Source organism: Haliotis cracherodii, unplaced genomic scaffold, assembly GCF_022045235.1.
Source record: "Haliotis cracherodii isolate W230 unplaced genomic scaffold, xgHalCrac1.p SCAF_4, whole genome shotgun sequence".
NCBI lineage: Eukaryota > Metazoa > Mollusca > Gastropoda > Lepetellida > Haliotidae > Haliotis > Haliotis cracherodii.
This window is the reverse complement of record NW_027266297.1, coordinates 64,684,019-64,828,197: the sequence shown is the minus strand read 5'-3', so window position 1 is coordinate 64,828,197 and position 144,179 is coordinate 64,684,019. Positions and strand designations below refer to the sequence as shown.

The window sequence follows — 144,179 nt, the reverse complement described above, 5'->3', positions numbered from 1 at the left end:
ACCTAGATCCCCTCTTGATGACAACATTTATTTCAAAACTTTCAGGTTATATTTAAATATTATAAGTCATATGAACCACTTTTGAATGCGTTAGTTTCACTAATATGAATTCCCCGTAGTCTGGAGAGCTGTGGGGCTGCCATTAGTAACTAGAATAAACACTCATAGTCAACATACATGTGTAAAATGTGGTCAATATCGAACCAATGCTTCCCCAGTTTACCCAGAATCCGCGTTTCACACTAGAACAGATCGCGGAAACACACCCTTGATCAATGGCAATACCACGAAAATAGGTGACGAGACGGAAGGATACGCATAATATACATACATTGAGTGAGTGAGTGAGATTGATTTTACGCCGCTTTTAGCAATATTCCAGCAATATCACGACGGGGGACACCAGAAATGGGCTTCATACATTGCACCCATGTCGGGAATCGAACCCGGGTCTACGGCGAGACGAACGCTTTAACCACTCGACTTTAACCATTTTAACCGACCGCCCAGTGTAAGTCAGAGAGTTTGACTGAGTCATCGTTGTATAAATTTACCTTAGTATTTATTTGGCACATTTCAATCACCGGCCAATTGATCAATGATGAATCACACTTGCTATCGCCACAGTTTCATGACCAACTTGAGAAATCTCTTCCGTCACGTTTATTGTGTCGTCCTGTATTGATGTAGATGTATTACGACGCACTGTTACGGTGACTTACTGACAGATGTAGTTCTCAAAAGACCCTTTTCATCTAATTATATTATTTGGATCTGTATGTCATAACCAAACAGCAAAAGATATCCCTGTAGAGCGAGCTGAGAATAGACGTAACCTCTCCTTTTGATGAACTATTTAATTCTGCGTTACAATTGGTTGCTGTATGGCTGTCAGTGCAAACATGACGTCACACGTAATAAATGGAATTAATGTAGATCTGATACATCCCTCGAGTCTTGATATATTGGAGCATGAATCTTCATAGTTTGAAGGCAAAACATTGCATAAAGTCAATTCGTAATAAATTGGGTCTAACGCTGCTTTGAACAGTATATCTGCTATATAATCCTTTCAAATCATTAAAGATGATATACACGGAACAACACCGTAATAATGTACATGGGGCAGCACCGTAATAATGTACATGGGGCAGCACCGTAATAATGTACATAGAGCAGCACCGTAATAATGTACATGGGGCAGCACCGTAATAATGTACATGGGGCAGCACCGTAATAATGTACATAGAGCAGCACCGTAATAATGTATATGGAGCAGTACCGTAATAATGTATATGGTGCAGCACCGTAATAATGTACATAGTGCAGCACCGTAATAATGTACATGGTGCAGCACCGTAATAATGTACATGGAGCAGCACCGTAATAATGTACATAGTGAAGCACCGTAATAATGTACATGGTGCAGCACCGTAATAATGTACATGGGGCAGCACCGTAATAATGTACATGGAGCAGCACCGAAATAATGTACATGGAGCAGCACCGTAATAATGTACATGGGGCAGCACCTTAATAATGTACATGGTGCAGCACCGTAATAATGTACATGGAGCAGCACCGTAATAATGTACATAGAGCAGCACCGTAATAATGTACATAGAGCAGCACCGTAATAATGTACATGGAGCAGCACCGTAATAATGTACATGGAGCAGCACCGTAATAATGTACATGGAGCAGCACCGTAATAATGTACATGGAGCAGCACCGTAATAATGTACATAGAGCAGCACCGTAATAATGTATATGGAGCAGTACCGTAATAATGTACATAGAGCAGCACCGTAATAATGTACATGGAGCAGCACCGTATTAATGTACAAGGTGCAGCACCGTAATAATGTATATGGAGCAGCACCGAAATAATGTACATAGAGCAGCACCGTAATAATGTATATGGAGCAGCACCGAAATAATGTACATAGAGCAGCACCGTAATAATGTATATGGAGCAGCACCGTAATAATGTACATAGAGCAGCACCGTAATAATGTACATGGAGCAGCACCGTATTAATGTACAAGGTGCAGCACCGTAATAATGTATATGGAGCAGCACCGAAATAATGTACATAGAGCAGCACCGTAATAATGTATATGGAGCAGCACCGAAATAATGTACATAGAGCAGCACCGTAATAATGTATATGGAGCAGTACCGTAATAATGTACATGGGGCAGCACCGTAATAATGTACATGGAGCAGCACCGTATTAATGTACAAGGTGCAGCACCGTAATAATGTATATGGAGCAGCACGGAAATAATGTACATAGAGCAGCACCGTAATAATGTATATGGAGCAGTACCGAAATAATGTACATAGAGCAGCACCGTAATAATGTACATGGAGCAGCACCGTAATAATGTACATGGAGCAGCACCAAAATAATGTACATAGAGCAGCACCGTAATAATGTATATGGAGCAGTACCGTAATAATGTACATAGAGCAGCACCGTAATAATGTACATGGAGCAGCACCGAAATAATGTACATAGAGCAGCACCGTAATAATGTATATGGAGCAGTACCGTAATAATGTACATAGAGCAGCACCGTAATAATGTACATGGAGCAGCACCGAAATAATGTACATAGAGCAGCACCGTAATAATGTATATGGTGCAGCACCGTAATAATGTACATGGTGCAGCACCGTATTAATGTACAAGGTGCAGCACCGTTATAATGTACATGGAACAACACCGTAATAATGTACATGGTGCAGCGCCGTAATAATGTATATGGTGCAGCACCGTAATAATGTACATGGTGCAGCGCCGTAATAATGTACATGGTGCAGCACCGTAATAATGTACATGGTGTAGCTTCGTATTAATGTACATGGTGCAGCACCTTAATTATGTACATGGATACATGGAGCAGCGCTGTAATAATGTACATGGACCAAACCAAATAATGTACATGGTGCAGTGCCGTAATAATATACATGGAACAGCACCGTAATAATATACATGGAGCAGCACCGTAATAATGTACATGGATACATGGAGCAGCGCTGTAATAATGTACATGGACCAAACCAAATAATGTACATGGTGCAGTGCCGTAATAATATACATGGAGCAGCACCGTAATAATATACATGGAGCAGCACCGTAATAATGTACATGGTGCAGCACCGTAATAATGTACATGGTGCAGAACCGTAATAATGTACATGGGGCAGCACCGTAATAATATACATGGAGCAGCAGTGTAATAATGTAAATGGTGTAGCTTCGTATTAATGTACATGGTGCAGCACCTTAATTATGTACATGGAACAACATCATAATAATATACATGGAGCAGCACCGTAATAATGTACATGGTGCAGCACCGTAATAATGTACATGGTGCAGCACCGTAATAATGTACATGGAACAACACCGTAATAATGTACATGGTGAAGCAGTGTAATAATGTAAATGGTGTAGCTTCGTATTAATGTACATGGTGCAGCACCTTAATTATGTACATGGAGCAGCACCATAATAATATACATGGAGTAGCAGCGTAATAATGTACATGGTGCAGCACCGTAATAATGTACATGGTGCAGCACCGTAATAATATACATGGAACAGCACCGTAATAATATAAATGGAGTAGCACTGTAATAATGTACATGGACCAAACCAAATAATGTACATGGTGCAGTGCCGTAATAATATACATGGAGCAGCACCGTAATAATATACATGGAGCAGCACCGTAATAATGTAGATGGACCGAAACCATAATTATGTACATGATGCAGCACCATATTAATGTACATGGTGCAGCGCCGTAATAATGTTCATGGTGCAGCACCGTAATAATGTACATGGAACAACACCGTAATAATGTACATGGAACAACATCGTAATAATGTACATGGTGCAGCACCGTAATAATGTACATTGTGCATCACCGTAAACATGTACATGGAACAACATCATAATAATGTACATAGTGCAGCACCGTAATAATGTTCATGGTGCAGCACCGTAATAATGTACATGGTGCAGCACCGTAATAATATACATGGAGCAACACCGTAATAATGTATATGGAACAACAACGTTATAATGTACATGGAGCAACACCGTAATAATGTTCATGGTGCAGAACCGTAATAATGTATATGGAACAACACCGTTATAATGTACATGGAGCAACACCGTAATAATGTACATGGAACAACACCGTAATTATGTACATGGTGCAGCACCATAATAATGTACATGGTGCAGCACCGTAATAATGTACATGGTGCAGCACCGTAATAATGTACATGGTGCAGCACCGTAATAATGTACATGGTGCAGCACCGTAATAATGTACATGGTGCAGCACCGTAATAATGTACATGGTGCAGCACCGTAATAATGTACATGGTGCAGCACCTTAATAATGTTTATGGAACAACACCGTAATAATGTACATGGAACAACACCGTAATAATGTACATGGAACAACATCGTAATAATGTACATAGAGCAGCACCGTAATAATGTACATGGTGCAGCACCGTAAACATGTACATGGAACAACATCATAATAATGTACATAGTGCAGCACCGTAATTATGTACATGGTGCAGCGCCGTAATAATATACATGGACCAGCACCAAATAATGAACATGGTGCAGCACCGTAATAATGTAGATGGACCAGAACCGTAATTATGTACATGATGCAGCACCATAATAATGTACATGGTGCAGCACCGTAATAATGTACATGGTGCAGCACCGTAATTATGTACATGATGCAGCACCATATTAATGTACATGGTGCAGCACCGTAATAATGTACATGGAGTAGCACCAAATAATGGACATGGTGCAGCACCGTAATTATGTACATGGACCAGCACCGTAATACACCACTAGTTTGGGATCTTTTTTTACGTTTTGACAGGATATTGCGTGTTTTCTAGGTAGAGTTGTTCAAAATGTATATTGTTGACAACAATAGACCTTTATTGATTTTAGTATCACATTTCATTTGAACTTTGACTTACCGATGGGCGGTTGGGTAGCCTTGTGTTTAAAGCCTAAGTTCTGGGGTCGAATCCCCACATGGGAACAATGTGTAATGCCCATTTCTGGTGTCCGCCGTCGTGATATTTCTGGAATAATGCTAAAAGCTACTTAAAAACATACTCACTAAATGCATTACGCATTGAGCAGAATATCAATGTTATGCCACTCCGTGGGGATTCCGTCTCGGCAATCTATGCTTGTACCAGGCTGTTTCAGGCTGTATCAAAATATGTTTCTCACTCGGCACACATTGAAATCGTTATAATAATCCCAGTGTCGTTTGTGTTTATTGCATGGATAACAGAATCTGCTTCATCAACAAGGGGACCATTTTTTAATATGCCCAAGAAACATATCCTTTTTAAAGCTTATTGGATCGGGTGGTCAGGATCGGTGACTTGCTTCATTGCGTGTCACTATCCTCCGAGAGTTTGGAACGCTGCTCATAATATCAATCACTGGTTTGTATTGTCCAGCCTCGATTATTTACAGGTCAAATTGTTGTAATATTGTTGAGTTCGGCTTATACCAAAAACAAAATAAACACGTCAATATAGCCGATAGGACAGGTCACCGTCAATGTACCGAGTGCGTATACAGTAAGTAAAAGCACCGTCTCGATATATGGAGTTCTTTTGACGAGGTTTCAAGCCACGTCATTATAAACAGCTATAGGCTCACGTCAGGTGAAAAGGCGCTAAGGGAAGTCCCCAAAAGAAAAGCAGCAGGGCGTCCCAATGAATCAATTACACTCATGGGCGCGGCAGAGATCGTTAATGTTAATCTACTCCTGAGACCTGTCCCTTAGTATAACGTCTCTGATTCAACTGATCCTGTGGTGTGGGACATAAAGCGGGTGTGAATGTCAAGGTAAGTCTTCTCAATGTTAGTGGACAGCCACAATAATGCTAGACGGTTGATGACCTACATACCGATGGAGGCGATAGAGTTGTGAAAGTTAAAAATTGACTTTACCTATGAAAAATCCGTATTCAGAGGCATAGGTATATCATGGCAGTATAGAAGGCATATCTGACTTTCGACAAATCGTTTCGTTCTTCATACATCAGGGTCAAAGTTCTGACAAAACTTACAGAAATTAATATTTGATAGGTTATGCATAATGCCCTACCACCACCACCACACACACCAAAACCACACCCACCCCCCACCCGTCCTACCCTGCAGTGACATAAACTACAAAATTCCTTGGGGATATCAACGCCCATTGCTTGAATGACTCATGTGGCATATCTGATGGCTCTTGTAATAAATAATAAAACGTTATATCGTGTATTGAGATCAGCATGTAATACAGTAACGGGTGGAATGTGCAACAGGTCAATGCACATACAAAAAGGATAATAGCAGTTACGTCTGTTCATGTTTCGGGGCCGAGAACAATGTCACTTTGACATGTTCCTATGCAACCTAGGGACATACAATGGCGACGGATAACACACAGATAGGCTTTAGAGAAGTTCAGTGCAGAGTATTTATAACACCCTTTGTGTTGTTGAAATCATGCAGTATGTTTCCAGTCGGTCACGTACCCATCGCCCTCGACTTTATATGAGATTAGGTACATGTATATTTCCTAAAAAAAAGCTATACATATGTTTTAGTCATTCAACATGGCTACATGACGTGTAATCAAAAAAAGAAATGAACTAGAATTTATAACACCCTTTGTGTTGAAATCATGCAGTATGTTTCCAGTCGGTCACGTATCCATCGCCCCGACTATATATGAGATTATATATATTTCCTAAACTTCTGAAAACAGCAATATATTTGGTTTTAGTCATTCACCATGGCCACATGATGTGCAATCAAAATTAGAAACGAACTAGAGATATTTTGAATTCACACACATGCATCAAACAGTGTTGCGTAAGGCTTACATGAATCAATATCGACCGTTGCTTTTACGATCTCATATCAAATCGCCACACAAACCAGACAATCTATAAATAGAACAACTTATATACTTCGAAGCTTTTGATAGGCATTTACATGTTGGAAGAATATGAATACATACTTTTTACGAGAAGCAACTTATTTTATTCTTTGTACGATGTTTCAGAGCTTCTTCTTGCTCCTTCATCAGGTGAATGTTGAACAAGGAGCAAGAAGTAGCTCTGAAACTTCGTAGAAAGAATAAAAGCTGTTATCCATACAAAAGTGTGGAGATATGCTACTATATTTATTGCGTCATGTATGGAATGCGTGGTATAATTGGCCCCCAGTAAGTTATGCGTGTCAACAAAAATGGATAGGGGATAAGTTTTGGTGGCTTTGCTGATTTCGTGACATCCTATCTGATGGTGAGACTCACTGGTCCTGCTTTCAGTCACTGGGTTGTCTGGCCCAATCTCGATTGTTTACAGGCCGCCGTCATATAGCTGGAATATTGCTCAGAATATTGCTCACTGTGTTAAGCAACACTCATTAACTCGACGTATGATACAAATATATGCCTTGTTCTCTGCTCATAACGATATATGGGGAAAGCATATTTCTGACGTTCCCCGTAAGTTTCTGATTAATCCACAGTAATTGTTGTCAATGTACACGATCGTTATGATGCATTATGTGTGCAAATTATAACACTTTAACATTTCCATTTTCAAATTGTCGTTTTATGTTGACATTATGTATTCATGAACTATAAGGCACATACCACTTGCTGTTTAGAATCGAAAGTGTTACATATACACTGATATTTTGAGTTTAGAATTGTTCTTGTAAACCAACGATATTGTCTGGAGTTCTATCGTATTAACTGCTATGTTTATGGCCACATTTATCGTCAGAATAATGTTTATTACATTTACATTTTGCTATTTACTATGCTTTGCTTTTTGCCATCAATATCAGTTCAAATGATATTCCAGATGTAGTTCGACCCTAAATGACTAGTGTGGTCTGAATCGTTCTACTGTCGGAATAGAGAGGACTGCTAGTAGCCAAGACGACCGGACAGCATGACGACAAGGACAGAGAACAGAGTGGCGTCAAGGAGAGAGGATGGAATGACTTCGAGACGGCCGGACAATATGACGTCAAGGGGAGAGGACAGAATGACCTCGAGAAGGCCGGACAATATGACCTCAAAGGGAGAGGATGGAATGACTTCGATACGGCCGGACAATATAACGTCAAGGGGAGAGGACAGAATGACTTCGAGAAGGCCGGACAATGTGACGTCAAGGGGAGAGGATGGAATGACTTCGATACGGCCGGACAATTTGATGTCAAGGGGAGAGGACAGAATGACTTCGATACGGCCGGACAATATGACGTCAAGGGGAGAGGACAGAATGACTTCGATACCGCCGGACAAAGTGACGTCAAGGGGAGAGGACAGAATGACTTCGATACGGCCGGACAATATGATGTCAAGGGGAGAGGACAGAATGACTTCGAGAAGGCCGGACAATATGACATCAAGGGGAGAGGACAGAATTATGTCAAGCAGTGGGAACAAGACAGTGAGTTTCAAGGACAGGAGCACATCAAGTGGCCAGGACAGGATGGTGTCGAGCAGAGGGGTATTTCATACAAGTGGGAATGACAGACGAGGCATGTCGAGTGGTCTACAAACTACAACACATGTACAAGTTGATACTGCCGAGACTCATGCTGAGGTACAAAAGATACAACTCTTCTTGATAACAATGCTGCATTAAAATGAGCAAATTTTGGACTACCCTAGAATTCAGTACCACAAATCTTTCAGGTACATGTACGTCACTATGCCATTTGATTTTATTAACGTAATTAAGTTACCAGATAGTCTTAGCATTAGCTGACATCAGCCTAGCATCAGGGTTGCTTGGAAAATTTTGGCTGCAAGAAATTTTCATCCAAGTCACTTTCACTTGCTACATTTGTTCAGTAATGATTCAAAAGCCGACTTGCCTTCGTGGGGTAAATAGTCTGTCTGAACGATACTCGTTCCTTACAATGATCTACATTATCCAAGGAATGTTCCCTCACAAACTTGTGAGTCACAAAATCACTCAAAACGTTTTTAAAAATTCATTCATGTGCATTCGGTAATTCAACGCCTGTAGCCGTTTTCATTTACCGATATTTCGGCTCATCCCTAAGTACCATTCGACCCGTTCCGTTATTTTCCGTAACTTCTTTGGCATGACTAGGTACGTTTTCTATTAGTTTAACAGTGTTGGCGTAGCTCAGCCGTTGGCCTGACACTCAGATGGTCGTGATGTCGCGTCGAAGGACCCGCACAAAAAAACTGGATGCTTGTCTAAGTGACATGTGGCGTACGGCAGAGGTCGACCTCACGCAGAGTTGTACTGTATTCTGAATGTGCTTCTTACATGGTGCAAAACTGACCTTGGAAACTTTCTCGTATTTTTGCAGGAAGAGCCTTTTCAGAAGATGAAGACGACATTCAATCTCCTGAAGAGTGTTTTAGCCGAAAGTTTGGCTGAAACTGATAAAAGGCCTAGCAAGCGATATTCCCCAAAATCAGTGCAAGTACGGATTATACCAAACAAATGCCACATCTAGGTTAATGTCACCGTGAGGGCGACGAGGTAGGCTCGCCACGCCGGGTTCGATTACACTCATTGGCACAATGTCTGAAGCCCATTCCTGGTGTACACCGTCGTGATACAGTTGGAATATTGCTAAAAGCGGCGGCGTAAAATCATATTCATGCACTCACTAATGTTGTCGTGTTGGCTCAGGTGGTCCTGCCGTCTAAGTCGTTAAGCACAGATCGTGGCTTTGAGCCCAGTTTCGTCCAGATTATCATCACTGGTCACCTCTAGTTCCTCAAACATACTGACCGCCTCCGTGGTCTAGTGGTAGAGCGTCCGCCCGGAGAGCGGAAGGTCCGGGCTTCGATCCCGGGCCGCGTCATACAAAAAGACGTTAAAAGATTGTACTTTTTGTTACCCTGTCTGGCGCTCGGCATTAAGGGGCTAAAACAAGGAGTGGTCGGCTCGGAGTCAGTATACTGAGTCTGAGTGGGGTATTCATGTTAAACTGCGGCATGGTATCTCACTGAGCTAGCACTATAAATCGGCATCAGTCCGGACTAGTACAAGCAGCCACACATACACATATATAAGTGCAATAATCTTGGACGCGACGTTAAATCCAATTTCACCTCACCTCACCTCACCTCAAACACACAGTTCAACGTGGCCTTAAACTCAATCACTTGCTTATTCATCCATGTCCTCGCCCGCAGCATAAGAATCAGTTTCTTTCTTTCAAGAAAGTCAGTAGTAAGGTCGAGCAAGGTAACACGTTATGATCAGACCCGTTGGACTTGACGAAGTTCGACGTACGAGACGACTGAATTGTCGGCACGGTCACTTGGTAAATTGCGTTTGACGTGGAACGTTGTCTGTGATACATATCACTGTATCGTCTGGTCCAGATTCCATATATGTATAAGCTGTTGTCATATGGCTGGAATATTGCTGAATTTTGGCGTTATTAAACCCTTCTTCCCCTACACACAATGTTTTTTGTATTTCATTTACAATATGCTGAGGATTTGGACATGGTACCGTGATTACAGGAAAACAAAGAAATACAGAGGCTAGTCGCCAAGGTCGATCAACTGATGCAGATGATGAGGAAAATGTCAGAGCTATCAGACCGAAAACGTGTAGAACTGGAGAGAGAAAATGCCATTCTACAGAGCAAGTTGGTTGAAGCCCATGTTTCTGAAACAGACGCTAAAGGGAACTGTGATTTTCTGGAGCAACGTGTAACATATTTGACAGGGAAATTGGAAGCCTACGAAACGAAGGAATTTGAGCACAAGCTAACTCAGACAACAGATGACAATGACGAAATACACACAGTTCTTCGAAGGAGTGTGTCCCATGATTACCTTGATGAGGTAGATGATTTGAGAAAGAGTAGAAAAGTAGTCACCTTTGGAATAGATCTGTGAGCTCATTTCCGATTAAAGTGTCATGGTCATAAGACTTAACTCTCAGGGGTTTAACTGCAGTTTGTAACACATCATCGTGTAGGTTTGTGGAGTAATTTTCAATACCAGTTTACCTGCAGGCGATGAAAATATTTCCTCATGGGATAACACTTTTTGTTCACAGAACGGTGTTCATGATCAGTCCTTCGGCAGACATGCCATCAAGAGGTGGAGATCAACAACCACAGTTGATACCCGAGACACAGGTTTCAGTGAGACTATTATTGTAAGATTTTCAATAATGTTTATGATGCTCATTAACATGTCATTATTAGTTCTGTGGAATTCTGTCCCTGGTACTATGTCATTCCCTCCCTATTCTGTCGCATTCACAATAATCTTCGCCTAAAATCCGAATCTGACGAGGTTTGTATATTTCTACTATTCCATGCCACGTCATTGTTCCCATGGAATTCCGCAGCAAGTTATGCTTGTTGTATGAGGCGAATAACTAAATGGAGTGGTATTTACAGGTTGTTCTCATACTGAAATACTGAGAGCTGAACAAAAAACGAACAAACTAAAAACATTCTCATTTTTAAATAACAAAAGAAACATACGAGGGAAGCTATATCAAACATCACGACATTTTATGATCAGAATGTTGCAGCACTTTGTTACTTACCTTCCTAGTTTCTGTTCCTTTTAATTTTTTAACTTCTTACATTTTGTGGGTTTATTAAAAACACAGAACAGTTTATTACAGAACTGACCCTTCTGGAAGTTTAGATTCAAGTTTAATTAGTTTTAAAAACCTTTTAGGAAACCATTCACAAGGATGTCGAGGAAATACGGAAAAATATTGAACAATTATTTGAAGCTGCTTCCACCTGCCCTACGCCAACAACCACGTTTCCACCACTTCCGCCTCTAATTAGAGGTTTTTGTGTCAACATCCAGGACTCAATCAGTGAGTATATCTAGCCAATGTTATCTTAACAATGGTTGGCTGTGCCATACACCTGTCGAACAGCTGGAGTCATCACTCATGGGCAGTGATCCCCTTCATATAGTTTTAATCCCAATTTTGCTTTTACGCCCTTGGGAATCTGTTTCGGCGTATAATCGAGACAAAATGCCTTAGTGAAGCTAGGAAGTGTGCTTGTTTTCAATATTTGAAACGGTAATTGATATTTCGATAACATGTTGAAGTTTAAGTAAGCATAATTTGGCCAGTATCGGTATGAGGGATAACTTTTACTGCGGATGAGACAATAATGTATGTGTACAGTACACACTGACTGTGCAAATGATTGGTATTATAACTGTGAAGTATATGTAATCTTTATTACTTTTGAGTTCCAATAACAATAGTCCCCAGCATACCATGAGAGTTGTACAAGGTGACAAAATGGATCCGGTGGTCAGACTCAGTAACGTCATTGTGTATCATCATATACCGACGGCGTCGAACGGAGTTTGAAACAAAATGTGGAATCCCTTTCAGATATGTTCATGTGGGAAGAGATAGAAAATGAGATACTAGTAGTTCATTGTTCCTTCAGGTTCAGAGAAAAGTCGGATGAATACCTTCTCAAGATGTATTGGAGTGAACCAGTCCAGACTTTGTCAATTAAAGGACGAACATGACTACAAACAGGACCTGCCAAGTGTGTACTGGGCCGTCATCTACGAGTGGAACAGCATCAATAATACAGAGGCAAATCGTGCCACCATGTTGAACCAGCTCATACAGGCATGCGATGAGTGTGGGATAACTAATCCATTAGCAGGTAAGTAGCAATAACGTTTCTAAAAGGACAAAATGTTTGGGAACAGAGGGGTAATTCTGGATTCGGTTCGAAATTCTGATTGATAAAGTTATTGATTTTGTACGTTTTAACTGGTGTCCTGAATCCAGAGAGGTTCCTCCAGAGCACTACAGCCTCTCTATAACCATTTGTAGTGCGCCCGATGCCAACCAAAGATCGTCTGATCATTGAGAAGAATTACTCGTACCTGGTGGAGCACCTCATGGTCAGACAAGCTCTCATCTACCTACGGGACTCTCAGAAGATCACTCCAAACATAGTCCAGTATGTGCAGGATCCCCAGCCAAACCCAGATCAAGTCCAGAGGTTTGTGGAAGTCCTACCTGTGTGTGGCGACCAGGCTCTAGACATCTTCGTGGACGCTCTGCAGAAATCTGGACAACAACACATCGCAGATGTCATTGTAGCGTCCAACCTCAAAAGGTTCAGTATGTCATTTTCTGCCTTAGATTTAAAATCATACGACTACTCATCACCTATGATGCAAGAAGACAAGAAAGCTTTATATCGATCTCAGAATATTGCTGGGCAAACGAAAAAGAAAAGCAGATTTAAATTAAACTTTAAACCATTCAGGATCTTCAAATCAAAGAAGTACAGTCTTGAAACTTCCAGTCCGCAATGACTGTAGACCGGATATGCGTAGAGAAGAACATGACAGAATATCGAGAGAATACGGAACGCACTTCATGGAATTAAGGAGTGCAATATATAGTGAACTAAGATTGTCAGGGCTCTGTTAGTCCAGAAACTCTGTGGACTAATGATTAACATCCCATCAAGAGTTATGACTGTGGTTCTGGAGTGTTGGTGTACAACATGGCAGTCATTTACAGTTTGTTCCAGATTATTAAGAGTTAAGGACCAGAGGAATTAGTCTGCCAAAAGCTCTTTTTTCAAACTGAATACTGGCGTCAGAATTCACATAAACTGGCACTCATTTGAGCATTTATCCTTTTTGTTGCAAAGATGTTATTTGGTTATTATGGTATCTAGACCTGAATTATATGTGTTTCCCTATTTATGTAAAGAATCTCTGTTGGAATTAGTGTCTTAACTTGTCGATTGCATTTTGTCATTGCGAAGAAAGGGGAACAGAGAATGTTTGCACTTGTTTCATTGTTTCCATGTTTGAAATGAATGAAGGGGTTTTTTTCCAATATATTCCATGGTGTGTCAACCAGTAGGGCAGGACATGATGTCATAACGGATTTCAGTAATCCATTCCTTATAAATATCATTACTATTTTGCCTTTTACGCCCAATGTAATCTGTTTCGAAGACTGGTCATTATATGGCTTTGACATTATATATATATAGATGTACATGTTTTATAGATATAGATGTACATGTTTTATATATATAGATGTACATGTTTTATATATATATATGTACATGTTTTATATACATAGATGTAATTAATAAAAACATACTTTCAGTATGTGGCAATCATTGCGGACACTTCCTTGTACGAAAATCATGAGCAAAAGTCTAAAGCACAGAGTTGAAAAAGCGAACGAAAAACATAATACTTTTTGGCTCAAGTAGCCCGGAGTTTCAAAACAGAAGACCTATGTTTTGGTGTGTGAAGTGTCCTATCACTATGAACCACATGCTATTGAGATGGCACAGACCTTGCAAAGTACAATATAGTACTTTGTCCATGAAGTATATAGACACATCAGTTCATGCCTAGCATCCTGCTGCTTTTAGCAGAGATTTTTTTATGATTATGAAAAGGCTTTGAGATTGGGAGGAAATGAGATTAACCTTCATTCGAGGTGGCTGTTATGAACAGTTTTGTAGTCGGGTTTTACTCTATTTATTATTACCTGGATCTGGGCATGCTGTTGATGTATTTATATGGACAAACGTAATGACTTATGCATGTGTACTTAGGGCTGTATACACTTAGATTTACATATTTCCTTCATCTGGATACTTGCAAACTTGTTTATGCAGTATACTGTATTCTGTTGTATCAACAACATTCTCTCACTGCCGACAAGGGTAGGATGTTTTTTGCATTGGCAGCTGGAACCTGACATTTTTCGTATAAACACATATCTTTGTGAAATTGTTTATGTAAACTCTGGTTCTGGTTATTCATACTGATTATTTATGATACTGGTGTTCCCAAATATAGATGATTGAAAGGGCAAAATGTTACTCCTATAGGAAAATGTATTTAAAAAACACATCAATCTAGTTCTGTGTTGTTTTTTCATGCATTCTCTTTTTGATTTTACAAATAAAATGTTATGTTGTGTTTAATTGTTTGTCACGATAAATGAGCAGTATATCACAGATTAAACATGTTCTTGGAATGTAACCCTGAATATCAGTTGTAAGATGTTCACTCTAGACTGTAGAAACCTTACTGTATAAGGTACACATTACAACACACTCCATGCGACACACTCTTTCGGAAAACACCCTCTTAACACCCTCTGTAGTTATGTGTGTGTTTCTCATGTTCCATCGCTCCTAAATTACCGTCATTGCTCTTTATGTATGTTCATCCATTCTCCCGCCTAAATATATTCAATCATCCACCTCTCAATAAAAAAAGAAATTAACATTTCATGCAAATCCTCGGTTTATATTACTTTGGAAGTGGTTCGCTCGTCACGCCGAAGACCGGGTTCGATTCCCGACATGGGTACAATATGTGAAGCCCATTTCTGGTGTCCCCCGCCGTGATATTGCTGGAATATTGCTAAAAGCGGCGTAAAACCGTACTCACTCACTCACTTTGGAAGTTTATAAGCTCTAATTTCCTCCGACATTTCCGCCGTTTAAGATATCAGCAGTGGCATAGCAACCGACATACAACATAAGGACAATTTATTCACAGTTTATTCACATATCTTAAAATGTCGTACTGCTGGAATATTGACCAGTGCGGGTTAAACAAAAAAAAAAGACGTGAACACACAATGCCATCTTCGTGTTTAACAAATAATGTATCAGTTGTATCTTAATCAAGGCACCTGAAGTCTTTGAATAATGGCATTTAGAAGTGATACACATAAGGAAGAGAATTTATGAACTTTATTATGAGGGAATATTCACCTAATGAAGGAGTAAGTATATACCCCGAAACCTTGTGTTCCTCAAAATTAAGAAGTTGCCGTCCATAAATTATCTGCCTCAGAACGCGAGATTTTTGAAAGAAGCATGACCAAAGGACTACTAACGTGCGCATGCGCCTTGACCTTATGATATTACGCATGCGCACGGACAGCGTCTAAAACGCGAGAACTCGAGATCGCGAGAAAATGAAATGTCGCATTCTCGCGTTCTCGCGATTTCGTGTTTTTGTGGCCAATTTGACAACTCGAGATTGCGAGATTGCGAGATTGCGAGATTTTGCATCATGTCCAAATGTCGCATTCTCGCGATGTCGACTTTTGACAAAAAGTGCTATGTACCAAAAACACAAGAATGCAAGATCGTGAGAACGCGAGATTTTTGCCAAATCTCGCGTTCTCGCGATCTCGCATTCTCGTGTTTTGGGCATATTTACCTCGTTTCCAAAGGTCGAGAACACGAGAACGCGAGATCGCGAGAAAATAAAATGTCGCATTCTCGCGCTCTCGCGATTTCGTGTTTTTGTGGCCAATTTGACAAGTCGAGATTGCGAGATAACGAGATTTTGCATCATGTCCAAATGTCGCATTCTCGCGATGTCGACTTTTGACAAAAAGTGCTTTGTACCAAAAACACGAGAATCCAAGATCGTGAGAACGCGAGATTTTGGCTCATGTTTTGGGTATATTTACCTCGTTTCCAAAGGTCGCGATAGCGAGAATGCGAGATCGCGAGAATGTCCCTTACAATATTCCATATGTTTTGGTTTGTGGATTCTCACATTCTGATACGAAATATTACATTCGTTTATTCTTCCATGGAGTACCCGTTGGAAAGCTACATCATCTCCTAATGTCTACGTAGACATTACATTTGTATAAATTCATCATTACATTAATCATTCAGATCTACATAATAAAATACGTTTACGCTCTATATTAAATAATAACGGGTGGCCCAGTTGTCTAAGGCGCCGCAATTCGCTTCTCCGAATTGCGTCCTTTGGGCACACATGAAAAGTATAATTGTGAGTTCAAATCCCGGTTCGACCCGATTATGTTTCTAGGTTTGTCAGCACCATACCCGTGCTCGCAATAAACTTGCATCACTTCGAGCTTTATTCTCACATGAAGCTGAAACGCCTAGCTTTAGCTGGAATACTGTCCAAAACGGCGTTAAACCCAACTCACTCACTCACTGATACCGATCCCAGGCCAAGACGTTTAGAAGACGATTGAGGCCCGCGCGAACAGCTAATGGCACCCAGTCGTGACATATGGAAGATCTTATAACAAACGTTATATGAATGTTGGGATGCCGTAACAGCAGGAAGAACATGCTCTTCCGTTCTGCGAAAACCATGAGTCGCCATTGTACTTGTATGCTATCTAGAGTGAGTGTGCTTGGTGTCACGCCGTTCGTTTCCAGCAACACATCGGCCTGTGAAACAAACAATATACATAGCACAGTGTGCGAAGGTTGGGTTGGAACCCAGGCCTTTACCAACTGGTCTACCCCACCGCTCCACCAGTAGAACATACTTACAAAGAACAAAATCAGGAAGTTTGGTGCAAGTTTGTGGATTTATTTATAGACTTATGTCACAGTTTATGTACTTTATAATGCGTTTTAAGATATCCATGACAAACAGTATCTATATTTGATTGGAAGGGCGGCGAGGTAGCTTTGTGGTTAAAACGTTCGCTCGTCACGCCGAAGGCCCGGGTTCGATTCCCAACATGGGTACAATGTATGAAACCCATTTCCCCCGCCGTGATTTTGCTGCAATATTGCCAATAGCGGCGTTAAACCATACTCACTCACTCACTCACACACTCACTCACTCACTCACTCACTCACTTTTTGAATGGAATGGTGTTTTACACGTTCTCTATTTCAAAGAAAGCACTTATCTCTTCAGTCAGGTGATCAGGACACTATTCAAATCCCTTTATTACAATATGTAAAAGCGGCGTTTATTGAGGTCGACCCGTGAAGATCCGGGATAGAATTGGTCGTCAGCAACCCATTCTTGCAGTAAAAGGCGACTTGCTTGACGTAAGAGGCGACTTTCGGGATCGGGTGGTCAGGCTCGCTGACTTGTTTGAAGGATGTCATCGATCCCAATTGCGTGGATCGATGCTCATGATATCAACCACTGGATTGTCTGGTCCAGACTCGATGATTTACAGACCCCTGTCATATAGCTGGAATATTGCTGAGTGCGGCGTAAAACAACCAACCAACCAACCAACATTACTGAGGTCAATACATGTGGTTTATTAAGGTCCATGTACGTTGTAAATTGACTAATGAAGATACATGACGACCGATGTTAGGATCTTAAGGCAATAGTCGACGTATAGCTACCTTTTCCATGATCACGCAAGACTAAGGGGTATTTTCCTGTATAATTGTGGGCTTAAATAATTCATGGTTTGTATAACGTCTTATATAACGTGGATATTGCAATGAAATCGGAAAAGATCGTTCCGTCATTGCCAGCTCACGGCTATGTTTAGCTTTCCGGTATAAGATGTCGGATGGTGTGTTGCGTTATCTGTCGTGCGGGTTTCACTATCTACATCTGTGTTTTACGTGTTGTTGATGCGTCCGTCCTTGAAGAAAGCTGATAACATGAGAAAACAAACAGTTGGTATCATAGCTTCATGGAACGCCTCCGTGGTCTAGTTGTAGAACGTCAGCCCGGAGAGCGGAAGGTCCGGGGTTCGATCCCGGTCTCGTCATACCCAAATACGTTAAAATTGGGTATTTGTTGTTACCCTGCATGGCGCTCGACGTTAAGGGGCTAAAACAAGGACTGGTCGGCTTGGGGTCACTATACTGTGTCTTAGTGGGGTATTCATGTTTAACAGCGGCATGGTATCTCAAGGGACAAGCACCATATGTAGGCATCAGTCTGGACTTGTACAAGCATACACACATACTTGCATGCACGTCGCTATATAAGTGCAATAGTTTTGTACCCATTTCACCCCACCTCGTGGCTCCATGTCGAATGTATTCAGTTTTACTGGTTTTTGTCTAGTCGCCATTAAAGTGTGGGGGAGCAGTTCTTTGACTAAAAACTTAAGAAATGAATTGCTGTCGTTGCAAATAAAAAATAAATATTTCTAGAACAAAAAAATATGTCCATGCATAGGTTAAGATTGTTACTTTGCAACACCTTTTCATTACATCTTTCTCATACTTCCATTAATTGAGCAGGAAAAGGTTTGTGAAAAAAAATGACTGCTCCCCACAATTCCTCAGTGAAGAATTTCAAAACAGCGACTTCCGGCGCCGGTCAATAAAACTAAATCTGTTCAAAGTGATCGGGAAAATATGTTCATATCTACGTAACAACATAACACATGGGCGTTTATTGTTATTGACGACTGACGACATCAAACGATCGATACATGTACCTGGAGTCCATATCTACTTTTTTTCATGATAACGCAAACAGGGGGCATTTGCCTGATTAATTAAATTTGGTTGTCCGATGCACATATGGAGGTTGCTTTTGTACTTTGATCAAACAGTTGTGCACACGGCACGAATGTGTGACGTCATGTTTATATTTTTTGCCAGCTCACAGCTACATGAGGCTTTTCCGTTGGTATATGTGCCATGGTGCGGAGAGGAATATTATTCCATGAATGTTTCTGAGTGGTAAGTGTTGTTGATGTATTCGTCCTTGCAGTAAGCTGATGACAGGAGAAAACAGACAGAGAAGTGGGAAATCATGACTTCATATCGCACGATGTATATTATTAGCATTCAATTTGTCAAGGATGCGTTTCGTCGATGTTCTGCTACAGTGTGAAATAGCTGTCCCAATAATAACAACGCGTTTGATATAGAAGTTTGTAAGAACCTTAATATGTGTTTGTGTTCGTCTAGCCACGTCACAGATATACATTACTTCCATAGAACGTAACGTGTGACATGTAAACAGCATGTGCAGTACGTTCAATGCAGGATTAAACACATTGTTAAACAACGCGCTCGAACACGTTACAGAAAAGGGGAATTTTCCGAAGTATTTACCAATTTCTCAGTGTATTTACAGTGGGTCAAGGCGAACCTTTGTATCAATGCAGAATTCAAGGTTAGTCTTCGTGTGTACAACATCGTGTCCATTAATGCGAGACAATTTAGCCTACCTTATCATGATTCAAAATTTGTTGCTATTTACGCTCTTGTTGAATGGGGATTCTAAGGTCTGATCCAAGAGGTATATATATATATAAACACATATATATATATATATGTGTGTGTGTGTGTGTGTGTGTGTGTGTATACTTCTTTTTTTGTTGAGAGTATATATATATATATATATATATATTCTCTTAAAAAAAAAAAACTTTCAAAATGTAATATAATGCCATGTTTTCAAAATAGGACACAGAAACCATGATTGAAACACTGTTTGGAGATCAATGTACACAATGTTCAAAACAAGAATCGTGTCACCTAGACAGTGTATTTACAGTGGGTCAAGGCGAACCTTTGTATCAATGCAGAATTCAAGGTTAGTCTTCGTGTGTACAACATCGCGTCCAATAATGCGAGACAATGTAGCCTACCATATCATGATTCAAAATTTGTTGCTATTTACGCTCTTGTTGAATGGGGATTCTAAGGTCTGATCCAAGAGGTATATATATATATGTGTGTGTGTGTGTGTGTGTGTGTGTGTGTGTGTGTGTGTGTGTGTGTGTGTATTTATATACTTCTTTTTTTAAGAGTATATATATATATATATATACTCTTAAAATAAAAGAAACTTTCAAAATGTAATATAATGCGATGTTTTCAAAATAGGACACAGAAACCATAACTAAAACACTGTTTGAAGATCAATGTACACAATGTTCAAAACATTAATCGTGTCACCTAGACAGCCACACGTAATCTTGTAATCTCCCAATGGCGTTGTTCTGTTGAGCTGCATTCAGTCTTGGCATTCTGTCACCGCCTCTACTGCCGTTATAAGGACTGTATGAACAGCCGTTGATGTGGATTTTTATACCCATTCAGCAGGGAGGTCCCTATATGCAGGATCCTGTGCTGCACGTTTTTTACAGGCGGTTGCTGTGCTGCACGTTTTTTTACAGTTGGCTCACCGTTCTCATAAATGTTGCAGATCAAAGATATCATTGTCTACATTGTGGACAGACCTGTTACTTTAGCCACACTCACCAGACTGATCCATCACTGAGGGATATTCTCGAAAAGTGACTCGAACCATCACAGATGCGCATCGTACCTACATGAAGGCTGTTCATGATCAAAAATGGAAGGCATTCGAAGGTTATTTGTGTGAGCAACCCATGCAAGAGTTCTCATCTTTGGCGACCCTAGACGAAGTGATAATCCTTCCTCGTGGAAATCTCACGGTTGCAGACTTTTACAGGCTTGGGTATCTGTCCCCCACCGTCCAACCGTGGGATAAATGCAAAGTATGAGATAGGATAAGTTTGTAAAATTTGGAAAATTTACAATAAATTGTATCTCACACGCAAAACAATCATCCTCGCATCACAGTTACACCAGCCTGCATGCTCTAAGAAAGGGAATGGGTAAGCTGGCGACATCATGATTCATGCACAAGATTCATGCATTGCACAGACCAATGTGTGAGGTGTTTTTTAAAGCTGGACACTTGTTTTGAGATCGTTTCCATACCAGGATCAAAGAAGGATGACATGCATAGTGTGATATAGGTGAAGATTTATTAATATACAATTCATTGTAAAAGTTCCATTTTTTTCTTGAATTATTTAATGTTAAATAACTAATCTAAGGTTTTGGTGTCTACAATTATATACAAAACAAGCCCTAGTGGTTATTTGATTACCACCTTAAACCCAAGAGAAGTTAATATTTAAGCTACATAAGGAATACAAATACAATTGGGCAGTCTCTCAATCTGGACATTGTCACATGGTGTGATACAAACCAAAAAGCACATCCTTTCATATCCACTTTAGATGGAGCCCTTGCAAGAGCTGAAGACGCTGTTTGCGCGACTGAAGTCTTTGGTTATCCTGAACAACTACGAGACTGAAAATGTGTTGACAACAAAACGTCGCGGACACACAGTGCAGGTATTACTTCAACTGTTCGGATTAATAGAGTAATTAAAACCTATGATACAGTGTTCAGAAATGCATTTTGTTGGTCCTTTACTATCCAATACTAGTCCAAGTATTTTCATGTGTGGATAACTCTCAATGTGTGTGGATTCTTAATTTAATTTTCAGAAAAACAATGACAAGCATTTTGAACTTCAACATTTAGTATCCAAGGTCGAGGAACATATATCGCGGATGGAAAGTCTGTATTTTTCAGTACAGAACAGCAGCAAACATGTCGTCAGTGGCCAAAAAAGAGTTGAACAGATGTTCATGGAGCAGGTGAAGGAAGACACTGAAAAGCGGATTGAACTAGAGAGAAGAAACGCAATCCTGGAAAGCCAAAGGGACACTTTGCAGGGAGACTTCCTGGCTGCCAAAGACGAATTAAAAGCAGTCAAGGACGAACTGAAAGCAGCTGAAATTACCATAGCGACAATCAAGGACAGCCACGAGGTAAAGAATATATCTGTAGATAATGTGTTCCAGTAGATGTTGCATTACGAAGTGAGAGTCGATGACTTGCACACCAGGATAGTGTCACATAAGGCAGTACATAGAGTATGACTTATTGGAGGTTTGTTTCTATATCGCTAATGCAGCATATTCTCATGCCCCATTTGAGAAAACCCAATCTCATTAAAATCAGATCTTAGTTTTCGGTACCGCTAAACAAAGATCTCAGGACATCCCATAACGGGTCACGTGAGAACGACCTTTCGCGAACTTTAAACGACAAATGAAATGACTGACAAGCAATCGACATTAGCCAATCAGAAGGTAGCTTTCTCGAGCTTTGTGACACAAGTTTCAAACTGGCGACTACGCTTCGAAACATATTTTGACGTATTCTCGTTTAAAAAAATTAAACCTGTTAAAAAACCATTCTGGAATGGCTTATAGATGGCCTAGATTGTATGGATATAATGAAAAAAACGTAACTGTCGTTCGGAATACCCTCTGTTAATTTTTTCGAAGTTGCATGATGCACATTCCGTCCGTCACTTTCATGATCTGGTAAGCGACGCTCTGACTGGTTGGATGAAAAATCGTTCTGACGTGACCCGTAATGGGATGTCCTCAGATCTTTGTTTAGTGATAGCGAGAACTAAGATCTTATTAAAATGAGATTGCAGAAAACCTGGTGTCAACACAGTTATCTGGTCGTCTGTCCTGAGTCTTTGTCTTGAATTCATTGCTTCCATTTTATTGTTCTAGCAGGGGTGCTCATATTGGATAGACCGTTTTCTTCAACATGCCTCCTGAAGTATGTTTCACTATTATACAGCGTTGCTAACATGACTAACATTGATAAAGTATTCCATAAATGTTTCAACGCTAACATTTGTGATTGTATTTACATGTCCGCACTAAACATGATTTACCCACATATTCACTTAAATGTAACACCTTATTTCACAGGAGAAGCCATTTCGTCGTTCGTTCAGTTATGCCTGTCTCAATAAATCCACCACGACCATTAATACTCAAGACACGGGTTTCAGTGAGCCAATCGGTGTAAGTTGCTATAAAAAGAATTCAAGTTATCGAGTTGGTATATCCACCTATACAAGGTGAACGTGTTGGGATGCGCTATGTCACAATAGGGTATACCGTCTGATAACGCGACCCTGCTAAAGATAATCCTCAGTACAACATGTTTCCATACTGTTCAAATAACAAAAAGAGATAGTTTTTTTGCCTTTAAAGATGTGTGTCATTTTTTATACGCGTTTAGGTAGTTAGCATATTGCAAAATATATATCAACTAAAATATATTGGAGATAAACTACCGGGCATTAGATCGCCATCGAATAACAATTTCTTGTTTAGTTTCATGTATAGCCACATCAAATATTGGTGTTTAGTTTCTTTTGCCAAGTAATTTATTATGATGTAATATGTCCACTGTAAGGCTCTAGAGGGGCATATATACTGAACCAAATAAAAATCTTCACAATCCTAAAATTTTAACATTTTGACCAGTTAAACAGTAATGGCCACGTATTGTCTTCAGATAACACCCGTTTTTGTGCAGGTGAATTGATCAAAATCATGTGCACAGCACTATAGTGGCAAAAGTGGTTTTTCACGTGCAACTGGTCACGTGGCCATAATACCGCACGTGTTTTCAGCCATACTTGTTAGCAGTCATTAACAAAAAAAGAATAACACAAGAAAAAAAGAGTCTTTACGGCCATTTGTCATGCCACGCCTTTCAAATGTGCAACGTGAACGTGGCATCGGCATGTTGCAGACGGTTGCAGGTCGACCACGTGTGACGTCACATGCAGAGGATCGTCAGATTGTCTTACGTCACCTCCGTTACCGATTTTTGACGGCTACATCAACCAGAAATGAACTGTTTAGGGGTAGACTGAGTGCGCAAACTGTTCGAAACCGTCTGAGAACTGCTCACCTTCAAGCACGAAGTCCATACTGCAGGCCGATTCTGACTCAATTACACAGACGTCAACGTCAATTGTGGGCACAGCGACACCTACGATGGACTCAGAGGAATTGGAATCAAGTCGTCTTCAGTGATGAATCCAGATTTAATCTTCGATTTGCTGATGGTAGGGCGAGGGTGTGGAGGCGCCGTCATGAACGTTACGCCAAGTGTTGTGTACAGGAAGATGACAGATTTCGAGGCGGAAGTGTCATGGTGTGGGATGCTTTCTGTGGCAATGCACGTTCCAGGCTTCTTGACATCCTTGGCAACCTCAACACTGCTGCTTACCGCAACCAGGTACTGGCACAGAACTACTGCCTTTTATGGCAGCACATGGACCCGGTTTGATCTTCCAACACGACAATGCCAGACCCAACAAAGCAATTTTGACAAGGAATTTCCTTCAGAATGCGGGAGTCAACGTCATGGACGAGCCGTCAAGGTCTCCCTACTTCAATCCCATCGAACACGTCTGTGATTCTCTTGGCAGAAGTCTGCGCACTCTGCGGAACCATCCACAGAATTTGCAAGATCTTGGCACCATTTTGCAGCAACAATGGCGTCGTCTTCCCAATCATGTGTTCACAAGCATCACAAGGTCCATGCGGAGGCGATGAGTGGCAGTTGTCAACGCACATGGTGGCCATACACGCTACTGAACTTGTGTGCCATCAGATTCTCGTGCTTGGGACTTATGATTTAAACTGTGGATTTTATTACTTAATACCGTAGGTGCTTGGAACCAATTATGGTTACCACCGTTAATTAAAATCCTCCTTTGGGCATTATAGATTAAAAATTACCTTCTATGATACATTTGTCCGTTGTATATCATATACGGGATTACTTTTAAAAATGTGAAGTTTTTAATTTGACTAAAATTGGCGATTTTAGGTAGGCAGACAATTCAATTATTGTTCGTCTTGACATTTGTCAATCTCATTAAAATCAGATTTACAAGCTTTGTTTAGCGGTAGCGAGAACTAAGATCTGATTTTTAATGAGATTGGACATTTGTCATCTCACATATGCAAAGCATATTTGTTCTGGTGGTATTTTAATGCACGAGCATTATTTGAAATGCTGAGTGTCAACCAACGTTTCAGGGACACCTTCCTATTCTTGAAGAAATACGGATGAAGGTGGATCAGCTATTGGAATCTGCGTCAACCAGTCTCTGCCCTACAACCACGTGTCGTCAACTGCCGCCTCTTGTGAGGGGGTTTTGTGTCAACATCCAGGACTTCGTTAGTAAGTATGATAACAAAGCAGGAATTAGTAAATGTGATAATAATGTGTGAATGTGTTATTGAGTATGAGACAATGTAGGGATTCAGCCGTGAGTATTGTAACAAAGTAGATTTGGAAGAGAATTATGACAATGTTGATAATAGTGAAAATGATAACAACGTAGGAATTTGTTGTGAGGAAAACAATGCCTTAATTTGTCTGCGAGTGTGATACAATGCATGAATGCATGAATGTGTTGGAGAGTATGATAACGATGCATGAATTTGTAAGCGAGTGTGATAACAATGTTGTAATTTCTTGTGAGTATAACAATGCCTGAATTTGTTTGCGAGTGTGATAACAATGCATGAATTTGTTAGTGAGTATGATAACAATGCATGAATATATTGATGAGTGTGATAACAATGCAATAATTTATTGGTGAGTATGATAACAATGTTGAAATTTGTTGTGAGTATAACAATGCATGGATTTGTAAGCGTGTGTGATATCAATGCATGAATTTGTTAGCGAGTGTGATAACAATGCATTGATTTGTTAGCGAGTTAATAATAATGCATGAATTTGTTAGCGAGTGTGATAACAATGCATGAATTTGTTAGCGAGTGTGATAACAGATTGTTGTGAGTGTGATAATGATGTTAGAATTTGTTGAGTAAAGAGTTGAGAAAGCTAACCTTCATAAAGGTATTTCACTGTTGCAGTTACATAATCGAGTTTAGATAAACATTCGCGGATGAAACATCGCTTGCAAAATAATAAAGGATGGAAGTACATAAGTTTACCTTACTGTTACCATTGGCTATATTTTGATCCATGTACCTGTCTAATAGTTTCGCCAGACAGCAGCAGAATAAATCAGTTCTCCAGATGCCTTGGAGTTAATCGAACCAGACTGCTTGAACTAAAGAAGGAACAGGATTGCACCGGCGATCGTGCTACTCTGTTCTGGGCCGTCATCTGTGAGTGGAACAGAATCAGTGTTACCCAGGCAACCCGTGCCACCAGGCTGAGTCAGCTGATACAGGCCTGTGATGAGTGTGGAATACATAATCCCTTAGATGGTAAATAAAAATGCACTCTATGGTGTGAATCCCATTTTCACCGAACGTAAACATGTTAGAGTGTGTGCGTTTGAGTCCCCGAGTTTCACCATAAGCTCAGAAGCTCAGAAGTTTAGACATTTACCATTTTGTAGCACGGACATGGTGCTGACAAACCTAGAAACATAATCGGGATAAATTGGGTGGTGGGGTGCTTTCAGCGAGGTGAGAGGGGGCAGGGGGTTACTTGAGTAAACAGACAAGTAGACTTTTGTTTGATTGACCTTACGAATAATTGCCCCGACCCTTGTCTTTGTTACTCTCTCACCTCCTGGTGATCATTTCAGGCTAGTTCTAATTCTTGTTATTGGATCGAGTGCACAGACTTAGAACAAATTGGATCTGTGTTGTCATAAACTTCAAGTAAGCAGATAATCAAAAGGTTCTCAAATACTTGTATAAAACTGGGACTGCCAATTTGCCCGAAACTGCTCTTCCATTAGTCTTCTTATTGTGTCAGCGGAATCATCTATTTACGATCATGTGTCTACTTTCAGTGCGCCCGATGCCAACCAAAGACCGTCTAATCATTGAGAAGATCTACTCGTACCTGGTGGAGCACCTCATGGTCCGACCAGCTCTTGTCTACCTACGGGACTCTCAGAAGCTCACTCCAAACATAGTCCAGTATGTGCAGGATCCCCAGCCAAACCCAGATCAAGTCCAGAGGTTTGTGGAAGTCCTACCTGTGTGTGGCGACCAGGCTCTAGACATCTTCGTGGACGCTCTACAGAAATCTGAACAACAACATATTGTAGATGTCATGGCTGCTTCAGAACCATGGAGGTTTCAAGGTATGTGTGATATTCAGCGCCCTGTAAAAATCGTTTAATGCATTAATATGTAGATTTTAAATTCCCATTGGGTTGAGTCCCGATGACCTTGAAGGCCACGGCAGTACGTTAATGTTCTGATCTCTCATGAAATCAGTACAGACTCCTGTTGAGTTCGGCCGAGCATTGTTATGCTGAAAAAGGGATGTCTGATGCTCGCAGAGCCAGGACGTAAAATATCGTCACATTAAAGCATACCTGTTAAGTTGCCCTGGATATGAACAAGATCTGTTTTCCACCCTTAAAGGTGGCTCACCACATCATAAATCTTGCTCCATCGGATCTGTCGACTTCTTGTAAACAACATCCGGTATAACGCTCATTTCATCACAGATAACAGCAATATACCAGGGAGTAAGATAATAGCAAAATACCAGGGAGTAAGATAACAGCAATATACCAGAGAGTAAGATAATAGCAATATACCAAGGAGTAGGATAACAGCAACATACCGTGGACTAGGATAACAGCAATATACTGGAGAGTAAGATAATATCAATATACCAGGGAGTAAGATAATAGCAATATACCAGGGAGTAAGATAACAGCAATATACCAGGGAGTAAGATAACAGCAATATACCAGAGAGTAAGATGATAGCAATATACCAAGGATTAGGATAACAGCAATATACCATAGACTAGGATAACAGCAATATACCAGAGAGTAAGATAATATCAATATACCAGGGAGTAAGATAACAGCAATATACCAAGGAGTAAGATAACAGCAATATACCAGAGAGTAAGATAACAGCAATATACCAAGGAGTAGGATAACAGCAATATACCATGGACTAGGATAACAGCAATATACCAGAGAGTAAGATAATAGCAATATACCAGGGAGTAAGATAATAGCAATATACCAGGGAGTAAGATAACAGCAATATACCAGTAAGTAAGATAATAGCAATATACCAGGGAGTAAGATAACAGCAATATACCAGGGAGTAAGATAACAGCAATATACCAGAGAGTAAGATAATAGCAATATACCAAGGAGTAGGATAACAGCAATATACCATGGACTAGGATAACAGCAATATACCAGAGAGTAAGATAATATCAATATACCAGGGAGTAAGATAATAGCAATATACCAGGGAGTAAGATAATAGCAATATACCAGGGAGTAAGATAACAGCAATATACCAGGGAGTAAGATAACAGCAATATACCAGTGAGTAAGATAATATCAATATACCAGGGAGTAAGATAACAGCAATATACCATGGACTAGGATAACAGCAATATACCAGAGAGTAAGATAATATCAATATACCAGGGAGTAAGATAACAGCAATATACCAGGGAGTAAGATAATAGCAATATACCAGGGAGTAAGATAATAGCAATATACCAGGGAGTAAGATAATAGCAATATACCAGGGAGTAAGATAACAGCAATATACCAGGGAGTAAGATAACAGGAATATACCAGGGAGTAAGATAATAGCAATATACCAATGAGTAAGATAATATCAATATACCAGGGAGTAAGATAATAGCAATATACCAGGAAGTAAGATAACAGCAATATACCAAGGAGTAGGATAACAGCAATATACCATGGACTAGGATAACAGCAATACACCAGAGGGTAAGATAATATCAATATACCAGGGAGTAAGATAATAGCAATATACCAGGTAGTAAGATAACTGCAATATACAAGGGAGTAAGATAATAGCAATATACCAGAGAGTAAGATAATAGCAATATACCAAGGAGTAGGATACCAGGGAGTAAGATAATAGCAATGTACCAGGGAGTAAGATAACAGCAATATACCAGGGAGTAAGATAATAGCAATATACCAGGGAGTAAGATAATAGCAATATACCAAGGAGTAGGATAACAGCAATATACCATGGACTAGGATAACAGCAATATACCAGAGAGTAAGATAATAGCAATATACCAGGGAGTAAGATAACAGCAATATACCAGGGAGTAAGATAACAGCAATATACCAGTTAGTAAGATAATATCAATATGCCAGGGAGTAAGATAACAGCAATATACCAGGGAGTAAGATAATAGATATATACCCGGGAGTAAGATAATAGCAATATACCAGGGAGTAAGATAACAGCAATATACCAGGGAGTAAGATAATATCAATATACCAGGGAGTAAGATAACAGCAATATACCAGAGAGTAAGATAATAGCAATATACCAAGGAGTAGGATAACAGCAGTATACCATGGACTAGGATAACAGCAATATACCAGGGAGTAAGATAATATCAATATACCAGGGAGTAAGATAACAGCAATATACCAGGGAGTAAGATAATAGCAATATACCAGTGAGTAAGATAATATCAATATACCAGGGAGTAAGATAACAGCAATATACCAGGGAGTAAGATAATAGCAATGTACCAATGAGTAAGATAATAGCAATATAGCAGGGAGTAAGATAATAGCAATATACCAGGGAGTAAGATAACAGCAATATACCAGAGAGTAAGATAATAGCAATATACCAAGGAGTAGCATAACAGCAACATACCATGGACTAGGATAACAGCAATATACCAGAGAGTAAGATAATATCAATATACCAGGGAGTAAGATAATAGCAATATACCAGGGAGTAAGATAACAGCAATATACCAGGGAGTAAGATAACAGCAATATACCAGAGAGGAAGATAATAGCAATATACCAAGGAGTAGGATAACAGCAATATACCATAGACTAGGATAACAGCAATATACCAGAGAGTAAGATAATATCAATATACCAGGGAGTAAGATAACAGCAATATACCAGGGAGTAAGATAACAGCAATATACCAGAGAGTAAGATAATATCAATATACCAGGGAGTAAGATAACAGCAATATACCAGGGAGTAAGATAATAGATATATACCCGGGAGTAAGATAATAGCAATATACCAGGGAGTAAGATAACAGCAATATACCAGGGAGTAAGATAACAGCAATATACCAGAGAGTAAGATAATAGCAATATACCAAGGAGTAGGATAACAGCAATATACCATGGACTAGGATAACAGCAATATACCAGAGAGTAAGATAATATCAATATACCAGGGAGTAAGATAACAGCAATATACCAGGGAGTAAGATAATAGCAATATACCAGTGAGTAAGATAATATCAATATACCAGGGAGTAAGATAACAGCAATATACCAGGGAGTAAGATAATAGCAATGTACCAATGAGTAAGATAATAGCAATATAGCAGGGAGTAAGATAATAGCAATATACCAGGGAGTAAGATAACAGCAATATACCAGAGAGTAAGATAATAGCAATATACCAAGGAGTAGCATAACAGCAACATACCATGGACTAGGATAACAGCAATATACCAGAGAGTAAGATAATATCAATATACCAGGGAGTAAGATAATAGCAATATACCAGGGAGTAAGATAACAGCAATATACCAGGGAGTAAGATAACAGCAATATACCAGAGAGGAAGATAATAGCAATATACCAAGGAGTAGGATAACAGCAATATACCATAGACTAGGATAACAGCAATATACCAGAGAGTAAGATAATATCAATATACCAGGGAGTAAGATAACAGCAATATACCAGGGAGTAAGATAACAGCAATATACCAGAGAGTAAGATAATATCAATATACCAGGGAGTAAGATAACAGCAATATACCAGGGAGTAAGATAATAGATATATACCCGGGAATAAGATAATAGCAATATACCAGGGAGTAAGATAACAGCAATAAACCAGGGAGTAAGATAATATCAATATACCAGGGAGTAAGATAACAGCAATATACCAGAGAGTAAGATAATAGCAATATACCAAGGAGTAGGATAACAGCAATATACCATGGACTAGGATAACAGCAATATACCAGAGAGTAAGATAATATCAATATACCAGGGAGTAAGATAACAGCAATATACCAGGGAGTAAGATAATAGCAATATACCAGTGAGTAAGATAATATCAATATACCAGGGAGTAAGATAACAGCAATATACCAGGGAGTAAGATAATAGCAATGTACCAATGAGTAAGATAATAGCAATATAGCAGGGAGTAAGATAATAGCAATATACCAGGGAGTAAGATAACAGCAATATACCAGGGAGTAAGATAATAGAAATATACCCGGGAGTAAGATAATAGCAATATACCAGGGAGTAAGATAACAGCAATATACCAGGGAGTAAGATAAAAGCAATATAGCAGGGAGTAAGATAACAGCAATATACCAGGGAGTAAGATAACAGCAATATACCAGAGAGTAAGATAATATTAATATACCAGGGAGTAAGATAACAGCAATATACCAGGGAGTAAGCCAGGATTTTGATTGCAGTCTACGTTATTATTGAGTGTTGGCCTGATTATTTTCACTTTGTTATCTGAATGATTTGTGAAAACGTGTCATAAACTAGACCAAGATATCTATGACAAAATCCAAAGACTTGTACATGAAAACTGCTTTTTCTGTTGCCAATGTAACGAATCATGCAAATTTCAAAGGTCATCCATGACAATAAAACCGTCTTGTGACACTTCGCCAGTTAATACGAACATGTAGAGACCCGTGAAGATCCGGGTAGAATTGGTCTTCAGGAACCCATGCTTGCCGTAAAAGGTGACTACGCTTCTAGTAAGAGACGACTAACGGGATCGGGTCGTCAGGCTCGCTGACTTGGTTGACGCATGTCATCGTATCCCAATTGCGTGGATCGATGTCCATGATGTCAGTCACTGGATTGTCTGGTCCAGACGCGATTTTATACAGACCGCCGTCATATAACTGGAATACTGCTGAGAGCGGCGTTAAACAACACATAAACAAGAAAACAAACTTGTATGTCACCTGGCAGTGCAACATTGAATATTTTCCACCCACGAAAGTTTCTTTTGAAAATACTGTTACCACTTATGTGTGGAGAATATATATGATAATTCTCATCATCATTCAGGTGCCAAACTTGATGATGTTTCAGATACATTGCACAAAGACCAGCAAGGAATATACAGAAGAAAGACTGAAAAGACAGCGAAAAAGAAATTCAGCTTTAAGTCTTTCATTTCTTTTTAAATCTTCAACTTGAAAACGAAATACACGCGACAAGAACCATTTCTTTGATTAGACTAATTTCTTTGAAATCTTCGAAGAAAGGGTATGCTCGATTATCATACCTTCATTTTTTTTTAATTGTTTGGTTGTTGTAACTGCAATATTACGTGTTATTTCGACAGCGCCGATTGAAATGGCTTATCTTGAAATTGGCATCATACGGGTGAGACAAGAAAGTGTTGTGGCAACACTGTTTATTGTACCTTAGAATAGCATCTTCCCCAGGCAAGAGAGTTAACTGACTATAAAAGACCAGTTTCCACCCTTGCCCAACTAGGCTGGTATTATGGAGTTACATTTTGGCTGGACTAACGAGTCTCTGCATAGTCCAATCAAAATCGCGCACCGAAATCGAAATCCGGTTCGTAAAGTGTCATGCAGATTTCGGTCGACTGCAGGATTTGCAAAACATGTGCACCGCTAACTCGTTGTCAACAGATATTTTCTAAATCTTTTCATGTTTTTAATCAAGGTGCTCACGTGATTTGATGCACTTCGCGTTGTAAGACTCATTTCATAACAATACAGATCTTTATTATCGATCAGATCGCCTTGACTGCGCCACCGTTTTGTTTGAAGCAAATGCAAGTGATACTAGAGGTTGAATCTGATTGGTCAACAGGAGAAGCATAGAAAGGACATAACTCGTAATAGCCACTGGTGGCGCTACGATCGAGCCCTTCGGCAAGGGTGGAAACTGGACCTTTAAAGTCAGTTAACTCTCTTGCCTCAGGAAGATGTAGAATAGAGAAAAAATCGATATAACTAGAATACATAATGAGAAAGAAACAGCTGAATGCTTTCGGTGCCATCTAACCTATGCCACAAAGTTTTTATTCTTGGAGGTATTCAATTTCCTGTCTTTTTGTTTGCTTTTTTGTTGTTTAGCGCTGCATTCAGCAATATCCCAGCCATATGAAGGCGGTCTATAAATAATCCAGACCAGTCAATCCATTGATGACATGAGCATCGATCCACGCTATAAAGATACGATGACATGCATCAGCCAAGTCAACCAGCCTATCCCGTTAGTCGCCTCTTAAGACAAGCATGGGTTGCTGAAGATCAGTTCGAACCTGGATCTTCACGGGCATTTTCTAAAAGTATGTTGTGACTGGCATATCTTCTTTTTTTCATTTCTAGTCTGAATTCTTGTCGATGTTTTTGTTTTACGCAAACTTGTAATAGCCTATTTATATATGTAGATATTTACATTTTCATAAAATAATCATGATTAAAAAGACCAAAGCAGACGACCGCCAAAAATGACTTGTTCAGTCATAAACTAAAGTAAATTCTTTTTATTTTGAGGAGTAAAATTATTTATTTTTTTAGATTACATCAACAATATGTGCTTTCCATACGGTTCTGGTCATAGTGACCAAGTCAAGGAGGCCAACGTCTGTATTTTCATGAGTTTGTGGTATGTTCGCGGCATTGTGCTTATTTCCGTGCCAGTGTCCCCTGACGGTTCTATCATTCAGAATGTTCATAGCTTTCTTAGATGAACCATTTACATGGAGGTATAGTTACTTGGATAGATATATATCATCCTTTGTCAGTGTATATTGGGGGACTGCTTATTCATCTTGTGGGGTTCATGGCTCGTTCCAAAGGGGAAAAAAGGGGGAAAGATGTTTGGCAGAATTATTGATGATATTGTGTAACTGTTGAAATATTAAAACAATGAAATAAACAATTAAGAAAGTTGTTTCATTTAACGAGGTCCTTGTTGCGGACTAATCTATTCGCCTGTCCTTATCACACCTAAATGCAAGGTTAGCCGGTTGGCTCTTATAGCCAAGCTCGTGCTTCCATCGGGACTGACATGTCGGTTATTTGGTGATTTATGTCATCAGGTCTTTGAAAAGCATTTAGCAAAACACATAAGGAAGGAAGCTTTCGTTCTCTATTGCTAATCACTAATCAGCGCCAATCATCTGTTGGCTTCCCTTGTTAGTTTCCACTCCTTGTTAAGTTTCCAGCTTTTGTTATCTTATTAATTGTACATATATTTGATCTCTACCTCATGGCATTCATTCACCTGATGAAGGATTAAGCATGTTCTCCGAAACGTTGTGTTCCTCATATTAAAGAAGTTGACATCCATAAATTCTCTTCCTTGTGATTTGTCATGTATAACACGCACCGTCTGTTATTCGAAAATCTTTCCTTTAAATGTTCCTCGTCTTTTATGCAGTTTGCTTTCAAATAAATAGTGTTTGTTCCTTACTAGTTATGTTATCATAGTCGTGAGTTTGTCTGATGACACGCTGCATGAGTAAGTGAGTGAGTGAGTGAACACATCGTCCTCCTGTCAGAAACAGTGCAATGAATTGTCAAAACAGTAAGTTCGGGTTGTCTGAATCTATTAAAACAGTTGTAATTTCCGATTTGCCGATACACGGTAAGGCGAAGCAAAGAGAGTGAGTGAGTGAGTGAGTTGGGCTTAACGCCGCTTTTAACAGTATTCCAGTTATATCACGGCGTGTCCTTGTGGGAGGAAAAGCCCCAAGTGATGCAGGTCTCAGACGTTTTCCACTTCGGTGAAACCCACGAGCACGGGTGTGGTGCTGACAAACCTAGAAACATAATCGGGGCGAACCGGGATTCGAACCCACAATCATAGGTTTCTGGTGTGCCCAAGGGACGCAACTCTGCATAACGAATCGGGTCGCCTCGGACGACTGGGCCACCCGTACCCATAAACGCTGCATGACAGTCGAGATGAGAAACCTTGTCCACTCCGCGATAGTGCATGGAAATAAAATGACCAACCGAGGTTGTTTTGGTGGCACGCATACTTGTGCCATAGCGACTGATTTACGACAACCATTGTCTGAAGAACATTTGATTTAAAAGGCTAATTACCCTGTAGCCATGACATGTGCATGTCTCCATAACTTAATTGTCATTATGTATTAGGCGCTAATCCCCGTTGTTAATCCTCACCACCATTTCATTGTATATTGACTGTCAGCCCACCTGGGCTACTATATCATCACGTCTATATGTCCAATGTCCAGGGCATGTCATTGTCTCTTTGTCTGTCCATTGTTGTTCGTTTCTATATATGTGTTATCATTACTGTGTTAGTCAAGCTTGGTATTCCGAGCAGGGACGACCTCGAGCAGGATGTGCCGCTCGTTGTTTAACGCCGCACTGAGCAACATTCTAGCTATATGACAGCGGTATGTAAATAATCGAGTCTGGACCAGACAATCCAGTGATTGACAACATGAGCATCGATCCACGCAATTGGGATCGATCACATGCATCGACCAAGTCATCAAGCCTGACCACCCGATCCCATAAGTCGCCTTTAACGACAAGCATAGTCGCCCTTTACGGCACCCGGATCTTCACAGGTCCAATGTTTGACTTAAGAGGCGACTATGATTGCCGAAAGAGGTGACTAACGGGATCGGGTGGTCAGGCTTGCTGACTGGTTGATTCATGTCATCGTATCCCAATTGAGTGGATCGATGCTCTTATAGCTGAAATATTGCTGAGTGCTGCGTTAAACACCATACAAACACAACGTGTTAGCTTGATGTGGGAGAACTGTCACTATCATAGGTTTCTGGCACACCTAAGGGAAGCAACTCTGCACAACTGACGACCGGGCCACACTTACCTCTACGTGCACACAAACAATATTTGAAACAACTTGAATATCTAAATAGAAGTTTCATACGAATATTTAATAGTTTGGTAGGTATCGTCCTCGCCAAATACACCACAGTATCCCGCAAACCAAGTCCATGTTTGCATCTATTGAGCCAAATTCAACGCATCACTTGAACGTGGAAGCTTTCATTCCAGTCTATGCTTTAAAAAGTATTTTGAATCAGTCATACATTGTGTTAAACTTTGGAGGTTGCATGGTCAGAAAACATATTCCGTTAACAATGTAACATAATATTAATATTGCCCTTTTCTTCTTTTTTTATTACAACGTGTTGGAATCGTTATCTATCGTGTAGTTGTCCGATTTTCGATCACGGACGTTGATACTACCTAATTTCGTTTATCCGACATACTCGCTAATCCGACATAATCATATGCAACCAACAATGTCGGATTAACATTCTTTCCTCATACTCTGATATGTTTCATCGTGTTTTTATTTCCAGCAGATCAAATACTGTAACTGAGAAAAGGTGAGGTGAGGTGAAATTGGGTTTAACGTCGCGTCCAAGATTATTGCACTTATATAGCGACGTGCATGTACGTGTGTGTGTTTGTGTGGCTGCTTGTACTACTCCGGACTGATGCCGATTTATAGTGCTAGCTCACTGAGATACCATGCCGCAGTTTAACATGAATACCCCACTCAGACTCAGTATACTGACTCCGAGCCGACCAGTCCTTGTTTTAGACCCTTAATGCCGAGCGCCAGACAGGGTAACAACAAGTACCATCTTTTAACGTCTTTTGGTATGACGCGGCCGGGGATCGAACCCCGGACCTTCCGTTCTCCGGGCGGACGCTCTACCACAAGACCACGGAGGCGGTCAAACTGAGAAGAGAAATGATATTGATAAAATATGAAGACAAATTGATTATCCACTGACGCGAGAAGCCTGGCGGCCTGTTAAGCAGGCTCTGTGTCTACGGTATGTAACTACAACACACGTTTAAGCAGTGAGCTTTGACGAGCCGCCAAGAACCTCATGAATATTGATTAACTCAGTTTAGCTCTGACACAAACCAAGATGGACGGATAACAGATGCATCACAACCTTGTAAACAAGAGCAGTTATCTCCCCCTGCACGTGTTCCTGTTCAGGAAAAACGAGGTAAGTTGTTGTTTGTGAAGATGCGGCAGAGGGATGAGTGGAGATGGGTATTATATTCAACAATACTTCTCGACATCACACGTAGCTTTGCTGAGAAGGTATTCCTTTCAGTATATCACCATGGATCAAGCATGTTCGCGGTCAGTTTGGTATATTAAATCTAGATGGGTCCTCCCACCATCATCTTCATACCTTCTTGCATTCATCACCATTGGATCAAGATAATCGCCATTTCCAACACAGTTAACCATGCGTGTCAACACATTTGACAAGACGAACGTTCTTGTTTAAGATCAATAACCGCAGTTCCCAAAATCGATATTTGTCACCCGGAATAACAGTCTCGCAGCTACAGCTGTCCCGACACAGGATGGCTCGCATCAGCGGCTCAGTTAAGCGGGTAACGGGACATCTAATGTGGGTGGGACTCCTTAATCTATGCAGACTTTTGCTTGAAGGATAAAACAAACGCATTGAATTCGCGTTTCAATAATTGCTTCAAGTCAAGATATTTATGTACGGCGCTGGTCCGGACTGAAACACTTGAAGCGAAATGGTGCCTTTGGTACGTGATATGAAGCGGAGGGAGAATATTCAACTCCCAGCAGTTAACGGTAGGAATGTACACCTCGTCAATCACCAATTAAGCTCGGAATTAGCATCGAGTATGTGAAATGAGAGCATAGCCAAGAAACATATATGTTGCATATTTTATTGGTATAAGAATAATATATATCGCGTCTTTTGTTTTAGCGTCAATACAAACTGCCGCGCAAAAGAAAGTATACACCCATGTTTGATGGTGGCCATAAATGAGTGAGTGAGTGAGTTGTTTTTAACGCCGCTTTTAACAGTATTCTAGTTATATCGCGGCGTGTCAGATTAATGTGGGAGGAAAGCCCGAAGTGATGCAGGTCTCAGACGTTTCCCACGTCGGTGAAACCCACGAGCACGGGTATGGTGCTGACAAACCTAGAAACATAATTGGGGCGCACAGGTAGATTTTTAGTAAATTTATTGTACCTAATTAAGTCGTTATAATTGATTTAACATTTTAGATACAAATATGAAATTTAGAGCTGGAAAGTCAAATGTTGTGGGAATTCTGCGCCATTTTGATTGTAACGCGTTGGCCAGTTGTGGGAGTGCCTGCGGCGTGCACGTGTTCTGGCGTTGACCTACACGTCGATCGAGTTCATCCCAGAGATGTTCGATTGGGTTGAGATCTGGAGATCTCGACGGCCAGGGCAATACGTTGATGTTGGCATTATGCAGGTAGTCTACCGTGACACGAGCTGTGTGCAGTTGAGCGTTCACCCCCCCCCCCCCCCACACACACACACACACACCATGAAACTACCACCATCAAAATTATCGAATTCACGTACACATTGTTGGGGAAACGCTCGTTACGACGACGATAAATACGTTGTCTTCCATCTCGCCGGTAAAAAAGAAATCGTGATTCATCGCTAAACCACACTCGTCTCTAGTTTCTCAAATTCCAAGACTGTATGGCACCAACGCAAGCGTCGCTGTCGGTGGATCTGTTGCAAAACAGGGACGATAACTGGTCTTCTGAGTCGGATTCCAGCCTCGCGAAGATGGTTCCTGACAGTCTGGGCCGATATCCTCCTCAAACCAGGGATGCGTCTCCGTAGACAGGGCATTCCGATGACGTAGGTGGGACAATCGAATGTAGCGATCCTGTGTAGGGGTGGTAACTCTTGGTCGGTCGGTTCTCAGACAGTCTTCAGTGGAATTGAACTGTGTGTATCGTTCACAAAGACGGCAAATGGTGCTGTGGTGGACGTTGAAGTGGCGTGCAAACGAAGACTGCGATACTCCTCTTTGGATACGTCCTATGGCGACGTTCCGATCTGAAGCGCTGAGTCTCGGCATTTTCATACTTGTAAAATCTTAACAATTGCATGACAAATTATTGGTTTATGCTTGCCTTTATATAGCCACTACCGCGATTTACGAATGCCATAACTTGCACGTGCGTTTTGTTTGCTGTTTTTCTCCATGACATTTTTGAAAAAAGTGTCAAAACAGTGCCGTTTAAGAAATTGCAAATCGACAATGGCTGCGTTTTGACGCACCGTTTGTCCACTATCAGGCCACCAACATTTTCCAATAACATACATCCAATTTATATACCGATGTTTTCTGTAGTCAGGTTCAATCAACTACGTACATCGTACCTGTGCGGTTCTTTTTTTTAAGGGTGTAGGTCCCGAGGAACATATGCTCGTCGTAAGAGGCGACTTGATGGCTCAGATGATCAGGTTCGGTGGCGCGATTGATTGCGTGTCATCGTACCCCGACGGTGTGGATCATGCTCATAATATCAGTCACTGGATTGTCTGGTTCAGATTCGATTATGTACAGGCCACTGTCATATAACTGGAATATGGCTGAGTGTGGCGTTAAACAAAAAAACAACCAAATTTTAGGGTATCACTTGAAATTACATGACAGTGTTTCTTCTACATTTGGCGGCCCGAAAGGGCCTAACTCTGAACTAATTTCGTAAACGTTTTTGTTCTGTTTTTCAGAGCGTGTATAATGCGAATCGTGTTTACAGATGAAGAGACAAACTAAAGGTAGACTGGTCAATGCGTTAATACCTTCATTCTGGTCGAACTGTTGTCTGGGGCAACAGTGTGAAACCCTGGAGTCTCTGTAAGTTGTTTAGCATTAGGTAGCTGAGGATTGTGGAAGATCAAACGAGGTGTTGCCATGTATCAGCCGAAGTACAATCACCGCATCCCTGCGTACGACAGCAACACGGCGACAGGCAACAAAATGTTCAACGCTAGTTTCAGAAACGGAATAGTGGTTCCACCCAGTGAATCAGGCACTGGTGGGGGTCGGATAGAACAGCTGGAGACAAAGATGGCAGAAGAGCAGTGGGCCAGGATGGAGGCGGAAAACAGAGTTGTCTCCCTTGAGAATGAACTCGCTCTTGTGAAATTAAAGGAAAGAGAGTACAAAGATGCCATTTCTCAGCTGGAGTATGAGCTGAATGAATTACGATGTGGGCGGACGTCCAGGTTGAACAGCGTTGCCGAGGCTCCGGTCCTACCTCCGCCCCCCGAGTTCAGGACCAAAGCCAAGAGCTGCAGTCAGCTGCTAGCGGTTGACTATTCGACGACGAGCTTTGCCGCAACGTCATTGTCCGTCGGCGACATCGACTCGGAGACGGAGCAGGTTTGTACAGAATTATAACTGAGAATTCTGATGGGATGTGACATTAGTAGTTATCATTAAGATATAGTGTTACATTATACTATTGACGCAAATGAGCCGGAGGTGGATCGCTCCTTTATTCTTTAAGTTTTTATCATAGGATGTTTGTTTGTTGTTTAACGCCTCACTCAGCAATATTACAGCTAAATGACGGCGGTCTGTAAACAATCGAGATTGGCCCAGACAATCCAGTGATTGACATCATGAGCATCGATCCACGCAACTGGGATACGATGACATGCATCAACCAAGTCAGCGAGTTTTACGTTTTACGTTAAGCGTTCCTGTCAAATGTACGCTATTCATTTGCGTGGGATTCTGTTGTTGAACAATACTGCAACAAACTGATTGGAACAACGTTTGCCGTGGTATGTGCTATAGTATTGAGAGAGCTTTAGTGAATGAGTGAGCTTGGGTTTAACGCTGCTCTAAACAGAAGTTCAGGGATATCCACTGTGCCACCAGTTGGCCCATTATGACTAGATGTGGGACGTCTGTCATCCTTTATTCACATTTGACGGGGCTTCTGATGCAAAAGTTCTAATCTTTACATGTATCTTGCACAATAAATCACTATGATTAACATCTCTTTACTGCTGGGGACACGGGTGGCCCAGTCTTCTAAGGCGCTGCTATTCGCTGTGCAGTGTTGCGCCCCTTGAGCACGCCAGAAACCTATGATTGTGGGTTCGAATCCCGGTTCGCCCCGATTATATTTCTAGGTTTGTCAGCACCATACCCGTGCTCGTGGGTTTCACCAAACTGGTAAACGTCTGAGACCTTCATCACTTCGGTCTTTCCTCCCACATTAAGCTGACACACCGTGATATAACTGGAATACTGTTAAAAGCGGCGTTAAACCCAACTCACTAATTCATTCACTTGAACCGGAGTAATGACTCCTGGCAGGGAATTTCAAAGATTGGCAGAAATATGGGCAAATGTACGAGATGAGAATGTCGTAAGTTTGGAGAAAGGAATACATCTTAAATTGAGAGCTTAATCGGAGAGGACGGGCAGCTGGGGCGATACACGTTGCCGAGGTCACACAGGCTGGGAACGGCTTCTCCGTGTATACACTGGTAGGTCAGTGATAATAATTCGGAAGTTAGTTCTCTGCCTGATTGATAGCTATTAACGTGATTTAAGAGGGGGGTAACATGCCTTTGCGGCAAATCAGCAAATCAGAAATTACAACTGCTTTAATAGATTTCGAACTAACTACTCGAACTAACAGTTTTGACAAGTTGAAGTTCTTCTCCGACAGGAGGACGATGTGTTCGACTCCACCATGCGCGGTCACGTGGGTGTCTCCCCCACCAATGTAGCTGCCGGATTCAGTGAACTCTCGTCAAAAGAAACTCCTATTGCGAGATTGTGCGAGACGAAAGAACAGAGGGATAAACTGGCTAATATGCTGGCAAAAGAGGTAATTTTATTTTTATTTTTATAGTTTATAGTTTTTATAGTTAAATCTTCTCTTTCTAAGTCTGACAAAGAATATCCAACCACCAAGGTTCCTCTACTACCTCCATGATTATAAATATATACGAATTAAAAACTTTAAACATTATATGAGGAGCCCGTTCTTGTTGTGTACATCACTCTCTCGTCCACAGTACTGTTAAAACGGCATCACGTTACTGCAGTAACACTTGAATTTTGGTTTTTGTATATCCCAGAGTACCAAAATGGAATTGCAGAAAAGTAAGGCGACGTGAAGAGAGAGAAAATGAGTGGAATTTAGACACGATAACGATTCTTCTTTTTACTAACACCTAATATTGTTTTTATTTTAATTACGTGATGAACTCTACACCTGTGTAGATCTGCAGTTACCGAGAAGACATCGTCCTGGCTAACAAGACCATCTCGGATGTAAACAAGAAGATTCAGCACTTTAACGAGATCAGCTCGCAGTGCCCTCTGCGCGACACTAAAGACAAATCACTTCCTTCACACATCCGGGGATTTTGCTGTGACCTACAACCTTTCCTAGGTAAGAGAAGACCTGAAAATATAACATAAAAATTGCCACCACTACCGGTACTTCGAACAATTGCCACCACTATCGGTTCCTCGAACAATTGCCACCACTATCAGTACTTCAAACAATTGCCACCACTATCGGTTCTTCGAACAATTGCCACCACTATCAGTACTTCAAACAATTGCCACCACTATCGGTACTTCAAACAATTGCCACCATTATCGGTACTTCGAACAATTGCCACCATTATCGGTACTCCAAACAATTGCCACCACTATCGGTACTCCGAACAATTGCCACCACTATCCATAGTCCGAACAATTGCCACCACTATCGGTACTACGAACAATTGCCACCCCAACCGGTACTTCGAAGTAGACAATTTAGATATATATATACATGTATATGCATCTGTGCATTGTTTGTTCTCTATATTAATGCGGTATGGAATATGTCCCCAACACTTGGTTACTGTTTGTTTGTTTAGCATGTAAATAATGTAAATAATCGAATCTGGACCAACTGACATCATGAGCATCGATCTACGATGGCATGCGTCGACCAAGTCAGCGAGTCTGACAACCCGATCCCGTTAGTCGCCTCTTGCAACAAGCATTTCATAACTTGTCTCAGAGGCGACTAGTTGGGACCAGTTCCAGGCGTGGTGACTTGATTTGATTGCCCGTCATCTAGGTTTATACTGGGCTGTTACCGACTGCTAGTAACACAACAAACAAACAATCAATGTCTATGTACCTATATTTCAGATGACCGGGTGTGGGAGTTCTCGCAGAGTCTCGTGCCCGACCACGAGACACTCATCCGGCTACGAGAAGACCTTGACTTCTATGAAGACTTCAGCGGTTTGTTCTGGTCGGTCATCAGTGAGTGGAACAGCAACACCGTGGACGGCAGACGCTCCACCATGTTGGGACAGCTCGTACAGGCGTGTGCTGATTGCCAGCTGCACAACCCACTGGGAGGTAAGTAGTAGTTGGTGTTGGTTAGTGGTGGTGTCTTCGCCGATACGGACGTTGGTTGAATGGCATCACAGGGTTGACGTTTGCGACCTCCTTCGAACGTGAACCCCCACATTAACCCTGCTCGCTGAGATGTGAACAGCTGTTCCTAAATTCTCAAAACCAACACTTGATTTATAAAATGTCTAAGTGATGTCGCCACGTTAAAGTGAGCGAGTATGGTTTTACACCGTTTATTGTGATATTCCAGCAATATCAGACGGGTAACACCGGAAATGGGCTTCACACAATGTACCCATGTTAGGAATCGAACCCGGGTCTTCGGCGTGACGAGTGAACGATTTAACCACTAGGCTAGCCCACCGCCTCTTACCTGCGTTGAATAGTGTTTCAGGTATATCACAGTGTTTCAACGTTATAGCTTGATATGTGAGGAAAACCCAAAGTGATGCAGATCTTAGAAGATTTTCATTCAGTGAACCCACGACGAGAAAGCTAGAAACAGTCAGGCGAACCGGGATTCGAACCCACGACCACAGGTTTCTCACACGCCTAAGGGACGTAACTCTGCACAGCGAGGTCCGGCGCCTTTGACGACTGGGTCAACATTAACGCCACTACATAATGAATGCCAACAGGTGTTCAACATTACTCGACCTTGTGGACAAGTTCTAAATATGAAAACGTACAACTATTTCTGTTTGATTGCATATGGCGACGTTTCGATGTAGATTCTGACATCGTTATTACTCCAGCTTGCTAACTGTGTAAGAATCTTCATCAAAACGTCGCTATAGGCAATAAACCAGAAGTTGTTATCCATTAAGTTGAACGTTTTCTTACATGCTCACCAACTTCTAGAATGCCAATCAAATAAGGGTCAAATTGAGTAATGCTACCCTCGTCAATAACGATTTTGCTTTTCAACCCCCAATGCCTGCTTAACGAGCTGTTCAATTTCCGACATGGGTACAATGTGTGAAGCCCATTTCATGTGTCCCCCGCCGTGATATTGCTGGAATATTGCTAAATGCGGCATAAAACTATACTCGCTCACTCACTTTACGAGCTGACAGAAGATTGTCCTAATGGCAATGCAAAAAGAACCATCACATAACATCACCCTGTCAGGATTCAGATGTCCCTATCGTTAGGTCAACCAAAACTGAGGCTCGGTGGGTCAAAATGTATGACCTGTCCGACATTGTCATAGTACTCCGGTGACGTGGATCATTGCTCATGCCACAAACAATTGATGAGCCAGGCCCAGACTCTCTTTGTTCCCATTCACTCCCTCACCATCACATACAATCAAGGTGTTGATGATACGGTGAGCGTAAGCCAGGATTTTGGTTGCAGTGTACGTTTTTATTGAGTCTTGGCCTGACTATTTTCAAAAGTCACTTTGTTAAATAAATGATTTGTGAAAACATCATGTGGCATAAACTTGACCAAGATATCTGTGACAAAATCCAAAGACTTGTACATGAAAACTGCTTTTTCTGTTGCCAATGTAACGAATCATGCAAATGTCAAAGGTCATCCATGACAATAAAACCGTCTTGTGACACTTTGTCAATTAATACGAACATGGAGAGACCCGTGAAGAACGGGGTAGAATAGATCTTCAGCAACCCATGCTTGCCGTAAAAGGTGACTAAGAGCCAACTAACGGGATCGGGTGGTCAAGCTCGCTGACTTGGTTGATGAATGTCATCGTATCCCAATTGCGTGGATCGATCCTAATGATGTCAATCACTGGATTGTCTGGTCCAGACTCGAATATCTAAAGACCGCCGTCATGTAGCTGGAATGTTACTGAGTGCGGCGTTAAACAACTAAATAAACAAAATCCGGTGCTTGTAGTTGAGGTGCTGCCTGCTGGAGACCGGGCTATCGTGGAGGCGAGCTACCCGATCCTGGTGGAGCACCTGCTGGTGTCCCTCGTCCTCATCTACCTCCGGGACTCGGGACTCCTCTCCTCAACCGTCGTCCACTATATCCTGGACGCGGCGTCCGTCTCAGACCAGGTGCTCAGGCTGCTTGACCTGCTGCCCATATTTGGGCCAACTGCGGTGGACATCCTCATTCGGGCACTTAGGAGGTCTGACCAAAGTCATATTGCTGAAGTCATAACTAGGGAGCACCCAGGGCGTTTTCAAGGTGAGATCTGTCAACGCAGTTTATTTTTAGTGCAAAGTGTGAGTAGCATTATTCGGCTCAAAGTACATCTTCCCGAGGCAAGAGAGTTAACCGATTATAAAAGTCCAGTTTCTACCCTTGCCGAACTAGGCTGGTATTATGGAGTTACATTTTGGATGGACTAACCGCATAGTCCATTCAAAATTGCGCAACGAAATCGAAATTCAGTTCTTAAAATGTGCAGATTTCGGTTGATTGCAGGATTTGGAAAACCTGTGCACCGCCAACTCGTTATCAATTAATAGTTTCCTGATCTGTTCATATTTTAATCAAGGTGCACGCGTGATTTGATGCACTTCGCGATGTAAGACCCGTTTTGTCACAATATAGATCTTGATTATCGATCAGATCGTCTCGGCTTGGCGCCGCCATTTTGTTCGAAGCAAATACAATTGATACGAGAGGTGGAATCTGATTGGTCCATAGGAGTGGCATAGAAGGGACATAACTCGTAATAGCCACTGGTGGCGCTACGATCGAGCCCAGGAATTCCAGCCTAGTTAGGCAAGGGTGGAAACTGGACTCTGAAAGTCAGTTAACTCTCTTGACTCGGGAAGATGCACCAAGTATGGCCATCGGGTAGGCATCACACTTTGACCCTTGTGGGGAACGTATGTGCTAACGTTTTAAACATTAGTCTACCCCGTAGTCATTTACGAAGAAAGAAGAGACTACGGTAAACTTAATATAAACATTTGGCTTTACAGTTTACTTCAGTAAAGTATACCGCATTTGACGTAATAAGCGCCCAGGGCGCTCTCAAAATTAGAAATAGGGGATCTTATTAGAATATTATTTTGGAGTTGAAAGATAAATTTCGTGGTTTATGCTGACAGACTGAAATATTTATCTACGACAGATATATTTTTCCAGAATTTAATTGCCCATGATTAAAGGTGCATATAACACATGAGTGCGTATAATACGCGAAAAAATAAGTCTTGTGTACATTGATCAATCGGAAGGGGTGCCAACTAGGATTGTTCACTAGCCAATATGTTAGCAAATATCGCCGTGGGCGCTTATTAGAGAGGCGGGCTTATTACGTCGAATACGGTAGTTACTTCCCGAGCTACGTTCCACAAAGCGATCTCTATACTATGACTGTCATAAGAGTGTTAAAGAATGATAGTTATTTTCGTTTTGGCGCTATGATCACTGCGAAATAAATTTCCACACTGTTTTGCACTCTTCACTCGCTCCAACGCGCCTCACGTTACACAACGCATTCTTGCCTTGAGTGAGTGAGTTAAAATTTAACGTCGCATCGGCATTATTTCAGCCATGTAGCGACCTTGCCTTGAAAAGAAAACAACAGTGACGACACATCCCTCAACACAAGTCGTATTTGTCATATGTATATTGAACGAGTCTAGCATAATTAGAAGCCATAAAATCAAGCCAATAATGAATTTGTTGAATATTTCCAGATACTCCGGACAGCCCACCCTCGCAACCACGTCGTGTGACGCTACGGGCGCCGGCGATGAGGTCACCACGAGTTGAGATGTCAATCAAAATGTTCCCGCAACAAACAATCGAGACGAAATCCAAGAAGAATTTTTTTCGGAGACCCAAGTGGCTATTCAGATCCGGCAAATATCAATTCAACAAAAAGTGACAGATCAAATGAAGCTTATTGTGATAACACAGTTGTAGTATTGTGTCATACTCACAAACTGACCCAAGACTTGTTTCTCTGGTGACCTTTGTTTCAACGTCCTCACTGAAACACTCAGTAGTCGGCAATCTTAGAGTTCCCTTCCCCGCAATTTTAAGAGGAACAAAGGCGGATCCTAGGGGGGGTGGGGGTAGGGGTGGGGGGGTGGTGTCCAGAGGGTCGGCAGTAGTCGGCAATCTTAGAGTTCCCTTCCCCGCAATTTTAAGAGGAACAAAGGCGGATCCTAGTGGGGGTGGGGTAGGGGTGGGGGGGTGGGGGGGGGGGGGGGGGGGGGTGGGGGGGGGGGGGGGTGGTGTCCAGAGGGTCCGGCCACACCCTTTCGAAAACCAACTGTATTATGTTTCAGGCAGTAACACTGACTGTAGGGGGAATTTATATTTTGGACCCCTCCCTATTAAAATTGCTGGATTCGCCCTTTGGGGTAATTAAAGTGTGAGAAGAAAACTATCGTTGAATTCAATTCGTTACCCCTGCACACCTGAGCACGCGGAGGCGGTTGGGTAGCCCAGTGGTTAAAGCGTTCGCTTGTTACGCCGAAGGCCCGGGTTCGATTCCCCAATAACGGGTTTGGATGAGACCGCACGCATTGTTTATCCGTAGGAGTTGAATGTTGTTTTATGCCGCAATCTAATTATATGACGGCGATCTGTCGTTATATACAACGACTGAAGTCTGGCCATGCCGGCCATCGGGTTGATAGCATGAGCAACGCACAAGGCCATGGGGGCGCAGTGATACACGCACTACAGCCGGTCACAGGTCAAGTGGGTCACTTGGCTTGTCTCATGAAAGGTTGGTCACTGCTAACTGTCCGGGGGCCACAACATAAGTATACTTCTCAGAGTCAATATTGACACGCTGGTCCAACAATAAAAGGCAGCTAACCATTAAAGCAGAGAGAAAGAATCTAATGACCCATCAAGTCTTTTTGTACTCTGAGAATCCCTCAACCACACAACTTACAGTTCTTACATGTCAGCTTGCATGGAGTACACTTTCCTTCCCCATATATAAAGACGGAAAACACCCTATTGTTATGTTTTAAACCAAATTATAGAAGCTCGCCTTTATTAAGTGATGTTAAGCTTGAGTGGTGAGGATGTCTTACTGTGCTACAGTGAGCTTAATTCAACAGCATAATTTAGGTTATTGGTATTGGGTTATTAGCTTAGTATTGAAGCATAAAACACTTTGGCCTTTTTCAGAAGTTATAGATGGAATGTAAACGTTATTTAAAGATTGACTGTGTATTTTTTTCGGTTTATTGAGGTATGAATCGAAAAATCGATGTGTAAACTGTATGAATCCGCAGTAATAAAAGTAGTGCGCCTCGGTGGGCGTGGCTTAATTTGTTACATCAACCAGGCTGTTTTTACATTCATTGGGAAATGAATGCAATAACACGTGACCAATTCAGCTAATCAGAATGTAGGAATTTCAGTGAACACAACGAAAATTTAAATTAGCCATGAACATGCATGTAGAACGTTTCATGGATATTGGCTGTCGATATATATTTTCTTATTAGCTACAGCATCAAAAACTGATCATAAGAGAGTGCATTGCAACAATGTATTTTTTATGCCAAATTCTTTTTTTTCAAACAATATGAAGCATAAGTGTATATTTTAAGAATGTTCGGGGACAATTTATTTAGTTCGATAAAATCCCAGTCCCCACCACCCATTAATATCAAACGGTCGGTCCCTAAGTTTACTGAAGGTAAGTTAGCAAGTTATGCTAAATAGATATCGGGTCAAAAGTGTCGCGAGTCACTGTCTGTCAAGAGTTGCGCTCCTTGAGCGTGCCAGGATCATATGATCGATGGTTCGAATCCCAAATTCGCTTTAACTGATTCTAGGTTTGTCAGCACCATACCGTTCTCGTGGATCTCGTGTTTAAGGTCACATCTGCTCCCACATTAAGCCGACACGCCGTGATACAACCATCTTCCCGAGACAAGATTTCGATTTCGTTGCGCGATTTTGATTGGACTAAGCAGACTCGTTAGTCCAGCCAAACTGTAACTCCATAATAGCAGCCTATTTCGGCAAGGGTGGAAACGGGACTTTTAGTCAGTTAACTCCCTTGCCTCGGGAAGATGCGATACAACTGAAATACTGTTAATAGCGGCGTTAAACCCGTCTCACTCTTGAAAACATTCGCGTAAATTTCTTAGGTCATACGTGTAATACTTTTACATACGATAATATCTTGTCCGTTACAATTTTACCTTCAGCCAAATGCGCCTTTGATACAGCAGTCCGGCGTTTCTCATACATACCACATTCCTTTTCGAAAGAACAGTTGTTCCCTTGCTTCATTCGGTGTGTTCATGGCCCTGATCTATTTATTTGTATATTTCCTGGCCATAACAAATATTCTGTACTTCGAAACATCTTCCTTTTTTCTATTTTGTTTGAGGGAGGCACGGGTGGCCTAGTCGTCTTAGGTGCCGCGATTCACTGTGCACAGTTGCGTCCCTAGGAGTGTGGGTTCGAATCCCGTTTCGCCCCGATTATGTTTCTAGGTTTGTCAGCACCATACCCGTGCGTTTGGGTTTCGCCGAAGTGGTAAACGTCTGAGACCTGCATCACTTCGGTCTTTCACATTAGGCTGACACGCCGTGATATAACCGGAATACTGTTAAAAGCGGCGTTAAACCCAACTCACTCACTATTTTGTTGGAGGTTGTATGAATGTGGAGGGCTGTACTCAACGAACTTGGCGATAACATTCCACTTCATCCTAACGAGGCTTGAGTTCCCAGCACATTAATCTATCGAAATAAAACTTTTGTACCAGTTCGTACTGCGCAAATAAAATAAATAAATAAATAAATAAATAAATAAATTCCGGCTTAGTTCGGCAAGGGTGGAAACTGGACTTTTACAGTCAGTTAACTCCCTTGCCTCGGGAAGATTTGATATAACTGGAATACTGTTAAAAGCGGCGTTAAACCCAACTCACTCACTCACTATTTTGTTCGGAGGTGGTATGTGTATGGAGGGCTGTACTCAACGAACTTGGCGATAACATTCCCTTCAACCCTACTGATCGGCCTACTCTAGTTCAACTTTAGTTCCCAGTGCATTAATCTATCGAAATAACACTTTTGTATCAGTTTGCATGTACTGCGCATAGTAATATTATTGCAGAGCTACCGATAAAATCCGTAAAATCCCCCCCCCCTTACCCCCCCCCCCCCCCAATATATATATATATATATATATATATATATATATATATATATATATATATATATTAAAAAAATATAAAAATATACAAAAAATATACAAAAAAATAATTATAAATAAATAAATAAATAAAAAATATATAAAATATTCAAAACCAAATTACTTTCAATTAACTTGCGTACAGAAACGCATGCATTAAATACAAGCTCAAATGTATAAAAACAGCAGCGTACATCCCCAATGAAGCTTTTTCAGCGTACAAAGGAGCTAAATTCAGAATCACAGTTACAAGCTTATTTACTTTCCGAGTCAAGCCTATATATTTAGAACAGTAATATAATCTAAAACATTATTTCATTTTTTTAAATCTTAAATGTTCACTAATTTTAGAAAAAAAGAGTGATGAATAGATGAGTGAAAAAATATTGGTTACCCAATGAAAAAGTTAATAACCAAATTAAAAGAGAAACCCTCGAGTAAAAACTCAATTGCTTAAAAAGGCATCTGGAGCTCTGTAATGAGACCCTTCTTATAAGGTGAAGAGCCAGCCGTGTGGTACACGAAGGTAGGGTAATAACACTTTGTCCCCGTCCGGTTAAACTGTAGGATCCACTTCTCTCGCACCAAACATGACTGCTGTAATAAGCTTGGAAAACACCAAGTAATTTCTATGCAACCACACGGAAGGCCGCGTGTAACGGTGTCCCAGTTCCCCTGAAATAATCAAGGTACCGTATTTCCTCTATCAGACGCCCGGGCTTCTATTTATTTCGGACAAACCTTTGACCCGGCGTCAATTAGAGGCCCGGCTTCTATTAATACCCCCATTTCACTATGACCACGAATGTCCCGAAAGGGAGTCCTCATTATATAATTTAGGTCCCAAAAAGGGATCATTATTTGTATCAATTGATCGACCCGGCGTCTATGAGAGGCCCGGCTTCTATTTTTTGCACTGAACAATTGACCCTGCTTCTATTAGAGGCCCGGCTTCTATTAATACCCCCATTTCACTATGACCACGAATGTCCCGAAAGGGAGTCCTCATTATGTAATTTAGTTCCCAAAAAGGGATCATTAACTGTATCAATTGATCGACCCGGCGTCTATTAGAGGCCCGGCTTCTATTTTTTTGCACTGAACAATTGACCCGGCTTCTATTAGAGGCCGGCGTCGATTAGAATTCAGGCGTCTAACAGAGGAAATACGGTAATCATATTCTCAAGCACATCACTGTGTGAGAGAGCCCTGCAGGATCTGGTATCAAAGCTAAAATTCATGCATTACATTCAGTGGAATTGAGATGAACTGTATTTAATGTTGATCCGGTCCACTAAGGCATATTTTACTGTAAATACGGACAGAAAAATCTGATGCTGTGGACAGCAAGATTTATTTACTTCCCCATACTGGTTACATAATGACGCACTCACGCTTTCAGACACAGCATACTTGTGCACTGTGCAGATGCCCCTCTGTCACATCCATCATCAGTTTTAACCCATGGGGATTTCGGATGAGAACATTGATCCAGCAATCTATGCTTGTCGTAATAGACAACTAAATTGATCGGATGATCAATATGACTTTGTTGATTGCATGTTATCGTATGCCAATTGCGGGGATCGATGCGCATAATGTTATTGATTTTGACACTTGATTGTGTGGCCCAGGTCGCCATCATATATATCTCGTATATTGCGGAGTGCGACCTTGACATGACTACCAAACGAACGAACGAACGAACAGCTGTTCTTGCATTCGTCACCACTCGCCCCTTTCCGTAACCTGCTATTCGGCTTGTCCCGGAATAACACGAGTTGGTCACGAATGCTGTTCTTGATGAATAAATATGTTACTGGTGCTATACAGGTTGTCTTTCATGCTTCAAGCACACGCATCCGTCAACTCATCACAATGTAACCTTACAGCTTCTAAGTCAACGGTATTACATCCAGGAACCACACTAGTCCATGCTGTGACGGTCTGACGGTCAAACTCCCATGAACTTAGTGTGTTTTCCCTGGGCCAACAACGTCTCGCAGTCTTTCTTCAAGATGTCCACCGTCAGGAATGCCAGCGTCTTGCCCACCTTCAGGGTGCGAGCGTCAATCAGTATGGGCTCGCCCGTGGGTGCCGCTTTCAGAAATCTACAAATGACACCATACTAAAGTATTCGTGATATCTGACATCTAAGTTCGAGTTTTCAATATTTGGTATTGAATAATAACGATCTGTGTTGGTAATAGATAATAAATCCACTCACGAAACGTTCAGGTCGACAGTGACACCTGGTTTCTTCTCGCCGGTAGTCATCACCGCCCACGTGGACACGGCGTCCACAAGCGTGGCTGCCACGCCCCCGTGCAGTGACCCCCGGGGATTTGACAGCTCGGGAGACACGACCAGTTCACACACACAGCGTCCCTCCTCGCCATCCACCACGCGGATCTGGGACGAACAAGTGTGCGCATTTTACGAAATTTGACAAAAAACGCTTACCAAGTCAAAGAAGAAAGGACCCGTGAAGATCCGGGGTAGAATAGGTCTTCAGCAACCAATGCTTGCCGTGAAAGTCGACTATGCTTGTCGTAAGAAGCGACTAACGGTATTGGGTGGTCAGGCTCGCTGACTTGATTAATGCATGTCATCGTATGCCAAATGTCGATCGATGCTCATGATATCAATCACAATCGATTATTTACAGACCGCCGTCATATAGCTGGAATATTGCTGAGAGCGGCGTTAAAAAACAAACAAACAAAAATGAAAGGGAAAGATATTATTTCCACAGAAAATAACCCGGACACGATTAGTGATTTGTCTGTGCACAGGAGACTTAATCAATATGTACGCCTAGAGTCCATCTGTACAATCATCATAAATGTATCTGATTGCAGTAATTTAACCTTTGAGCATATGATGTCCATAGTAGATCTATAAGGTTTAATATTTAATATGCCGACGTGGTCTAGTGGTAGAGCGTCCGCCTGGAGAGCGGAAGGTCCGGGGTTTGATCCCCGGCCGCGTCATACCAAAAGACGTTAAAAGATGGTACTTATTGTTAGCCTGCCTGGCGCTCGGCATTAAGGGGCTAAAACAAGGAGTGGTCGGCTCTGAGTCAGTATACTGTGTCTGAGTGGGGTATTCATGTTAAACTGCGGCATGGTATCTCAATGAGCTAGCTAGCACTATAAATCGGCATCAGTCCGGACTAGTACAAGCAGCCACACACACACACACACACACACACACACACACGAACATGCACGTCGCTATATATTAAGTGCAATAATCTTGGAAGAGACGTTAAACCCCATTTCACCTAACCTTTAATATGCCGACTATGCTGGTCGTAAAAGGCGACTAACGGAATCGGGTGCATGGTCAGGCTCGCTGACTAAGTTGATGCATGTCATTGTATCCCAGTTGCGTGGATCGATGATCATGTTGTCAATCACTGCATGGATTGTCTGGTCCAGACTCGATTACGTACAGACCGTCGTCATGTACCTGGAATTTTGCTGAGTGTGGCGTTTAACAACAAACCAACAAAAGATTTAATATGCAAGCCCTGGTAAGTCTATCTTTAGAATCGCAGTGTGTCGAGCTCTGATGTTCGCGGTTTAAGCATATACGTCTAATGCCAACAACACCATTACTGTTGTTTCGGTATCTCACCTGCTTCAATACAGACTCGAACCCCGTCGCGGCCACACGATTAGCGACAAGTTGCCGGAGCACTTGCAACACAGGTCGCGCCGAGGAACTCATGGTTGTGATTGTCAAGGGAAGTAACTCTATTTTCCTTATGACCCTACATATTTTCACAAAACCAACGGTAGCGCGCACGTACTTTGATTATCAACAGAGAGAGGTCTCGAAGTTGGGGCATTCACATTACTACACAAATTTCAAAGAACCATTCCGATTCTTCAATGTTATATTTTAGATTTGTCTCATTCTAGGACCACTTTAATCATTAGCTAGGCTACCTCACCACACAACAGCTCTACAAGAGACAAGGCACCAGATCGCAAGCTCGATTCATTAGTCACAGTCCTACAGACAGGTGGCCCTGTCTAACCTGTTGGACCCGTCCTTACCCAGAATCCAAGAAACATTCATAGAAAGATATGAAACACATGGAATCAGATCAAAAACTGATGTCAAAGTTGCATAAGCATGAATTAATGCTCAGAATTCCCTCAAATCCAAGTGAATACATCTCTTATAATGACAATCTCAGATAACCATCCTGTTCTGGTGTCTGTGACTGGCGACCTGCTGGCAGTATACTCCAATAACAGCAACCTCGAGTGGCATCTGGACTGCCTGATACTCTGATGATTGGAGCCGTGTCGGATTGTGGGTTACGGTCTATTAGAATTGGTCCCCAGCAAACTACGCTTGTCTAGCTAGGTGACTAAGTTCATGCATGGCATCGTTACCCAATTGTTGCTCACAACATCAAAAACTGGAATGTTGTCCTGACACAATTATTTTCAGGCCGCCATCATTCGTATATATATATATATATATATATATATATATATATATATATATATATATATATGCCATCATTCATTATTTATTCACGCCTCTTTAACAGTATTCCAATTATACTGAACCAAATTAAAAACTTCACAATCCTAAAATTTTAACACTTTGACCAATTATCATTGTGGGCCCTTGTTGTGTATTTAAACAGTAATGGCCACGTAATGTCTTCAGATAACACCCGTTTTTGTGCAGGTGAATCGATTAAAATCATGTGCACAGCATTATAGTGGCAAAAGTGTTTTTTCACGTGCAACTGGTCACGTGGCCATAATACCGCACATGTTTTCAGCCATACTTGTTAGAAGTCATTAACAAAAATAGAAAAACACAAGAAAACAAAAGTCTTTACGGCCATTTGTCATGCCACGCCTTTCAAATGTGCAACGTGAACGTGCCATCGGCATGTTGAGGACGGGAACGTCCGTAGCTGAAGTCGCAAGGACGATAGGTTGTAGTGGATGGACTGTTTATGATTTAAAGACGCGTCTACAGCAAACGGATACCACCTCTGATCGCCATCGGGCAGGTCGACCACGTGTGACGTCACATGTAGAGGATCGTCAGATTGTCTTACGTCACCTCCGTAACCGATTTTTGACGGCTACATCAACCAAAAATGAACTGTTTAGGGGTAGACTGAGTGCGCAAACTGTTCGAAACCGTCTGAGAACTGCTCACCTTCAAGCACGACGTCCATAGTGCGGGCCGATTCTGACTCAATTACACAGACGTCAACGTCAATTGTGGGCACAGCGACACCTACGATGGACTCAGAGGAATTAGAATCAAGTCGTCTTCAGTGATGAATCCCGATTTTATCTTCCATTTGCTGATGGTAGGGCGAGGGTGTGGAGGCGCCGTCATGAACGTTACGCCCAGTGTTGTGTACAGGAGGTTGACAGATTTTGAGGCGGAAGTGTCATAGTGTGGGGTGCTTTCTGTGGCAATGCATGTTCCAGGCTTCTTGTCATCCGTGGCAACCTCAACACTGCTGCTTAACGCAACTATAGGTACTGGCACCAGAACTTCTGCCTTTTATGGCAGCACATGGACCCGGTTTGATCTTCCAACACGACAATGCCAGACCCCACACAGCAATTTTGGCAAGGAATTTCCTTCAGAATGCGGGAGTCAACGTCATGGACTGGCCGTCAAGATCTCCCGACCTCAATCCCATCGAACACTTCTGGGATGCTCTTGGCAGAAGTCTGCGCGCTCTCCAGCACCAACCACAGAATTTGCAAGATCTTGGCACCATTTTGCAGCAACAATGGCGTCGTCTTCCCAATCATGTGTTCACAAGCATCACAAGGTCCATGCGGAGGTTTTGTGTGACAGTTGTCAACACACATGGTGGCCGTACACGCTACTGAACTTGTGTGCCATCAGGTTCTCATGCTTGGGACATATGATTTAAACTGTTGATGTTATTACCGAATACCGTTGGTACTTGGAACAAATCATGGTTACCACTGTTTATTAAAATCCTTCTTTGGACATTAATGATTAAAAATTACCTTCTCTGATACAATTGTCCGTTGTATATCATATATGGGATTACTTTTAAAAATGTGAAGTTTTTAATTTGACCATTTGTATATATCGCAGCGTGTCAGCTTAATGTGGGAGGAAAGCCCAAAGTGATGCAGGTCTCAGACGTTTACCAAGAGCACGGGTTAGTGCTGACAAACCTAGAAACATAATCTAGGCGAACCAGGATTCGAACCCACAATCATAGGTTCCTGGCGTACCCAAGGGACGCAACTCTGCACAGCAAATCACAGCGCCTTAGACGACTGGGTCACCCTTGCCCCAGAGAGAGAGAGAGTATTACTGAGTGCAGCATTACAGATCAATTACCAATTACCAACAAAAAATACATATTTGTTAATTATTTATTATGACAAAAAATTGTACACATGATGGACGGAATGTGAAAGTCTGTACAGGAATCTACTGCTGTCAACCATGTAGAGCACTCCCGTCAACGTGTAGTTTGTGTACCGACACAAAGTGGTCGTAGCCAGACTCGATGACAACCCTCATACACTGAGCTCGCTTGTTGTTCATTGGGAACTCCTCGTTTTGAAGCTGGTGATCTGTCGACTCCAACTCTGAAATTCAAAATAACAAGCATATTAAGATGACTTTAAGTTGAAATAAACAATACTTGGTCAACAACAAGTCATACAATGAAACATAATTTCCACACATGAAGTCACACACACACACACACACACACAAACACACAAACACATATATATATATCTGATGTTACAGGGATGGTTTGGTGTTTATGATATGGTTGAACTACAAATTAATCTTTGGAAAGAATACAAATTGTCAAAAAGACCACTACTAGCTAGACTTTATCCTAATTTGACAAACAGCACACACTCCTAACACAATAGTGAGTAAGTGAGTATGTTTTTAAGCCGCTTTTAGCAATATTCCAGCAATATAACCTACCACAATAAGCAGCAGCCATTATTTAATCTATCCTGTTACAATGTTCTTCACACTGTAAACTTATAAATCTACATGACAAATTGTATACTGTAACTGGTTTACATACATCTAAATTTTCAAAATTGATGAATATCCTATCATAAAAGCTCAAGAAATTGAGGAAATCAGCTGTTTTATGCTATTTTGTAAGTAGCAACCTTGACCTTCAAAGTCAGCCAATCATATGGCAGAAACATCACCTAACTATACAGGTGATACTTTCCAAGTACTTCCTTTTTTCAAGTGATAGATAATTGGATTTACACACCCCATTTCTGTCAACTGTTTCAGTTTCCAAATTAAAAACATAGTTCATTGTCAGTAGGATCTCATGAAAATTCTCTAAACTGTCAAATGATATCCGAGGAAAGGGGTTGGCACAAAGGCAGTATTCTTTACTTAGATTTGCTGCCATGACGGCCATGTTGAATATTTTACAATAAAGTCTACTTTCTTTTAGGAACATGTAGAACAAGTTCTGAGAATACTCTGTTTTCTAACTTTCTCAGTTGCATAGAACTGATTTTTCAGTTCAACAAATTCATTTGTTGTCTCAAACTTATTGTTTTCCCAAATAACAAGTGTAAGTACAAAAGAGCCCTGATAAGTTCAACTGTAAAATATGTGCATCACCATGAAGGTGAAACTAGAAATTCATTATTTCATTTGTTATCTCAATTTTGATAACTAAAGATGCTATTTCTTATTTAACATAAATTTTTCCATATCAAATCTAATATAGTTTACATATGACATCCCAGGTAGAGAATAGGTCTTCGGCAACCCATGTTTGTTGTAAGAGGCGACTAAAGGGATCAGATTGTCAGGCTCACTGACTGGGTTGATGCATGTCATTGTATGCCAATTACGTAGATCGATGCTCATGATATCAATCACTGTACTGTCTGGTCCAGACTTGATTATTTACAGACCGCCGTCATATAGCTGGAATATTGCTGAGTGTGGCGTTAAACAACAAACAAACAAATACATGTGATATCACTCTTTTGGTCTTGTGAATGACATTGCCATGATTGAGAAACAGTTTTCAAGTGTGTCAAACACTCATATAAGTAAAACTTTCTCTCAAATCCCTTCAAGCTCAACATAAAGGATGACCGATGAAAACCCACGTGCTTGCGTTAACACAGAAACCTGCGTTTTTAACACATCAAAATCATATAAACACGCAAAAAATATTTTGCATGAATGTTTTGCACACACAGATTGTGGTATACTTAATTTTGTATTAATACCATGAAATAAAAAACTAGTCAAAGCTGATAGCCTGCTTACGATGTTCAGACGAAAATAAATCAAAACCTGGAAATTCCCATTGCTAAAAATAGAGTGTGTCCAGATGGAGCTTTGAATCGCATCCTTTATATTTCCATATATGGTCTTTGGGCAACGGAATAACTAATCTCAGACACAGGATGTCATTCGTTACCATCGAGGGAATTCTCAGAAGTAATAGTCGATAATACGAACGATCATAAACAGCGACGAAAGAAAACTTCCACACCTGGGCAGGTGCTAACAACAGTCATATTTATTTTATTTATGATTGAACGTTCATTATATCAAAAATGGACCGTAAGTTAAAGCTTGGTCATAATTCTTAGCTGTACTGGTACTGATTTTATTGAAATAAAAACTTCACACGTGAAATATTTGAATTTAAAATTTATTATTTCATTTCTGCATGCTCTGTACAAAAACCTACCGCGAACACTGATTTACCAATGACCATGCAGGGTCAACATCTCATACTCCACTTTAACAACCAGTCCAATTTCAAAAAGCCAAATAGGATTTGAAAACCTAACTCTATTTCATCAAGTACCATTATATTGTATACAAACCCTTCTCAAGGATTACTTCAAACTTCTCGGGAGACTCTGATTCAGTAGTTTCAATGATCATCTTTTTGACTGAAATATACATCAATAGACACATCAACTCTATTTGCAAACACATTTCAAATGAAATTCACAAAAGAACATCTTCTAAATCACATACTACAGTATAATGACATTAAGTACACAATAGGCATTTCACTCCAAACACAAGGAGAATGTATTACTGTAATGTCCGTGCTGGTATTCACAATACACCCAGGTTGGTTGGTTGGTTTGTTGTTTAACGCAGCACTCAGCAATATTGCAGCTATTTGACGGCAGTCTGTAAATAATAGAGTCTGGACCAGACAATCTAATGATTGATAACATGAGCAGTGATCCACGCAATTGGGATCGATGAGATGCACTAACCAAGTCAGCGAGCCTGACCACGTGATCCCGATGGTCGCCTCTTACAAAAAGCACAGTCGCCTTTTACAACAAGCATGGTTTGCTGAAGACCTATTCTACCCCGAATCTTCACGGGGCAAATACATCCAGGTGGACGGGGGAAACCGTTTGACAGAAGAAAACATTCATTGTTGCCAAGGGTACAGACTGCATGAACACTTTTGTGAAAATAATCTCTTTTTTTCACATAGCCTAAAACAGTTTTACTTGATAAGCAAAATAACTACAAACACCTGGACACCTGGGTGTAGGTTAAAACATCACTTCGGCAAAACAACACAAATTTAATCTGTCGAAAACGGCTACCTTAATGTCAAGCAAAAACAGCATCTTCTTTTTGTAATAACGAACAAAATGATTTATGTAGTATATTTATGCTTGTAAATGTTCTCTACTACCTTTTTCTTTACAAAAAACATAAAACAATCAATTGCTCTAATACAACACAGTTAAGCTTGTAACTGTATTGTAACAACAGTGTCGTTCACTAATAATGAAAAGCATCTTATCAATTACAGGGTACAGTTATACACATTAATTGTAACAACAATATTAGTTAATAACACATTACCTCAACTCACAGATTTATCATACTTCTAAAGCTTAATAAAAAGAAGAGTCTCAGGCAATAGCTTTTTTAAATAGTGAGCGGGCAGTGTGTTTTTTTCTTTTCTTTGTTGTTCAAACTTGTATGTAACCAAATAAGGAGTTGTGTAACCAAATACAATAAACCTGGGAAAGGGCCTCCCTACATAAATGTATTCATTGATGAGTAAATTACCGGATTACAGTATTGACTACCGTTGGAGTTGGAATATTTAACATGTTTAAGGGTTTGTTTTGTTTTTTTGGTAAAAATGGAAATAAAAACGAAATGTGTGGTGAATGTTAAGTTTCGGGCGGTGCCTGAGAACAAAGATATATCTTTATTTTTTTATTTTATTGTAAATATGTTTCTATTATTGTAAATACTTTTACAATATAAAATAATCACATAGTAACTTCTTACAGTTGCCTTCATCGTCTAAGCTTATAAAAGCTGATTCAAAAATGCTTTATACAGAAACTCCATATGTTCACTAGTCGCATTCATCACTTTGATACAGCATGTTGATTTTTCCTGACTAGCTTCTCACAATACAACACATTGACAAGATCAGTTTCAGGTTGGCATACAGTTAAATCGAATAAAGGTAATTAAAACTCCAAAGATGTGATGTTTTCACAATAAGTTTAGTTGTGCCTCCCAATCAGAGTTGGTAAGTAAATTTGACTTGAGGCTAATTTCTAATGTAAATATGTTTTAAGGCGATTACCATATCACAATTATTTGTGTCTGCATGTTAACCTGTTAGTTTAATAAAATTCTGAAGGTTGTTTCTTTTTTTTAAAAAAAGTAAAATATATGGTGCCATTTTCGCCTCGATCTCATCGATAATCAAGATCTATATTGTGATAAAACGGGTCTTACATCACGAAATGCATCAAATCACGTGAGCACCTTGATTAAAAACATGAAAAGATTTGGAAAATATCTGCTGACATCGAGTTGGCGGTGCACATGCTTTGCAAATCCTGCAATCGACCAAAATCTGCATGACAGTTTACGAACCGGATTTCGATTTCGGTGCGATTTTGATTAGACTATGCATAGTTAGTCCAGCCAAAATTTAACTCCATATGGCAGCCTAGGTCGGCAAGGGTGGAAACTGGACTTTTATAGTCAGTTAACTCACTTGCCTCGGGAAGATGAAAATACTGGACACCTAATGTGATATTTGCATCCATAACACTCACCATTGAAACTGGAGAAGCTTAGCCTAGTCATATTCATGACTGATGAAAATTTCACTATGAATTCCTGTGGGAACATTCCTGTTGTTGTCCAAAATGTTTCTGGATTCCTGACGAACAAATAAAATCAATATTTGAATTTGAATTTGAATAGCATTTAGGAATAAGGTTTGTTGAACCCCTACTTGTTGCGTAAAAATAATTAAGTCCTCTAAATATCACAAGTGTATCTTTCAAAGATGTATTATAAATTTAAAGAGAATCAATCGGTACAATGTGTCAAAAAATGTATTCCATCACCAAAGCACTTCATGATTCGATCATGACAGAATATTGAACACCACTCTAATAAATTGTCAGTTTGTGTATTCATGGCTATCTTAATGCAGCGTTTTTACCCATGGAGCATATAAAATGTTCCATGTGCGATGTCGTACTATCCGACATCCACTGTATTAGCGACCAGTGGATTCTGATTAGTAAAAGTGGTTAGAGACGGTTTCGCAGCTAAGTCATTCCCACTTTATTTTGTTCAACATGTTCAATGAGCAGAAATACATTTTTTTTCTAATTAATCATAGTTACCCGTCGATGACATTTTCTGGAGGATGTTTGTCATCACTTGACGAAGCTAACAGAATCTGTGCCCCAGCGTTTCCCAGTGCGACATCAAACATGTTGTAAACACAAGCACCAAGATTACTTTCAGTCCCGGTGACAGTCGCTTGTAAACACAGGAAGTGGGATTCTGGAATGTCTCTTTCTGCGCATGTTCAAGATGCAAACTGTTTTCTTTAGAACACATGTTCCTTAGATAATGTATAAACAAAATTCATTACTTTTTCAGAACGCATGTTCATGTCAGGTTATGTTTATTATTAATAAAGTTCTACCGTGCATTTAACTGCTGTATTGTTTTCAACCGCGTAAACTTTGCAGGTGTGCATAATATTTTTCATCGATGAAAAAGGTAAGGTGTATAGCAAATGGTCTAATGGTCTGAGACCGCGGGAGATATAATAACACTTCGTCGAGAGCATTTGAAAGCGCACACCCATGAGAAGATATAAAAGAGTTTGCTTCCTTATAAATGACATTAATTATCAACAATGCAAAAGAAGCTTTGTTCAAGACCAAATAGAAGAGAAAATTATGACGCACCTCAAAACGATGAAACCACTGAAGTTGAAACTGTCAAATCCTTGATGGAGCTTTGTGTCATATTTGTTGCTAACAACCTTCATTTTGTTGACTCGTTCTTGGGCTTTCCAGATATAATTGGTGAAAGAATTTTTACAACTGCACTTTCTCTTGATAAATTCTCAGCCAGAAATTCAAGGCTTGAAGCAAACGTGAGCCCATTTAGTGCTGCATATGGAAGTATTGTTATTGACAGTCTCTCTCTGTCAGGTCAACACCTTGTCATAAACAATTACCTGGAAACAATATGTCTTTTCACTGACTTGAGTAAACTTGATCTTTCATGTTGTGGTCTTGGTGATGACCATGAGTTGCTGCAGCATTTCTCACAACTACACAGGTGATTGTTACTCTTTAAAAGTCGACAATTTGGGAAATAGTGCCAACCAAAATAGTCTTACCTTGGTTATGATGTCTCCCTAATTGTCATGCACCACACCGAGTTTGTCAGATAGCTTGAAATCACATAGGTCATATTTGAGGTGCATGCAATAATCACAACCATCTAGAGTTCAATTCTGCACCTTGATGCATACAAACAGAAACGACGGATAACTCACTCACTTACCCATACCCAGAATAATCTTGATAAACATTTTCTGAATTTACATGTCTAAACTAGTGTTGCTTTTTGGGTCATCAGCAAGTGCTGAATGACAGACTTGTGAGTAATTGAGTAAGATAAGTTTTAAGTGCCATTTCTCCTTTTGTGAATATCAAGGATAGAATTAATCTTTATGGTTACTCAGTTGATACATGGCATGGTGTCACAATTGTATGGATCAATGCTCATGGTGTTAATCACTGGATTGTCTGGCCCAAACTGGATTATTTACAGACAGCTGTCATATTGCTAGAATACTGCTGAGTATGGCATTAATCAACAAGCAAACAAAACAATTTTCCATTTGTCTATCATCTGTTCCAGACCTAACTGGGGAGATCATACACAATAGTATATAGAGACATCATATGATTTGTTTCCACTGTACTGTGATCATGTTGTTACTTTCTAGAATCACTTGACTGCCACACAATTGTTGTTCTTGACACAAGTTATCATGAATATATTGTTATGTCTGACATGGAATTCTGTCTAATCCGACATCTATCCAATCTAACACTATTTCCTGGTCCTTCACAGTTTCAGAATACAGTCTACTGTATCTTAATATTTCTAATAACACAATATTCAAATGTAACCTACTAACACACTTCCATATAATAATAATAATATAAATGTATACCTGCTATGACTTCTATTCTAACAATAGTTTGACCTTGGATGTCCACTCACCACTGCCTTGTTTACTGCCTTAAATATGTGTTGTAGATCAAATGAAGTAGAATCTAAGAAACTATGAAAAATATTACAGTATTTGATATAATAAGCGCCCCGCTCTTATAAGTGCCTACGGCGATATTTGCAAATGTATTGGCTAATGAACAATCCCAATTAACACCCCTTCCAATTGATCAATGTACACAAGACTTATTTATTTATGTATAATACGCACTCGTGTGTTATATGCACCCTTAATTATAGGCAATTAAATTCTGGAAAAATATATCTGTCGTAGATAAACATTTCAGGCTGTCAGCATAAACCACAAAATTTATCTTTCAACTCTGTTTCTTTCACCAAAATAATAATATTCCAATAAGAGCCTCTTATTTCTAATTTTGAGAGCAACCTGGGCACTTATTATGTCAAATACGGTATTTCAAAATCACACTGGGATGTTGGAGTGAAAAAAATCAAAGTAGAAAATCAAATTATGTCCTGTAACAGTCATCGTAATATACAAACAAAAATCATGTTTTGATTTTGGATTGTGATCAAGGTTTTGACAATCTAAATTTCTTTCAGTTTACAAACCCTAAATCTTCGATGCAATGCCATGACAGACAATGGTATGCGGAAGCTAACAGCGCCAGTTCGGATGTTCAGGCAAGGTCTGCAGATGCTCAGGAATATAGACATATCAGGTGATGAAATGACTTTGATGACGACAAATATTAATACAACACTTATTGATAACGTGGTTGATTGTGACCTTGGGTCATTTCTGAAAACAAGACAAACAAATTTACAGTGATGCTGTCACACGATTTGCACAAGTTGAAGGCTGTCCTTGTTAACCTAGAGATGATGTATTGATAGACAAAGGTAACTAACATGTTCTGTTTTATCACATTGGGAAGTTCTTGGCAGCACATGACTCAAAACTAGTCTCTTTTTCTTTGAAAAATGAAAATGAAATGGTGTTTAAGATGGACCCCCCTAGGTTTTGAAAAACTTTTATTTATTCTTTAGAAAAACGCATTACTACAATATTAAAAAATAATGTTTGTGTTCTTTGCAGAAGTTATGGTGAAATATCTGGATATTTTGATATCCGATAATGGATTAGTATGATTTCCTATTCGAGCTCAATACACATACAGACCCGTGAAGATCTGGGGTAGAATAGGTCTTCAGCAACCCATGCTTGGCGACTAGGCTTCTCGTAAGAGGCGACTAACGGGATCGGGTGGTCATACTCGCTGACTTGGTTGATGCATGTGATCAATCCCTATTGCATGGATCGATGCTCATGTTATCAATCACTGGATTGTCTGGTCCAGACTTGATTATTTACAGACAGTCGTCATATAGCTGGAACATTGCTGAGTGCGGCGTAAAACAATAAACAAACCATGACTGATTAACTGTATGGCAGAATTGCATGGTCCACAGCTCTTTTGAGTAGTATATGTACCTCATATTAACAGGGGGCACGGGTGGCCCAGTCGTCTAAGGCGCCGCGATTCGATGTGCAGAGTTGTGTCCATAAGGCACGCCAGAAACCTATGATTGTGGGTTCGAATCCCGGTTCGCCCCGATTATGTTTCTAGGTTTGTCAGCACCATACCCGTGCTCGTGGGTTTCACCGAAGTGGTAAACGTCTGAGACCTGCATCACTTCGGGCTTTCCTCCCACATTAAGCTGACACGCCGTGATATGACTGGAATACTGTTAAAAGCGGCGTTAAACCCAACTCACTCACTCACTCACTCATATTAACATGATTATTACTATATTCTCTTTTCATAAAACATGAGGATGAATTTGCTTTGCCTTTGAGAATGTCTGAGTATACATACTACTGACTACTAAGGGGCAGTGGGGTAGCCTAGTGGTTCGCTCGTCATGCAGACCCAGGTTCAATTCCTCACAAGGGTACAATGTGTGAAGCCCACTTCTGGTGTTCCCTGCCGCGATATTGCTGGAATATTGCTAACAGTGGCGTAAAACCATACTCTCACATTTTGAACGTGAATATATACATTTTGTATCTTTGAACACAGTCAGTGTGTGTGCCAATGTTCTACAATGGAATACGAGTATATGGTAATTTAATCACTAAATTAAGACCTATTTTGTGACTTTAATGTCTTGATTCCATTAGTTTATGATAATATCTAAAAATTACAGCCAGATTAACAGGCATAACTGTCATAAACATTTTGTCTGGTCACCAGCAGGCTTACCATGACCTATGGCTAACCGTCTACCACTAACATTGCATTATCAACAGAAAACTTCCAGTGATTGTGAGAATCATGCATTGTTGGAGACATGGGCTTCTACTTTCTGGGGGGCATGGGTGGCCCAGTCGTCTAAGGCGCCGCGATTCGATGTGCAGAGTTGCGTCCCTTGGGCACTCCAGAAACCTATGATTGTGGGTTCGAATCCCGGTTCACCCTGATTATGTTTCTAGGTTTGTCAACACCATACCCGTGCTCATGGGTTTCACCGAAGTGGTAAACATCAGAGGCCTGCATCACTAGGGGCTTTTCTCTCACATTAAGCTGACACGTCGTGATATAACTGGAATACTGTTAAAAGCAGCGTTAAACCCAACTCACTCACTCCCTCGACTTTCTGTTTTCTCATTATTCAGGGAATCAGCTGACAGAGAGAGGAGTGAAGTACCTGTCAAGTCTTCCTGTGCTTCAAATCATACATCTGTCTGAAAACAAAATTAAAGTGAGTATCAGTTATTTCTTTTCTTGGTTTCATACCAAACTTTGAATGCTGTAAATCGTGAAATTAATGTGTCTCCAAAAGAATGTGATTGCTGGCCCTTGGCCAAATATGCGACTCAATATGAATGCGACACCCCCCTCCTCTCAAGCATCAGTGGATTTATATCTAAAGAAAATGTCTTCTGTCAGGTTTACAGGAGATTCCTCACCTTAATCCAACGTTACATTAATCCAATCACACATCAAATGGCACCGCTTATTAGCGCTGAGTAGAGTACTTCCGCTAAAACAATACATACACGCTGGCTCATGTCGCAAAGACACTGTGTTGCGTGGGTGGCGTCTGTCTTGACTTGCAGGTGTGATCAGTGATGACATGAGTGAGTAGAACTCAAGTCTTGACCCCAGCAGTGACAATTCACAGGATGTAATTACTGTTTGAATGACATTGTTTATATACTTGTTGCTAAAGTGCTGCTAAAAAACAGTGATGTAAAATACATTGTTGTTTGTTTTCAGCATATGTCTATGTTGGTATTTCTGCTGTCCAAAATGTCTTATTGTTGATATAAATGCGATGTTTAATAATGCGAGCAAAGACCATTCACATTTTTCGCATTTAATTCATGCTTGCGTTAATTTCAAGATACACAGTATTCTGTGCCTGTATAGGGGAGGAATGGATGGCAATCTCAAGCAGTCTCCCATGTTGTTTCTGGGTTTGTCAGTATCATAATTATAATCATTTTGCCACAGGGGCAAAGCTCCATTCAACATCCAAGCTTACATGAATTGACGGTTGTCAGAAGAGAGAGAGAGAGATAGTTTATTTTCGTGTCACGTCTTTTACATCATTTTAGTTAGCACTCCTTGATTAATGTAAAACATAAGAGTGGTGTCAGTAAGCATACATTCAATAACCATTCTCAGCTCCCTGGGGAGTATACAACCCAAGCTGCCTGTTAGGCGCTAGAAGGTGAACAACCACATTGCCATCTCATCCTACAGGGTACCCATTCACTGCCCTAGGAGACAAGGAGACAGCACATGTGTTACATGTGCTTCAGTTTGGGGCAGGATCAAAGTCCTAGAAACTCTCAGGAGCCAAACTGGGGAAACGTGGTAACCCATGTTCATGACAGGTTTATCTTTGTATCCAGACGTTTTTTTATAAACATCTCTATAGATCATACCATGAAGATCTGGGGTGGAATAGGTCTCGAGCAACCCATGCTTGCTATAAAAGGCGACTTTGTCGTAAGAGGCGACTAATGGGATTGGGTTTTCAGGCTCGCTGACTTGGTAGATGAATGTAATTGTATCCTAACTGCGTAGATCGATGCTCATGGATGCCAATTGATTATTTTCAGACCATCATCATATAGCTGAAACATTGATGAGTGTGATGTTGAACAACAAACAAATATAATGGGTGTCATACAGAAGAGGAAACAAATAGCGTTACCTTGTAGTCAACTGAAAAGTTCAGTTGGATGAAAAGTTCACATCTTCATGAAGCAATTGACTTAACTGACTATAAAAAAACTGTTTCCACTCTTGCAGGACTTGGCTGGAATTTCTGGGATCGATCATAGCGCCACCAGTGGCTATGTCCTGTCTTACTTCGTGCAGTGCTTCAAGTCACATGAGCACCTTGATTAAAAACATGAAAAGATTTGGAAAATATCTGTTAACGCTAAGTTGTCAGTACACATGCTTTGCAAATCGTGCAAGCAATCGTAATCTGCACGGCAGTTTTTTCGAACCAGATGTTGATTTTGTTACGAGATTCTGATTGGACTATGCATAGACTCGTTAGTCCAGCTAAAATATAACTCCATAATTTCAGCCTAGTTTGGCTAGGGTGGAAACTGGACTTTTGAAGCCAGTTATCTCCCTTGCCTCGGGACGATGAAAGGCTCAAAACTATTGTGACATGCATGTTGACATTAACGTATATTTATTGCAAATCAAACAATGTTCAGAATGACTTCAAGACAACTTTAATTTAATCATTCTATTAATATGTTTAAAATATCATCACATAACGAAGGCTGTTTTTCTTCCATGTAATATCTGTCAGAATATCTTAAGTTCTCCTCCAGAACAAGTAGGAAACATACAATAACAGGGATTAATCTAGACCAGGGCCCACTTGCACAAAGCGATCTTAGTGCTAAGATGATCGTAACTCCCATACTTAAGCATAGACTTACAAAAGTCTTAGCGCTAAGATCGTTTTGCTCTGAGGGCAATATTCTACCCCAAGTCTTAAGCAAATGTTTCTAAAAAAGTTCCCAAAAGAGAACATAAGATTCTGCAGTGGCATACCATGACAGCCATGCATAAGCTGACACAAGCATGCGAGCTTGACTAAACAAAAAGAACCAATTTGTTGTCAGGCAAGAAATTTGATCATTTGGAGAGCGTGATATTTTCACCTATCACTCTCATCATAGCCCTAGATTTTCACTATTGTTTAAACATTTCAGAACTACAGCCTGTTGAGAGAGCAGAGGTTTTATTTATCCAGTGAGATGAAGGCATTGTGCCGACAGGTGTTCGACATAGAGACACATGGCTGGTTCGCCCCAGTAGTGCAGGCATGGACTGCACAAGCTCAGAAACCTCAACACAAGACAAAGAAGTCATCATTTTGTGAGTTATCAATACTTGTCATTTTGGACTGTGAGGGAAAGTACATGTAGTTGGTTCCACCACAGTGATCAGTATTGTACAACATTACACCAGAGCAAGTCAAGTCATCAAGTTTGGCCCAACACGCCAAATCACCCACTTGTGTTACCTGTGATAGTTTATTTAAAAATTGACTTCTTGTATTTTGAATTTATGGAGTTCTGTACATAAAACTTGGTGTGTAAATACACTTAGTGGAGTGCAAAGTGTGCACATAAGGTTTTACATTTTGAACACCATAAACGCACACAAAAATATTACGGAGCTACAGCTAAGCAGCGTATTTGCGTAAAATACCCCCCAAAAATATTCAAAACCCAATTACTTTCCATTAACTTGCTGCAGAAACACATGCATTAAATGAAAAACTCAAATGTATAAAAACAGCTCGCGTAAATACCCAATGAAGCTTCTTCAGCATGCGTTCAAAGGAGCTAATTCCCGAAACACAATTATAAGCTAATATACTTTCTTAGTCAAGCCTATATATGTCAAACAGTTATATACATCTAAAACATTATTGTATTTTTTTAACATCTTAAAATGTTCACTAATTTTGGGAAAAACCCAATAGACTGATGACTAGATGAGTGAAAAAATATTGGTTACCCAATGAAAATATGTAATAACCCAATTAAAATAGAAACCCTCAAGTAAAAACTCAATTGCTCAAAAAGTTATCTGGAGCTCTGATATTAAGCGACGTCAGTTCATATAAATACATTTGTCAACACTATGATGACTTCACAGACTGCAGGGGGCAAGGGTGGCCCAGTCGTCTAAGGCGCCGCGATTGGCTGTGCAGAGTCGCGTCCCTTTGAATGCCAGAAACCTATGATTGTGGGTTCAAATCCCGGGTTCGCCCCGATTATATTTCTAGGTTTGTCAGCACCATACCCGCGCTCGTGGGTTTCACCGAAGTGGTAAAATTCTGAGACCTGCATCACTTCGGGCTTTCCTTCCACATTAAGCAGACACGCTGTGATATAACTGGAATACTGTTAAAAGCTGCGTTAAACTCAACTCACTCACCCACAGACTGCACCTTTAATGACTGACACAAAATTAACTGTAGTGACATCATTCAGAACAGCAATGTGTTAGCGGGCATGACCCATGTTTTTTGTGTAAACATAAAAGAAAAAAAACAACTTCATTAGCAAATCAGATGGCAAGAAACCCTTAACTATAGTCTCTGAGAAAATGCAATGTGTATAACATTTTCGGACTTTTTGTTCCATTAGATCCCCATTTTTTAGTCTTGGACCCCTGCTTATTAAAGGCTTTGAGTCCCCAGAACCCCCAAAATGAACAAGAAGACGAATGCTGGCCCCTCAAAACCTGGTGAATTTCTAATGCATATACTATGAATCCTTTAATAGCTTTGCTAGTTGCTGTGCCTACAGGTGTTGCATTTAATTGAATTTTGAAATAAGAAAACGAAACATGTTTTACCTTACCTGACGCAACACAGTGCTTTAGCTTCCCTACCTATTACAGACAGTACTGGAACAGAGAGACAGGTGAATCAGACTATAGCCTGTGCCCCGATACCCATGAGTTATCCGCCTTGGCCTGTAATTCCTCATATTCTTCTCGGTCTGCCTTCCAAGAGGCATGGGGGGCACTGGTGGCCCAGTTGTCTGAGGTGCCATGATTCGGTGTGCAGAGTTGTGTCCCTTGAGCATCACTTGGGGCTTTATGGAATACTGTTAAAAGCGGCATTAAACCCAACTCACTCACGCTCCAGAAAGGCATGTGTTTTGGAACTGTCATCTCACCTGAAGTTTCTTATCAGTTTTTGATGTTCTCTGGTGGTGTTACAGCCATATATATGTTTTCCTGAATATTTATATCCACTCAATTGAGAAAGGACAATACCAAGGCCCTCCTCTATTGCCAACATCTTCTCTGCCGTCAAAGTCAGACTTTGGAGACCTCCTGTATGTCAATGCCGTTCCCGTAACCTTACAACCACCCTGATGCCATCGCCAACTTTTGCCTAACATCCAGAACATTGCCTTATGCTGCTGATCGTCAACGCCAGGACTGTTCGCCTGCTCAACGTATCGCCTCATCCACCTCTGGCAACCTGGCATTATGTGCCTAGGGTCCTCGCTTTCTCCCCGTTCTTCAGACGTTCAGCATCGGGATCAGTCTTCTCCTCTACTGTTCGGCAGCACAAGTATGCCGTCTCCCCTGATCGTCGCCACCCTACTCGACCCCACTCGGAATGACAAACAGGATTTCTTCCCCAATTATGATGAGTCATCCCCTGACGGAAACATACACCAGCTGATTAGCCCGTCTGGTGAGAGGATCATCTCGCCTGTGTTTCACAGAGCACAGGGTCTCGGATTCGGGGGATGTTCTCCTCCCCTGGGACCAGCTAGTTGGCAATGTTTCCCATTCTCTAGATGCTGACTTTAGTGCCTTGGCTGTTGAACCTTCTATTCAGATCTCTCAGTTCCGGAAGACATTACATTACCCTTTCCACATGGATTTTGCTGTTGCCTCACCACCCATGGATGAGGACGTGCGACTGCTTGTGAGAATGTCAAAGCCATGTTCTTTGATTTCTATGGCAGATGCTCAACTGTGTGTGGACGTGGCTCTTTCGCCACTCTCTTTACCCCTGTCGGCGGTAGCCTCAGCCAACTCGGCTATCCAAGACAACAATCCCTCCAAGGCTAATGAACAACTCCTTTCAGTTTTGGGCAGGCAGCAATGACATCTTGCTCACATGTCTACATATCTACAGTATTTCTTAGACTCCATAACAATCACTTGGCACACAGCTCTCCATAAACGCTCTTAGTGTGATCCTTACCGCTAATTAATGACTCCGCCAGTCATCCCTATCCTCTCCTGGAGGAGGGAGGCTTCAAACTTACTGGAGGAATTGGCAGGATCCTGCAGGATCCATTCATCAGTGGGATCCTATGTCACATGTTCTGCCTACAGTTTCGTGACATTCCTCCCCTCACTACCAATGTTGACAGTCTGGTTGCCAAGAATGTGGTGGAAGCCCTGGATGGCTCAAACATCACACCTGGGTTTTACTTGCCTGTCTTCCTGGTGCCTAAAAAGGGTTCCTCCAAGATTCGGATGATTCATCTGGTACTATTCAATCAACACTACCTCGCTCTTCTGCTGCATTTCCAGATGCTCTCCCTCTGTATACTTCGCCACCTCATCTGTCTGGACCTGCAGGATGCCTTGTGTTACATGGCAGTGTATTTCAATGTCAAACAATGATTATAACTGTATTACATTGTCTGAGATTCGGTTATCAGGAATGTAGTACTATTTAATGTAAGCAGTGGTGAGGAAGTTACTATATTTAGATGCTAGTGTGATGTGTAAACTTCCAGAACAGCATGGATTGTAATGCGTTATAGAAACATGTGGAGTATTCTGTGATGTTCGTGTGACACTAGATTGATCTGGCACTGTGTGGAAAGTTCTGGAAGCTAGTTGGACAATATAAGTGGAAGGGGCATGTGCCTGTCTCATCTCACAATTCATCACATCAAGACTAGCTTTACTGTGAGGATCGCTCATCACCCCTGAAACTTGACCACTGTCACCGCTTGGCGAATATATTATTATCACTGACTTTTGCTATCACCACTGTATTTTTGTATTTGATATTGACCACTGCCATCATATTATACGTTGTCATTGAATATTGTACGACCACTCTATGGAGTACTTTTGTGTAAATACAGTGCAGTAATTTGAATTGATTGTAAACTTAGTTAATTTTGTAATACATTTGTTGATTGTATGCCAATTGTTGGTTGTTCGTTGGTTTCACACCAAGTGCTTTTACGTACAGATTTCTGGGTTAACTATTTGGGAATCGACACATAACACTACCTACATGTTCCCATTCAAACAGCTCATTGTTAATTCCTCCGGGGCCATCACTTCCAGTGGAAAGTGCTCCCATTTGGATATTCCACAGTCCCATGGTTGTTCACGTGTAAAATCAAGCCAATCATTGCGTTCCTACACTGGAGGGAGATTTGTTTCGGCGCATTCATCGACGACTGCATCCTCGGCAACGTCCCGCGATCGTGACTCGTCAGGGGGACTTTCAACTCCGCAATCGGCTTGGTTGGGTAATCAACATGGAGTCAGATCTTACTCCTTCTCACCACCTCACTTTCATAGGTGGCCTCTAACGGACCACAACTTGAAACAAGTTCCACCAGATCAGTTCAAAGCCATCCAATCTGAGGTCTGGCGAGCATTGTTAACCCCTTGACCTTCGCCAGTGGCCGACTCATCTCGGTCTGTTGACTTCGGATCAAGATCTTACCTGACCGCCTCCTTGGTCTAGTGGTTGAGCAGAAGAGAGCGGAAGGTTTGGGGTTCTATCCCCAGCCACATCATACCAAGAGACGTTATAAGAAAGTACTTGTAAGCCTGCCTGGCATAAAGGGGCTAAAACAAGGACCGGTCGGCTCGGAGTGAGTACCGATATACTGTGTCTGAGTGGGGTATTAATGTTAAACTGAGACATGTTTTCTCAGTGAGCTAGCACTATAAAATCAGCATAACTCCGGACTAGTACAAGTATGTTCCTTCCTGTTTCTACCTGTGTCTCCGCGGAGGTGACACAAGGAGTCTCCCCTTGGCTGCGATCAGCTATACTTTGCACTGCTGACTTGCCGCCTCCGTCGGCCACTGGCTATAGTCTGTTTCAACTGTCTCTCTGTTCCAATACTGTCTGATTGTAAACGGTAGAGAAGCTAAAGCACTGTGTAGGATCAGGTAAGTGTAAAAACATTGTATTTATTCCGAAATGCTCATAATCTTAAAATCTTTAACAGAACAAAGACTATTAACAGGCTTAGACTGATAATGTACAAAGTTTCATGGAGAATTTTCATAACAGAACTGAGGTAAAATTAAGATTGCTTCCATTCAATTCAAGTCTTAATTTATAAAATTTGTATGAAAACAAAATAATTCTGGGATTCATAAATAGCAAAAGGCACATCTAAACTATGTGGTAAATGTGTTTACGGTGTTTCATAAAGATAAAAAAATCAAAAATAATTTTTCTCCGGAAATGAAACCCACTGCTGTCATTCATTTCGGGGACTAAGTCCAAATATATAAAATTCATATGAAATAACAAACATTCAGGGGAATCATAACAGGCAAAAGGCACATCTATATTTTATGGTGAATGTGTGTACCAAGTTTCATAAAGATGTCTCTAATAGTTTTCGAGTCCTGCTCAGGAAATGAAACCCACTGCTTCCATTCAGTTCAGAGACTAAGTCCAAATTTCAAAAATTTATATAAAATATTTTTAAAATGCAGGAGAACTCTAAATATCAAAATGCACATCTACACCATATGGTAAATGTGTGTACCAAGTTTTGTAAAGTTATCTCTTATGGCTTTCGATGTTTTACTCCGGAAATGAAACATGAGCCCATTTCTATATCCCCTGCCAACTTCGTTGGGGTGGGGGAAATTAACCCAGGCTATGTTAACAATATATTGAAAAAGATTTCTAAAGAAAAGCTGTTTATAGTTTGATTATTCTTTATTTTTTGACAGATCGCTCACAGAACAATGTCGAGTCCAAGCCATCCCTCGTCCTTCCTCCGCCCCCCATATACTCTCGTGTGCTCATATCGGACTCACTGCGTCCAGGCAACACAGGAGAACACACTCCTCGCCAGACCTTGCACACATCAGCAGCAACACTGGATTCCACCAGTAGTACCCTGTCTGGAGACAAGACTCGCACATTGGCTGTGGTGGAGGTACAAGATGACCCCGAGGAAGAAGATCTGATGAAAATGTATGGTGGTTACTGTTCATCAACAAAGCGAGAAACCCTGTCGAGTGTGTTGTCTGGCTGCTTGTGATAGTCTGTTGCCTGCAGAGCCTGTTTAACCCCCTGTGGACAGTCTCACCGAAAGGATGCTAGACCTGCAACTATTGTAATTGATATACAGAAGCATGGATTTCTTTGTTGCATCTTATTGGATGAGGGGGTACGCCAGAAACCTACGATTGTGGATTCGAATCCCGGTTTCCCCGATTACATTTCTAGGTTTGTCAGCACCATACCCGTGCTTGTGGGTTTCACCGAAGTCATAAACATCTGAGATCTGCATCACTTAGGGCTTTCCTCTCACATTAAAGGGGCACTGATCTAAAGCAATTCCCCGGGACTGGTTGTTGCCTTTGTTATTTTTTTTTCCCGTGAGTACCCGGATGATATAGCAGAAACCTAGACTAGTTCGCGACCTGTGCTGCACAATTCGTAAGCGTATTTGTCACTTTTTATTGATAGATGCGACCATACTATCAACAAAATGAAATACAGTTTTGGAAATAATAAGGAAATGTAGGTATCTTTGTGGGTAGCATCGGTAATGGTGACGAACTTTTGATAAGTCACTTGCTTGGTAATTGTGCGATTTTCGTTAACACTATTTTGACTTGCAGCACAAAATTAATATTTCTACGGAGCATTGCTTATTTTATCGTGTTTATATTTTTTACAGTCAAAATAGGCAAAATTTTCACTTAGGAAATTTATTCAAAGCCTGAATATTCAGTTATTTTACAAATTGACTGGAAAAAATGTCCTTCTGTATTATTATGATAACAAATTCCAAACATTTTTATGTTTAATATCATCACCAAGAGACTGAAAATGTAACGATGAAAAGTACATTTATATATTGTTTGGCTTCTAATCCTACATAATAATCTGTTGTGATGTTTATAGGCCCTTTTGATCGTCTTAATCAGTTTTAGTAAATCTGTTAAAGAAATGGACAGATTTTTCAGTCAAAATGACCGAAATATTTACACATTTTATAAATTGCCTGAGAGAAACACATTTTACAAATTGTCTGTAATATATACACGCTTACAAATATTCTCACGATCTTACCAAACTGAGAAAGACATGTTTTATTAACTGCACAGTAATTTTAAACTCCCGGACGTCTGATGAAACCTCCAAGACGCTCCCACCAGATGCTACCAGGATGTTTTACACTCAGTGAACCATTCTGGGGCCATGCATGAACTTTTGAAAACGTCTGTCTTTCAGTATTAGTTATGGAATAGTATACAGAATGGACACTATAGAAGAACATTATTTTTGTTCCATAATCAAGTTTACATTGTATCCTTCAAAGCCTACGTTACGAATACCTCGTCAGTTCGAATAAAATAAAATCGTATTTGCTTCGCAGATTCACCATTTATAAAGAATAGGGGTGTATGTAATTTTTTTCCAGCTATATATTTTGTATAATTAATACACGAACATAATTATATAGAATACACTTTATTATTTAGTATTATTCTCCCGGGCGTTATTTAGTAGGATAGTTGTTCGTTTCTCAACTGATCACTTAGATTGTTTCAGGTGTTTCACATAGGTGTCATGTTTGAGACTCAAAGGTTGGCTGAGAAAGCCCATGTGACAACTATTTTCATAACGTCCACGGTTCCCCCAAAAATCGATTGAGTTAGATAACAATGAGCAACCCTTTGAACAAAGTATGTTGTTTTTACATCGGCACTTCACGCCATGATATGAGTGTATTCCCTTTGTTTTAGTAAACACTCACTTTTGACATATCCACTGTGCATGATAAGTGATTAATCAATCAATGTATTTTCTGTTAATCCTTTGATGACTAGGAACTATCCGTTGATTTACAAAAAAGTAAATCAACCGATCATTCATCTCTTGCTGGGCTGCCACGTGCACATTACGTAACACACATTTCATCTTACTTCAAACCTGGAATTGGATTGAATAACTACCCCAGACACAATAAATGCCAAATAGGAACCTTTGTCATGTATTCTGAGCGGTGCTACCACTAATTATACCTGTAATAAATTCATAAACTGTGAATCAAGTGAATGACGACAAATACACACAAGTGTAGGGTGTAGGGTGTAGGTTATACGAGAAAATGTGGATGACAACAAGGGAGTAGTAATCGTATTATCTCCGAAATCCGAAAATGCTTTCACTGCATGGATACTCTTTTATTATTAAACTATAACAATCATATAACTATTTCCAAATGACGGCATCCGATGAGCTTCTATTTGTCTGTTTGTTTAGGCTGAAGAAATTAATTAACTTGCGCCCTTTGTCGAAATCTTTATAGATCCCAGTTAACCAATCAGTGTTCAAAAATGGGTAAAACAATTATTGCCTCCAAGTTTATTGCAGACGGTAGCCCAGTCTCTTGTCACGCTCAGTTGCGTTGCGTATCATCCGGGTACTCACGAGGAAAAAAACAATAACAAAGGCTTTAGATCAGTGTCCCTTTAAACTGACAGGCCATGATATAACTGGAATACTGTTAAAGGCGGCGTTAAACTCAACTGAATATATAGAGGAAGCCAAAACACAGAATCTGTGATTCTATTTAAGTGAAGATTAATAAAGCCAACTGTCCATGCTTTCCCTATCCTAAGAGAACAAATGGTATCGTATCTGGATAGTAGTACAGTAATCACTTTTGTAGCTGACAATGTCCTTCTCAGTGACATTACGGCCACCATGGTTTAGTGGTAGAGCGAAAGGTCTGGGGTTTAATCCCAGGCCTCATCATACCAAAAAGACATTAAAAGGTACTTGTGCTCGTTCTTGAGTCAGCATACTGTGAGTTAGTTAAACTGTGGTGTGGTATCTCAGTGGGCTAGCACTATTAAAATCGGCATTAGTCCGGACTAGTACCCATTCATCGCTATTGAAGTGCAATAATCTTGGACGGAACGTTACGCCCCCATTTCACCTCACCTTTCAGTGATACAAATGGTTTCTTATAGGAAACATTATTTTCATTTAAAGTAGTAAGGGCTGCCAATGATAGCCGACTGTATCATCTAGGGCTGGGACGGGTCTAAATTTACTACCCGGGTACCCGTTGTAGATATTTAGAGATAGGTTCAAACTGTCCAATTTGGAAAAGTTTGACCATAACCCTGGCAAAATGTATTTAGATACACGTGTAAAACGATCAACTCATGCATACACTGAAGTTTAATGCATGAAGTTTTATCTTTATTCAAACATATAAGATTAAGAAGGAATGGGTGCATTGTCAGAAAGAAATGGGATGTAACCATAGTTTTAGATACTTTTTGTCATTAAACAATATATATCACGTGACTAATCACGGGTCCTACTCAGGACCTACCCGAGTATCATTTAGATATTTGTGTGTTGAGACCCTGATACAGGCCGGCCAGCCGAAATACAACAAAGCTCATTCAAAATTATAGACAATTTATTCAAATAAATCAAAATTGGCCATGACAATTCATTAACTATAACAGTTGTACATTCAGTTGAGCATGCAAATCTTCTGCAATGGCATTAATATTCCCTCCCTCCCTCCAATACAACTTATGCTACAGCTCCCTAAGAAGTATTTAATCTACCTATCATTGTGCTCCTGAATACTGTCAATGGTAATTACCACCCAACGAAGCATCCAGCTGCAAGCACCCGCTCCTTGTGGAATGAATAAACTTGAGCAGAGGCAATCTCACAAGATCAATTTTATTGTTCCACATTATGGTCATTCTAAATGATGCACAATTAACCTAATTTGTGGCATAGATGTTTATTCTTCATAATTCATCCATTTAAGTTGCAAAATTTGAAAAAAAAGTAGGACTTTGAGGAAAAGCTACCAGTGTCTCTTTATAACATACTTACCCTGACATTGATTGACACACAAACAGTTCATACATTTCACCTCAGCTAGACTGACCTAACTCGGTCCCCTTCTCAACCTAATGTAGCATGTGATGTAAGAAAATATGAACTTTTTAAAAATGTCTGCTCTATTTTAATTATGCAAAATTAGCTACTGCACTACAAACATACTACAATATACACATTGTAAATTCCTCCCCCTCATGTACAAAAATTGTTGAAACCAAAATTCACTTACAACCAAGCAAAAACTCTGGTTCCACCTTTTCCCAGTATGTATGCACTCAACTCTCCTATCAATGCTCACTCTATCAACCTCTTGTTTTCCTGATTGCAGGTTATTGATAGTCTTTGCTACTCAAAAGAAGTTGAAGAACCCCCAATTCTTTCATATTATAGATTATCTGTCATGACAGATATAATATGGTAATATGAAAGAATTGGGGGTTCTTTTGAGTTGTATACATGGATTTGCGAAAATCAGATATTCAAGTTGTTTGTGAAAACAAATAACAAAGTTCTGATTCATATCAGATGACAATTCACTGGGATCACTAATAGTCTTCTCTACAAGATGATGCAACTCGCAACCTATGTCTATGTAAGAGTGAGTGAGTTGTGTTTAACGCCGCTTTTAACAGTATTCCAGTCATATCACGGCGTGTCAGCTTAATGTGGGATGAAGGCCTGAAGTGATGCAGGTCTCAGATGTTTACCACTTCGGTGAAACCCACGAGCACGGGTACGGTGCTGACAAACCTAGAACCAGGATTCGAACCCACAATCATTGGTTTCTGGCGTGCCTAAGGGATGCAACTCTGTCTATGTAAGAAGGGTTTCGGTCTGTCCTTAGCTGAGACCCAAAGATACCTGTGCAGACCTTGTGCATTCAAACCATATGATTTTGTTATGTAACGCCCCACTCAGCAATATTCCAGCTATAGGACATCAGTCTGTAAATAATCAAGTCTGGACCGAAAATCCAGTGATTGACACCATGAGCATCGATCTACGCAATCGGGATACATGCGTCATCGAGTCTGACCACCAGATCCTCTTATGAAAAGCATGGGTTGTTGAAAACTCAACCCAAAAGAATGATGGGTTTTGCACCAATTGAACTTTTAAAAGATGTTAAGAGTGCACACAAGAACACTTTATCAAAATCTGAAACTACATATACACAAATCCACCAGTAGGAATAACAGTAGTGAACACACTAAAGATGACCTTATTCACTGCACTGACAATTCCATTGTATCCGATGTGAATGTTTTTACATTCTTCCGGTATGCCCTTTTTGTGAATAGTGTCTACACCTCCAGCGTCACTCAACAAAGTACTATGTCCTCTGCATTAGTGTCTAAAACTAAACTAAAACTTCGAGATCTGAAACTTGAGAACTATTAAGGCCACAGTAAAACCGTACAAAGAGGCAACAACTGATGTGAGTTCACGCTCTCACCACTGCTGATGGGAACTGTAAACCAGCCATGTATGAGAAGACTGAATGAAGCTGACCATGAACAAAGAGCCCAAACAATAAAACCATTCACCCCTTCCCTGTACTTCCCAAACAACCCCTTCCCACAAAACAAACAGTAACAACATCTGCTGATGAGAGGGACTACATGTCAACATCTTAATGCACCAGACTTGATCAGTTCTGGAGAAGAGCAGGGTAATTCACAAATGACACATGCCCATTCTTCAACCTGCCCAAAGAAATGCTACCACTAAGACTAAGGATAAAAAAAACTAAAAGTCTTGGTTCTTAGGCACCGCCTGCATCATCATAAAGTCTGCTGCATGTTTCGTTTTAATTTCCATATTTAAAATAAATTAAAAATCCTAATACTTAAAAACAATGTGATCCAATATAGCACAGTTACCTCCTTTTTTTCTCGTGTTATTGTCATGGCTGCAATAGGAGTTCGCATGTTTTATGTTCTTGTTCCCTGGTTGATGGAACACACAACTGTTCCGCACCTGCACTATATTTTCAAAAGCCATTGCCTGAGAACCAATTCTTTTATATTTTTTTAAGCCTAACACAAATTTTGGCAGAACCTGTCAGCTGTAGTGCTAAGATAGCATGGGCACCTTCCACACCAAGTCATATTTTGGCTACGGCTGTCATAAATCCATGTTACAGTATGAGAGCTACATAAAAGGATTATAGCACTAAAATTACCACGAGTCTGCTACAAAGTGGGACTTTCAGCACTCTCACTAAGTTAGCTGTGAGGGGTGAGGCCCAGTGATCCATTCCACAAAGCGATCTTAGTGCTAAGGTGATCGTAACTCTTAGTTTAACATAGGTTTGCAATCATTATAGTGCTAAAATCACATTTTGGAACAGGATCTGGGCTCATTTCACTAAGTGGTCTTAGAACTTTGACTAACATAACTCCTATACGTTAATACAAACTCAGCACTATGACAGCTTTGTGAAACAGGACCCAGACAGTAATTGCAAAGACTGAGTTTGTCCCCGGGTGATACTTGCGGCAGTTAGTAGTCAGTGGCTGGGACATCAGTACACGACCCCCCAAGCCAGTCAGTGACAGTTAGGTTGCCATTGGCTGGTTACTACAATTTAATATAAGTGAGTGAATATTGTTTAACGCCACTTTTAGCAATATTCCAGCAATATCACGGCGGTGGAGACACCAGAAATGGGCTTCACACATTGTACCCATGTCGGGTGTCGAACCCAGGCATGATGACCGAACGCTTTAACCACTAGGCTACCCTACAGTCCCTTTAATATAAGTACTATGGCACTCCATCATGGACTTATCCAAACACAACTCTCAACCAGTGAAATTTAGAGTTAGAAACTAGGCACAATTTCACAATGGTTTATACACTGCCTAGATAAGTAAAAGAGCTGCAAAAAGGTTAACTGCAGAATTACAAGCAGAGTCCATGCCATTGAAAAAAATTTAGAACAATCATTTCCCAATAGTTAACTTCAAATTTGGTTGCTTTTTTGAGGTAACTCCACCGATAATCACGAAAATGTTTTCTTCCATTGTGGTGGATAGTACCGGTATTGATCCCAGTGTGAGGAAATCACCAAACAACCGGAAACCAACCTCCCAGGTTAGAATATTCATCTTCATTTACTGAACATTTTTCATTCATCATGAAAAAGAATATGAATTTATTTCATTAATTCGAAAAACATGGTATTCAGGAAAACGATTATCTTCAATGTCAAAATTCATCTGAGCACCGCATGCTTGAAAAAATATGACCCAACAAAACAGACATTAAAGGACATATCAAACCCAATATTCCTGATCAAAACAGGAGATCACTTGATGTGACTTTGGCACTCCTAGACAGATTTTATATACTTCCTACGTATCTAAACTTTTCAGTATGTTTCTGGTCTATCTGGATCATTTTCTGTTATTGTATTCAAAGAAACAGTAAAGTTTGACTGTGGAGTCATCTTAAAATGTCTCCGTAAACGTAATACTTTTTCAAGAGTTTTGTCCTATCCAAGACAATGACTACTACCTCAACAAGCTTCTTTCATAATTTCAAAAAAATAACAAGGAGAGGCCCCTGCAGCCAACAATTGTCCATATATTGGGACGTGAAAGATTTTGAGGGATGGATTAATTCATCTGTAGGCGACAGCTTAGTCAGCATCTGAAAAACAGATAGGTCAACATTTGACTTGTAAGCAATACTTTGAGTACGGCTATAAGTAACAGTAATAACAAAAAAATAATAAATGATTTATGTCTGTGTGGGTTGTTTGAAGAAGTTACTATATTTTGAGGAAGAGAAATGTGAATTTAATAAAAAATTTAGGACTTCAAATATTCTATCATTTGATACTAATACTAGAAAATCTCTTTGAGTTCATAATCTCTGAGACTTTCTCCTATTCCAAACCTCTACCGACTTGACTTCTGTCTGTCTCGAGACCTTGACCTTGGTGACCTGGACCGTGACCTTGAAGAGGATTTTGACCTTCTGTTCCTTTTCATGTATTTAGTCTTGGATGGTGAGTTGGATCTGTGAAAAGAAAGACATAAATCTACACTGGAATACTTAACATGCTATCCAAGAACAAATAGCTTTTTAAATCAGAAGGAACATTGCAGAAGGATCTAAGAGTCATACCAAGTACAGTCAAGTCCCGTTAATCTGGCATGGTTGGTTGCATATGATTATGTCGGATTAACGAGTATTAAGGATAAACAAAATTAAGTAGTATCAACGTTTGTGATCGAAAATTGGACAACTACAGATAGATAACGATACAAACACGTAATAATAAAATAAAAATGAAGTATTCATATTGTTCATAGTCCACGAAAGGTTGTTCTGACATGACCTGTAATGGGATGTCCTCGGCGATAGTGAGTACTTGTATCTGATTTTAATGACATTGAGGTAATCTTAGCATGTGATTTAACCTGTTTTCTTTATTTAAAGCATTAATTGTTTATTGGTAAGGAAGTTTATCTCTGCAGCAGTTGTAATATGCAGCTTCCAGCTCGCATCAAAACACGGGCTGTGTACTCGCGGGCAGATGACCACGGGGGAGTACGCTGATCACTGTGTCGGATTAACAAGACTGATTAACGAGTGATTTCGGCAATTCGTTACAATTTAGGTGTGTCGGAGTCGGAGTGCGAGACTGTCGGATTAACGGGTCTAAATAGCACTGATTTAATCGGTTCCCATCAATAGTGTCGGATTAACGAGATTTGACTAATTCAAAACATATTCCCTTTGAAAATTTTATAACGGACATAATGGATTGTGCAAGCATAAAACAGGTTCAAAGGCCTTGTTAGACAAAGCGCTTCGTGGGACAATTGCCATTAAGACAATTGAATAGTACGATATATTAGACTAGTATGGGTAATATGAGTGGGTTTTTTTGTATATATAATTTGTATGGTTTCTTGACCTTAAAGTTTTGATGTCTACACAAATGTAATTATATAACAGGAAGCAGTATCTAAATGAGCCAATTAGGCCTGATTATCCATCCCTTTCAATGGATAGCCCTCAACAATAGTTGGTTCCTAGCCAATGTTATTTTTTAAGTAACGAGCAACACCGCTTCCAAAAATCATCCTCTCCTCTCACAACACAAAGGTTTTAAAAAAACAACATGAAAATTGATTACATCCTACTTTCAAGAATGTGTTCATCCTACTGTGAATAATAGTCAAAAAAAAAAATTGGGGGTGGGAATAGTCCTAGTTGTAGTAAATTTATTGGGTGGCAGTTGTCACAGGTGGTAAATGTCCAAGGTAGCAATTGTCCTCGCCCCGGCAGAGTGATCTTCGCGTATCTCTAGTGTAAGTATGGGAGTTGTACCAGGTGTGCGAAGACCACATTGTGGAATGATGCTCTTATTCTCATCAAAGTACACCTTGCGTATTCCAATGTCAATTTATTTTTGCTTTGAACACAGCTAATGCTAATCTGTAACTTCTGTAACTTGAATTATAACATTGATATGCAGACATACTTAGACTGGATAGATATGATTATTACTGACATGCATGAAACAGTGCTATGTGATAGACAACAAAACTGTTCTACCCTGTGAACAGTGAAAAGAAAGTTTACCACCCAAACCAAATGGCAAAATTAATACATTTACTTTGACATGAATCTCACTTATGAAAACCAAAAGTAAAAAAAGTGTTCATTTCTATTGCTAAGGAACATGCATAAATTCTGTCATGTTAACAAACATGTGAACACACAAGAATGTAAACGAGATGATTTTGATATTGACCTTTGACCGTTTACCCTGGTTACCAGTTACCATGGTTACCTGGACCTAGAATAGCTTCTCTTCAACTTTTTGCCATCTTCTGATCTTGACCTAGAACCAGACCTTGACCTTGACCTTGACCCTGACGATGAACTTGATCGAGATGAGGATCTAGACCCTGAAGAATAACTTGAAGATGACCTTGACCTTGATGAAGACCTTGACCTAGCATTTGTCTTTTCATCCTGGGACTTAACTTGTGTACCATTTTTCTGCTCTTTCTGTTCTTCTTCCTCATCATCACTGGCATCCAAGTCGTACTTCGAAAGGTCAACATCATCCTCATCTTCATCTTCATCATCCTCCTCCTCATCTTCATCATCATCCTAGAAAACAGACAGTACAAGCCCTAATGAATTACCACCATCTACAAAAATTCCATAAATATCAAACAGTAAAATAATTGTCAATAGGCCATTCATAAAGCGCACAACTCCACACTATGTATGCCAGTCAAAGCAGACACTTTAACCATTCCCATCAACAGAACACAGCAAATCCCACTGCATTTCCAGATCACTGGTGAGTATACAATCAAAGCTGCCTGTGTAACCAGAGAAGGTTTTGCAAGAGTAGCTAAAATCTTGAGTCAAGTGTTACATCCAATAAAGAATATTCTAGCAATATCATGGTGAGATCAAAAGACTAATTATCTTACAGTGGATCCTTGTGGGTAATCAAACCTGGGTCTTCAGCTTGACAAATGAACCCCTTAACCCCTGGGCTACCCTACAACCCTGGGCACCCTGAAAGAAATCCTAAGTTCACTGAGTACACAGTGAACACAGTATACAAGCACCAGTTGACATTGTCACTCCAGGAAAGGGGCACGGGTGGCCCAGTCGTCTAAGGCGACGCGATTCGCTGTGCAGAGTTGCATCCCTTGGGCACGCCAGAAACCTATGATTGTTGGTTCGAATCCTGGTTCGCCCTGATTATGTTGCTAAGTTTGTCAGCACCATACCCATGCTTGTGGGCTTCACCGAAGTGGTAAACGTCTGAGACCTGCATCACTTGGGGCTTTCCTCCCACATTAAACTGACATGCCATGATATAACTGGAATACTGTTAAAAGCGGCATTTAACCCAACTCCCTCACTCACTCACTCACTCCAGGAATTATGCAATACCTTGTTCTCTGCATCTCCCCCTCCTCTCTCGCCCTGCTTCACCGGATTGTCTGTCGAGATCTTGCGCACAGCAAATTTCTTCTTCCTTCCAAACTAAAGAAAACACCAGTATTAATATCCTCAACAAGGAGATGTGGGAATTGTCCTTGACAAGTCTTAGGTTTCTCCTAAAGCTTTAGCTTGTGTTGTTTTTAGGGCTGGGATGAGTGCGAATTTATTACCCAGGTACCCACCGCCCTAGGTCTCAGGAGATAGGTACAAAATTTCTGATTGGGCATTTTGTTATACCATAGCCCTGGCAAAACTTATTTAGATACATGTATTAAACAATCTGGTCATGCATACACTGATGTTGACTTAAGTTATATCTTTATTCAACCATTTGAAAAGTCAGAAGGATTGGGTGCATCGTCAGAAAGAAATGTGAACATTAGTAACTAGTAGTGTAACCATAGAGTTCTATATACTTTTTGTCATTAAACAATATATCACGTGATTAACCACAGGTCCGGGTCGTCCTGTGGGTACCCGGATCCGACTCAGTACCCCCCCGACCCAGTACCCGAGTTACCCCTCCCTGCCCTAGTTGTTATCCCTCTGGGTGGGCTCACCTCATCATATTCCTCCTCGGAGTCTTCTCTCTGTACATACTCCACCACTTCATCCCTCTCCATGTAGCCACCACCAAACCCTGTGAAGCAGGAACAGTTCACTGATTGTGGTTTGCGTCTTGCTCAACGCTGCACAGTACAGCATATATATATATATGACAACAGTGTGTAGATAATTAAGTCTGGACCAGACAATCCGGAACTTGACATCATGAGCACCAATTTATGCAATTGAGACACCAAGTCTTTCTTTATTTTTCTTCGTTTGTTGTTTAAGCCATACTCAGCAATATCCAGCTATTTTTCTGTGGTCTGTAAATAATCTAGTGATTGACATCACAAGCATCAATCAACGCAATTGGGATACGATGACATCCATCAACCAAGTCAGTGAGCCTGACCACCCGATCCCATTAGTCGCCTCCTCCGGCAAGCATAGTCGCTTTTTACGGCAAGCATTGGTTTGACCACACAATCCTGTTAGTTGCCTTTTCGACCAGCATGGGTTGCTGAAGACCAATCAATTCTAATTTGGATCTACAAGGGGGCAATTCCATTTAAATTCCTGCAATGTAAAGTATGTGTCCAGTTCTACGACTAACTATTTACTGCACTGCTGATATAAATATGCGTAAATAACTTCCAGTTCTCCAAAGCCAATCTCAAGCAATCTGTTCTTCAAAGGCACTGTGTAGTAATGACTGAACCATGTTAACCCTTTGGTCTCACAGTGAGTGAGTGAGTATGGTTTTATATATCACAGCAATATCACAGCGGGGGACACCAGAAATGGGCTTTAGACACTGTACCCATGTGGGGAATCGAACCCGGTTCTTCGGCATGACACAGGCCCCCTGGTCTCACAGTGAGTATGACTTTACGCCGCTTTTAGCAACATTCCAGCAGTATCACAGCACACAAGAAATGGGCTTCAGACAATGTACCCATGTGGGGAATCAAACCCGGTTCTTCGGCATGACACAACCCCCTTGGTCTCACAGATACAGCAGCTGTACTGGATGTGCCTTGTGTTAACCTACCAGTCCTCTGTTCAACCTTGCCATACTTGGGGGAGTTACACATGTTGCAGCTCATTCGTCTCGCCCAGTTCACATTACCACAACTGAAATCAAACAATCAGATTACAACTACGTCTGCTGTCACAACTGCTAATTGCATATTTCTTGAATTTGAGTGAGTGAGTTGGGTTTAACGCCGCTTTTAACAGTATTTCGGCGCGTCAGCTTAATGTGGGAGGAAAGCCCAAAGTGATGCAGGTCTCAGACGTTTACCACTTCGGTGAAACCCACGAGCACGGGTATGGTGCTGACAAACCTAGAAACATAATCGGGGCGAACCAGGATTTGAACCAACAATCATTGGTTTCTGGCGTGCCCAAGGGACGCAACTCTGCACAGCGAATCGCGGCGCCTAAGACGACTGGGCCACCCGTGCCCCCTTGAATTAGAAGATACTTACAACAGCCTTATAATCATAATATCACTGCACCTTGAATTTGAATACTGAAGTGATAAATTAGTTACCGAACCACATTCTGGTCATCAGGAAACCATTCGCACCATCCGCATCATCATAAAGTCTGCCGCACATTTTGTTTTTATTTCCATTTTCAGAAAATATTAAAATCCTAATACTTAAACACAATGCACAAAAAAATTGAAAATGGAAACAAAAACAAAACATGCAATGAACTTTATGATGATGTGGGCAGTGCCTGAGAACCAAGACTATTATTTTTTTTAGCCTATGATAGACATACAGTTTATTTGTATACATGGCCAAAAGTACATGTATAATTGTACAAGTTACAGTGCAACCTTGACATTTTAGTTTCAGAACATGTAGAATGGGTTTACAAGATGAATTTCATAATATATTGATATTGGCTTCTTAGCCCTCATACGAAATATGCGGTGTAATAACACGGATAACTTAAATAACGTGTTTGCATCATCGGTTTAGAGCATATCATATCAGATAGGATGTGCTCATATACCGTAAATTAATGCGGACAATGCAAGTTTATCACTTCCTGACATTAACATAGAGATGCATCTGGACATATTGGAGTATAGCGTCATGTCAGGTTCTCTGCACAAGCACGAAACAATCACACATATAACAATGATAATTGAGTTGGTATGGTTTTACTCTGCTTTGAGCAATATTCCTGCAATATCAAGGGGGGGGACACCAGAAATGGGCTTCACACATTGTACCCATGTTGGGAATCGAACTGTCTTCAGCGTTCTAACCAAGATAACAAAGTTCACAATAAAAAAGGTACTTGAGCACTAGATATTAGTAAAATCTAAATATATTTTACATTTGTATACTTATCCTGCAATACTCCTTAATGCATTCACTGCTTACCTTACGACAACAAGGACAGCGCAACTGCGAAGGTCCTGGGTGAAGACATAAAGTTGTTGTTCTGAAGTCCCACTTTTACTGACTACCGCCGCTGTCCTGTGACCTTAATGACACCTAAGGTCATCTTCTTCACTTCAAATATGTTAAGTCTTAGTTGTCAGCCATCTCAACAGCATTTTCAACAATTTTTTATGTTGGAAACCGTGATGCAGTATGATGAGTACGTAATCGTCCTTGAGACTTGCCTCTGCCACGCTCTTTCCCACAATGGGAATAGTGGTCTTCCTTGTGAGACGCCCGTCTAAGCTAATTGCCTGACCTGCCAGTCCGCTGGGATAGACTAAAAGAGATGTCCTCTAGAGTCTTATGCGCAGTGTCATTCCAAGTGTCTTTGGGAACTTGGCCTGCGTGTCTGTGATCTGTTCATTGCACAGGGAGGTAGATGACAAAGGACAAAGCAGCCTGCGCTTGAAATCAGAGTCCAAGTTGGAAAGCGCTGAAGTCTGCGTGTGACGGTAATCTCCGCGAGAGCAGCCTCAAGATGAATTTTCATGTGGTCAGTTTGACGCTGTAGGAAAATCACCATAGTTTGGAAATGATCTAATCGGATAGGGTTATCCTCTGATAGATCCTGATCCACTGCATGCAGTGACGATGTTGGTGGCTTAAATAACAGAGCAGATGTAAGCTTGGAGAAGTCCTTCTTATTTACCCCATTACCAGGGGGGTGCCACTGACACGCGATGGTCTGCTACCAAATCTGGTACCTGTGCTAAGCCAGTGATCTGCTCTGGCGCGTCGTGCCTCCTCTATCAGAAGGCTTTGATGACCCTCCTGGATAATGAGTCATGTGCAGATGTCCCCCTACGCGCTGGCATACTAGTGCTGCCCAGCAATGTATGTTGTACCAGAAAACACATTAGGCATTTGGTATAGGCACTGATGTAGGCATTAACACTTGTGCCAAAGTTGTTGAAACAGCACTAAGCTGATCATGTGTCGGTTGCGTAACTGGGTACACTGTGAGTCCTTGGGCTGATGTCATTGTAGAGGCCTTGATTGGTAGGCAGATGCTGTGCTCCGCGCAGGTCTATGAGACAATGCTCATCAGTGATGACTGGATCATTGTAGAAGCGCTTGGTCCATTGTCCAATTAGCCTTCTGGAACGGTGTGGACGCCTGAGCGTGCATCTGCTGTGCTGGATATGTTGGAAACGAGCTAAGCTGATCATGCGTTGCCTGCGTAACATTGTACGCTGATGTCATTGTAGAGGCACTTGGGTAGTAGTCAGGCGCTGCGCTCGGCACAGATAACTGAGACACAATGCTCTTTGGTATTGACTGGATCATGGCTTGCGTTTGCGCTACCCCCATCAAAGCGTCTTGAGACGCTGGCGCCAGGGGTGCAGATTTAGCAGAGCTGGATGTCTCAGGCGGTTGGAAATTAGGAGCAGTTACAATACTCACAAAATCCTCCGGTATTGTTGATTTCAGCAGAGCGTGCACTTCTGCAGTCACAGGCGTCACATTACCCGCCGATGATAACGGCTGCGTGGTAATGATCGAACCATGTCCTTCGCTATTCAGCGATTGTGACATTCTTATCGACTCATGACGGGATTGCTGCAAGATATTTATGTGAGTAACCTGCCAATATATTGTAAAACTCGTTGGAGGGAGATTTACACAAAAATTACAGTTAGAATTTGGCGAGCACATCTGTGTGCATGCCGAACAACATGGATAAAGATCTCTGGTCGATTTTTTCCCACGACCTATAAATACAGCGTGCAAGCATAAGTTACACAATAATAGAATTGTTGATGAAACAGAATTGGAAGAATGCCATAGAATTGAACAATAATCTAATGGCAAAAATACGAGTTGAAAGTGTGTACAATATTTTTATATACGCAACTATTTACATCTGCGTACAAGCCAACCAAAGTGGATGCTAAACTTTGGAATATTTTTTCCAAGACAATTAGTACAATGAGCAAGCATAACTTACCCAAATAAAGAATTTTGTTATGAAGCGGTACTGAAATACTGGAAGAATTGATAATAATCTTTCGGCAAACATATTTTTAACGAGTTGAAAGTGTATACAATAATTTATATATATGCAACTCACTGTAACGCCAAAGCTAGTAGTATTTAAGAGCACAAGAATATGTTATACATACGAAGCTGAGAATTGTAAACAATTTGACTCCCTTGGCAGGCAAACAATTGTAACAATTCAAAATGGCGGCGAACAACAAATATGTGGCGGGAAAAAAGACAAGAGTCTTTTCACGCCTAATTAATTCCCATAAAACTACACAACATGGTGAAAGTAATATGAAAAGAATACATCATCCATTGCAGATCAGTTTTAGAATTTAGAAGGAAAGCTCCGCTGGGACACGTTCTTGCTGTAGTGCAACAAGCAGTGATGTGAAGAAGATGACCTAAGGTGTCATCAAGGTCACAGGACAGCGGCGGTGGTCAGTAAAAGTGGGACTTCAGAACAACAACTTTATTGCTTTTGGAGTATGTACAATCTTCATTGGTGACCTGCCGTATCTCATTTGAATATGCGTTATTTGGAATTTCCTGCTTATTTTATGGAAGTTAGAAAATGCTAAGTTAGAACAGTTGACGTCTGTGGAGATAAAGGATAATATTCAACCGTAGTGCTATTACCTGTGTTTCAACATTCTACACTTACCCCATTGTATGTCATGGAATCCTAAATTCTGGTTTGGTGTTATCGTTTGGTGATCGGTTATCGCCTGCTCATAGCGCATTAATTTCATGACGCATTTTAAGCCGGGGAGGGAGGATGGATTAATTTGGGGACACACTAATTGCATGATTTACAGTATATGACATCGTTTGAAAGGACTTGTTCCCAGGTAGCCATATAGGGTCATCATTGTTGTTTTGAATTAACATATCACACATATCGCATACACAGGTATAAATATTTGCAACGTGTTTCAACATTCTACACTTTACCTTTTACACTGCCAGTCATCAGCACTGAAGAGGCCATGACTTTTCTCTGCCATGGCCTTTCCAATCTCTTGTCCTCCCTTCTTAAATGTAGCACCATCTTTCTTTTCTGGAACAAATTTCAATAGGCGATTTGAATCGTCTTACATCTATACATCTATAACAAACTTCAATCCTCTTTGAGGATTTTCAGAAGGATGTATTCTCTGACAACTGTCATGAAATATCCACAAAGTCTGATCTCAAATATCTTTCTAATTTCAAACTAGTCCAAAGTGAGCTGACATTTAACTGCATTTGTCTCCCCTTGTAAATGGTCAGAGAAAGTAGTGTCGATCTCATTTAAAATCAGATTTTAGTGCCTGTAACCATTGCAAAAAGATTTGAGTAGATTCCATTATAAGTCACTTCAGAACAACCTTTCATCCGACCTTTACGAGATTGAGAAAGTGAACTGCAGTCATGAGCAGAACTGATTCTGAATGCTGGTCAAAACATTTGAAACGGAACAGACTTTCCATAGCCAATGAGAAGTACTGCCATACAATCTCAGCTTTTTATTAGACATTCCAAAATTTTATTTTGTTTTAGTTTTCAAATTATGAATCAAGAACTCTGTCAAAATATTTGTAAAGCATAGTCATATTCTGGTGCCATAACACTCAAGAAAGCTGCTTCTCATTGGCTAACTTCAACTTCCAGGTAGTCATTTCATTGGTCGGTGAAAGATCCTGTAAGGTCATTCTGACGTGACATGTAGTGAATGTCCTCAGATCTTTGTGTCGCCGTAGAGACAATGAAGATCTGACTTTAATGAGATTTGATTATTGTGTGTGTTTCTTGTAAATAATCGAGTCTGGACTAGACAATCAGGTGATTGTACTGTTTGTGATGACCCACCCTGCCGTGGTACAAGGACACACAATCAACCAAATCACCAAGCCTGACCACCCAGCGCCTTCTATGATCAGCAGAGTTTGCTGGGGACCAATCTTTACAGTGAGTGAGTTGGGTTTAACGCCGCTTTTAACATTATTCCAATCTTATCACGGCGTGTCAACTTAATGTGGGAGGAAAGCCCAAAGTGATGCAAGTCACAGACATTTACCACTTCGGTGAAACCCACGAGCACGGGTATGGCGCTGACAAACCTAGAAACATAATCGGGTGAACCGGGATTCGAACCCACAATCATAGGTTTCCGGCATGCCCAAGGGACGCAACTCTGCACAGTGAATTGCAGCGCCTTAGACGAATGGGCCACCCGTGCCCCCCCCACATCTGGACAGAGACTACAACACTGCACATACCATTTTTACTTTTCCCACACTTATTGCAGGACGATCTTCTTGCAAAATTGACGTTTCCACATCTACAACAAACAAAACATGAATTTAATTATGTATTAATCAAAATTATCTCTTCTCTACTATTGTGAACACATAAAATTGAACATAACATGTCAGCAGAGTTTCGTTTAACGCCGCTTTTAACAGTATTCCAGTTATATCATGGCGTGTCAGCTTAATTTGGGAGGAAAGCAGGTCTCAGACGTTTACCACTTTGGTGAAATCCACCAGCACAGATATGGTGCCAACAAACCTAGAAATATAATCGGGGTGTACCAGGACCAGAACCAATAGGTTTCTGGCGTTCCCAAAGGGACATAACTCTGCACAGCCAATTGCGTTGCCTTCGCCGACTGGAATATGCCACTACCTAATGTATTGATACATAGTCACGATACACATAATACAGAGATCAGAATGGTTCATTTCTTTCTATGACCGTAAGCAACACAACCCCAAGTTGTTGTCAGACGAGATTATTGCAAAACTTTGTAAATATTACTGTTTTACTCTATACAGAACTAATACATAAGTAAATGTATTGTATCGTCTGGTGTAAATCAGCAATAAGTTGATACCCCTATGATTTCTGACCCCTCTAAATACTCATGTCAGTGATGTCTTTTCCATTAAATCTTATCATAAGTCTACAATTTAGTTTTCATTTGAGAAATTGTATTCTCAAAAAGATTTCATCCATGAATGAAAGGGAGAATGCTTTAATGAATCTCAAAATCTGTTGATACTGCCAAACAAACATTGAACATATCTGAAATTGACAGTCTTATATAATAATGATCAGGATTGATTATCAACGTTTTCTGATAATTTATAGGGACAATGCTTTGATAGTTCTGAGTTTTATTAAATCATGCATGAAATAATTTCCGAGGTTGACATCATACCTTCAGTTCATGCACGATTCAATTCTCAAAACAATACAGCTCCGCACAGAAAAGGTGACAACCCAAGCACTGCGCAGAATAACTGGCTTTGGTCATGGTTTTTTTAGACGAGGAACCTTGTGTAGTTTTCTTACAGATGACTCTGATGAGTTACAAAATAATAATTGCCAGCTTGATTAGATTAGAACTCAGTGTTTATTAATACAATATAAATGCCTCGGTTGTATGAAGCCAATCACTTTGCAGAACACTCTTACCAAGAGTCCCGTGCGACCAGATTAGAACCTCTGTCATATTGTCCATTCACCATTTTGCAAGTTTTTCATCTATTTAACTTTCTACCTCTTTATATTTGCATATTTATCCTTTGTCTACATTGGTTGTTTGGCTCCATGCGTTGTCATCGAAGCCCATGGAGAGCCACCGATACGATCACATTGATATATTAAGCTGTATTGTCATGTATCTCACTGTCACCATTGCATTAGCATAGCTACACAATTATGCAAAGAAATATGAAAGTGTCCCGAAAGGCTTGCATTAAGCCTGTGTCTGATTTCAGAATACGTCTGTTTACAAATAAGAGAAAAGTCTGGTTATGTGAGCCAACACCAACAGTGTGGTCACTGAAACAGAAACTTCTCTTGAGGAATAAGGCGAGCAGGGCCGATTAATCTCAGGGGTTGTCAGCTACTGTTTGCAAACAAAGCTACAGAACGGTTGACATACTGGCCATTTAATACCCAATTCTGCAGTCATTCCTGTGTCATCACCTGGTTTGACAAATGTTGAGAAAACTGCTGTCTTTTGAATTAATTTTTGCTATCATTTCCATCGATATTCTTAACCAACAAGAGGCTACTTACTATTGTTGCCCTTCGCTTTTGGTTTACTGTTTTGCAGTTAGACCTCATGATTGAAATAAAACATTTTCTACAGAAGAGTTACAATAGAGTGACAAGACTCAGGGATACACACATCCACTAGTCAGAGACTTGTGAAAATCCTTAGAGAGTAGTTGTTTTCTCCCAAAATATGTTTGGTCCTTCTCTTTACATAAAGTTTACCACGAGTCCGAAATGACAAGCTGACTTTTTGGACTTGACCAGTGGTCTACCGCTGTTAGTCCGACAAGCCCAACTTTTCATATTTGGTTACGACTTCCAACAATGCTCGCAGGGGCTTAAGCAAGCAATCAAACAAACAGAGAAGATAAGCTATGGGCATCCTAGACTACGACCATTTTTCAAGCAGTATTCGCTTTATAACCATGCGGGAAAGGCGCATTGTCTAGACTAGGCCTAATCCAAAATACACGTTCTGTTCAAATCGAAGTCATAAACGCTACAAGCATCATTTTACTATAGTTAAAAGGATAAGAGATTGATTTCCTTCATGCCTCACAAAGCGTTAAAACTGAAATAACTGTTTTACTTAGGATCGGGACAAATCCAGTCCCCCTCGTTGGGTTTAAAGCGCCCACCACCAGACATCGTTCACAATAATTACGATTGTTGGCCGCGAGATGGCGTCGTTTCGAGGATATGAGAACAATATAAAAACGAAATTGGCGTGTGGGATGATAATGCTTTTTCAGAGATTTCGATGAATATTCACACCGTGTATTGCATTTAAGGCTTAAAAAGTCCTAATGAGTATTTGACGAAACTAAACCAATGATCAAAAGTAAATATTTTTTTATAATGTTATTGATAATTGTAATTGTGAACTTCATATTTCGTATAACACTCCGCCTTTTATATGCACCCACAGTCAATAAAACTCTCGACACACTTTTGGTGTACGCTAGGGTTGCGACCGATACTTTTAACCGCTGTGAAGAGCTTTAATAGCCATCTTTCCGATAGAGGGCACTCTTCACAAAATGGAGTCCAATAGTAACGGCAACGATTCGTCCAACCTTAGAAAACGCCACCAACACAACAACGTGAATCAACACGAGCGAAATTTCAGTTATGAAGAATCTAAGCAACGAGCTAAGCATGGCACATCAAAAATATACCTCAGTGGACCTCTCCTCATATTGCTTTCCCTGCTTTTCTATTCTTCTAGCGTTATTCTTGTTCACGTTCGGATGAACTCGTTTCCAACACCACTTTTGGCAAATAATCACAGTGATCAATATTTTACAGAAGAGAGAGCAAGGAAACATCTCGATGATATAACCGGATTTGGTCCTCGTGTTGCAGGCAGTTACGCAAATATTCAGGCTGAAAAATACATTTTTTCAGAACTCAACAAAATCAACCAAGTGCGAAATCCTGTGCACGACATACAGGTTGACATCCAAAATGTTACTGGGTCATTTGTGTTGGATTTTATTGGTGTTGGCGAATTTACCAGTGTCTACAGCAATCTGAGGAATGTTATTGCGATGCTGTCACCTGCAGAGAAAATTGGAGATCACAGCATCTTGATCAATTGTCACTATGATACTGTTACAGATAGCCCAGGTAAGTTTAACATTTTTGCATTCCTTATTTCTCATCGAAATTATTCGTCGAATTAATTAACATGTGATTAAGAAATGTGGTCCTTGTGCTACAGAACAACTAGTATTTATGGCAGTTTGTTGAAATTCCATAGACATTTTTGTACAAAAAGGTCAACTATTGTATATAAAATTGAATTTTGGAGGTGTGGAAGCACCCATCATTCTACAAATTCGCTAAAACAGCAAAGGATTCATTAAATGTCCTAATGTATGTCTTAGTGGTGAATCCTAGTCATGAAGCAGAACTACTATTGTCTGGCAAAAACGGCATCTCATATTTATTTTACCTTGGTACTGAAATACTTGAAATAAAACTCACAAACTTGCAGACACAAATAATTGTAAAATGCTAAAACAGGTTTACATTTGAAACTAGCTTCTACTCCAATTTACTTGCCGACTCTGATTGAGAGGTGCAAATGAACTTTTTCTGAAAACATTAGTCTTTGAAGTAAAATAAATGAATTAAACCCACATGGTCACAAATTATTGTGAAATGTTGATCGCCTTAAACTTGTTAAAACAAGTTTACATTAGAAATTAGCCTCTATTCCAATTGACTGGGAGGTGCAACTAAACTTATTGTGAAAACGTCACATGCTCTGATTACCTTTACTCAAATTAACTCAAAGTCAAGCTGATACTGAGTCTGGCAGAAATGTCAAGAAATTGGACTGCAGGTATACTATATATTTAATATGTAATTTAGTAAGTAGGAAGTAAATAGTAACTTTTTAGATATTTCATATATAACCCCCCTTTCCTGACTGCAGCCGACATCACAGACTGACAGACTGTGTGCCCGCCCGAGGAAAACATATATACTACAAAAGGAAAACATATATACTACAAAATAAAGACATTTTCGCCGACAATCAGTAGCCATTTTCACCAAATGAGGTGCCGGTTTAGCCCGCATCCATTAAATATCCTAATGTATGTCTCAGTGCCGAAAGTCTAGTCATGAAACAGAATGCAGTTGCATGATATCTTCATAAATTGTAAATATAAATTGAGATTTGAACAAAAAAGTTCATATTGTTTTGACTGCTTATTTCTTAGTTTATATAAAGTCACATAACCACAGGTCTGGATAGTTGAAACAGGACCTGGGTTGTGTTGCAGTAATCACTCGGGTCACCTGCCATAGTCATAGTAGTGTGTGTATTTAATGACAACTAGATATTTTAACTGTAAGCATGGTAAATAGGTTGTTTAAAACAAACTAAGTATTATGTTTAACTGTCCAAGCATTTGGTACTATTTGTAATGGTGTAGGTGAACTTGTAACCTAATAATTTGTATCAACGGAGAATTTGGGGACACCCCCAACTCGTAGACAAAACTCACGGTGAACTCGTGGACAAAAAACAAAATTGGGAAATCTAAAAAATTTCAATGACAATAAATATAACATGGTGCTCAGTGATAGAAACAAACGTTTTTAGTCCACTAGACCTTATATTTAAATGATCACATATAGCAAAAACCTTTAAAATGGCAAATTTCTACTAGTCCTTAAGTACCCTAACTACTGGGCAGTTTAGCAAGGATTATGGGACGAGTGCCAATTTCTATCATCACTGCTGCCTCTAATGAAAACTGTCACGCAAAAGTGCATGCTGTCTCTCTCTTACTTCTTTTTCGCATATGTGACGCAGTTCACCATTTCAAATTGAATTATATGCCAGTTCTGACAGTTATCTTTCATAGAGACAGTTACAGAAGTTATAAGCCGAACAATGGTATGGTAACTTCCTTCTCCACTCACCACTTACCGAAAGATCCACAAATCCTTCTCATCTTCGATATGCCATGTATACTTCCTGTATTATTTATTTATAAAAGCATTTCTAAAGGATCCTGCAATATTCCACCAAGTATTAATAATATTGATAAAAGTAATTATGTTTCAGCATGTTCAGTTTCAATTTTGAAAAATATGTCTATGAATTCACTGTAAATTGTGTCAAAGAATTGTCAGTGTCTGCAAATTCACTGCATCCTTTTTTTGTGATCTAATCATGCTGATAATAATCATGGACAGTTTTGCTGTTATTAATTTCGTTATTTAACCATGTTAACAATAATTTGACTGGCCTACTACTCATGCTACTGAAGCTGATTGTGTATGTGCAGATTATGTATTGTCTCCCCAAACTATGTACCATAATCACACCATGCAAAACTGACTACACTTAGTTAAAACAACAAAGGCAAATTACCCACTGATGTAGTGGAATAGTCTAGGAGTAGGGATTAGGAGCAAATAGATGCATTAGTGAAGGACAAACTAACTCTATTTCTGAAAGATGGTCAGCAAAGCGAACATATCTAAAGACAGCAGCTAAAGAAATTCTATTAATTGCTAAAAAATAAATTCATATTATGTATGAAAATACAGATCTTTTCAAGACAAAAACAGAAGTCTTATCAATACTAGACATCCGATTAGATACGTGTACACTCCTCGCCCATGCTTGCCGTAAGAGGCAACTAACGGGATCGGGTGGTCAGGCTCGCTGACTTGGTTGATGTATGTCCTCGTATCCCAGTTACGTGGATCGATGCTCATGATATCAATCACCCTATTGTCTGGTCCAGACTTGATTATTTACTGACTGCCGTCATATAGCTGGAATATTGCTGAGTGCGACGTTAAACAAACAAACACACAAGTAGATGCAGGCCAGCCAAAACTGCTGAAAGGCAGAAGCCAACCTCTTGAAGTTCTCAATACTACAGTTGAACCCATTCGGCAGAGTGTGTTGCTGGCCGTGCCACTGCTCACAAATCTAATAGACATGTGAATAGCATAAGGACACCATTAAGAAAAACTTGCAATAACTGTCTACCAAGTACGCTTTACATACCATTTGAATCAGGTATGGCATGCAGTCATATTTTCTTCATAATGTTTTCATTTTTTTCTTCATTTGATTATAATTTTTTATTTGTTGATGAAAAGGAAACACTCAAGTTCCATTCTAAAAATTAGCAACTTTCACGTTAGTAATTATATACAAAAAAATCTTGATCGTTACATCATCGATTGGAGGAAAACAGACACGTCATATAGCGGGAATATTGCTGAGTGCTGCGTTAAACAACAAACAAAACAAACTGAAATTAATCTCACATTTATCGAGTTTGTAAATTATTTTGAATTTTAGATTTACGATCGTGTCGTTGTTTGCCGAAAAATTCAACTCAGTAAATTTAAGATATCACCTGACTCTATTTTAATCATTCAGTGGTTTTATATTTGTTTGTTGAAAGACAAGTCCATTTTAGGATAAAGGGAAAAGGCAGGGAATTAGCTGCAACTGGATCATAAACTTTGTTGTTTTGTAGACAGTAGTTATATTGGACCGCTTCCGTAGTCTAGTGGTAGAGCGTCACCCGGAGAGCGGAAGGTCCAGGGTTCGATCCACGGTCATGTCATACCGAAAGACATTAAAAGATAGTACTTGTTGCTACCCTGCCTGGCGCTCGGCACTAAGGTGCTAAAACAAGGACTAGTTGACTTGGAGTCAGTATACTGTGTCTGAGTGGGGTATTCATGTTAAAACTAAGGCATGGAATCTCAGTGGGCTAGCACTAAGAAATCGACATCAGTCTGGACTAGTACAAGCAGCCACACACTCACACATGTGCATGCATGTCACTTTATAAGTGCAATAATCTTTTGACGCAACGTTAAACCCCATTTCACCTCACCAGTAGTTATTTTGGGAGGATACAGATAACCTCAGTTCTACACAGAATGCATTTGTCATCGTGATCATATGTAGGAATCTAACAATAAACAGGTTGCAGTGAAGACCATCTTCCTGAGTCAAGGGAGTTAACTGACTATAAATGTCCAGTTTCCCCCCTTGCCGAACTAGGCTGGTATTATAGAGTTACATTTTGGCTGGACTAATGAGTCTAGTCCAATCAAAATTGCGCAACGAAATTGAAATAAGAAAACTGTCATGCAGATTTCGGGGGATTGCAGGATTTACAAAGCATATTTTCCAAATCTGTTCATGTTTTTATGGTGCTCACGTGATTTGATGCACTTCGCGAAGTAAGACCTGTTTTATCACAATATTGATCTTGATTATCGATCAGATCGTCTTGACTGGGCGGCGCCTTTTTGTATAATTTAGTATAAATCGAATGTTGTGACTTCATGTTGATGGTAAATAAATGCATGTTAAATAGTTGTTTGTTGTCTGTTGATACACACATACATGCATACAGTTTTCGCTGCCTTTTTTGCCAGTTTGGTGAGGTTTTGATGGTTAGTTTTGGTGCTGTTAATCTCAAAATGATGCCAAGTGACAAATTAGGGGTTTTTGTTTCAAAGGTTATTGACACAGTCTGTCTTAAACTAAGTTAAAGTGAAGTTAAACAGTAGTCAACTTGTAGCTGTGACAACAATGCAGTGTTTGATATTGATGTTGACAGGTTTGATATAGTCTGAGCTACGGGCTGTTTTGTAGTGTTTTCCTGATAGATCCTGATCCACTAAGTATGTTTCAGCAAAGTACTCATGCCGTGATCTAACAGCAAATACAACATGATTTTCTTTCTAAGACAATAGCCTTCAAATATGAGTACTGTAAATCGTGAAATTAATGCATCTCCAAAAGAATGCGACCACTGGACCCTAGCCAAAAATGTGACTCAATATGAATGCGACACCCCCTCCTCTCAAGCATCAGTGGATTTCTATCTAAAGATGTCCTCAGTCAGGTTTAGAATCTTCACCTTAATCCAATCACACACCAAATAGGACCGCTTATTAGCCCTGAGTAAAGTACTTCTGCAAAAACAATACATGCGCGCTAGCTCGTGTCGGCCTTTGACACAGTCGCAAAGAACAAAGGGTGGCGTCTGTCTGGACTTGCAGGTGTGATAAGCATGATCAGTGATGACGTAAGTGAGTAGAACTCTTGTCTTGACCCCAGCAGTGACAATTCACAGGACGTAATTAGTGTTTGAATGACATTGTTTATATACTTTATATGCTGCTCAATAAACAGTGGTGTGGAATACATCAGCGTATGTCTAAGTTGGTATTTTTGCGATCCAACATGTCTTATTGTTGATATAAACGCGATGTTTAAAAATGCGAGCAAGGACCACACACATTTTTTGCATTTAATTCATGCTCACGTTAATTTCAAGATTTACAGTATATTAGGGCTAGGACAGGTAACTCAGATACTCAGGTCGGGTGGGTACTGAGCAGGACCCGGGTACCCACAGGACTACCCGGACCTGTGGTTAATCACGTGATATATTGTTTAATGACAAAACTTATCTAAAACTCTATGGTCACACTACAAGTCACCAATGTTCCCATTTCTTTCTGACTATCCACGCATTCCTCCTGACAGTTTGAAAAAAAGATAAAACTTCATGCAGTTAACTTCAGTGTATGCATGACCAGATCGTTTTATACGTGTATCTGAATACATTTTGCCAGGGCTACGGTCAAACTTTTCTCAAACCGACAGTTTGTAACTATCTTTTGAGACCTATAGCGGGTACCTGGGTAGGGTCGGGTAATAGCGGGGTGGGTACCTGGGTAGTAAATATTGACTTGTCCCAGCCCTAGAGTACATTTTCTTATATTTTAGATTGTACAACAATATTTTCATTTTTGAGTTGAAAACCGATCTGGTTAAGATTATATATTCGCTCAGCAATGGCAGCCAAAACACAGTACCGTTTCAAGTATTTCAACTCAACATGCAAATCATGCAAATAGAAGGTTGCACGATGGAAAATAAAAGTACACATATTTTAAGGCAAATGTTTTAGGAAGCGAATCATGTTGCAGTTTTCATGGACAGTTTATTGAAGGATATCCTTATGAGTACAGGTTTGATTAATCAAATCAATTTTAGATTATTAGCTAACTTGACCCCATTGATAATGTCATTTTGGGCCATTTCTTAGCCCTTTGTGCTTGTATCATTATAACATTTTATTTGTGACTTTCAAAATGACGCATTATACATATTTTAGCATATTTTGATTTTTCCCCCATGACCATCATGTTTTTTTTTGTACTATAATTTATCTAGGGTTAGTATTACAAATTATTCTATTCCAGCAATGTTACCTCATAAATATTCTGACAGAATTCTGATTGGACATCAAACAATGCTTGGTCATATTGATACTGTTAATTTCTCTTCTTGCCTTGATTGCTCAGCCCATTCTGCATGTATCATATTGACATTTGAGATACAGTAATTATTAGGGCTGTACGTCTCATAGTGTATTCGTTGCAGCCCTAGTAATTATGGTATATGACAATGACAGTGTTCAAAATAAGTGTCTGTCTGTAGGCCCATGGCATGTAGATATCGTTTTGGGCCTGTAGTTTCACAGTTGTATGGGTCCTGAAACATGTTAAACATGCTAAAGCCTGCAGTAAATTTTCATGGTTGATTGTTTTTTAAATGAGGACCTGAAGAGTTTAATCAGTGCCTGCAGCTTCTGTGTGTCCTGATGTCAGCCTGGCTTTTCTTTAATTTCAAACACTGCAATGACAATTTGTTTTGTATTGTCACAACTTCAACATTTGACTATTGGGTACAGCTGTGACTGCCAAAGGTGCTGAACCAGTCTGCTAGATTTTCATTAGCAGACTAATGGCCACACAACAAATGTCTCTAGCACTACAGGAGTGGAATAGGGTTTTATATATTGGAATATATTGCAATTCAATATTCCAGGCAATAAACGTCCTTGTACAATTAGAATTCATTTCACCATGTTGACAGTTTTCATAATGATCTAACAGCTGACTTTGATGTACAGTGTGAAAGTGACAATTCCACATGTTGGTTATTAGTGATGGGTATTGCAACTGCAATTTATTGCAATAGTGATTCATGCATTGGGATAAATACCACACTATATTAAACGCGTTCTTTCGTCTGTAATTTGTAATAAACCTGAATAAAAAAAACTTTTGACAACTTTGTATTTTGTTGGATGTTGCTATGGTAACAATACATGCATAATAGACATGTTATATACAGGAACTGGTCGTAAATTGTTCGCTTTTTCGATCGCAGGAAAATGTTGCGAATTTCTTAATTTCAATTTTAGTTTTTAAAATTTTCAATTTGGAAGATGAAAGGTATGATTTTGAAAAACGCAATATATTTGCCATACTTATTGTAGTAAGTAGTCATTAGTATTTGATATCGTGGTATATCAGAATACCAGTATTATTGCTCCCCTCTATTGGTAATCCCTCCAAGTTTGGTCGAGCAATGCTTGCAGCCTTACATCATGGCAGGGTGAATGAAAACTGGCTTACAAAATTTTGTCATGTTCATGAATTTGCTTACCAATATTCATATGGAAATAAAAACATGATTTTGTCCACAGTTAGGAAATCTTTGAATGGTATAAAATGAAAAAATATGAACTAGATAGTTATGCCTGTTTCTATTTATTCATGCCTAATGCCCGGTAATGGCCCTTTTATCAGTGTAATACAAGTCCCTTTTTTAGAACTGAAACATTAGTTTTATGCCTCAAATTCAGACATTTTAAATTGGAATTTGAAAATCAAATGGTTGCCCCAGTGACAAATCTGATCCAAACGTTCTCTAAGCCATGAACCTGTGAAGATCCGGGTTAGAACAGGTCTTCTGCAACCTATGCTTGCCGTAAAAGGTGACTATGCTTGTCGTATGAGGTGACTAACAGGATCGGGTGGTCAGGCTCGCTGACTTGGTTGATGGATGTCATTGATCCCAATTGCATGGATCGATGTTTATGACATTAGCCACTGGATTGTCTGGTCCAGGCTCGATTATTTACAGACCGTCGTCATATAGCTGGAATATTGTTGAGTGCGGCGTGAAAAAAACAACAAACAAACCAAAATCTTAAGCCATGGAATAATAATTTGACAAGTCCTTGTATCCATGTAAACTCCTAGACATTGTAGTTACTGAAAAGACATGTGGAAAACTAGGACAAATAAAATATATATAATTTATAATAAATACATAAAATATGAGCAAAGAGACAAAGAAGTGTTGTTTGAGCAACTTATATCGAAATTGCCGAAGCAGCTCCCATTCTTCATTTAAATATATAATCATGTTAACAGCAGTTGGGGTTATTTTGTAGAACAGATATATAACACAGTGTGACAATTTGGATTTTCTCATCAGAGAGGCTGTATTTTTATGATGGCCTTAGTATGTAAGGTTGCTGTCAGCTTCATCTTACTGTCTATGATAATGTAGGGTATATTTGTTGCTCTTGTAAAGATCCAGGTAGGAATAGGTCTTCAGCAACCCATGCTTGCTGTAAATGGCGATTGCGCTTGTGGTAAGAGGCGACTAGCGAGATGGGGTGGTCAACTCGCTGACTTGGTTGATGCATGATATCATATCCCAATTGTGTGGATTGATGCTCATGATATCAATCATTGGATTGTCTGGTCCAGACTCAGTTATTTACAGACCGATGTCATATAGCTGGAATATTGCTGCGTGTGGTGTTAAACAAAAACAACATTGTTGCAGTTATGATAATATAAGTAAATATTATCTGTACATGCTTTTTATGAAAATATCCTATTAATGGTAAGTCCCCAAAGGATGTGTAAGATCGCATGGCAGTAGATGAATAAGCTAAGAAGTTGCTACACATGCTTCAGGTGCAAGTGATGATGCAGTCAGCTGTACACTGATGCTGGAGATCCTCAGGGCCTTGTCACAGAGGAGAACACCACTCAAGCATAACATCATCTTCCTCTTCAATGGTGCTGAAGAAAACATCCTACAGGTACACTGGAAATTTGTCTCCTTCCTTTTTTGTTTTATTCATGTTTTGTTTCAGTTTGCATGGGTGATTGTTGACATGATGCTATTGATACCCCTCTTCTTAGTGTTGGTTGATGAAGCTGAAAACTGAAGCATCAAACTGGGCCGCTGAACACAATAAACAAGGTGTAAATGTTTTATTTATTAATGTCACTTCCTGAATTAACATGCCTGAACATGGCCAAGAGGAAAAGCTCTTTGATCGTGTGCATTCTGCATTAGAATTATTGCCAATCGCATGACTTCTCAATACTCTTTAGATAATGTTATAAAAATTAAATATGCCCCACCGACAGTGTACAACTCCATTAAGGTCGAGAATGCCCCTCTGACTTTGTGTGTCCTGGACCGCCTCCGTGGTCTAGTGGTAGAGTGTCCGCCCGGAGAGCGGAGGGTTTGGGGTTCGATCCCCGTCCGCATCATACCAAAAGACGTTGAAAGATGGTACTTGTTGTTACCCTGTCTGGCATTCGGCATTAAGGGGTTAAAGCAAGGACTGGTCGGCTCTGATTCAGCATACTGTGTCCGAGTGGGGTATCCATGTTAAACTGCGGCATGGTATCTCAGTGTGCTAGCACTATAAATCGGCATCAGTCCGGACTAGTACAAGCAGCCACACACACACGTACATGCGCGTCGCTATATAAGTGCAATCATCTTGGACGCGACGTTAAACCCCATTTCACCTCACCTTTGTGTGTCCTCCAGTAAAGTGTATAACTGACCCTCTCACCCAGTACATTCGTGAATATCTGTTGGGCTTGTTCAGTCACACATGACCCAGCCATTGTGGTGGAATCATTGTAACCATGTAACAGTACCATGGATTAAAAGTCTTGTTGTATGTTTGTTTCTGAAAATGAGTATCAAGGACTCAATTGACATGGAGTGACAATGGTGGAGTCATCTGTTAAATAAACACTTTTATGCACGAATGTTTAACATGTATTAAACATATTGGCAGAATTTCATTTTTACGTTTAGATGAAACTGTACATTCAACATGCTCTGTATGGTACATTCGCTTTGACATGACAGTTATGATCAGGGCAGTACCTGTTGAAGCATGTTAACAAACCATTAAGGCAGGAACATGCTCAGACTGCAACAACCATTCAGGTATGACCGTTATTTAACATGCTTAAGCCATTCAGTGTGCTGAAGATAATGGCCCACTGACACTGTGAGGATCTGCATTATGTATCATGTGCTTGAAAGCTCTTTAACCAATAACACACATTCATGACGAAAGGGCAGTTAGTGTTCTTTTGTAGACCATCCAGTTCAAACAGAGTTGTGTTTGTTAACACCTCCCAGTACAGGGTCCTGTTTTTGTGTGTGTGTGCGAGGGGGTTCAACACTGCTCCTAGTTCAGTGTAACCTTAGGCTTCGGGGATGTTATACCCCTTCTACCTTGGCCACTTATTCTTTCCACTCTTGGTTCTCGGGTGGGGGGGGGGGGGGGGGGGGGGGGGGGATGTAGCTATTTAATCATAAGCCATGTACTGTTGATCCATCCCATTTATTTAGGTATAAGAATGCTTTATTATTGTGGTCCTGAAGTTCATCAGTCAATCATAAAATAGAAAGAAAAATATGTATTATGACATCCTTGTGTGACCATGTCAAAGTTAATTATCAACATTCCGACCATAAACTGTATCTCCTTATGGTTTTTCGGACCATACAATTATTCCCATCCCTCACTCTCACTGGTCTTTGACTCATCAAGTTGCAATCAGCCTTCCTATTTTAATTAATATTTTGATATCTGGCACACAATATGACCACAAGAAGTTAACTATTACCATGCTTATGTGACCCATGAAGATTAAGGGGTAGAATAGGTCTTCAGCAACCCATGCTCGCCGTAAAAGGCAACTATGCTTGTCGTAAAAGGCGACTAACGGGATCGGATGGTCAGGCTCGCTGACTTGGTTGATGCATGTCATCGTATCCTAATTGCATAGATCGATGCTCATGTTATTAATCACTGGATTGTCTGGTCCAGACTCGATTATTTACAGACCGCCGTCATATAGCTGCGGCGTTAAACAACAAACCAACCAACCAACCATGCTAACGCAATTCCTTCAATGCTCAGTCAACCCTAGTATAGACATGTTTTGAGTGTATAGTTGTCCTTGTGATTAGGAATAACTGCATTTTTGCTGATGCTGCATAAAACAATATTCACTCACCCACAAGCTGTATCTTCATTGGTCAGGCCAGAATCCACAGATCAAGTGTTCAAATCCCAGATTCACCCTGATTGTGATCCGTGGTCAGGTAGCAACATAGCCATGCTCATGGGTTTCATCAAAGTAGTAAACATGTCTGCATCAGTTTTGTTTTTTTCCTCATTTCAGCTGTGATATTACCATAATAACTCACCCATGAAGATTCCGGGGTAGAATAGGTCTTCAGCATCCATGCTTGCCGTAAAAGGCGACTATGCTTGTTGTAAGAGGCAACTAACAGAATGGGGTATTGTATCATAGTACTTAGATATTGTATCATAGTACTCTTTCAAGTATGATTGTGTAATTTGATACTACATTGAAAACAAAACCAACCCATGAAGATCCGGGGTAGAATAGATCTTCAGCAACCCATGCTTCCCGTAAAAGGCGACTATGCTTATCATAACTAACAGGATCTGGTGGTCAGGCTCTCTGACTTGGTTGATGCATGTCATCGTATCCCAATTGCGTGGATCGATGCTCATGATGTCAATCACTGGATTGTCTGGTCCAGACTTGATTATTTACAGACCCACACTATATAGGTGGAATATAACTGAATGCAGTGTTAAACAACAGACAGACAGACAGACAGATCATAATAACTGAACCCCTGTCCATATCAGCACAGACTCCTTTACTTACAGTCCAAACTCTGTTTTCAGGCAAGTCATGGCTTCATCACCCAACACAGATGGGCAGACAAAATCCGAGCATTTGTCAATCTGGACTCAGCAGGAGCTGGTGGCTGGGAGCTGGTCTTTCAAACAGGTAGCCATCGACTCAGATAGACACATTATATCTCTTTAACATGGTAGAGTCCCAGTCTCACACAATTTTGGAATTAAAAAAATCTAAATAATTTTTTCCTGTACAAGGTATCAGATAATTGTTAAAGTCCCTTGTCTGATAACAACTATGCTTGTCGCAAGAGGAGATTAACGGGATTGGGTGGTCAGACTCGCTGACTTGGTTGATGCATGTCATCGTATCCCAACATGCTAATGATGTTAATCACTGGACTGTCTGGTCAGGACTTGCTTATTTTTAGACCGTCATCGTATAGCTGGAATATTGCTGCATGCGGAGTTAAACAACAACAACAAAAATGGCAGTTAACTTATCTGAGAGAGGATTTTGATATTTTGGTGCCCTCCCTTTTAGAAATGCTGGATCCGCCCTATATTAGACGCCCCACAACTTCAATACTGGTGCTCTAACCATCCATTTATAGCAAGGTCATAGAATTGCTGCTGCTTAAAATGAGACGCAAGTTTTCAACTCGTTAATAAACATAATGGATGCTATCAGACTCGGAACCACGCTGTAATACACCTGTTGATACCCGGGAACCCAGCTCTTGCTGATACCTCAGAAGCCACAGGAACACTACACCTGCTGATTTCCAGGAACCCTACACCCACCGATACCCAGGAACCCTGCACCTGCTGATTTCCAGGAACCCTTAACCCACCGAAACCCTGGAACCCTACACCTGCTGATTTCCAGGAACCCTACACCTTCTGATACCCAGGAACCCTACATCTACCAATACCAAGGAACCCTACACCCACCAATACCCAGTTACCCTACACCCACCAATACCCAGGAACCCTACACCCACCAATACCCAGGAACCCTACACCCACCGATACCCTTGAAGTTGAACCCTACATCCACTGATACCTGGGAACCCTACACCTGCTGATTTCCAGGAACTCTACACCCACCAATACCCAGGAACCCTACACCCACCAATACCCAGGAACCCTACACCCACCGATACCCTTGAAGTTGAACCCTACATCCACTGATACCTGGGAACCCTACACCTGCTGATTTCCAGGAACTCTACACCCACCAATACCCAGGAACCCTACACCCACCAATACCCAGGAACCCTACACCCACCAATACCCAGGAACCCTACACCCACCGATACCCTTGAAGTTGAACCCTACATCCACTGATACCTGGGAACCCTACACCTGCTGATTTCCAGGAACTCTACACCCACCAATACCCAGGAACCCTACACCCACCAATACCCAGGAACCCTACACCCACCGATACCCTTGAAGTTGAACCCTACATCCACTGATACCTGGGAACCCTACACCTGCTGATTTCCAGGAACTCTACACCCACCAATACCCAGGAACCCTACACCCACCGATACCCTTGAAGTTGAACCCTACATCCACTGATACCTGGGAACCCTACACCTGCTGATTTCCAGGAACTCTACACCCACCAATACCCAGGAACCCTACACCCACCAATACCCAGGAACCCTACACCCACCGATACCCTTGAAGTTGAACCCTACATCCACTGATACCTGGGAACCCTACACCTGCTGATTTCCAGGAGCTCTACACCCACCAATACCCAGGAACCCTACACCCACCAATACCCAGGAACCCTACACCCACCGATACCCTTGAAGTTGAACCCTACATCCACTGATACCTGGGAACCCTACACCTGCTGATTTCCAGGAACTCTACACCCACCAATACCCAGGAACCCTACACCCACCAATACCCAGGAACCCTACACCCACCGATACCCTTGAAGTTGAACCCTACATCCACTGATACCTGGGAACCCTACACCTGCTGATTTCCAGGAACTCTACACCCACCAATACCCAGGAACCCTACACCCACCCATACCCGGGAACCCTACACCCACCGATACCCTTGAAGTTGAACCCTACATCCACTGATACCTGGGAACCCTACACCTGCTGATTTCCAGGAACTCTACACCCACCCATACCCGGGAACCCTACACCTGCCCATATCCAGGAACCCTACACCTGCCCATATCCAGGAACCCTACACCTGCCCATATCCAGGAACCCTACACCTGCCCATATCCAGGAACCCTACACCTCCCAATACTTGGTAGATAGGGAGTCAAATCAACCCACACCTGTCACCACAGGCAGTCTGACCACCATCTTGTTTCTGGACACCTGTGATGTCAGACAGGGGACCCTACACCTGCCTGTACCAGGTTGACAGGATCCGATGACAAATCATCAGCATCAACACGGGCAGTCTGACCCTCCGTCAATTATCACTGGCTCAGCTAACAATTGCAGCAGCAAGAGCATAACAAATTAGTGTTGATCTGACTATCATTACCACACAAAGCACACAGGCTTGTCCTAAGAGAGACAGTCAGTCATACAGACCCAGAAACAGCTCTATCCAATACAGCCCATGCAAATCTGTAATAGTCTAGATTTCTACATTTCTGCAAAATGAAGAGTCCTCCTTTTTATTATATTTTATTAAGATAATTTAACAACTGTTTTTCTGTAAAATATTTCATTTCCAAGATGAGATGCTAGTGTAGAGAGTACAGCTCAGAGACAGATTCAGTATGATATATCCCCTTTCGATCCCTCTCCCTCCCCATCCCCGTCCAGGATTGTCTGTAGCAGTCCCGGTACCTCATGCCTGCTACTATCAAGGCAGTAACAATGTGTGGCCTGGTTGATACAATGCTTGTGTCATCATACACTCAAGGCTTGGATCACTGCTCATGATGCTGGTTTGCCTGGCCCTGGACCAAATCTAACAGGCTGCCATGATAGATGTATGGGATGAAAAAGGTTTTTATTAGATTTACAACCCAGATCCAAGGGGGCAGTCGGAGAGCCTAGTGGTTAAAGCGTTCGCTCGTCGCGCCGAAAACCCAGGTTCGATTCCCGACATGGGTACAATGTGTGAAGCCCGTTTATGGTGTCCCCCGCCATGATATTGCTGGAATATTGCTAAAAGCGGCGTAAAACCGTACACTCACTCACTCACTCACTCACTCACTCACTCACCCAAATCCAAGAGATAAAACCGAGGGGCATCAGCCTTAGGGTTTCATCCCAAGGATGAGGGTTTGAGATCTGATAAAAACCTGAGGGGAAGTGTTTTATCTAACTTATAAACCAAAAAGAGAAACTTAAAACATGTTTTTTCAACATTTTTATGTTTCCCACATACTTTCCATGAACCGGAGGAAACAGGCATAAAATATCTGTTCTTGGGGTACAGTACTTGAAAAAGACATTCTTAAAAGCATTGTGATTTATCATCACCTCTGTAGCCTAGTATTACACACACTGGGCTACAGATACGAAGGTTGCGTGTTAGATCTGCGGGAATATTAAAAAAATATTTGTAATTATGATTTTACATTTCATTACATTGTGTTAAAATGCAAAATAAATTTCTAGCGAGAAACATTCATAATATTACAATATGAACGGAAGTTGTATTTATAAAATCCTTGGGATATTGCAACATCCCAGTTTATGAGATTTAACCCGATTGGAGGATGACATCACTTGAGGTTTATAATGTGGACTGACGAATAAAAATCATCCTCACTCCAAGTGTATTACCCTATATTGTGCTCCTGTTTCGTTTAAGGAAATTGATCAGAATCAATTAGTTTTTAAATTACCATGACTTGGTGTCCAGCTCTTGTGTCTGTGTAACCATGGTTACCCTGCTGTAGGTCCCGAGCATCCCTGGCTGGTGAGAGCATACGCCGACTCGGCCAAGTACCCCTGTGGGTCAGCAGTTTGTCAGGAGATCTTCCAGAGCGGACTCGTCCCGTCGGACACTGACTTCCGAGTGTTTCGGGATTACGGCAACCTCCCAGGTGAGTTGGCGGCAACCATGGCTGCAGTTGGATATTAATGTCCTAACTCTACAGAAGTCTGAATTTTAAACCAATTTATTAGTATGTTTTAAAAAACTCAAGTTTTTATATAATATATTTATTATTGTTCACATTAAATGCTTATGTAAATAAAATTATATGAGAATTTACGGATTTACGCAAAGTGTGCACATTGGTTTTTGCACTTTTGTTCTATTAATGCAGACAAATAGGGAAGTCAATTCCTATAAATAGATTAGGGCTGGGACGAGTCCAAATTTACTACCCGGGTACACACCCCCCTATTACCCGACCCTACCCAGGTATCCGATGTAGGTCGCAAGAGGTAAGAAAAGTTTGACTGGAGCTCTGATAAAATGTGTTTAGATACATGTATGAAACGATCTGGTGTATACACTGAAGTTGACTGAAGTTTTATTTTTATTCAAACATATGAAAGTCAGAAGGAATGGCGTAGTAGCCAGGAAGAACTGCGAACATCATTGACATGCAGTTTATACCTTTGGATAAAGTTTTAGATAATTTATGTCATTAAACAATATATAACGTGACTAACCACAGGCCCGGGCTGTCCTGTGGGTACCCGGGTCCTCCTCAGTACCCACCCAGCCCGGGTACCTGAGTTACCCGTCCCAGCCCTAAAATAGATAAACATCACTGACTGCTTTTTTGATCATCTACACAGAAAAAAACGACAATACTTAATCAGTGACATTATTCAGCTCAGTAATGCAACACAAGCCTCGCCCATTCTGTTGGAAACATAGATGCAACAGAATTTGCTTTGTTAGCCAAATCATGGAATAACTTACAATTTTTATATTTTTTATATTTTCTGATAATTTTAATAGAAATAGACATATATTCGGAGCACTATTTATTGTATTGTGCAAGCCTTGTCATTCTTAAAAGAAATGTTTAAGAAATTGTCTCACCAATGTAGCTTTAGAAACTGAAGTTGAATGCAATGCTGTAGATCCTAAATGTCAAGGACACAGTGAACATCGTTTTGCTGCTGTTTTTATTAACAGCAGCACCCATACATTCGAAACTTACCTGGAATATTACGCGCTAGTGGACTGAGGAAGTATACATGATGTATATTGATTAGTTGTGGTAGGTCAGGCTAGGTGACATCCTTTTCATAATTATCGGAGTGGTTATCACATCAAGAACATAACACTCTCCGTTTATGGTAAATGACAATTATTCAATTTTTTGTTGATAAGGACCAAAGGTGCAAGAATGACTTGGACAACAAAGCATCATTTCTAAAATGATCCAACTGAAAACTGCTGAGATAGGACATAGCAGGACACAGTTGCTGCTATAAGACTGTCAAAACTGCCAGTGTAACTACGACCTCTGCAAGTTGTTATGGCTTATTACTGTCTGTGGCGTTTCCTTTAAAAATAGCTCAAGTTATTATCACTTGGAAAAAAATGGAAACTTTTTACTTTTCTTGATGAGGAGGACATGTCTATGTTACTTTGAACCGAAACCTCTAAATTTGTGTACAAGGGGTCTGGTTAAACTGAGCTACAATGGTTACCATGGAAACCTGCTAGGGAATATTTGTGACGAGATTTCATGTCAGTGTGTTGAATGTTAATGTGCTCGTTGATCAATACTGGTTGGTGTCAGTGTTTATTGGTGTTTATTGCTGCTGTAAATTGTGACAGGCATGACAATGACATGAGGCATGGGAAATGACAGTATTAAGTACACGATCTACGTACAATATGGCTGCCATGACCAGCTGATTGGGTGCTTGTTCATTAAGAAAGATATCTTAACCAAACTTTGCACATAGATAGGTCTGGTGGTGAACTAGTGCCTTTTGATAGTTTGGAATTCTTGAAAAAAATACTTTTCGAGTTTCCATGGCAACAACTTTGACTTAGACTGAAAATGGCGGTAGTGCTCCTTTCCAGAGCAGAAAACTTGAGCTTGAAAAACGTACAATATTTCTTCACCAAACTTGGCACATAGATAGGTCAAGTGATAAACTGTTAAAAAAATATTTTTCGAGTTTCCATAGCAACAACTTTGATTTAGATTGAAAATGGAGGTAGTACCAAACACACAATTGTTGAAATGTTGAAAGTGTTTCTCTCATTAACATGTACATATATGTACTGTATGTAACTTGGATAATGATTTGTAAGGTTTCATCATTTTTTGAATGATTCATAACCTGTAGGCCAAAATGTGTCCTTATCATGCCTTGACCTACAGATTTGATTAGACTGTTTTCCTGTGAACAGCATTAAATGATTTCTGTGGCTATTAGTCCATAGTGGATCCAATTTTGTATCGCTTGTGTATGTTGATGTCTGTTGGTTTATAGCCACAGCAATCGGAAATGTTTTGAGGTTTGCCATGTCTGCTGTCTGTTGAAATTTCATACTAGTGTAAGTCTTGTTAAGATTAACCCCACCAAATGATTTACATCTTCATGATATTGTATCATAGTACTCTTTCAAGTATGATTGTGTAATTTGATACTACATTGAAAACAAAACCGACCCGTGAAGATCCGGAGATAATAGGTCTTCAGCAACCTATGCTTGCCGTAAAAGGCGAATATTCTTGTCGTAAGAGGCGACTAACTGGATCGGGTGGTCAGGCTCGCTGACTTGGTTGATGCATGTCATTGAGCCCAATTGCGTGGATCGAAGCTCATGATATTAATCACTGGACTGTCCAGACTCGATTATTTACAGACCGCTGTCATATAGCTGGAATATTGCTGAGTGCGGCGTTAAACGACAAACAAACAAACACACAAACGAAGAAAAAAAACATCTTTCCTGATAAACACTCACAAATTCAAGTCAAGTGTTCATGTTATTTTAGGTCAACACCAATACATTATCAGTCTTTATTATGGACTTGATATCAGTAAGTAAGATTGTTTATCTGTATGATTGTGTAAACTATGTACTTAATAGGATTGTTTCATCTGTATTGAGGAATATATCGAGACCTAATCAGAGAGTGATTTTCGTCCCCGAGTCCGAAGCAAATGTCACTGAATATTCACAAATTAGATGTCCCTGGTTATGCTGTTATAGTTACAACTAATGTTATGGCTTAGTAAAGGTGACTTGCATTTCACTGACTACAGGACCAATACAGATAAAGAGGTTTTAATGCTTAGTTTTATGGGATTAAACATGTTGAATGCAATGTTAAAATTCAATTCTAAAATTCCTTTAAATTTAGATAAATAAGAACATCTAAAAAATGACAAATGTTATACATGTATTATGGATAACACTTTCTTAGTGAAGTACAGATTCTAGGGAGAGGGGATTGAGTCCCATCCGACTCGAGATTCAAACCCACGCCGCCAGAGTGAGGCACCTAACCGCCAGCACACAAAGTCAGCGATCTAACCCACACAGCCACCGAGGCTTCCACAAAATCTGTACTTTACTAGGAAAGTGTTATCATAAATATAACATTTATTACGTTTGACCACTTTCTAAATGGCATTGTGTGAACAAAATAACAATGTTTCCCAATTTGCCTGCCAAGGGGACTTTGGAATCTAGGTTAGCTAACCTGTATTATTCTCTTTCCACGGGTGGCCCAGTCGTCTAAGGCGGCGCGATTCACTGAGCAGAGTTGCGTCCCTTGGGCAGTCCAGAAACCTATGACTGTGGGTTCGAATCCCCGTTTGCCCCGATTCTGTAAAAAAGCGGCTTTAAACCCCTCCCTCCCTCCCTCCCTCACTCACTCACTCACTCACTCACTCACTTACTCAAATGCAAGAGTTATAACCGAAGGGCATCAGCCCTAGGGTTTTATCCCAAGGATGAGGGTTTTAGATCTGATAAAAACCTGAGGGGAAGTGTTTTATCTAACTTATAAACCAAAAAGAGAAACTTAAAACATGTTTTTTCAACATTTTTATGTTTCCCACATACTTTCCATAAAATATCTGTTCCTAGGGTACAGTACTTGAAAAAGACATTCTTAAAAGCATTGTGATTTATCATCACCTCTGTAGCCTAGTATTACACACACTGGGCTTCAGATACGAAGGTTGTGTGTTCAATCTGCGGAAATTTAAAAAAAACATTTGTAATTATGATTTTACATTTCATTACATTGTGTTAAAATGCAAATAAAATTTTCACTCACTCACTCAGATTGAGTATCGCTACTACCAGGTAAGCATTGAGGCCAGGTACTGTATGTAATAAAGTATTAGTTATACATGCCACTAAGTTTATCAGGTCATGCTGTTATAACTTGTTTTCCCCTCAACCATTGTCTGTTGTTTGCCAGGCCTTGATATTGCCCATGTGAAGAATGGCTACGTGTACCACACCAAGTACGACCGGCCTGACATGGTGCAGCCGGGGTGCCTGCAGAGAGGAGGTAACATAAGCAGCAGCAGCATTCAGGGCATCATTCAGCTCAAAACTGATGTGAAATTAGGTTTAACGCCGTGTCAAAGATTATTGCATTTATATAGCAACCATTCATCTCAAAAGTGGGGTTTGGGACCGGTCATTTTTTACAGGGGTTAGAGGTTTTTGATGCTCTAATGTACTGAAAATAAATTACCCTCTTACTGCTTGTCAAATTTTTGATGACCCTCCCCATGCCACTGTACATTTGTTTCATGACCCTCCCGGAAAAGACAAATTACAAAAGCACTATCAACTTAATATGAAATGTCTTCGTTTTGTGAAGACCCCCCCCCCCCCCCCCAATTATGTGTACTATTTTTTATGACCCTCCCCTAGAGACTGTGTTATGTTTTGGTGACACTCCCCTGATTCCCTCTGACCCACCACCCCTATATATTAAATGACTGGTCCCTGAAATTATTAAAAGGTGTCAAAAATAATGAAAACTCTATCTTGATCTTGATTCCTGATTCTCCTGAAAGTCTGCTTCAGGTCAACTATTGTAAAAGTTTTTGGAGGGATTTTATGGTTTTTAAATGTGTCCTCATGCCAGGTGTTTTTTATTTTTCGGATTACGGACCCGCCAACTCTAATTTTTGAGAAAATATAAAAAATAAATAAATCAGACTTCCATTTTTTTCCCGCCAATAGCCGCATAGTCATTTATTTTATTTGTTATCATCACCTTTTAGTAAAAAACATATGAATTTACCGTTTTCAACTTGTAAAGAGATACATAATTGATCTTTGTTGATCTCGAAGCCGAACATGAATAGCCTCCCTTGACAATTGTCCGTGTTGAAAGTGGTAGAATTTTTATTGTATCATCACAAATGGCGGTCTTTTGACCACAGAATATGTTCATAAAGTATGCCAGAGGCAGTCTTCATTAAAAAAAATCCATCTGGCTTTTTTTTTCCCCTCCTCCAACCCCAGACTTTGGGCTGAAAAATCCTTAATCCTAAAAATAAAAAAAGCCTGACCCTACATGTTATAAGTATTCAGCAAGTCAATGTTTGGGGTTTACGTGAATCTCTTTCCAGGAGAGAATCTGCAAGCACTTTTGGTAACCTTGGCAACGAGTAAACAAGTGATTGACCCTGGTGAAGATAAACATGGGAACATGGTCTTCTTCGACTTCATTGGCTACTTCATGATATCCTATCCTCAGCGAGTCGGCGTTCTCATCAACTGGAGCATCGTCTTGGTTGTCCTTCTCTCAATTTTCAGAAAAATCACTGCAGACTCTGACAGTAAGGCTCTAGTACAATGAGGACTGTGGTCTGTTTTTAGCAGATCTATAAATGGATTAAACTGATTTCACAATTGGGTATATCATGTAAATTTGATATTAAATGAATGTGGCTATGGGTATGTTTGGTATAATCAATGTGTACCTAACAATCCAGATTCGTTTTTAGTATCTATACACCAAAGACTTGAGGATATCTACTTACAAAAATGGTCGGCACCTCGAAAACTTTAACATGGGGTATTCCAAACGATAGTTACAGGTTTAACGACTGAATCCTTACAATCTAGACCATCTATTAGCCATTCCAGAATGTTTTTTTGTTCAGGTTTAAAATTTGTAATCGAGAATATGTTTCGAAGCGAAGTCACCAATTTGAAATTAGTGCCGTATAGCACGAGAAAGCTGCCTTCTGATTGGTCATTCCATTGGTCGGTCAAAGTTCGTGCAAGCTCGGTCTGACGTGACCTGTAATGGGATGTCCTCAGATCTTTGTTTAGCCGTAGGGAGAACTAGGATCTGATTTTAATGAGATCGCTCTCTCTTCGATCCTACAACACAGAACCCAATTTTATTTTATTTCATTTCTTGATATGTTATTACTGCATTTTCTATTCAATGTACGTAAAGTATGTCCAAGTAGAAATCAGATTTCATTTACTTTTCATTGAGTGGCACTGGGTCCCCTCTCCATCATGTCCGGGGTAGAATAGGTCTTCAACAACCCATGCTTGCCGTAAAAGGCGACTATGCTTGTCCTAAGAGGCGACTAACGGGATCGGGTGGTCAGGCTCGCTGACTTGGTTGATGCATGTCATTGAACCCAATTGCGTGGATCGATGCTCATGATATTAATCACTGGATTGTCTGGTCCAGACTTGATTATTTACAGACCGCCGTCATATAGCTAGAATATTGCTGTTTGCGGCGTTAAACAACCAACCAACCAACCAACCAACTCCATCATGTCTGCAATTGTTTGAGGAGGTTTACTGGTCGATTTCAGGCCCTGGAATTGTGACCTATGCTGTCCAAATCAGTGGTGCAGTAATAAGTATAATGTTGACGTGGGTTGCCGTGGTTACCAGTGCTGTGACGGTGGCGCTGCTGCTGAACATGGTTGGCCATGAGATGTCCTGGTACTCCAACATCCATAATATCAGCTGGCTCTTCATCTTGCCGGGAGTGACGTGTGGTCTTGGGGTCAACCTCTTCCTCAAGCACACAGTGTACAGAGTAAGTCATGGGACAGCATGTTCAGTGACGAAGCCAGGACGAATGGTTCATCTTTTTATGAAGTGATATTTTGTGTTGACTGATCTTAAATAGGACTGAATAACAAGATTGATGGTCGGAATTATCGTCGATGGGAAGAAATATTTACGATTATCGATATGAAAATAGTGTTATCGATAACATCTTACACAAACTATTGTGATGAAATACAGTTGACATTTACCAAAAAAGACTTGCTATTGTCAACCATGTCAATTGCCAAAGACGGAAGCAACTGTTTTTTTGTTATCTTAAATGTCAACAAAGTAATCCTTGCATAAATGTGTCTCACCTCACCAGTGGTGTGAAGTATGTTGATTTCTTTCAGACTTTTTCGCACATTTGCTCAAAGTTACTTCTCCGATATTTATCCATAATTGATCAATATTTTATTAACGATTGTTGATCTCTATGATCTATATCGATAGCCAGCCCTAATCTTGATATATGGGGCTGAAATATGGGGGCATACAGTTCATGATAAGTAAAAAATGATCCACAGAAACTTTTGTAAGTTTATTTGGGAATAGGGTATATGTCATCAAATTGTTTTGCTTATGGAGAAACTGGAAGATGTCCATTTTAGGGTGTCTGTGTCACAAGGTGTGAAAAGTACTGTCTCGGTCTCGGAGTTCTACCAATTAGTATCCCATATCAATGCCACACTGTTGTGATATAAAAATCAGGCAAATTGAGCATGTCATATTAAAAGTTTATTTTTTAACTTTGGCTTTGGCTATGTGTGGGTCGCACAAGAAGTCGGTGATAATGCTTTGTTCACTTCGCCCTTTCAGCAAAGAATTAATGATTGTACAACAGAGGTTTGGCAAGCCATCCTACATGTTAATACATTAACCCCTGTAGATCCGGGGTAGAATAGGTCTTCAGCAACTCATGCTTGCCGTAAAAGGCGACTATGCTTGTCATAAGAGGTGACTAACAGGATCGGGTGGTCAGGCTCACTGACTTGATTGATGCATGTCATCGATCCCAATTTTGTGGATCAATGTTCATGATATTAATCACTGGATTGTCTGACCCAGACTCGATTATTTACAGACTACCGTCATATAGCTGCGGCGATAACAACAAACAAACCAAGTCACTTTGGGATTGTGAATTATTTACTTCAGGTTGAAGCAGGTGCTTACAGAAGTATTATGACTGAATTTAGAAGTGGATGTAATTATCTGGGTATTTAGTTCAAAGGGGTATGAGATTGTTGATGAAGATGTTTTATGTAAAAGATGTAGGGTGCCTGAGGATGAATATCATATTCTGTATAACTGTTTTATATAAGGCTTATAAAAAAAAAATGACTTTTGAAAATATAGTGTGGGCAGGCGGTGGTTTTTAGTTTTTTTATGCTTGTTCAAACTAGTTTGTAACCAAATAAACAGTTGTGTACCATCAACCTGGGAAAGGGCCTCCCTACATAAACAAGCATACAAACTCCTATTGCCGCCATGACCATAACACAAGATACACAGTAAAGCAGTGTGCATGTAAAGGGAAGTAACTGTGTGCTATATTAGATACTATTGTTTTTAAGTATTAGGATTTTATTTTTTTTAAATGGAAATAAAAACGAATGTGCGACCGACTTTATGATGATGCAGGCAGTGCCTGAGAACCAGGACTATTATTTGTTTTAGCCTAATGACAAAAGGGAACAATTAATTACTTTCACAACATTATGACATGTATTACAGTATTGCTTCTCTGTGTCCTTTATCCCAACCAGAACTAAATGTAAAGTTTCCGAAATTTCTAGTGTATGTATTCAAAATACGAAAGGAATTAAGATGTGTATAACTCTCAAATATAATGCTTTGAAGACTTTATGTACTATGGGTCTTTGGCCTTTAATACAATAAAATGAATGAATTTAAGACATAGGCAAATTGACAAAGTAGACAAAATCCGTCAACTAATGTCTTTCAAACAATTCATTGGTTTACAGATTCTGGCAACCCTTAAATAATAAATACATGTGTCGTTGAAAACATAGTAGTACATTTGTACTGAAACTGACTGACAGCTGACATTTTTTCAACAGGACTGGGATCCATGGCGTGTGGAAACACTGTTCTTCGAGGCCAACCTCCTCTTCTTGTCATCCATCTTGTCAGTGTTGACGTACCACAACATCATGTCATCTTACGTCATCCTGCTGTGGGTCATGTTCCCCATCATCATCAGGGACAGGATGAGCAGACTGCTCAGCATCACATTCAGAGGTAGGTACAGGCGGCTATTGGGACATCATAAACTTGGATCACTTTCTGAGCTGGGTCACATTCCTTAGTTCTTGCTAAAGTTCTTCATTTTTTTCAACTTTTTTATTGACCAAGTTCGTTCTTCGTTCACCTGAATTCACTTAGGGACACTGTGTGTTTTTTCTGAGCATAACACTTGATAAAATATTTTTTTACACTATGAATAATAAACAACTACTTTGTTCTAATCTTTTTTCAAACTCTAAAACGTGCAGCGTAGCTCGTGCACCGTGTTAGGTACCATATTTTCTTGAGTATAGTTTCTTATCACCCGTTCGTTAAACAAAATTCGCTGAAGGGGTACGGTGTAAATTTTTTCTGCACATAATTTTTGAATGTTTTTTTTTCAAAATACTGAATCCTCTAGATGGGGGTGCACATTATACTTGGGTGAGCACTATACTCAAGAATATACAGTAGTCAGAGTAGGCATGTGTTGGTCATCTACCCCATACGACACCACCTCGGTTAAACTGCCGATCATCTATAACGCTCATCAATTATTTGGACCCCCCAAGGTAGCGTTGTAGCGAGGGATCACTGTATACCTGTTGTAAGAACATAAAGATCGTGGCGTTGATGGTTCACATTATCAGGACGTAGACTTCGACAAAATAGCACTAACTTGTATAACATCGCCTGCTTGACATTCAGCTGGTGCCAACTGCATCATCATTAAAGGGAGATAATCCATAGTGTGGAGTTTGATCAGGACTGTTTTTTGTTTTTGTTTTGTTGTTTGTTTTACGCCACACTCAGCAATATTCCACCTACATGACGGCAGCCTGAAAATAATTGAGTCTGGACCAGACAATTCGGTGATTGATATCATGAGTATTGATCCACGCAATTGGGATCGACGACATGCAGCAACCAAGTCAGCGAGTCTGACCACCCGATCCCGTTAGTTGCCTCTTACGACAAGCATAGTCGCCTTTTATGGCAAGCATGGGTTGCTGAAGACCTATTCTAACCCGGATCAATAGGGTCTGGTCAGGACTGAATTCTGACAACAATTTAATCTCTTGATATATTTGGGTTTTTTAAGATTCATGATCGTTAGGGTCTTATTATTAACATCTCATGAAAAGTTTATGTTTTTTTTAAAGAGGGATCCTGCTTCTCAGTCCATCTCCCATTACCTGTCTTGCTCTCGATGTTGTATTTGGTGTCATGAGTGAAACTAAGAAATAGTCTCTGAATTATTTAAGTTGTCATTGAGGTCCAGACATGTATACATTGTAACATTTTAAGTTAGAACAAGGTGTGATTGAATGGCTTGAAACAAACTTGCTGATTGGCTGTGCATAATCACTCTTTTTAGATCACTTGGACTAATTGTTGATTGTGCTTGTGAAAAAGTTATTTTTTTCATTATTCTTATTTTTTAGACAACCATTCAGCATACTACCTCATGACCTTCACCTCGCTGTTTGTTCCGGCATTCTACACAGTCTACATAACCTACGCCCTTATACACTTCTTCATCCCCATCATGGGGCGGCTTGGAAGAGTTGTGGTTCCTGACATTCCAGTCAGTGTCATCACGGCCTTCCCAGTCCTTCTTGCTGCAGGCTTCCAGGTAGGTCCTTCTCTACACAGCCTTCCCAGTGCTTCTCTACACAACCTTCCCAGTGCTTCTCTACACAGCCTTTTCAGTCCTTCTCTACACAGCCTTTTCAGTCCTTTTCTACACAGCCTTCCCAGTGCTTCTCTACACAGACTTCCCAGTCCTTCTCTACACAACCTTCCCAGTCCTTCTCTACACAGCCTTCCCAGTCCTTCTCTACACAGCCTTCCCAGTCCTTCTCTACACAGCCTTCCCAGTCCTTCTCTACACAGCCTTCCCAGTCCTTCTTGCTGCAGGCTTCCAGGTAGGTCCTCCTCTACACAGCCTTCCCACTCCTTGTCTACACAACCTTCCCAGTCCTCCTCTACACAGCCTTCCCAGTCCTTCTCTACACAGACTTCCCACTCCTTGTCTACACAGCCTTCCCAGTCCTTCTCTACACAACCTTCCCAGTCCTCCTCTACACAGACTTCCCAGTCCTTCTCTACACAGACTTCCCACTCCTTGTCTACACGGCCTTCCCAGTCCTTCTCTACACAACCTTCCCAGTCCTTCTCTACACAGCCTTCCCAGTCCTTCTTTACACAGCCTTCCCAGTCCTCCTCTACACAGCCTTCCCAGTCCTTCTCTACACAGCCTTCCCAGTCCTTCTCTACACAGCCTTCCCAGTCCTCCTCTACACAGACTTCCCAGTCCTTCTTTACACAGCCTTCCCAGTCCTCCTCTACACAGCCTTCCCAGTCCTTCTCTACACAGCCTTCCCAGTCCTTCTCTACACAACCTTCCCAGTCCTTCTCTACACAGCCTTCCCAGTCCTTCTTTACACAGCCTTCCCAGTCCTCCTCTACACAGCCTTCCCAGTCCTTCTCTACACAGCCTTCCCAGTCCTTCTCTACACAACCTTCCCAGTCCTTCTCTACACAGCCTTCCCAGTCCTTCTTTACACAGCCTTCCCAGTCCTCCTCTACACAGCCTTCCCAGTCCTTCTCTACACAGCCTTCCCAGTCCTTCTCTACACAGACTTCCCAGTCCTCCTCTACACAGACTTCCCACTCCTTGTTTACACAGACTTCCCAGTCCTCCTCTACACAGCCTTCCCACTCCTTGTCTACACAGCCTTCCCAGTCCTCCTCTACACAGACTTCCCAGTCCTCCTCTACACAGCCTTCCCAGTCCTCCTCTACACAGCCTTCCCACTCCTTGTTTACACAGACTTCCCAGTCCTTCTCTACACAACCTTCCCAGTCCTTCTCTACACAGACTTCCCACTCCTTGTCTACACAGACTTCCCAGTCCTCCTCTACACAGACTTCCCAGTCCTTCTCTACACAACCTTCCCAGTCCTTCTCTACACAGCCTTCCCAGTCCTTCTTTACACAGCCTTCCCAGTCCTCCTCTACACAGCCTTCCCAGTCCTTCTCTACACAGCCTTCCCAGTCCTTCTCTACACAGCCTTCCCAGTCCTCCTCTACACAGCCTTCCCACTCCTTGTCTACACAGACTTCCCAGTCCTCCTCTACACAGACTTCCCACTCCTTGTTTACACAGCCTTCCCAGTCCTCCTCTACACAGCCTTCCCACTCCTTGTCTACACAGCCTTCCCAGTCCTCCTCTACACAGACTTCCCAGTCCTCCTCTACACAGCCTTCCCAGTCCTCCTCTACACAGCCTTCCCACTCCTTGTTTACACAGACTTCCCAGTCCTTCTCTACACAGACTTCCCACTCCTTGTCTACACAGCCTTCCCAGTCCTCCTCTACACAGACTTCCCAGTCCTCCTCTACACAGACTTCCCACTCCTTGTTTACACAGACTTCCCAGTCCTCCTCAACACAGACTTCCCAGTCCTCCTCTACACAGCCTTCCCACTCCTTGTCTACACAGACTTCCCAGTCCTTCTCTACACAACCTTCCCAGTCCTTCTCTACACAGCCTTCCCAGTCCTCCTCTACACAGCCTTCCCACTCCTTGTCTACACAGCCTTCCCAGTCCTCCTCTACACAGCCTTCCCAGTCCTCCTCAACACAGACTTCCCAGTCCTCCTCAACACAGACTTCCCAGTCCTCCTCTACACAGCCTTCCCACTCCTTGTCTACACAGCCTTCCCAGTCCTCCTCTACACAGCCTTCCCAGTCCTCCTCTACACAGCCTTCCCACTCCTTGTCTACACAGCCTTCCCAGTCCTCCTCTACACAGCCTTCCCAGTCCTCCTCAACACAGACTTCCCAGTCCTCCTCAACACAGACTTCCCAGTCCTCCTCAACACAGACTTCCCAGTCCTCCTCTACACAGCCTTCCCACTCCTTGTCTACACAGCCTTCCCAGTCCTCCTCTACACAGCCTTCCCAGTCCTCCTCTACACAGCCTTCCCACTCCTTGTCTACACAGCCTTCCCAGTCCTCCTCTACACAGCCTTCCCAGTCCTCCTCAACACAGACTTCCCAGTCCTCCTCAACACAGACTTCCCAGTCCTCCTCTACACAGACTTCCCACTCCTTGTCTACACAGCCTTCCCAGTCCTTCTCTACACAACCTTCCCAGTCCTTCTCTACACAGCCTTCCCAGTCCTCCTCTACACAGCCTTCCCACTCCTTGTCTACACAGCCTTCCCAGTCCTCCTCTACACAGACTTCCCACTCCTTGTCTACACAGCCTTCCCAGTCCTTCTCTACACAACCTTCCCAGTCCTTCTCTACACAACCTTCCCAGTCCTTCTCTACACAGCCTTCCCAGTCCTCCTCTACACAGACTTCCCAGTCCTCCTCAACACAGACTTCCCAGTCCTCCTCTACACAGACTTCCCAGTCCTCCTCAACACAGACTTCCCAGTCTTCCTCTACACAGACTTCCCAGTCCTCCTCTACACAGACTTCCCAGTCCTCATCTACACAGACTTCCCAGACCTCCTCTACACAGACTCCAGCCAACTCTGGGACTAGTGTGTCAAGCTTTGGTTCATCAGCAGAGATTTCATTCCCAACACAGGTACAATATGCAAATCAAACCTCACTCACTTCAGGTGTATCCAGCTGCCACCCTTGGTCTTCAAATAACTGTGAAGCAAACCTGCAGTAACCAATGAAGGGATGTCATGTTTTACAGTATATGGAGTGTATAGGGTCACATGGTCACTACAATACGTATTTAGTATGTCGCGATGTACATGGTTGATGTTTGTAACTGATGTTCCAGGCCGGCATGGTGTATCCGTCCAAGAAGATCGGTCGGATGGTGAGCATCCTGGGTCTTCTGTCTATTGCTGGCTTTCTACTCGTGGTCCTCACACCTCTAGGTTTCCCTTATTCAACAACTAATGAACAAATGTCACGTCAGAGAACAGCTGTCATGGTGAGTAACAGCTGAACAACCAGCTGAATCATGTTGATATTTAGCAGAAACACGGCTGATGTGTAGCCAGCTGCAGCAGAACATGGCTGATGTGTAGCCAGCTGCTGCAGAACATGACTGATTTGTAGCCAGCTGCAGCAGAACATGGCTGATGTGTAGCCAGCTGCTGCAGAACATGGCTGATGTGTAGCCAGCTGCAGCAGAACATGGCTGATGTGTTGCCAGCTGCAGCAGAACATGGCTGATGTGTAGCCAGCTGCAGCAGAACATGGCTGATGTGTAGCCAGCTGCAGCAGAACATGGCTGATGTGTAGCCAGCTGCAGCAGAACATGGCTGATGTGTTGCCAGCTGCAGCAGAACATGGCTGATGTGTAGCCAGCTGCAGCAGAACATGGCTGATGTGTAGCCAGCTGCAGCAGAACATGGCTGATGTGTAGCCAGCTGCAGCAGAACATGGCTGATGTGTAGCCAGCTGCAGCAGAACATGGCTGATGTGTAGCCAGCTGCTGCAGAACATGGTTGATGTGTAACAATCTGCTGCAGAACATGGCTGATGTGTTTGCAACAGCAGCAGAACATGCTTGATATGTGATGTGTTATGATTGTTGGTTGTGTAGCGGCCATAACATTTTCGGGTCACATGATGGGATTTCAACCACGGACCTTCTGATCCAAGGTCGGACGCCTTGTCCATATGACCAAAGAGGTTATCCCCATCAGCAAGCTGACAAGGTAAGGATGTCATCTGTGGGATGACTCCACGCCCTGCTACAGTTGTGATGTCACGATTCACCAGTACACCGGTGCATCGTCAGCAACCCTTGCACAATACAATACCCGATACATTTAAATTGGCATCGGTTTACATTTAACCAAATATTGATTGTCCATGCTGATCTTGCATCGATATCAATAAGCAAGTACAAACTATGTTTTAAATTCTTCATAACTTTCTTGGTTGTCTTTTAACTTTATGAGCAAGTCTATGGACTCTATTCTGTCTAGTTTTCTGCAAAAAATGTTGAATATGCAGTATCAAGATATGTATCATATTGTAGCTTCTGTATCGGGATATGTATTGTATCGTGTGACCCCTGTATCATGACACCCTCAACTGTGGACATGTTTTCCTGTATGCCTTACAGCACATAGACAGGCAGTTCCACGACCAGTCCATGTCTGTGATAAGACGAGACTCCTCATTGTGGTACATTCCATTCGACTACAAAGGGCCCCGGCTATTGCAGAAGGAGATGCCAGAATTGTTTGCAGAGGCCAAGCCAGTCCTCTGTGAAGGCGCCTACTGTGGAAGGCCCTACCTCTACCCTGTCTTGCCACTCTTTGATGCAGTGTAAGTTGCCGCATCACAGTGTAAGCTCTCTCAAGAGTGTAGGTTGTTTCTCCAGGGCCCACTTGCACAAAGCAGTCTTAGCGCTAAGACTATTGTAAGCCTATGTTAAAGTATGGGAGTTACGCGTCATCTTAGCGCTAAGATCGCTTAGTGCAAGTGGGCCCAGTTGTCTCACTACTGTGTTGTTCATGCCCTGACACCTGGTGATCTATAAGCATGTTAGATACCACCATGTGTTGTCCATGCCCTGATTGCTGTTGTATAATTTATGTTAAATACTATCATGTGTTGTTCATGCCCCGACACCTGGTGATCTATAAGCATGTTAGATACCACCATGTGTTGTCCATGCCCTGATTGCTGTTGTATAATTTATGTTAAATACTATCATGTGTTGTTCATGTCCTGACACCTGGTGATCTATAAGCATGTTAGATACCACCATGTGTTGTCCATGCCCTGATTGCTGTTGTATAATTTATGTTAAATACTATCATGTGTTGTTCATGCCCCGACACCTGGTGATCTATAAGCATGTTAGATACCACCATGTGTTGTCCATGCCCTGATTGCTGTTGTATAATTTATGTTAAATACTATCATGTGTTGTTCATGCCCTGACACCTGGTGATCTATAAGCATGTTAGATACCACCATGTGTTGTCCATGCCCTGATTGCTGTTGTATAATTTATGTTAAATACTATCATGTGTTGTTCATACCCTGACACCTTGTGATCTATAAGCATGTTAGATACCACCATGTGTTGTCCATGCCCTGATTGCTGTTGTATAATTTATGTTAAATACTATCATGTGTTGTTCATGCCCTGACACCTGGTGATCTATAAGCATGTTAGATACCACCATGTGTTGTCCATGCCCTGATTGCTGTTGTATAATTTATGTTAAATACTATCATGTGTTGTTCATGCCCTGACACCTTGTGATCTATAAGCATGTTAGATACCACCATGTGTTGTCCATGCCCTGATTGCTGTTGTATAATTTATGTTAAATACTATCATGTGTTGTTCATGACCTGACACCTGGTGATCTATAAGCATGTTAGATACCACCATGTGTTGTCCATGCCCTGATTGCTGTTGTATAATTTATGTTAAATACTATCATGTGTTGTTCATGCCCTGACACCTGGTGATCTATAAGCATGTTAGATACCACCATGTGTTGTCCATGCCCTGATTGCTGTTATATAATTTATGTTAAATACTATCATGTGTTGTTCATGCCCTGACACCTGGTGATCTATAAGCATGTTAGATACCACCATGTGTTGTCCATGCCCTGATTTCTGTTGTATAATTTATGTTAAATACTATCATGTGTTGTTCATGCCCTGACACCTTGTGATCTATAAGCATGTTAGATACCACCATGTGTTGTCCATGCCCTGATTGCTGTTGTATGATTTATGTTAAATACTATCATGTGTTGTTCATGACCTGACACCTGGTGATCTATAAGCATGTTAGATACCACCATGTGTTGTCCATGCCCTGATTGCTGTTGTATGATTTATGTTAAATACTATCATGTGTTGTTCATGCCCTGACACCTGGTGATCTATAAGCATGTTAGATACCACCATGTGTTGTCCATGCCCTGATTGCTGTTATATAATTTATGTTAAATACTATCATGTGTTGTTCATGCCCTGACACCTGGTGATCTATAAGCATGTTAGATACCACCATGTGTTGTCCATGCCCTGATTTCTGTTGTATAATTTATGTTAAATACTATCATGTGTTGTTCATGCCCTGACACCTTGTGATCTATAAGCATGTTAGATACCACCATGTGTTGTCCATGCCCTGATTGCTGTTGTATGATTTATGTTAAATACTATCATGTGTTGTTCATGACCTGACACCTGGTGATCTATAAGCATGTTAGATACCACCCTGTGTTGTCCATGCCCTGATTGCTGTTGTATAATTTATGTTAAATACTATCATGTGTTGTTCATGCCCTGACACCTGGTGATCTATAAGCATGTTAGATACCACCATGTGTTGTCCATGCCCTGATTGCTGTTATATAATTTATGTTAAATACTATCATGTGTTGTTCATGCCCTGACACCTTGTGATCTATAAGCATGTTAGATACCACCATGTGTTGTCCATGCCCTGATTTCTGTTGTATAATTTATGTTAAATACTATCATGTGTTGTTCATGCCCTGACACCTTGTGATCTATAAGCATGTTAGATACCACCATGTGTTGTCCATGCCCTGATTGCTGTTGTATGATTTACGTTATATACTATCATGTGTTGTTCATGCCCTGACACCTGGTGATCTATAAGCATGTTAGATACCACCATGTGTTGTCCATGCCCTGATTGCTGTTGTATAATTTATGTTAAATACTATCATGTGTTGTACATGCCCTGACACCTGGTGTTTTGACCATCTGCAGTGACAGTCTGGATCTCCCTGCTCCACGGCTCAACCTGACTCGGCGACTCTCAGTCACAGTCACAAAGCGAGAGACTATAGCACCAGACCGAGTGAAGCTGTATTTCAGTGTCACTGGTAAGACTCATTCAAACACTCCATTGTCTGCTCAGAATATGATAGTTGTGGGATATGAATAACCCAGTAGTCCAAAGTGTAACCAATAGCTGAAGCTACCACTATTTATTGGTTGTTGGTTTGAATCCCGGTTCAGTTATCTTCGGTCTATCACAACAGGGAATTGCCCCAATAAAAAATTACAAAAAAAGAAAAGAATTGGTTCTCAGGCGATGACTTTTGAAAATATAGTGTGGGCAGGCAGTGGTTTTTATTTTTTCATGCTTGTACAAACTAGTATGTAACCAAATAAACAGCTGTGTACCATCAACCTGGGAAAGGGCCTCCCTACATAAACAAGCATACAAACTCCTATTGACGCCATGACCATAACACAAGATGCGCAGTGAAGCAGTACACATGTAAAGGGAAGTAGCTCTGTGCTATTTTGTATCGCATTGTTTTTAAGTATTAGGATATTTTATTTTTTAGAAAATGGAAATTAAAAAGGAAACGTGCAGCAGACTTTTGTATAATGTGGACGGTGCCTGAGAACCAGGACCTTTTTTTTTTTTTTAGCCTTACATTAACGATCAGTGACATGTTGGACATTCCTGATACATCCATGTCCCATGCCACAATAGTGCTGGTGATATGATATGAAAGCAAGCTTCAAATCAGTCTCTCACTCACACAGGTGACTTATGAAAAGACCATTTAATCACATACTTTCATCAATGATGGCCACTTTGGTTTTACTAGTATGTAGGGGGTAGAGTTGCCTTAGCAAGCAATTTACATGCAGTAGATAATGACAAGCTATGTAGTCGGACTGCCTGTAGGACTGACCGCTGAATGTTACTGTGACAGGTCCAGATCACATGAACTGCTACATCATGCCGAGGCCAGATGTCCGGGTCATCTGGTGGTCCATGGGCTCCCACGACCCCCAGCCAGTGCGGACCAATGACCACTTAACTGAACCAACCTACTTCCTCTACCACGCCCACGGCCATGAGTCAGAAGACAGCTGGGACTTTTCTGTGGAGTTCTATGTATGTCATATAATAATAGGAATTAATAATCATCATCATCATCATCATCATCATCATCATCATCTATTAATAATAATATCATCATCATCATATAATAATAATAATCATTTTAACATGCAACCAAGAACAATCACATCCAGGTCAGTCAGCTGTTGTACTACATCATGTTTCTCTACCTCCAGGTCAATCAGCTGTTGTACTACATCCTGTTTCTCTCCCTCCAGGTCAATCAGCTGTTGTAGTACATCATGTTTCTCTCCTTCCAGGTCAATCAGCTGTTGTACTATATCATGTTTCTCTACCTCCAGGTCAATCAGCTGTTGTACTACATCATATTTCTCTCCCTCCAGGTCAATCAGCTGTTGTACTATATCATGTTTCTCTCCCTCCAGGTCAATCAGCTGTTGTACTACATCATGTTTCTCTCCCTCCAGGTCAATCAGCTGTTGTACTATATCATGTTTCTCTCCCTCCAGGTCAACCAGCTGTTGTACTACATCATGTTTCTCTCCTTCCAGGTCAATCAGCTGTTGTACTACATCATGTTTCTCTCCCTCCAGGTCAATCAGCTGTTGTACTACATCATGTATCTCTCCTTCCAGGTCAATCAGCTGTTGTACTACATCATGTTTCTCTCCTACCAGGTCAATCAGCTGTGTACTACATCATGTTTCTCTCCCTCCAGGTCAATCAGCTGTTGTATTACATCATGTTTCCCTCCTTCCAGGTCAATCAGCTGTTGTATTACATCATGTTTCTCTCCTTTCAGGTCAATCAGCTGTCGTACTACACCATGTTTCTCACCCTCCAGGTCAACCAGCTGTTGTACTACATCATGTTTCTCTCCTTCCAGGTCAATCAGCTGTTGTACTACATCATGTTTCTCTCCCTCCAGGTCAATCAGCTGTTGTACTACATCATGTTTCTCTCCTTCCAGGTCAGTCAGCTGTTGTACTACATTATGTTTCTCTCCTTCCAGGTCAATCAGCTGTTGTACTACATCATGTTTCTCGTCTTCCAGGTCAATCAGCTGTTGCACTACATCATGTTTCTCTCCTTCCAGGTCAATCAGCTGTTGTACTACATCATGTTTCTCTCCCTCCAGGTCAATCAGCTGTTGCACTACATCATGTTTCTCTCCTACCAGGTCAATCAGCTGTGTACTACATCATGTTTCTCTCCCTCCAGGTCAATCAGCTGTCGTACTAAATCATGTTTCTCTCGTTCCAGGTCAATCAGCTGTTGTAGTACATCATGTTTCTCTCTTTTCAGGTCAATCAGCTGTTGTAGTACATCATGTTTCTCTCCCTCCAGGTCAATCAGCTGTTGTACTACATCATGTTTCTCTCCCCCCAGGTCAATCAGCTGTTGTACTATATCATGTTTCTCTCCCTCCAGGTCAATCAGCTGTTGTACTACATCATGTTTCTCTCCTTCCAGGTCAATCAGCTGTTGTACTACATCATGTTTCTCTCCCTCCAGGTCAATCAGCTGTTGCACTACATCATGTTTCTCTCCTACCAGGTCAATCAGCTGTGTTCTACATCATGTTTCTCTCCCTCCAGGTCAATCAGCTGTCGTACTAAATCATGTTTCTCTCCTTCCAGGTCAATCAGCTGTTGTAGTACATCATGTTTCTCTCCCTCCAGGTCAATCAGCTGGTGTAGTACATCATGTTTCTCTCCTTCCAGGTCAACCAGCTGTTGTACTACATCATGTTTCTCTCCCTCCAGGTCAACCAGCTGTTGTACTACATCATGTTTCTCTCCCTCCAGGTCAATCAGCTGTTGTACTACATCATGTTTCTCTCCCTCCAGGTCAGTCAGAAAAAGGACAAGACTGACCCCATCGTGGATATAGGCTTTGGTGGCCACTACCTCCACGGCAACAATCAGAAGACGGAGCACTCCCAGAGATTTGCGTCCAAGCTTCCAGGCTGGACAGTCTATGTGGGTTGGTCCTGCACGTATGACATGTACACTCTGTAGGCATGTAGTATCAACTGTTTACTCCCGAGACAAGCATAAGTAACTCCTGTAGGCAACTACCAGGAATTATACATTCTGATGTAGAATACTGCTGGGTCAGGTCATGTTCAGTGAAATTACAATCACCGTCCTTAACTACATTCTTAGGTTGGCAAAATCATGTATTTTGACACTTTATGTATTGGATTTACACTTAAGTTCTCATGTTCAAAGATAAACGTTTTGAATATTTTAGTTACTTACTCAGTTTGAATAGAACAAGAACATTCAAAGGAAGAAAAAGAAGGCGAAGCATTCAGCAAACGTTACATCGATGGCTTCCCGGTTCAGGGGATATGCGTTTCGCCCTTTCAACATTACGTTTATATATGCACTTGTCAAACAATATACAAGCCAATATAATCAAAACAATTGTAAAATTATATTGACATCTACTTTTGAAATTGATTTATCTTTTTTTGCATAACCATAGCTCTTGATACTGGTCATGCATTTCAGGACGATAGAGAAAACTGTGATATTGAGGTTCATTAATGTATCATCCCCAGTTGGGACAAGGTCCTGGAGTTGCCTCCACTCCATACATATCATTGCAGCATAATAGTCCTGCTGTGTGAGGCTCTGCTGGTTGGTTGTTTGGTTTATTGTTTAACACCGCACTCAACAATATTCCAGCTATGTGACGGCGGTCTGTAAATAATCGAGTCTGGACCAGACAATCCAGTGATTGATATCATGAGCATTGATCCACACAATTAGGATCGATGACATGCATTAGCCAAGTTGGCAGGCCTGACCACCCGATCCCGTTAGTCGCCTCTTACGACAAGCATAGTTGTCTTTTACGGCAAGTATGGGTTGCTGACAACAAATTGATAAGTTGTCTATATTTACTTGAGTTCAACAATAACTGTGACAACAAATAATGAATTGTCAGTATTTCCTTTTGGTTGATAAAGTTACAATTAAAGTAATAACCTGTTCAGAAATTGTTTTTAGAAGTAAGCATGTGGAAGTTGTTTTATTATTTATTTATACAAATTCTTTTGAAACATTTTCTTTATTCATTGATGAATAGCGATTTGTTTCAGCTATTGATGAATAGACATGATAAAGATTCAAATATCATTTCTTTGTTATGCTTGGTAAGATTTATTTAATCACATTAGTTACTTTTTGGAACAGTTATATTAAATAGTACTTGACCTGTGATATAAAATGGAGAAAAATAAAAGTACTGTATTTGACGTATTAAGCGCCCAGGGCTCTCTCAAAATTAGGGTGCTCTTATTAGAATATTATTTTGGTTAAAAAAAGATTGAGTTGAAAGATCATAAATTTTATGGTTTATGCTGACAGCCTGAAATGATACAAAAGAAGAAAATGTGCATATTATACACAATATATATATTTTCCAGAATTTAAGTGCCCATAATTAAGGGTGCATATAACACATGAGTGCATATTATACACGAATAAATAAGTCTTGTGTACATTCATCGATCAGAAGGGGTGCTAATTGGGATTGTTCACTGGCCAATATATAAGCAAATGTCGATGTAGGCGCTTATTACGCCAAATACGGTAATTGAAGACATCTGTGACTCCGACAAACAAGTTGTAAGTTTGTTTTGTATGGCTGTCTGCATTCCTCTCTGTGATAATCCAGTGGATTTGATTGGTCAATGCTGGAAGTAAGGTGGTCATGGGGTCACGTTGACTGCTGTAGTGTAGGAACCTTGGGACCCCACTGCAGTTTGAACATGAGGTTTGCAAGGCCGTAGTTAACTTTTTTTGACAGGGTGGGCAAATATTTGTACAAGTATCACTTGTCCCCAACTTGATTCAAACAAAACTGTTTTCAGCTGCCTGCCCCCCCCCCCCCCCCCCCCCCCCCCCTTCCCCATCCCCCAGCTGGCTACGGCACTGGTTTGTGACAAGGACCCAACAACCACAGGGGCTTGTAACACAAAAATGAGCAGCAAGATATGTACTAACAGGGTCGTAACTGTCTACTTTCATTTTAAATTTCAACCACTGGATTGTATGACCCTGTGAGACGCCATATCAACCATTTTCTTTGTCTAGCACAGCACCTATTGGAAGAAGATTTATCACTTGTTGTTTGCCTATTTTTTTATACAAGAGGTTATTTACTTTTTATCACGTTTACAAATATAGTTTTAGATTATTGGAGCTTGAAGCTAAATTTGTTTAGGTGAAGAGTTTTTGTACAAGTTGGTTTGTTTACATGGCCTCCACTGAACACAATCAACCTGGTTTCCATAGATACCTGTAAGAATAGCTAAACCACTGTTTTTATAGCATATGTTTTTAATTGTTAATATTTACCATTTCTGTAAAACTGATAGTGATTCAGTTATCTAAAGCCTGTACATACCCTGATGAGGCTGTCCGCAGAGTTGGGTATGGTTTGTTTGTTTGTTTGTTTGTTTGTTTGTTTGTTTGTTTGTTGTTTAATGCCGCACTCAGCCGTATTCCAGCTATATCATGGCTGGCTGTAAATAATCGAGTCTTGACTACACAATCCAGTTATTGATATCATGAGCATCGATCCATGCAATTGGGATACGATGACATGCATCAACTAAGTCAGTGAGCCTGGTCCCGTTAGTTACCTCTTATGACAAGCATGGTCGCCTGTTATGGCAAGCATGGGTTGCTGAAGACCTATTCTGCCCAGGATCTTCACGGATCTATTGAGTATGAGTAAATGTAAACTATCACATGGTGATTATACCTTTCCCTGTTGTATCATGGGGGAAGTGTACAGATTTAGTCCATTCCTCTACACAATCAGTCTGAATATGACTCTATTTATTTATTCTGTTCTTTTTATCTTAACACTAAACTTTCCCCTCGCATCAATCATGTTGTTTCATAAGCATTTTTATTTTAAATATTTTTTTCAAGTTACGATGGAAGCAAACTTCAATTACTGATACGCAAGAACTGTTTTATGGTTGTTATACATCATTCCAAGTGGCTTTGCAACAGTGTGAACCAAGTTACTGGTATCTAACATATGGAGGTCGTGCTGATTTACAATGTGTTTGTAATGGACAATAAGAGTACCGTGTCCCCACGTTTACGCAATGGTTTATTGAGATTATTGTCAAAATGCTGATTCCATTGACAACATTAATGCTATCTCTATACAGTAATATTGATATCTGGATACAGCATTAATGCTATCTCTATACAGCAATATTGATATCTGGATACAACATTAATGCTATCTCTATACAGCAATATTGATATCTGGATACAACATATATGCTATCTCTATACAGTAATATTGATATCTGGATACAGCATTAATGCTATCTCTATACAGCAATATTGATATCTGGATACAACATTAATGCTATCTGTATACAGCAATATTGATATCTGGATACAACATTAATGCTATCTCTATACAGCAATATTGATATCTGGATACAGCATTAAAGCTATCTGTATACAGCAATATTGATATCTGGATACAACATTAATGCTATCTGTATACAGCAATATCGATATCTGGATACAGCATTAATGCTATCTCTATACAGCAATATTGATATCTGGATACAACATTAATGCTATCTGTATACAGCAATATTAATATCTGGATACAACATTAATGCTATCACTATACAGTAATATTGATGTCTGGATACAACATTAATGCTATCTGTATACAGCAATATTGATATCTGGATACAACATTAATGCTATCACTATACAGCAATATTGATATCTGGATACAACATTATCTACATTGATTGTACTTGCCATTATCGAAACATATCATTATCTGATATTATCAGTTTCTAATAGAGAATTATTGATATCTGAAATACAGAATTATTGATATCTGTAATACTGCATAGTTGATATCTGAAATACAAAATTATTGATATCTGCAATACTGAATAGTTGATATCTGAAATACAGAATTATTGATACCTGTAATACTGAATAGTTGATATCTGAAATACAGAATTATTGATATATGTAATTCAGAATTATTGAAATCTGTAATTCAGAATTATTGATATATGTAATTCAGAATTATTGATATCTGTAATACTGAATAGTTGATAACTAAAATACAGAATTATTGATATATGTAATTCAGAATTATTGATATATGTTATACAGATTTATTGATATCTGCAACACAGAATTATTGATATCTGTATTCAACATTGTTGGTATCTCAATACAGCACCTTCACCATGTCGTATATTTTATTTCATTAAATAGTTTGAAAGAGATCAGTATTTATCATATTGAGTCCAAACCTTTATCTGTGAGTTCGAACTTGCCTGAATTTGTCTACCATCACTGCCATGTTTTGTTTTACGGCTGCTCCCTACACAAGGTCCTTCCAACAGATGCTGACTTCCCCAATAGGGAATTGGTCAAGGATATTCTATATGACCATATTTGTTATCATTGTTAATCATAAATCTTCTGTCAAACATGCTCGTTTTTTTCCAACTTCAGATCTTAAACTGATAACAATTGGATGATTTTTCAAATAGTATCACTGTTATATATGCTCAAGGTTCTGTCAAACTGTTTTGTTGATAGTACTTTTGTTGCACTTTGGGTGTGCAAATGTCGATCCATTGTAAAATATTTACTGTAGCTCCTTAGACGGACATACTCTGGGTGGGCTGCTGAGTGGCACATTTTGGGAGTATTTTCTGGATTTTTCAATCACATTTTGATTTGTATTTTAATGACAATTTTGTAGATTATTTACCCAGATATAACCATTTGCTTGAAATAAAAAAAAATAAAAAAGGTATGGCACAGCTGTCATTCCATTTGCCGAACTGACCATCCATAGAATCACAGTGTTACCCAACCTCTTCATGTCATTGTGGTTCGGCTTCAGCTGCTGGTGTTTTGGGTCTCAGCTGAAGGCAGTCAGGGTGCAATTCTCTTGGTGAAAATGAGTCACAAAAGGGGTGAAGCTGTTTTTGTATTTCTGTCTAAAAAAGGAGTTCAAAATGTTAACACAGAATATTTTGTATCAAAGACATACACCTGGCTGCCTAGATAGATATCAACAGCTGCTGAGTTTGATAGATGTAAAGAATTAAAGGTGAATATTGAAAGGTTTTTTTTGTATCATGTAAGTATGTATATATATATGTATGTGAACATATAACATTTTCAAACTATATGGCAGTTTTTTTCTTTTGATGTACAACCCTTGATGTACTTGAACACTTTTATACAGTTTCGTACCAGGGATGACAATGTATCTGCTATACAGGGCATTGATAAGGGAAAATGACAATCTGACTGCAAATGGATATGTGACTTTCCAGTTGAGAGAGCATCTTCAGGACCTCCCAGTGTCCTCGCTGAAATCCATTCACAATGGCACACACTGCTACTTGTTGACCAGACATCATCTAGACATTACTCCTGTTCCAAGACTTCAGGTCCTCAGTAAATACCCCTCCCCCCTTACTGCTGCTTGTAGACCAGACTTCATCTGGACATTACTCCTGTTCCAAGACTTCATTTCCTTTGTAAATGCCCCCTATACTGCTACTTGTAGACCAGACATCATCTAGACATTAATCCTGTTCCAAGACTTCAGTTCCTTTGTAAATGCCCCCTATACTGATGCTTGTTGACCAGACATCATCTAGACATTAATCCTGTTCCAAGCCTTCAGTTCCTTTGTAAATGCCCCCTATACTGCTACTTGTAGACCAGACTTCATCTAGACATTACTCCTGTTCCATGACTTCAGTTCCTTTGTAAATGCCCCCTATACTGATGCTTGTTGACCAGACATCATCTAGACATTACTCCTGTTCCAAGACTTCAGTTCTTTTGTAAATGCCCCCTATACTGATGCTTGTTGACCAGACATCATCTAGACATTACTCCTGTTCCAAGACTTCAGTTCCTTTGTAAATGCCCCCTATACTGATGCTTGTTGACCAGACATCATCTAGACATTACTCCTGTTCCAAGACTTCATTTCCTCAGTAAATACCCCCCTCCCCCCTTACTGCTGCTTGTAGACCAGACTTCATCTAGACATTACTCCTGTTCCAAGACTTCATTTCCTCAGTAAATACCCCCCTCCCCCCCTTACTGCTGCTTGTTGACCAGACATCATCTAGACATTACTCCTGTTCCAAGACTTCATTTCCTCAGTAAATACCCCCCTCCCCCCTTACTGCTGCTTGTTGACCAGACTTCATCTAGATATTACTCCTGTTCCAAGACTTCATTTCCTCAGTAAATACCCCCCTCCCCCCTTACTGCTACTTGTAGACCAGACTTCATCTAGACATTACTCCTGTTCCAAGACTTCATTTCCTCAGTAAATACCTCCTGCCCCCTTACTGCTGCTTGTTGACCAGACATCATCTAGACATTAATCCTGTTCCAAGACTTCATTTCCTTTGTAAATCTGAAACCAAATTAGCTTGTTGGACTTGAGCATCTGGTGGTGATGAAAAACAAGAATATGTTGTGAACTGGCCCACTGACAATCAGATTTAATTGGACTTATATCATTATTTGGCTCAACTGAAAAAAGCTCAAGTGATGTTAGCAAGGGCTCAAATGTACCTTATTTATATCTCATACATTATTTTCTATAGAGTATTTAAGGGGTCGTTTCTAGCCTCAGGCACATCCTAATCTCCATGCCTTTTGATGTACACTCCTATAGTCTTTAGTGATAATATACACTATATTTATAAAATTTTGATCTATTGCCTTTCGGGACAAAACTCAATTGGAGCATGTTTGTAGGTGTGGATTTGGTTGTTGTTTTGTTGATGCTCTATTGTTGAATATCCTGTATCCAGTGTCTCTGCCACATGCAAAGTTAACCATTTCTGTTCTGGCTGAATAGGAGCAGAGCATGGATATGATTTGCTTTAACAGTGCAACACCAAATGTCAAAGTGTTTACCTTGGAGCTACACTGTACCTCAGTGCTTGTTGTGGCCATGACATGGCCTGTCTTCAAGATTTCCAGTCTCAGAAGCGAGCTCATTGAAACATTTTAGTCATTCCTGGTAATAGCAGAAGGACTCTAAGAATGTCCTGAGACCCCCCTCAACTCCCCAGGTCCATCTGTATGCGAGGATGAAGGATGTGGCTGGTGGACAGGATGCTGATACAGGCTTGCACCATCATGTTCACATGTTGTTGATATCATTGCCATGCAATATTGCATATTACAATATTACAAAGTTCTATGCAATAGTCTTTACAGGGATATTATTCTTACCAAAGTTGTACAATTGCCTATCACTGTTTTTAGCTTATGTACCCGAGTTGTGTTGTGTGGACATTTGCCAACACCTATAGCTGGTTGCCTCTAGAACTGGAACGTGTATGCATTTAGCATATAGAATTGTTTGTCAACATTATTAATGACTTTCCCCCTAGCATCCTGACCAGGATGTATTGAGGTTTGACTGGGACACTGACAATGTTGATGCCTAGTTAGGTTAATGGACACACTGAAGCCACATATGTGATGAAATAGGATATCCTGCTACCTTACCAAGACGTGTGGGTATCTGACAAGGACATACTGCCATGTGAGAAAACAATGAAGATGAACTGGAACACCCAGGGGTCAAGCCCACTTTACAGTTGTAGTGTATATGACACAGATCCCGAGGACTGAATTTAGATGTTATTGTGAAGCACTGATGTGTTTGTATTTACAAAGTAGGCATTTAGCCATTCCAAGAGATACTTTCACAACTTCTAATGTTTCGATGTGTGCATTTATGATGTGCTTTTATGTGTAGTAGTTCTTGAACAATTTGTCAGTGTTATGTGCAGGAAGGTTCGAAACTTAAGGGCATCGTGTACCAGTCTTTGACAGTGTTGCTTACATGACCAACTCGCTTGTGATGTCTGTTTGTGTTACTTGTACATGCAAGATTAATATATTTGTATTTATAACTGTTCCCTCAGAGATATGTCTTAGTTTTTTTAGTGGTCTGAGATCACACTGGTTTAATCAAAGTCGCCAGAATACAAGAGAAGCATCTTGCAGCTGTGTCTATTTAACTGAGGGGTCACAGTGTTTGCCTTGATGATGATGATGATGATGATGATGATGATGATGATGATGATGATTGTATAATGATTGTGATAATGATTGTAACACCATTACATATTTCGAGCATACACCTACACCAGTGTGTGTTCCCAACATACACCTACACCAGTGTGTGTTCCCAACATACACCTACATCAGTGTGTATTCCCTACAACATACACCTACACCAGTGTGTATTCCCAACATACACCTACACCAGTGTGTATTCCCAACATACACCTACACCAGTGTGTATTCCCAACATACACCTACACCAGTGTGTGTTCCCTACATACGCCTACACCAGTGTGTATTCCCTACAACATACACCTACACCAGTGTGTGTTCCCTACAACATACACCTACATCAGTGTGTATTCCAAACATACACCTACATCAGTGTGTATTCCCAACATACACCTACATCAGTGTGTATTCCCTACAACATACACCTACACCAGTGTGTATTCCCAACATACACCTACACCAGTGTGTGTTCCCTACATACGCCTACACCAGTGTGTATTCCCTACAACATACACCTACACCAGTGTGTGTTCCCTACATACACCTACACCTGTGTGTATTCCCTACAACATACACCTACAACAGTGTGTATTCCCAACATACACCTACATCAGTGTGTATTCCAAACATACACCTACACCAGTGTGTATTCCCAACATACACCTACATCAGTGTGTATTCCCTACAACATACACCTACACCAGTGTGTATTCCCAACATACACCTACACCAGTGTGTATTCCCAACATACACCTACACCAGTGTGTGTTCCCTACATACGCCTACACCAGTGTGTATTCCCTACAACATACACCTACACCAGTGTGTGTTCCCTACATACACCTACATCAGTGTGTGTTCCCTACATACGCATACACCTGTGTGTATTCCCAACATACACCTACACCAGTGTGTATTCCCTACAACATACACCTACACCAGTGTGTATTCCCTACAACATACACCTACACCAGTGTGTGTTCCCAACATACACCTACACCAGTGTGTGTTCCCTACATACGCCTACACCAGTGTGTATTCCCTACAACATACACCTACACCAGTGTGTGTTCCCTACATACGCATACACCTGTGTGTGTTCCCTACATACGCATACACCTGTGTGTATTCCCAACATACACCTACACCAGTGTGTATTCCCAACATACACCTACATCAGTGTGTGTTCCCAACATACACCAACACCATTGTGTATTCCCTACAACATACACCTACACCAGTGTGTATTCCCTACAACATACACCTACACCAGTGTGTATTCCCTACAACATACACCTACACCAGTGTGTATTCCCTACAATATACACCTACACCAGTGTGTATTCCCTACAACATACACCTACACCAGTGTGTATTCCCTACAACATACACCTACACAGTGTATATAGACTTATGCATCAAAGTTACACCAATGTCCATGCTAACTGATTCATGCGTATATTGTTTCACAATTTACACATGTGCCGCAAGTCTATCAAATAACAGGCCAGTGGTGATTGGCCAGCTGAACACTGTGTTTTAGTGAACATTGTTGGCATTCCAGTAGATCATAATACATTTACCTGACTGTCTTGCATGTGATGTCTCAGTAAGCACACATGGTTGAGATGCAGGTCAGATAGGGTTAGACAA

General features: G+C 40.6%; 7 protein-coding genes, 1 long non-coding RNA gene and 1 pseudogene across 8 annotated transcripts; 6 read left to right on the top strand and 3 right to left on the bottom strand.

Moving 5' to 3' along the window:
* Positions 1-5,829: 5,829 nt before the first annotated feature.
* LOC139480055 (uncharacterized) lies at positions 5,830-15,225 on the top strand. Its single transcript, XM_071263035.1, has 8 exons — positions 5,830-5,929; positions 7,957-8,709; positions 9,452-9,568; positions 10,626-10,952; positions 11,170-11,271; positions 11,808-11,955; positions 12,551-12,778; positions 12,952-15,225. The coding sequence occupies exons 2-8, from the start codon at positions 8,047-8,049 to the stop codon at positions 13,440-13,442; spliced, it is 2,076 nt and encodes a 691-aa protein (XP_071119136.1). The 5' UTR covers positions 5,830-5,929; positions 7,957-8,046; the 3' UTR covers positions 13,443-15,225.
* Positions 15,226-19,528: 4,303 nt separating this feature from the next.
* Positions 19,529-22,022, top strand: LOC139480532 (uncharacterized). Its single transcript, XR_011654424.1, has 3 exons — positions 19,529-19,585; positions 21,063-21,378; positions 21,910-22,022. It is a non-coding gene; the product is annotated as an uncharacterized lncRNA (long non-coding RNA).
* Positions 22,023-22,293: 271 nt separating this feature from the next.
* On the top strand, positions 22,294-33,322 carry LOC139480226 (uncharacterized). Its single transcript, XM_071263253.1, has 6 exons — positions 22,294-22,509; positions 23,476-23,571; positions 25,612-25,756; positions 26,590-26,820; positions 27,357-27,653; positions 32,677-33,322. The coding sequence occupies exons 1-6, from the start codon at positions 22,321-22,323 to the stop codon at positions 32,769-32,771; spliced, it is 1,053 nt and encodes a 350-aa protein (XP_071119354.1). The 5' UTR covers positions 22,294-22,320; the 3' UTR covers positions 32,772-33,322.
* Positions 33,323-37,533: 4,211 nt separating this feature from the next.
* On the top strand, positions 37,534-47,824 carry LOC139480218 (uncharacterized). The gene is made up of 7 exons (XM_071263248.1): positions 37,534-37,612; positions 40,174-40,828; positions 42,135-42,296; positions 42,695-42,866; positions 43,625-43,840; positions 45,704-46,000; positions 47,470-47,824. The coding sequence occupies exons 2-7, from the start codon at positions 40,358-40,360 to the stop codon at positions 47,658-47,660; spliced, it is 1,509 nt and encodes a 502-aa protein (XP_071119349.1). The 5' UTR covers positions 37,534-37,612; positions 40,174-40,357; the 3' UTR covers positions 47,661-47,824.
* Positions 47,825-52,301: 4,477 nt separating this feature from the next.
* On the bottom strand, positions 52,302-54,691 carry LOC139480048 (acyl-coenzyme A thioesterase 13-like). The gene is made up of 3 exons (XM_071263029.1): positions 54,599-54,691; positions 53,184-53,368; positions 52,302-53,067 (listed from the first exon to the last, which is right to left on the bottom strand). The coding sequence occupies exons 1-3, from the start codon at positions 54,689-54,691 to the stop codon at positions 52,911-52,913; spliced, it is 435 nt and encodes a 144-aa protein (XP_071119130.1). The 3' UTR covers positions 52,302-52,910.
* A 2,689-nt stretch (positions 54,692-57,380) lies between these two features.
* Positions 57,381-62,865, bottom strand: LOC139480109 (intraflagellar transport protein 25 homolog; annotated as a pseudogene).
* Positions 62,866-80,824: 17,959 nt separating this feature from the next.
* On the bottom strand, positions 80,825-96,491 carry LOC139478610 (zinc finger Ran-binding domain-containing protein 2-like). Its single transcript, XM_071261161.1, has 9 exons — positions 96,413-96,491; positions 94,035-94,096; positions 92,728-92,833; positions 88,371-88,453; positions 87,331-87,410; positions 86,720-86,812; positions 85,590-85,915; positions 83,681-83,803; positions 80,825-83,431 (listed from the first exon to the last, which is right to left on the bottom strand). The coding sequence occupies exons 1-8, from the start codon at positions 96,469-96,471 to the stop codon at positions 83,683-83,685; spliced, it is 930 nt and encodes a 309-aa protein (XP_071117262.1). The 5' UTR covers positions 96,472-96,491; the 3' UTR covers positions 80,825-83,431; positions 83,681-83,682.
* A 367-nt stretch (positions 96,492-96,858) lies between these two features.
* Positions 96,859-135,380, top strand: LOC139478716 (endoplasmic reticulum metallopeptidase 1-like). The gene is made up of 14 exons (XM_071261305.1): positions 96,859-97,452; positions 106,186-106,313; positions 109,260-109,365; positions 113,125-113,271; positions 117,592-117,684; positions 118,763-118,972; positions 119,978-120,207; positions 122,306-122,486; positions 123,917-124,107; positions 127,288-127,443; positions 128,590-128,795; positions 131,244-131,359; positions 132,209-132,393; positions 134,211-135,380. The coding sequence occupies exons 1-14, from the start codon at positions 96,864-96,866 to the stop codon at positions 134,379-134,381; spliced, it is 2,709 nt and encodes a 902-aa protein (XP_071117406.1). The 5' UTR covers positions 96,859-96,863; the 3' UTR covers positions 134,382-135,380.
* LOC139478323 (serine-rich adhesin for platelets-like) lies at positions 126,094-127,170 on the top strand (the record flags this gene model as incomplete). The annotated part of the gene is made up of 1 exon (XM_071260749.1): positions 126,094-127,170. A coding segment is annotated over one exon (1,077 nt), but the record flags the coding sequence as incomplete, so codon positions are not given.
* Positions 135,381-144,179: the final 8,799 nt, after the last annotated feature.

Bases quoted from the DNA above. Each gene is read 5' to 3' on its own strand.
- LOC139480055 (XM_071263035.1), top strand. From the start codon at position 8,047: ATGACGACAAGGACAGAGAACAGAGTGGCGTCAAGGAGAGAGGATGGA. The intron at 10,953-11,169 runs GTAGATGATTTG...TTTTGTTCACAG, and splicing joins CCCATGATTACCTTGATGAG to AACGGTGTTCATGATCAGTC. The intron at 12,779-12,951 runs GTAAGTAGCAAT...AACCATTTGTAG, and splicing joins GATAACTAATCCATTAGCAG to TGCGCCCGATGCCAACCAAA.
- LOC139480048 (XM_071263029.1), bottom strand. From the start codon at position 54,691: ATGAGTTCCTCGGCGCGACCTGTGTTGCAAGTGCTCCGGCAACTTGTC. The intron at 53,369-54,598 runs GTGAGATACCGA...TGTTCGTCCCAG, and splicing joins TCGAGTCTGTATTGAAGCAG to ATCCGCGTGGTGGATGGCGA. The intron at 53,068-53,183 runs GTGAGTGGATTT...TGTCATTTGTAG, and splicing joins ACTGTCGACCTGAACGTTTC to ATTTCTGAAAGCGGCACCCA.
- LOC139478610 (XM_071261161.1), bottom strand. From the start codon at position 96,471: ATGTCTGGTGGTGGGCGCTTTAAACCCAACGAGGGGGACTGGATTTGT. The intron at 86,813-87,330 runs GTGAGCCCACCC...TGTTTTCTTTAG, and splicing joins CCGAGGAGGAATATGATGAG to TTTGGAAGGAAGAAGAAATT. The intron at 83,804-85,589 runs GTAACCATGGTA...TTCTTTTCACAG, and splicing joins AGAAGCTATTCTAGGTCCAG to ATCCAACTCACCATCCAAGA.
- LOC139480218 (XM_071263248.1), top strand. From the start codon at position 40,358: ATGTATCAGCCGAAGTACAATCACCGCATCCCTGCGTACGACAGCAAC. The intron at 42,297-42,694 runs GTAATTTTATTT...ACACCTGTGTAG, and splicing joins CTAATATGCTGGCAAAAGAG to ATCTGCAGTTACCGAGAAGA. The intron at 43,841-45,703 runs GTAAGTAGTAGT...CGGTGCTTGTAG, and splicing joins GCTGCACAACCCACTGGGAG to TTGAGGTGCTGCCTGCTGGA.
- LOC139480226 (XM_071263253.1), top strand. From the start codon at position 22,321: ATGTTCATGGAGCAGGTGAAGGAAGACACTGAAAAGCGGATTGAACTA. The intron at 23,572-25,611 runs GTAAGTTGCTAT...CCAACGTTTCAG, and splicing joins GTTTCAGTGAGCCAATCGGT to GGACACCTTCCTATTCTTGA. The intron at 26,821-27,356 runs GTAAATAAAAAT...GTCTACTTTCAG, and splicing joins AATACATAATCCCTTAGATG to TGCGCCCGATGCCAACCAAA.
- LOC139478716 (XM_071261305.1), top strand. From the start codon at position 96,864: ATGGAGTCCAATAGTAACGGCAACGATTCGTCCAACCTTAGAAAACGC. The intron at 106,314-109,259 runs GTACACTGGAAA...CTCTGTTTTCAG, and splicing joins CTGAAGAAAACATCCTACAG to GCAAGTCATGGCTTCATCAC. The intron at 122,487-123,916 runs GTAGGTACAGGC...CTTATTTTTTAG, and splicing joins GCTCAGCATCACATTCAGAG to ACAACCATTCAGCATACTAC.